General features: G+C 37.3%; 3 protein-coding genes across 3 annotated transcripts; 2 read left to right on the top strand and 1 right to left on the bottom strand.

The window, feature by feature from the left end:
* Positions 1–76,753: 76,753 nt before the first annotated feature.
* LOC149969051 (uncharacterized) lies at positions 76,754–82,172 on the bottom strand. Its single transcript, XM_090170241.1, has 2 exons — positions 81,535–82,172; positions 76,754–76,889 (listed from the first exon to the last, which is right to left on the bottom strand). Exons 1-2 carry the CDS (start codon positions 82,170–82,172, stop codon positions 76,754–76,756), a joined length of 774 nt encoding a protein of 257 aa, XP_090026367.1.
* A 4,130-nt stretch (positions 82,173–86,302) lies between these two features.
* On the top strand, positions 86,303–88,729 carry LOC149969050 (uncharacterized). The gene has a single exon (XM_090170236.1). It carries the CDS (start codon positions 86,303–86,305, stop codon positions 88,727–88,729), a length of 2,427 nt encoding a protein of 808 aa, XP_090026362.1.
* A 141-nt stretch (positions 88,730–88,870) lies between these two features.
* LOC149969049 (sterile alpha motif domain-containing protein 3-like) lies at positions 88,871–103,816 on the top strand. Its single transcript, XM_090170226.1, has 10 exons — positions 88,871–89,001; positions 89,065–89,328; positions 89,533–89,626; positions 90,010–90,198; positions 90,783–90,992; positions 91,061–91,247; positions 91,674–91,750; positions 92,258–92,506; positions 103,473–103,643; positions 103,703–103,816. Exons 1-10 carry the CDS (start codon positions 88,871–88,873, stop codon positions 103,814–103,816), a joined length of 1,686 nt encoding a protein of 561 aa, XP_090026352.1.
* Positions 103,817–144,179: the final 40,363 nt, after the last annotated feature.

The raw sequence follows: 144,179 nt of genomic DNA, 5'->3' as shown, positions 1-144,179 counted from the left end.
ACGTCTTCAGTAGTGTTCATGCGAATTGTCTCGAAACAGCTGTAGTGTTTTTGAATAAACGTTTTATTGTGTAACAGTGGTGTTATTTTGAAATTGGCCTGAATTTAAAAAAAAATTCCGTTTAAGCTACCATTAATCATCAGGGTGACCGTTTTAAGGCTTCATTAGAAGTAAAGGGAATGTAGAAAATTGTATAAGTTTTTTAAAGGCCAAAACTTAAAAGTTGGTATATTATATAGAAGCTAAACTTTTCTTATATACATTTTGTTTCCCATAGACATTATATCCTTTTTGAAAATTACTTTTTTATATTTGTCGGGAATAATGAAAATTTTATAGCCGTAAGTTGGTTGTTCATTTTAGTTTCTTCTATATTTCAAACAAAATGTTGTTTATAGTATGAGTTCTATGCCATCCAAGTTTTTTTAATTAGAAGTGCTATTTGGAGACATTTCCCAGACGGGTATTGACACCATTGCCACCCGCCTCAGCCGAAGGGTTTTTCTTAAACCGTTATTTTCAGATTGAAAACCAAATCGTTGATATTTTCCAAAATGGTAAAGTATCACCATTTTTATCAAAGGTTTATAACTCACGACTGAAATTAGTTTTGAGGAAAATGAACACTTTATTAATTGCTTAAACTACTTTGATCAAATAATTCTGGACATAAATTATAGTTGCCACAAAAAAAATTAATTAACTGCCAGCGTTGGTGCCAAGAATTTTCGACAAGGTAGGCTTGATAAATTTTTGGTCCCTAATATTTAAAAAAATTATCCAGGCGCAGTTCTAAAATTTTTGTTTTTTTTTTAATTTGCCATTGGAGAACCAAAACTAATAAGAATAAAAATAGCTACTTTATTTACACAGTAAAAGTATAACATTTAGTACGCGGCGACTAGTTTCGCGCTCTGTTCAGAGGCATCATCAGGTCTGGTTTTGACAAATTAAAATATACACATTACGGTTCGGGAGAACCACGTGACAAAACTAAAAAACTAGAAACACTGGAAAGCTACAAGACAAAAAATAATACAGAAAAATAATCATGAAGCTGGTTTACCACAATTCAGATAAAAAGCTACCCGGACCATTATCTCTGTTCAAGCTTAGATTTAATTTCAGTTTTTTAATTATTTGCAATGACTCTCTAATATTAAATTTAAAATAATTTTCAACGTAGGCGATATGTTTAGGTTTATTAAAAGATATTTTATGGGTAGGGTTATCCGCGATATGTTCCGCCAGAGCAGAGTTGTAAGATTTCTTATTTTTTATGTCATTTTTATGTTCGTTAAAACGTTTGTAGAAATTTCTAATGCATTGGCCCGTGTAACTTTTTTCACAGGAACAGTTTAGTTCATAAACACCATATTTGTCTAAAAGTGATGTTTTATCTTTAAAAGAACCGAAGTTATATTGTAGTTTGTTAATTGGTTTAAATACAGGTTTTATATAAACTAATCGCCGCGTACTAAATGTTGTACTTTTAAACTTTTACTGTGTAAATAAAGTAGCTATTTTAATTCTTATTAAAACATACACAGGTGTCTTCAATTTTATATTTTTATCACAACCAAAACTGTTAACTTAAGACCATAGCGTTCTCCTAGCCGTGGTCGCACGACTCGTACGGCAGTTAAAACATAATATCTAACTAGTTATTGATCAAAGCCATCAGTCGTAAAGTGTGATCCAAATAATATGATATAATTGTTCAGCCGCGCTAATTGGTTTGAAAATAGGTTTAAATTTCCGAGATTAAGCAGGGCACGTGGAATATTTAGAAATTAGACTAGCTGATTATTACTGCAATGGTGAAAGGTCCATAGGGCTGCAGTCTCTGTTCACTATTTCGTCATATTGTAGTAATAAATAATAAAAAATATATCACGAAGAATACTAGTTAAAAACCAATAGAATTCTACAAAAATACGAGATAGTGCATTGTGAGCATTAGCATAGACTGCAATCTTAGGGCCCGTTCCAGAGACGAATAACTCTCGTAAAGTTACGAAAAAGGGGGCGTGTCTAGTAGAAATACGAAACATTTTCAGAAACGCGTTCCGGAGACGTTTTAACGAGGCAAAAAGTCTAGTATCTTCTACGAGAGCTCCTGAGCTCTCGTAAATACGTTAAGAAGCGAAAATAATCATGTTTTAGAAAATGGCGGTGGAGTTTCTTCGAGCTAACGAGATAAATCAAGGTGTAAACAACATCGAAACAGACATTTCACTGAAAATAATGTATCGTGAGTGTCCCAATACTAAGAATTGATTTAAAAAAAAGAATTTTTGCACTACCAATGAAACATTTACCTGAAACTGCGTTTATTGTGCTACAAATGGGAATGGCCGAGGCCCGAATTGCAGGGCGCTCCATAGATTCTGCTACGCAGCTAAGAATTCCTTTACCACTATTTTTATTTAACAATAAAACGAAACGAAGAAATAACTTTCTTTTCGTTTTGATATATTTAAAATGTCACTTTTGGAGCATTTTTTTAATAAAATTATCTTATTGCAGATCCTCATAATCATGTTCTGTATTTGTTTTGGAAAGACGGCGAATTATTATCAAGTTGAGTGCTTGTCGAATCGTTCACAGTATAAACTTCAACAGCCAAATAATTTTTTGTATTATACCTTGATTTATTTACATTGCTCCACTTATAATAAAAATTATTTAGTTCCTCAAATAGAAGTATTTATTTATTATTGTAGCTATCATTATAGAGAAAGGGGGACACATCTCCCTTTTGACCTGATATTGAATGATAAAAAACTCACAAATATACTTAATACAATGTTTATTGAACCCCAAACTGCTTTTATGGATAGGAAATTATAGGAAGCTGATAACCGCCTTTGTAAAATATCCAAATGAAATTCAAATCTACCGCCAAACTGATATTAAGAGAAAAACCAGTGGAGACAGCTCCGTTAAAAAAATCACAAAAACTTTGGTCAGCTGACAATAATAAAGAAATAAGTTTCATTGTTGTGGGAAGCTAGAGAAAAGGTAATCAGTAATAATCATTATGTTTAATGTAAAGGAGTAGACATACTACTGGTAAATGTAATTATGTTTCAGGGTTATTAATTATTCGTTTATAAAGGCGAGATCACTGAAATTAAATTGCCAATTTCCTTTTCAGTCCGAACAAGAGAGTTGTGTATGGCCACAAGAATTTTATTGGTATTGTCCAAATGACTCAAAAAGGAGAGAGAAAATTTACAATGTTGAGCTACCATTTCGTTTAGAATCATTTTCTAAAGCCAATTAAATTGTTCTTGATTATTTACTACCGAGCTATATCTGCTGGTAAGTAATATACCTAAACTGATTTTTTATACATATTCCCATTTCATTGACAATATTTTGCTTTGTCAATCTTTGTTTTTTTCATTGTGTTATCATCAATATGGGACGCTCAATTACATTTAAATTAAATATTGATAACCTCTACTTTCTAGAAATATTTTGCCGTCTCTTTGAAGCCAAATGAAAGGGAGCACTACCATCCACGCTCGGTGGAGTACTCATAGGAGTAATGTGAAAACACCCCGCACTTGGAATACCAATAAAAACACCACTTAAATAATGGTTCTTTGTTCATTAAATTCGCGAAAGCTCTCCGCAACCGGTATCGGGCAAGTACTCGTATTTTACATTTATAAAATAGCCATTGACAAAAGAATTTAAAATTAGTACTAGAGAAATTGATATTGTATAAATGGTAATACCTATCCTGGAGAATGCATTTAGCGACCACGAATACCAGGTTACAAAAACAATGATTACCTGGGGTACTTGTCAGGTAGAAGAAATCGCTGGGGCGATGCTGGTGACCGTTGTGATATAATACCCATTTTAAAACTTCGTTTATAAATTGAGAGATAATAGGACAGTCAAAGTAATTATGACAAAAAGAACCGATTGCGGGACAAAAAGGACAATGTGGAGTTAGTATATCGGGTATAATATGAAAAAGTCTTGATGGACACGGAAGAGCACCATGGAGCGCCCGCCACTGAACACCATTTTCAAGTCTCGTTGTAAAAGGAGATAGCTTCGAAATTCTCCACGAAGCGGAACACTCCTGAATTGTCACAGTTACCGGGCGAACCACCGAGTGAGCGCGGGACACGAGAGAAAGGTAGACCAGTCTCGTGGAGGCATCGTCTTCGAAGGACACACGCGTAACACCAGTGAGTGATGCGGTTTCGAGTACGTAGGAATGGGAGGTACACATACCAAAGGTTAAAGTACCAACGATCCCGGAAGAGTCAAAAGCACCGGGAAAGGAGCGTATAATTGCAGCCCGAATTCCGTGCAGAGCTAGAATTTGACCACGAGATGGACGCGAGTCTTTGAACAACGCGTGGGCGGAGATCCACTTCCGAGTTAGCGGATCGACGAAGTCACTGAGGCACGTGTAGCCCGACCGTGAGAAGAACGCGTGAGAAACCGAAGGCAAAGGCACGCCTTGCACCGAGGACACAAACGGTGAGTCGAAAATGGGAAGCGTCATGAAGACGTCAACCGTGACGTTGTTCGCTGAATACCGAACACCGGACGAATGCCAGGCGGCGTAAATCGTCGAGTAGAACGCGTTAACGATATTAACGTTTGGTCGTAGTAGTAGGAGATCGGTGAGCAAAGTAAAAGCGGGCACACACTGACTGAGAACAGCCGAAGCCGTGACTGCACGTGGCATGGTGGCACCAGTACCGTTTGAAAGTGAGATGGCTTCGGTTAAACGAAAGGCCTTGATCTTGAGGGCGACTTCCGAGAGTCCGAGGCCCCCTGAGTATTTGGCAAGGTAGAGAGTGGAGGACGGCGTCCAGTGGATACCATCCCATAAGAAATTAACAAGCGCCTTTTGAGCGGCAGAGACGAAGTCGGGAGGTGGCTGAAGAACTTTAAGTCTGTGCGAGCGAGTTGGCAATTAAGGTCCTTCCTTCGAGAGAGCAAAGATGTCGGAATTTAGACCACCGACCAAGGACGTTATGAAGACGAGTTAAAAGTTCTGGCCAGTTCGTGGCTTCGTACGATTTAGAGTTTCCTAAGTAAGTTCCTAGGAAAAGACCGCCGTCCGAACGAGACGGGATACCGAGGGGAGTATCGAGACGCCCCTTCCACGAACCGCACCAAAGGGTGAAAGACTTGTTGAAATTAACCACCGCGCCCGAAGCGTCGCAGTACTTATCCAAACAATCCTTGAGCGAAACGAATTCTTCGTCATTTCGTAGAAAGTTGTTGGAGTCATCAGCAAACGTACCGTTGATAATTCGAAAATGATTTGGACCAATCTGGCCTCCAATTCGGGACCGAAGAAGACCCAAAAGGGGTTCCAATGCCAAAGTGAAAAGCAACCCGGACAATGGACAACCCTGGCGAATTCCCCGACGAAACGGTATAAGGTCGGTCACAGCATTGTTGAAACGCACGCGAAAAACCGAGTTAGCGTAAATCACAGCGTCCGAGAATTCATTTCTCGAGCGAACGAGGGTGTCACGTGCTTTCTTCAGTAGCAAGGAATTTAGTTCTTCCTTACATTGAATATATGCCAGCGAATCCGGAGGGTGAGACGCGAGAGCCATTTCCAGATTTTTCGTAGAAATATCGTTTCTGACGCGAAACACGTGGGCGAGCGTAATAAGAAAAGACTTTATGGATGGCTTGAAAATACGAAACCACCAATAGCTCCAGGTAACATGGTGAGGGCGGTCGCGGACAAGAGCTAAAATCGCGGTTCGAACTCTCGTGGCGAAAACAGTGTCGAGTAGCATTGCCGGAGCGAAGCGCCAGAAAGGAGCCCGTCGCGGAATGCTTACATTATCAAGAAAGACACAATGAACGGCGTCATGGTCGGAGAAATACGTTGGTAGGTGCGAAACGGACTGAAGGGACGCGAAAGAGTAATAGTACAGGCGATCCAGACGAGCGGAGCGCAACACAGCGGCAGCTCTCATTCGCCAAGTAAAAGAGCGCCTAAGTGGGTAAAAGTGACGAAAAGCGTCAACGAGGTCATTTTGATTAACTAACTCGGATAAAGCCAGGCAAACCCTGGTGCGAGTCTCCGCGCAATTAGCGCGATCAGCTGCTGGATCTAGTGTACAGTTGAGGTCACCGAAGACATATATATTGTCGGAATCCTCAACTTTCGCGAGGTGAGAAGAAATGAACTCGAGCGTACTAAGGGCTAACGCGTCATCAGATGACGGAACGTAAACCCCAAAGAGGTGTTCGAAATAGGGAGCAGCTGGTGTACCGCGAGCAAGACGGACGTATATGCAATGACCATGAAAAGAATCATGAAAGTTAACGTATTGGGCGAGCGCCGGAGAGACACCAGTACCACGAGAAGAAGCCGAGCAGCTATGATAAAAAATGAATGGCCAAGTGGTCCAAATATAAGAATTCGAAAACTGTATAGAAACGTTTGTTTCTTGGAGACAAACTACAGAAGGATTGTGTCGGGATACGAAGTCTCGGGCGCGAATATTCGTGACGCCGGTGCCTACGCCGCGGACATTTAAAGAGAGAAAACTAACCATAAAGAAATAATAGCGGGGGAAATTAAGCAGAATAAGGAGAGGGAAAAGAATAAGGGCAACGTAAAGCAGAAATAAAATTATTCAGACAAGGAAAAACCGGCCTGAGGTGCCTGGAAATCAGGGAAGGCTCGCATGAGGGCACGGGAAAGATTGTAGTAGCGACGACGCATAGCATGCTTGTCAGTAGATGGCGTTATTGCCGCGATAGAAGGATCAATGTAAGAAAAAACGCGTATTTGTCGCGAAAGCACGTACGCGATATCGGCCGTCGGGGCGTATTGAAGAAGTAAAACACGCTGGCCATCCGCGTCAAGACTTTCTGCCTTTGCCAGGAAGTCAAGTAAAGTGTCCATATCAAAGGCCGGTGTGAAAGGTCCGTGCAGGTCCGTCCACTCATTAGTATCATTATTGACCTTGTAGGGCGTAGTCTTCTTCTTTAAACCCCCTCGTTGTGGGGGCGTAAAGTGGTCATCGTTCGAGCGTTTACGGGAGCGACGATTTCTAACTGGTTCAAAACCGTCACTGTCCGACTCAGGAGCCATCGGATCATCGGTATCACTGACCTGATGTTGCGGAGGCAAAGCAGCAGGAGGGGGAGGAGGAGGCATCCGAGCAGTGAGAGCCGAAGGTAGCGCGTTCATAGACTGCGATCGGACCAGGGTGCCTTTGGCAGCAATGACACCAGAAGACTTGGTCTTCTGCAACGGAATCGTCGTGTTCTTGGTCTTAGATGAGGAAGTTGCCGTTTTGGATAACTGGGACGTCTTCCTAGTTTGCGATCGGCGTCCGGAAGGGCAGGTCTGGGCACTGTGACCATTAGCACCACACTGGAAACAGACGAGTGGTGCGTTCACAGGGAAAATGTGATCAATGCCATTGAATCTGACAGCGACAGATTCGGGGAGTTCATCATAATCCGACGGTGTCGCGAAAGAAATGTACGCCATTCGACGACAGCTGCGAATTTGTCCAAATGGCGCGACGTTAGACACAGTAGCTGGGAGAGTGTGAATCTTCCCGTGTACCGTGCCGAGTTGAGAAAAAATATCCCGGACGACCGACAGGGGAGTAAATGCCGGGACATCGGACAAGGTAATCTTCTTAGGCGCAATTCCGACTGGAAGAACGTCTAAACGTTGACCGCAAAAGATCAGACCGTCAGCGGTCAAGTCTGTGGCGAAGCCGGGGGTCTTGAAAAACACTTGAATTGCATCACCCAGGCGGGAAGCGTCAGTGATGCAAACCGGAGGAATACCGGTCGCGACTATAGCATTCAGATAATCACGGACGGTGACGTTCTTTGAGTGGGCGAGTATAGAGATACCGCAAGCCATGTGGACTGGACCAGCATCAAGAGGAAGGGTGTATTCAAATGAGAGAGTCTTCTTGCCTTTAGGGCCCCTACCTGAGATAGGTGGACGGACGGCAACAGCAGGAGACTGAGGAGAACTTGACTGAGCGTGTTGTTTTATCGCTTGAGAGTAGTTGAGATTCGTGGCAGCATTGTGCAGGCCAGGTAGAAAGTTCTGTGCGATAGGAGATAGAGGCGTAGACATGGCAGCATTTTGCATGCCAGACGGTGATATAACTTGAGTACCTGAAGATAGTGCGGCAGTGTTGGGCATGCCGGAGATCGCTATGCCACTTGGAGTAGCCATTTGATTTGGCGTAGTTTGGTCTGAAATTTCGGCTGGCATTGTATACCGCCGTTAGTCCGGTGGCACCGAACTTTTAGCACACAGTAGAAATGTGAGCCTAGGCCCACAAATCCAACCATGAGACGACAGAAATCTTGTCGTAACGCGGATAATAGCGTTAATTAATGATAATATAATACTGGAATGACTGAATGACGTACTTATGTAGTGAAAGATACCGAAAACCGAACTTAGAAAGGTGGAGGAACCGTTGAATTAGAGATAAAAACCGGAGCGATTTCATCACCATCCAACAATGAAAACTCTCGCAGAGAGAGAGAGAGAGAGACCGAGGCCCGTGGCTTCGGTGCACTATGGCTGCCACTAATAAAACTGTGTTAGCGTGAGTACATTAAGTCTTTGTGTTTTGTAAACAGCCGACCTTGTGCAGAAGGAGAAAGAGAAAGGCTGAAGTTGGATCACCCCGCCGAAAGCGGATTGCTCTTCCCCCTTTTATTTTAAAATTCTCCTCAACAAAATGTCTTTGTGAATGCGGCTGTAGATACGAGAGTTCGGGTCTCGTAGATTTGCTCTCGTCACTTTTTAACTTACGAGAGTTTTTGAAAATGTCTCTGGAACGGGCCCTTAATTTACTTAAGTGAAGACAACAGAGTATACGTATCACGAGTCAGTATTCACTTCATAGGGGAAGAATTAACTTTTGGAATGGACCTGTTTAAAAAAGAAAGCCGTCTAGAATTGCTACATGTATAAAACACGGTTTGCTGTCGGGTTGGATTGGGTTTAAAGTGACCCTAGCTGAAACCCAAAAACGTATTTAAAGTCTTCCGGTTTTCTTAATTTTTGATATCCCATGGTAATGCGTCACACGTGTTATAAAATTATTGTAGAAGAAGTCATGAAGTAGAAAAATATTATGTGAAGTGACCATTTATATGGATGTTTATAAATGTTATTCCGCGCCTTCTGAAGGGCTAGATTATCAATTTGAAGTTGAAGTTTCCAAACCGGAGAACATAAATCTATGTGCGGTAGAATAAGGGATTATTTAGGGTTTGAATTTACTTATAAGACTGAAGGAAGAATTTATGTCTGATAATAGCAGATAAATGAATTGTTTTAAGGACTTTATTAACAACACTGGAGACTTAAACCCAGGATCGACCATGATGCCTAAATCGCGTTCGGAGAGTGGTTTTAATCGGGGAACCAAATATGCTACACACAGAGTTTGGGTTATTTTTCCCTAAATGTAAAACCTAACATTTGTCAGCGTTGAAGTAAGACCCTTCAATGCGCCAATCAATGGCTTCAGCATGGACATTAGGCTAGCTGAAGTAGTAGTCAATAGCGTATCTGCTTTCTAAAAACTATCATGCACCTACTGTATTCTAATTTCAGATAAGGCTAAGTTGAAATACATTGTATCATAAATAATAATGGCATATCGTCGAAATAAAATTTGTGTCATTTTGGAATGTGTGTACAATCTAAAGAAATTAGAGCTTGGTTCAGATGATAGAAATGAATAAATTCCTAATAATACTATAAATAATGAACCTTAAAAAAAGAAGAAAACCAAAATAACAATAAAAGGATATTTACAAAAATACTAATTATATTCTAAAAGTATATAACAAGAGAATTCTACAAAAAAATCAAACAAAAGTATACAGAATAGCAAACAATCCCAGCTGATCGTGGAAATTTTAAATAGCGTTTCTGCGTGCTACTTATGATTTTACGTTAAGCACACCATTCTCAACGTCGTATAGTGTCATACTTATAGATATCATTACTTATGATTGTACATTTCACAGCATCATTAAGTGTCATACTTATAAATATTCTTACTTGTGATTGTACGTTACACAGCTCTAGGGCCTGGTGCAGAGACGTTTTGTTAATTTTAACAGGATCGCAATTTAGCGATTCAGATTTAGCAAGCTGTTAATTTTGCGAACCTCGCAATCGAAATCGCGGTGCAGAGACGTTTTAGCTATTCCTGTTAATCGATGACCAAAGGGCTTTCATTTTCATTATGAATTTTCATATTTTGATATTTCATTGTTTTCCTGAAGTTGTTCAGGATTCTTTCATATCTACCATTCATAATTACCAGTTTTCATTCATATCTACCAGTATTCCAGCTTTTTTAACAATGTTCATTCATGTTCACTATTATTCCAACTATATATGCCTCTAAAATTTAATGAAAAAATGCAATTATTAACTTTTACGTCAAACAAAGTATTTCATAAAAATATTAAAAGTTTTTTTATACTCGTTACACTAAAATTTTAGTTGCATCACTTTAAATATCAGTTTAATAGTTTATCTACTTGCCATAAAATAGTTTAAATGATAAAGAATTACACATGTCGGTTTGTTTACATTCCATTCTAAGCACGTCGTGATTTTCACTGGCACCTGAGCCATAGATAAAGATTCTATATTGTAAGAATCCGTATTTTATCTATGGCCAGGGGGCAATTCAGTAAAAATCGAATGAAAATTCGATCTCGATTTGTCGATACCCTATACCATGTCGAGATCGACGTCGACAATTTGCATTGATTTATGCTTATTCTTAGCAGTAGTTAACCCCCCTCTTTCTGGATACGCGTGGGGGGCGCACCGTGCTTTCCCCCACGCGTCCACAGCTGCGTGACGGGGGAATGAAGCGGGGAATCGCGATTCCGCCCCCCCTCGGGCGCGTGTCACGCGCGCGTGACCTGAATAATTAATGAGATTAACAGGTGTTTTGAATAATTAATTAGTTGACCTGTCAATCAACCTGTTCAAGGTCAAAAGGGTGAATATTAATGAGCGTGGTATTGTTTAACTAGGTGGATTACCGTTAGGAGTCATTGACCTGTTATATGGATAGTATAGTAACATGTGTTTAGGATCATCAAGTAGTTATACTTGTTTATTATATGTTTGAATATTAATTTTTGGCGGGAAAGTGTAAGCGTCGCGTGTATAAAAATCAACAAGTGGTTAAACTCTTTAGGTTTATTACATGTTTAACATGATTTTGGCGGGGAAACGGGTATAGTTTGTACTCTATAGGTCTATTACATGTTTGTACCTTTATAATTAACCGTTAGGGGTAATTGAACTGGTAGCTATATGGTTAACAACTCATTAGCATTTTTGGCGGGGATTTAACATGCGTGTATGATGATGTAAGCGCGAAAAGGATCAATGAACAAGTGGAGGGGGGTAAAGTTTTTATTTAATAGTATAAAAGTTTGCATGGTTTAATTACCTGACAACGGTTAGGAAGCGTCTTTGGGATTATGGACCTGAACAAGTGATCTCTTTTAGTGGATGTTATATGGTTGAACTCTTAGCCATTTGGCGGCTAAATCAGTATATTTGTTTATAACCGTTAGGTAACGTCTTGGGGTTAATCAACAAGTGGTCTTAATTTTGGCCGACATCTTTAATGTTTCATATTCAAACGGGTCTGTAGGGTGTATTGAAATAGAGGTCACGTGGCTGAACTCTTAGCCATTTGGCGGGTAAATCAGTATATTTGTTTATAACAGTTAGGCAACGTCTTGGGGGTTAATCAACAAGTGGTCTTAAGTAGTAAATATTAAAGAGTTTTATAAGCTGTGTTTTAACGGTAGGAAGCGCGGTAAAAAAGACTTAACAGAACGGGGTAAAGTTTGGAGGCTGGTCTCTCTTTTAACGGTTGTTATATGAACTCTTAGTAATTTTGGTTGGAAATTCACGTGTTTTGGCAGCCATCTTTAATGATTCATATTTAAACGGGTTCTGTGTATTGAAAAGGGTGTCCATGTCTGTTATTTTTAGGAAATTTGCCATTTATACTTTAGATCAAGTTTGTGTTTAACAAGTTGTTGCTAACAATTTTTTATATATAGTAACCTAAAACGTCGAATTTAAAGTCGCTAGGCCTAAGGTAGTGCCTTGGGTGTAAGGATAAATATTATGACAATGCATCATGTGTTAATTTTATATTACCGTTAATGAGGACGCGCGAGAAACATTGTGCATTACGTGGTAGAGTTTTATTGTTAAGCCTGGCCATCGTAAATAATAAGCCTAAAATTTATGAAATGTAAACTGTGTATTCAAGGTTATTTTGGGGTGAAGAAATTAGGGAGTTTTTATTGGATATTTCAAGTTTTTAACATAGTCAATACGATAATAACGGGGTAAAGATAGTATATCCTGTCGGCCGTTAGGAAGGGTCTTTGGGGTCATCTCACGTAAACATGTGTTGAAAATGGGGAATTATATTAGCGTGGCCAAAAGACATTTCAAGAACACGTTTTCCCTAGATAGTTCGATCAAAAAGCCGCGTCACGTGATCATCTGATTTACGGTTATTGAAAGGGGTCTTCCATAAATTAAATTATTATAATCATGCAATGCTGCCATTTTTCGCCACTAGGCTGGTATATATGGATTCGGGTACATGTTTTCAAATATAAGTCACCCCTAATAGGGGTCCCTTTTAAAGATTTTATAGGTTATTAATCTAACATTGTCTTTAAGCACATAATTCGTTTTGTCTTACACAGTGTATTCAAGGGTATTTTTGGGGTGAAGAAATTAACTAGGGAGTTAAAGTTTTTAGTGGCCATCTTAGATATTTCAAGTTTTTAACATAGTCAATGCGTTAATGGCATCTTACATAACGCGGTAAAATTTGTATTACTTGTCGAGCGTGGTCATCGTGAATAATATTTTTAATAAGCCTTAGAAAACTAAGTTCCATGTTAAATTCGTTAACCTCGCAGTTTGAAACAAGTTGTCCATATATTAAGAATAAGCTTGGTCTTATTAACAACATCGGCAGCTCTGGCCTTATAAATGTTTCATTGTATACAATGTCTTTACGCACATCGTGTACATTTCCTTCAAAAATATTAGTTTACGTATATCCGTAACATATAACCTTTTAGTTTTACCAATCGGACATGTTTTAGTTATGGGACAATGATAGGAAACTATCGTCTTTAATCATATAATAAAATAAGTATTTACTCTTAGGATTAGCGCGGGTTGAAGTACCAGACTTTTGTTATTATCTGGATATGTTACTATTGAAACATTAACGATTCTTCTAAATATAATGCATTTATAAGTTCGCGTATTGAATACATAATAGTATTAAGAACTTATGAATACGTGGCCACTATACGAAATATTTACATAACAAGGTCGGTTCGCACTCACAATAAACGTTAAAAAATCCTCTAATCTATCGTATATTATTATTCCGTGTTAACCAAGCGGCGCGAGTAATGTTTCCGCAGCGGTTTAATAGACTTTAACATGTACGGTTCGTTAATTTTCGTAAGTGGCAGCCATATTTAGAACCTTATTGTATTTAATTGCCATTTTTCACCACTAGGAGATTCATCCTTTTAATAGCATTAACATAATTTCTAAATACAGAGCTATTTAGAGGGTGATTTGTTATCTTTTTAAACTTATAGGTGTTGTGGTCAGTTATTGAGATTTTCACTCCTATACGGTTCAATGGGAATTATTATTAATCGATATTGTCAATTATATTAAGATTTCGAATAGAGTTGCAATTTATTCCGAGAGGGGGTAATGTAGTTTTAAATTATGACATGCTTTATATAGTATATCAACTTATATATTATACGAACAGTAAAAAGTACAGCTAGATAAATGGCCAAAGACTATTTTCTTACATAAGAGCTTCTTTAAAAAATTTACATAACAGAAATACTACACAGACATTTAATAACTATTTTATTTAGATTATAATATAACACTCAGTTAATCAAGTTAATTTTTAACGAAATTTGCAAAAAACGTAGCAGCCTATCGATTTGATATTTTAGTTAATATTGCTGGCAATTAAACTTTAGGTTCATTTCGCAGAAAATCATGTGTAGTTATACAACAACTTAAACACAAGTTTTTTTGTTTGATACCTGCTTAATGTAAAAGTCGCTTCACGATTTGGTGGCGCTTTGGGTTTTAGCCTGGCTATTATTTAATAGACTAGTTTCTTAATCTTTCAGGACTTTTTTGTTAGGAGATTTCAATATCGCGGCAAAGAATACGTTTCTTAGTATAAAAAGCGAATAAGATAAAAAAAATCGTTGTGTTTTACAACTACCTAATTTTTTAATCTATGTGTCTGTAATCAAATTATTACAACGAAATTTAATAGCACATTGAATATTTTTAATGGCAATGGAAAGAAAATCTCAAAGTACATGGTTGATATAGAACATTACGTGAAGTTTTTCAACTTTAAGACAAGTTACTATGTAGCTTTGAAGTTTTTGAAACGTGAGATATAAAATATGAATTCAATCCAATCTCAATAACTGACCAAAATAGCTCTCATTAATTGTTTTTGAAAGTTCATATTCTACCAGAAATATTAATAAAATATTTTATTAGAAATTTAGGTAGTTTACGGTTATCAGATATTTACAAAGTTTTAAATCTGTTTAGGTCTACAATTTGTGTTACTTTTTGTTGTACGAGTTGATAATCGGCTATTTTGTATACTAAACCAATCGCGATTTTTTATTACCAACACCTACTAAGTTTTATTTATAAAAAGAATAAAAATCCGAAATGAGATATTCAGATCACGTTTTTCATGAGCTGTTATTCCTCCGGATGTCATGGACATTTAAGTACAATCCCCCGATGTTAAAACCAATGCTCTAATTGTATTAGAGTTTATATAACGGTTGTGAGATATTTTAATAAAAACGTTTTTTTCCCCGTAGAATGAGGAATGTGTGTTTTGAATAACTTCACCGCGTGCGTAACGCCTCCCTCTGTCTTCCCTCTCGCCAAACCGCCAGCGCCGAGATATCCTGCGGGCTTAGACAGGGCGGATGGAGAGCGTTCGTTTAACGTATAGAGCTAGAACGGCAACAACTTTCGCTTTTTACACGCCAGCTTGTCCCAGCCTTTTGATTAGTGTCTTTTTAAGAGAAACTAATCATTTTCGACACTATTCAGCGGCCCCATTTTTCGAAATGAATCAATTTTTATAGGTACATTTTAATTTATTAAAAAACACAAATAATTTATACAATTAAAATATTTTTAATTACATTCAAATTTATTGAAGGCATCGTCATTTTAAGTTCAATGTTAAATTCGTTAACCTCGCAGTTTAAAACAAGTTGTCCTTATATTAAGAATAAGCTTGGTACGTCAGGTATTATTAACAACGTTTGCAGCTTTAGCCTTATAAATGTTTCACAGATGGTTGTTAGTAAAAACCACCTATGGACTATAATACAGTGAAATGACCGAAAAGGTAGAAACGGTCATAATAAAAAGGGGCAAAATGCTAACAAATTTAAAGATAATACACTTCAAGAATAAAACTCGGACCAAAGAGTCAAAAAGCTATAACTATTATTGAAAACATTAACAGTTACTCTTTGTTATAATTAGAGTATTATAATTCACCCATTTAACGCATACTATTATTATTTTATCGTCACAAGATTGACTTAGTTAAATATAAAATGGTCGTTGGTATTTCATAACGTCATTCTTCATGGAATAATTTACTGGCAGGTGTTTCAATTTTTAAAAAGCGTCGTTTTTACCCGAGAGGTAATGGGAATGGTTGAAGGGAAATATTTCAGTTGCGGAAAGTTGATAAGTATGACCAAAGTCAAAAAGCTATAACTACTATAATCATTAAAAGTTACACTTTCTGTTATAATTAGAGTTTACAAAAATCTTAAAGTAGAATTGTTAGTTTATCTCCCGTGTTTTTAATGTAAACATCCTATATAAAAAATAATTGCTTGACAAAGTCTTCGGATAATTTAGAAGGGTAGGTGTTAATATAAAAAACCGTTACAAATTATTACACATGTGTTATAGAAGTTCCTAAGCGTCCCGCTAGGGGATTTTAGTTTATTATGAAAATTTACACATGTATTAATAAAAAAGCGTTAGATAAATTAGCATGTGTTATAGAGTTTCCTAAGCGTCCCGCTAGGGGACTTTGTAAATATAAATAGAGGCGCACGTTGATTTGCATTTATTGCTCAACTTGCATTCGACGCGAAGAAATTGTAAGTACATTTTAAAATTTGGGGAATTACATTTTTTAAATGACCGTTTATTGTTATTATTCTGGCACGATCAGGCCCGTCTTAAGACCTTTTAGGGCCCTGGGCTAAATTATTTTTAACACTTTTGCGATCCCCAACGGTAAGCCTTTGTATGTCCGTTGTCTAAATTCAACTACACAATAATCAAACCGAAACTTTACAAAAGTATAAGATAAGACTACTGAAAATAAGATTTTTACTGACAGTGACTCGCTGCTAGGTTTTAGAAATTGTAGGTACCGAATGATACGCGATGTGGCGATGAGTCAAATTACTTTAGACGTAACTAAAAGATACATAATATTAAATGAGCATAAATAATATTTACCAACTAAACCCTTATCCCTAGCCGGGGCCCCAAATTTGGCTGGGGGCCCTGGGCTGTAGCCCATTTAGCCGATGCCTTAAGACGGCCCTGGGCACGATGGAAGTTGAACGAAGAGTAATAGATTATTCAGTCTGTTTTTATTGAATTTTAGAAAAAGTTCGTGCATTGCACCGAAACACCCAACTGTTCACCAATAAGGTCAAACGTGGTCTCGAATATAAAGGCGAAAAGCTTTTCTACAAGAAGACTTATTATGCCACGCGGTTCTCGACAACTCATCTAAACAATCACCATTCAAACCAGTTGATGCGCCACCCAAAAGCACCCCATCCAAGTCAGGTCCATCTAAGCAAGTAGACGGCGGCTGGAAGGATATAGTCGGGATAAAAATTGCCAGTATAACAAGTTGGCAAGCCAAAATAGAACTCTCCTCGGAAGAGTTCACTGAAGCGTAACTGTATCCGTGGTTCTGCGGTAGAACGCTCACCTGTCGTGCAAGAGACGTCTATAAAAATCGTGGACGTGCCTACGAAAAACTATTAAACTAATTCCTGTGAAGTTTACGACGTCGCGACAACGATTCAAACCGTATTCAATATTTACGCAGGACTTTAAAAACACCATGGCCCTCGATCTTAGCACCCGTTTCAACCCTAAAAATTTTTACTCAATAGATAAAATCATTGCCAGTTCTTCTCGAAAGTATAGGTGTAAATCTATGCTATTCGAGTGTAATTTTAAAAATTTAGACCAATTAAACCACGCCGATATCAGTAACCAACTGATCCGTATTTTCCAATCAATATTAGATAGAATAACGGCTGATAATTTAGGCTATACACGCGTCAGGGTGGTGGTAATTTCCGATGAGCTGCACGATCCGATAAATTTCCAATTAATGAATATCAATGAGTTGACAGCTGAGAGAATTTTAACGGGGATTGAAAAGGTAGCGCAGTCCGTAAAAACCATTTATCTAGATTCACCCCTCAGATTCGACCTAATATTTCTTCAAGATACCCCTATGAGAGGACCCCCTCGCAGCGTTAGAACAAGAAGTTATGAATGTCTAGATCAGTATATCAACCAAGGTAACACATTTATTCCCATTAGAAATACGGACAATTTATGTTTTACGAGAGCCCTGGCGGTGGGAAGAGTTTTGGCCGACTATCAGTATTTGAAAAGTTTAGGACAGGGTGCTAGTTTTAACGAATACCAATTAAAGACAATTAGAAACGGGAAAAAACCCGAACAAGAACTTGAAGCCAAAAAATTACACGCCCAAGCGGTGGTTCCCGAAGGCCCCGTAGAAATAATTGATATTAACCGATTCCAAAATATATTACCCGACTACCAAATTATATTAATCTCGGCGGACGATAATTTCGATAAAGTGTTTATTGGACCCTTCAAAGAAAAACAAATTTTCCTCTTAAAAATTAAAGACCACACCCACGTCGTACGATCTTTTTCGACCATGTTTGGGGCAAAATATTATTGTAAATTTTGTCTTACCCTGTTATATAAAGACAAAGAAAAAAAAAGTCACGACTGCGGACCCGAGCTTAAATGCCGGCGCTGTCGCGGCCCAGAGTTCCACCCCAGTATAGAACAGGCTACCCGTTGTAATGACTGTAATCGGTATTTTGCCGGACCAAATTGTTTCTCCCAACACGTAGAACTAGGAATCTGTCAGGTTATAAAACGGTGCTTGAATTGCGGGAAAGACTATGAAGGCAATCATAATTGCGACAACAAATGCGCTTTTTGCAAAATTGAGCATCCCAAAAACGAGTGTCACGTCCGCCCATTAGAAATAAAATCAAATGAGAAACTACTGTTATTTTGATTTTGAAACCATAACGACTGACACTGCAATTAGACCAATTTTAATCATTTCCGCGATGCAAGAGGCGCCATTTTCGACCAATTATGATTACCGAAAATTTCACGGCTTTGATTGCGTTCAAAATTTCCTAGATTATTTATTAGCATGCCAGGTGACAGTTAATGGTCGGAAAAGAGATACGCGGCCTCTCTTTGAAAACGTCATATTAATTAGCCATTTCGGGAGTGGTTTCGATACGTTGCTTATTCTTAACGGTCTATTAAAACGAAAGATTAAACCCGAGATAATTTATACCGGTTCCAAAGCCCTGGGTATGTTTCTCGCCCAATTTAAAATAGCCTTTATCGATAGTTTCATGTTCCTACCTACAGCCCTTCGAAATTTCTCGAAAACTTTTAAGATTGTCCAAAAGAAAGGTTATTTTTGTTATTCATTCGCTACGGAAAACAATTTAGATTACATCGGCGCCCTCCCCGAGAAAGAATATTTTGGTATCGACAAATTTACGGACGAGGAAATCGTGGAATTTAATCAATGGTACGATTCCCAACGTTACGTCGTTTTTGATCTAAATGAAGTTTTAACCGAATACGCGATCGATGACGTTAAACTTTTACAGAAAGGATTCGATAGTTTTAGAAATTTATTTTTAAAAACAGTTGATTTTGATTTGTTAGGGTCAAACGCCATAACGTTGCCGGGAGCCGTCACAAATTTATTCCTTAGTAGATTTGTCGAACCAAACACTATCGCGATTGTTCCGGGGACAGGTTATAGGAAACGGCATAGTGTCAAGGCCCTAAAATGGTTAGCTTATTTGGAAAAAAAACTCAACGTGAAATTTCAAACGGCGCGATCGCTAGGTGGAGAACATGTCATTTATCCCTATCGATTAGACGGTTATTGTTCCTCGCCCGAAATAATTGCCGAATTTTACGGCTGCCATTACCATAAATGCCCACTGCACACTGACCACCAGGCTTACGATAAACAGTTAAAAGATTCAAATTTAAATATTTATCTCAAAACCCTCGACCGCGAAAATTTTTTAAAAAAGGAAAGGCCTAATGCACAGTTTATTAGTATATGGGAGCACGAGTATGATGAGTTAGTAGAAGACCCAGCAATTGCGAGTTTTTGCGATTCCCTACCCTTTACCAAACCGATAGGAGCGAGAGACGCCATTCGTGGGGGGAGGGTCGAAAACTTTGTAATTTACGCCGAAGCCACTCCCGATCGACCAATCAAAGTCGTGGATTTCAATAGCATGAACCCGTCCGTCCAGATGAGTTCCTATAAATATCCCAAATCAAGCCCCGAAATTATAACTTGTAACTTTAATTTTTCCGTTAACGCTTATTTTGGTCTTATTAAAGCTACGGTGCTGCCACCTACCAATTTAAACCTCCCAATTCTCTCAGCTAAAATAAATAGTAAAATTTATTATACTCTCTGCTACAAATGTGCAGCTGAACAATGTTTCGAATGTACCCATACTGATCGAGAGCGTAGCATAACCGACGTGTGGACGACCCCCGAGTTTTATCTAGCGATAGAATACGGTTACAAAATTATTACAATTCACGAAGTACATCATTATCAAGAGACATTCGATAAAGATTATCCGCTATTTTACAAAATCAAAGTTCAAAATTCGTCGTATCCAAAAGACATAATTACATTAGAAAAAACTTAATTATTTACGAGACTTTAATGAAATTGACGGGTTAGATTTAAATTTAGAGGATATAACCGATAATCCCGCTTTAAAGGCTATTGGTAAACTTAGTCTAAACAGTCTGTGGGGCAAAAATTCCATTAATTTAAATCGAGGCCAAAGTGTTTTTATTAATTCTTATAAGGAATTAGTCGAAATTTTGGCCGATCAAACCAAAGAATTAACTGATTTTAAACTACTAGACGATGATATAGCCTTAGTCACCACTCGTTTTCGGGAAGACTACGTTCCAACTTATCGGAAAGGGTCACCAACGATAGGCGCGTTTGTAGCTAGTTACGGCCGTATTAAATTATACAAATTAATGGCTCAAATTGGTCCTAATTTAAATTATTTAGATACTGACTCTGCTTTTCTTTATATGAGTAAAGACTTGAATATACCGCTAGGGACTACCCTAGGTACATTAGCTGACCAGTATCCCAATGAAAATATAAAAGACTTTGTTTCCTTGGGATGTAAAGCTTATTCAATTTTATTCGAATCTGGAAAGATTGTCACTAAACTGAAAGGCATTACGTTGACTAAAAAAATCAGTCAATTCTAAACTTTCAAGCTTTAAAAGACCTCGCTACACGCAACCAACAATTGAAATACAGCGTCGAAGTCCCATTTAAAGTGAAACGTTTAAAAACGGGGCAGCTATTCCAAAAACCAGCTGAAAAACTCGTTGGATTTACGTCTAACAAGCGAATCTTCAAGAGCGACGGTACCAGTATCCCTTTTGGCTACAAAAATATCATTTAAAATTAATTGTATCTATAAAAATATGCATTGAGTTTTTCAATAAATTTGAATGTAATTAAAAATATTTTAATTGTATAAATTATTTGTGTTTTTTAATAAATTAAAATGTACCTATAAAAATTGATTCATTTCGAAAAATGGGGCCGCTGAATAGTGTCGAAAATGATTAGTTTCTCTTAAAAAGACACTGATCAAAAGGCTGGGACAAGCTGGCGTGTAAAAAGCGAAAGTTGTTGCCGTTCTAGCTCTATACGTTAAGCGAACGCTCTCCATACGCCCTGTCTAAGCCCCCAGGATATCTCGGCGCTGGCGGTTTGGCGAGAGGGAAGACAGAGGGAGGCGTTACGCACGCGGTGAAGTTATTCAAAACACACATTCCTCATTCTACGGGAAAAAAAAGTTTTTATTAAAATATCTCACAACCGTTATATAAACTCTAATACAATTAGAGCATTGGTTTTAACATCGGGGGATTGTACTTAAATGTCCATGACATCCGGAGGAATAACAGCTCATGAAAAACGTGATCTGAATATCTCATTTCGGATTTTTATTCTTTTTATAAATAAAACTTAGTAGGTGTTGGTAATAAAAAATTGCGATTGGTTTAGTATACAAAATTGCCGATTATCAACTCGTACAACAAAAAGTAATACAAATCGTAGACCTAAACAGATTTAAAACTTTGTAAATATCTGATAACCGTAAACTACCTAAATTTCTAATAAAATATTTTATTAATATTTCTGGTAGAATATGAACTTTCAAAAACAATTAATGAGAGCTATTTTGGTCAGTTATTGAGATTGGATTGAATTCATATTTTATATCTCACGTTTCAAAAACTTCAAAGCTAGATAGTAACTTGTCTTAAAGTTGAAAAACTTCACGTAATGTTCTATATCAACCATGTACTTTGAGATTTTCTTTCCATTGCCATTAAAAATATTCAATGTGCTATTAAATTTCGTTGTAATAATTTGATTACAGACACATAGATTAAAAAATTAGGTGGTTGTAAAACACAACGATTTTTTTTATCTTATTCGCTTTTAATACTAAGAAACGTATTCTTTGCCGCGATATTGAAATCTCCTAACAAAAAAGTCCTGAAAGATTAAGAAACTAGTCTATTAAATAATAGCCAGGCTAAAACCCAAAGCGCCACCAAATCGTGAAGCGACTTTTACATTAAGCAGGTATCAAACAAAAAAACTTGTGTTTAAGTTGTTGTATAACTACACATGATTTTCTGCGAAATGAACCTAAAGTTTAATTGCCAGCAATATTAACTAAAATATCAAATCGATAGGCTGCTACGTTTTTTTGCAAATTTCGTTAAAAATTAACTTGATTAACTGAGTGTTATATTATAATCTAAATAAAATAGTTATTAAATGTCTGTGTAGTATTTCTGTTATGTAAATTTTTTAAAGAAGCTCTTATGTAAGAAAATAGTCTTTGGCCATTTATCTAGCTGTACTTTTTATTGTTCGTATAATATACAGGGTCTTTTTTTTGCTCGGAAAAGTGTTTTTTTTTCAAAAACTATTTATAGTACCGATTTCAAATTTGGAAGGTCAATTCTCTATACCGGGGGACATCAGTTTGAGAAATTTGAGCGTTTTCGGTAATGTTTTTCACCAATTTTGAAAAATTATTTTTCGACCACTAGGTGCGAGATAAAAAATTTCTATTATAAAGTTGTAGGCCGTCATCGAAAACCCTTAAAAATTGTTCACTCGACGAAAAACAATTTATTTATCAGTGAAAATTCGAGCTTGAAAAATTTACAAGTTGGTGAAGCCAAATTACGATTGTTTGAAACGATAATTGAAACCGAATTACCTAATCCAGTTGAAACTTTGGTTAAAAAACGACCGGATTTAAAAAACACGAGGCTATAGGTCAATCCTAAACATGCATTGGGTATTTAAAGGAAAACTTTGGGAGATTATTATCAGTGTTTGATAATATTTCGAACAATGCCTCGTTATTCAGTAGCTGAGCGTACCGAGATAGTTGCCATTTACTATGGAGAAGCAGCGCAAAACCTTAGAAGAGTGACTGAAATCTTCGCAGAAAGACATCCAAATGGAGCACCATCTGTAAATACAGTAAGACGAGCAATTCACGATTTCAATCAATTTGGTAACTTGCAACCTAGGTTTCGCGGATTGGGTCAACCGGATTTAGACTTCGAGAACAATGTACTCGCGTACTGTGTGGCATATCCTCGTCACAGTTGCGCTAACGCCGCTGCTGATTTGGGTTGTTCTGCAAATCGTGTGTGGAAAATTCTTCGTAAGAATCGCTATCACCCATACAGAGCTACGCTCCACCAAGGACTAATTGACGGAGACCATCAAAGACGTTATGAATTTAGCAACTGGTTACTAAATGCTGTCCAAGAAGATAGACAATTTTTGCGCCATGTTTTGTTCTCCGACGAAGCGTCATTTTCTAGAGATGGGCCCTTTAATCATCAAAACCGCCATCTTTGGTCTGACATCAACCCACATTGGGGTTTTGAATATCATCACCAGGTTCAATTTGAACGGGTCAATGTTTGGGTTGGACTTGTTGGAAACCGTTTGATTGGTCCCTTTTTCCTGCCGACGAACCTCAACGGCCAAAGGTATTTACATTTTCTACAGAACGAACTGAGTGACGCAATCGACGACCTTCCATTGGCTGAAAGACGTCAGTTGTGGTTTCAGCAAGATGGCGCCCCTCCGCATTTTTCCCGGCAAGTAACTGAGCACCTCAACAACGAGTTTCGTGAAAGGTGGATAGGGAGAAATGGTCCAGTTCATTGGCCAGCAAGGTCACCTGACCTAACACCGCTGGATTATTTTCTCTGGGGATTCGTTAAAGCAAAGGTATACGTCACGCCCATTGAAACTAGGGAGGAACTCATTAGACGAATAATCAGTGCTTGCCGAGACGTCACACCAGAAATGGTAGAGAAAGCGTTTGAGAACTTTTGTCCGCGCACAAACCTGTGTTGCAGCCAATGGTGATATTATTGAAAATGTTTTGTAAAAATTTATGTGAATAAAATATCTGCATTTAAAAACCAAACGTGTACATTTTTTCAAGTGTGAAAACTCTACTACGTTTGTATTACACTTGTTCCCTTTTCAATTATCGTTTCAAACAATCGTAATTTGGCTTCACCAACTTGTAAATTTTTCAAGCTCGAATTTTCACTGATAAATAAGTTGTTTTTCGTCGAGTGAACAATTTTTAAGGGTTTTCGATGACGGCCTACAACTTTATAATAGAAATTTTTTATCTCGCACCTAGTGGTCGAAAAATAATTTTTCAAAATTGGTGAAAAACATTACCGAAAACGCTCAAATTTCTCAAACTGATGTCCCCCGGTATAGAGAATTGACCTTCCAAATTTGAAATCGGTTCTATAAATAGTTTTTGAAAAAAAAACACTTTTCCGAGCAAAAAAAAAGACCCTGTATAAGTTGATATACTATATAAAGTATGTCATAATTTAAAACTACATTACCCCCTCTCGGAATAAATTGCAACTCTATTTGAAATCTTAATATAATTGACAATATCGATTAATAATAATTCCCATTGAACCGTATAGGAGTGAAAATCTCAATAACACCTATAAGTTTAAAAAGATAACAAATCACCCTCTAAATAGCTCTGTATTTAGAAATTATGTTAATGCTATTAAAAGGATGAATCTCCTAGTGGTGAAAAATGGCAATTAAATACAATAAGGTTCTAAATATGGCTGCCACTTACGAAAATTAACGAACCGTACATGTTAAAGTCTATTAAACCGCTGCGGAAACATTACTCGCGCCGCTTGGTTAACACGGAATAATAATATACGATAGATTAGAGGATTTTTTAACGTTTATTGTGAGTGCGAACCGACCTTGTTATGTAAATATTTCGTATAGTGGCCACGTATTCATAAGTTCTTAATACTATTATGTATTCAATACGCGAACTTATAAATGCATTATATTTAGAAGAATCGTTAATGTTTCAATAGTAACATATCCAGATAATAACAAAAGTCTGGTACTTCAACCCGCGCTAATCCTAAGAGTAAATACTTAGTTTATTATATGATTAAAGACGATAGTTTCCTATCATTGTCCCATAACTAAAACATGTCCGATTGGTAAAACTAAAAGGTTATATGTTACGGATATACGTAAACTAATATTTTTGAAGGAAATGTACACGATGTGCGTAAAGACATTGTATACAATGAAACATTTATAAGGCCAGAGCTGCCGATGTTGTTAATAAGACCAAGCTTATTCTTAATATAGGGACAACTTGTTTCAAACTGCGAGGTTAACGAATTTAACATGGAACTTAGTTTTCTAAGGCTTATTAAAAATATTATTCACGATGACCACGCTCGACAAGTAATACAAATTTTACCCCGTTATGTAAGATGCCATTAACGCATTGACTATGTTAAAAACTTGAAATATCCAAGATGGCCACTAAAAACTTTAACTCCCTAGTTAATTTCTTCACCCCAAAAATACCCTTGAATACACTGTGTAAGACAAAACGAATTATGTGCTTAAAGACAATGTTAGATTAATAACCTATAAAATCTTTAAAAGGGACCCCTATTAGGGGTGACTTATATTTGAAAACATGTACCCGAATCCATATATACCAGCCTAGTGGCGAAAAATGGCAGCATTGCATGATTATAATAATTTAATTTATGGAAGACCCCTTTCAATAACCGTAAATCAGATGATCACGTGACGCGGCTTTTTGATCGAACTATCTAGGGAAAACGTGTTCTTGAAATGTCTTTTGGCCACGCTAATATAATTCCCCATTTTCAACACATGTTTACGTGAGATGACCCCAAAGCCCCTTCCTAACGGCCGACAGGATATACTATCTTTACCCCGTTATTATCGTATTGACTATGTTAAAAACTTGAAATATCCAATAAAAAACTCCCTAATTTCTTCACCCCAAAATAACCTTGAATACACAGTTTACATTTCATAAATTTTAGGCTTATTATTTACGATGGCCAGGCTTAACAATAAAACTTTACCACGTAATGCACAATGTTTCTCGCGCGTCCTCATTAACGGTAATATAAAATTAACACATGATGCATTGTCATAATATTTATCAGCTTACACCCAAGGCACTACCTTAGGCCTAGCGACTTTAAATTCGACGTTTTAGGTTAATATATATAAAAAATTGTTAGCAACAACTTGTTAAACACAAACTTGATCTAAAGTATACAGGGTCTTTTTTTTTGCTCGGAAAAGTGTTTTTTTTTCAAAAACTATTTTTAGTACCGATTTCAAATTTGGAAGGTCAATTCTCTATACCGGGGGACATCAGTTTGAGAAATTTGAGCGTTTTCGGTAATGTTTTTCACCAATTTTGAAAAATTACTTTTCGACCACTAGGTGCGAGATAAAAAATTTCTATTATAAAGTTGTAGGCCGTCATCGAAAACCCTTAAAAATTGTTCACTCGACGAAAAACAACTTATTTATCAGTTAAAATTCGAGCTTGAAAAATTTACAAGTTGGTGAAGCCAAATTACGATTGTTTGAAACGATAATTGAAAAGGGAACAAGTCTAAAACAAACGTAGTAGAGTTTTCACACTTGAAAAAATGTACACGTTTGGTTTTTAAATGCAGATATTTTATTCACATAAATTTTTACAAAACATTTTCAATAATATCACCATTGGCTGCAACACAGGTTTGTGCGCGGACAATTAAGTTCTCAAACGCTTTCTCTACCATTTCTGGTGTGACGTCTCGGCAAGCACTGATTATTCGTCTAATGAGTTCCTCCCTAGTTTCAATGGGCGTGGCGTATACCTTTGCTTTAACGAATCCCCAGAGAAAATAGTCCAGCGGTGTTAGGTCAGGTGACCTTGCTGGCCAATGCACTGGACCATTTCTCCCTATCCACCTTTCAGGAAACTCGTTGTTGAGGTGCTCAGTTACTTGCCGGGAAAAATGCGGAGGGGCGCCATCTTGCTGAAACCACAACTGACGTCTTTCAGCCAATGGAAGGTCGTCGATTGCGTCACTCAGTTCGTTCTGTAGAAAATGTAAATACCTTTGGCCGTTGAGGTTCGTCGGCAGGAAAAAGGGACCAATCAAACGGTTTCCAACAAGTCCAACCCAAACATTGACCCGTTCAAATTGAACGTGGTGATGATATTTAAAACCCCAATGTGGGTTGATGTCAGACCAAAGATGGCTGTTTTGATGATTAAAGGGCCCATCTCTAGAAAATGACGCTTCGTCGGAGAACAAAACATGGCGCAAAAATTGTCTATCTTCTTGGACAGCATTTAGTAACCAGTTGCTAAATTCATAACGTCTTTGATGGTCTCCGTCAATTAGTCCTTGGTGAAGCGTAGCTCTGTATGGGTGATAGCGATTCTTACGAAGAATTTTCCACACATGATTTGCAGAACAACCCAAATCAGCAGCGGCGTTAGCGCAACTGCGACGAGGATATGCCACAAAGTACGCGAGTACATTGATCTCGAAGTCTAAATCCGGTTGACCCAAATTGATTGAAATCGTGAATTGCTCGTCTTACTGTATTTACAGATGGTGCTCCATTTGGATGTCTTTCTGCGAAGATTTCAGTCACTCTTCTAAGGTTTTGCGCTGCTTCTCCATAGTAAATGGCAACTATCTCGGTACGCTCAGCTACTGAATAACGAGGCATTGTTCGAAATATTATCAAACACTGATAATAATCTCCCAAAGTTTTCCTTTAAATACCCAATGCATGTTTAGGATTGACCTATAGCCTCGTGTTTTTTAAATCCGGTCGTTTTTTTAACCAAAGTTTCAAGTGGATTAGGTAATTCGGTTTCAATTATCGTTTCAAACAATCGTAATTTGGCTTCACCAACTTGTAAATTTTTCAAGCTCGAATTTTCACTGATAAATAAATTGTTTTTCGTCGAGTGAACAATTTTTAAGGGTTTTCGATGACGGCCTACAACTTTATAATAGAAATTTTTTATCTCGCACCTAGTGGTCGAAAAATAATTTTTCAAAATTGGTGAAAAACATTACCGAAAACGCTCAAATTTCTCAAACTGATGTCCCCCGGTATAGAGAATTGACCTTCCAAATTTGAAATCGGTACTATAAATAGTTTTTGAAAAAAAAACACTTTTCCGAGCAAAAAAAAAGACCCTGTATATGGCAAATTTCCTAAAAATAACAGACATGGACACCCTTTTCAATACACAGAACCCGTTTAAATATGAATCATTAAAGATGGCTGCCAAAACACGTGAATTTCCAACCAAAATTACTAAGAGTTCATATAACAACCGTTAAAAGAGAGACCAGCCTCCAAACTTTACCCCGTTCTGTTAAGTCTTTTTTACCGCGCTTCCTTACGTTAAAACACAGCTTATAAAACTCCTTAATATTTACTACTTAAGACCACTTGTTGATTAACCCCCAAGACGTTGCCTAACTGTTCTAAACAAATATACTGATTTACCCGCCAAATGGCTAAGAGTTCAGCCACGTGACCTCTATTTCAATACACCCTACAGACCCGTTTGAATTTGAAACATTAAAGATGTCGGCCAAAATTAAGACCACTTGTTGATTAACCCCAAGACGTTACCTAACGGTTATAAACAAATATACTGATTTAGCCGCCAAATGGCTAAGAGTTCAACCATATAACATCCACTAAAAGAGATCACTTGTTCAGGTCCATAATCCCAAAGACGCTTCCTAACCGTTGTCAGGTAATTAAACCATGCAAACTTTTATACTATTAAATAAAAACTTTACCCCCCTCCACTTGTTCATTGATCCTTTTCGCGCTTACATCATCATAAACGCATGTTAAATCCCCGCCAAAAATGCTAATGAGTTGTTAACCATATAGCTACCAGTTCAATTACCCCTAACGGTTAATTATAAAGGTACAAACATGTAATAGACCTATAGAGTACAAACAATACCCGTTTCCCCGCCAAAATCATGTTAAACATGTAATAAACCTAAAGAGTTTAACCACTTGTTGATTTTTATACACGCGACGCTTACACTTTCCCGCCAAAAATTAATATTCAAACATATAATAAACAAGTATAACTACTTGATTATCCTAAACACATGTTACTATACTATCCATATAACAGGTCAATGACTCCTAACGGTAATCCACCTAGTTAAACAATACCACGCTCATTAATATTCACCCTTTTGACCTTGAACAGGTTGATTGAGAGGTCAACTAATTAATTATTCAGGTCACGCGCGCGTGACACGCGCCCGAGGGGGGGGGCGGAATCGCGATTCCCCGCTTCATTCCCCCCGTCACGCAGCTGTGGACGCGTGGGGGAAAGCACGGTGCGCCCCCCACGCGTATCCAGAAAGAGGGGGGTTAACTATTCTTAGCGCCTCCATAGCGGAAAAGAACGAATTTCGTTTTTTTGTGATCTTTTGGGTAGGCCGCCAGGTGTGAGCGTAGTGAGCGCGCGAAGTTGGCCATGGCTAGAATCACACATGTTAAATTCAATGGGCTAGCACTTTGGCTAGGGATTTTGCAACAGGCCGTTAGATCTGTTCTCGCTGCACTCGACTTTACCCGTTTCATGTTTACAAACTTAAAATTATGACATGGAAACATCACAAATTTCAGATCAGACACTTCATTAAAACACTTCAAGTAACTGAATTAAAATGTAACAATATCAAAGTGAAATTTAATTTTATATTTTAAAATATCACAGTTAGCACATATCTGTATTAGTTAATTAACATTTTAAAATAGCATAAATTATACCACTACAAGTACCTCAAATTAAATTTTACAATATCAAAGCTGAATTTAATTTATATATAAAATATTACAGCCAGTACATAACTGTAATAGTTACTTTATATTATCAGTTATCATTAAAACACTACAAGTAACTCTTTTTAAATTTAACAATTTCAAAGTTTAGTTTAAATTTATATCCAAAATATCACAGTTATTACCTGACTATTTTTAGTAACTTATGAACTATTTAAAAATTCTTAAGTCTAACTGAACAATAACTGAGATCAGATGCCATTTAAATTTTACAATTTCAATTAATGAATGTTTAGGGTAAAACCATTCTATTAAGTTCTCACTAAATTATGTCTATATTTATGACATCTTTTTATGGTTTTTTCTACCATTATCTTCAGATTCCTTAGATTTTGGCTTTGCTATAATACTGTTCAGGAATTTCATTCTCACTATTATTCTAATTTTAACAAAACTTTTGATAACTTCCAAAGGACAAAAGTTATTTGTTTTAAATATTTTTTGACTTATAATATTTACAATTTGTTAGGTAAATATTCTCTAAAAATGGCTTCACACTTTTTAATTTCATTGAGAAATCTTTAGAAGGAACTACTAGTCCACCATAAGATAACATTTTTACCCACGATGGGAGACAATATGTTTGATCCATTTGTTCAGTATCATTTAAGTTTAATAAGGGATAAGTTTTAAAATGTTTTTTTTTGCAACCCATCCAGTCAAACATTCCAACCCATTATCTTCTAATTGAGAGAATTCGTTTTCAGCCCTTTCATTTTCATCGTTGATACTATTTGTTTTCTTTCTATTTGGAACTTGTTCATTCGAATTTGGGGGTTTAAAATTAATAGTACTTAAATTATTATTCTTACAGGGAGATATTTGAATCAATGGTTCAACTAAACTGTCAATCTGGGAAATATTGTCAGAATCAAAATAATCTTTAGTATCATTGAGGCTTTCTCCCTCGTATTCAATAGAGGCGTGATTTAATGCGCTTGAAACTAAATATTCCTTTGAAGTTTGGGCAGTCGTATTTGAATTTTCGATTAACATACCAGGGTTTCGACCAAGAATAATAATTCTAATTCGGTTTAAGGCATTGAGAGGGGTAAGTTGGTCATCCAATCTTACTCTTGCGCGAACTTGAGAGAACAAATTCTCAAGTCAGTCCTGGTTTACTTTTTGGGTCAAAATATATTTCACATTATATTTTTGCATGACTTCTACATATAAATCGTTTAAAGACTGAATTGAATGTATTAATGCTTTTTGAAAGACCTGAAGGTAGGATTTTACATGTCATATTACTTATTAAAGAAGTCATTTCATCTAAAACTGCGTATTGTTCCTTTAGTTGGATTCCATATCCACACTTTGTAAATAATAAACTTTTTCTGTCTCGAATTAAAAATATCAACCAGCCATTAACTGTTTTAATAAAAAATGCAGTTTCTTCGTACTCAATTTGTTCCTCATTTGATATATTTAATTGACTAGATTTTGAAATATTTATAATGGCTGTTGAAACGGTATTAGATAATAGTTCTGCAGCTGCCCTTTCATTCTGCCTTTGAGTACCATGACAATCTATATGGCTTTTAGATAGTTTATGGCACGCTTTAATTTCTTTGTCATCCAATTTTAATAATGACTTAATTGGTTCAATTCCAATTTTAACATCATCTAATACAAAACCTGTATGTATAAACCAGTTTCGTATTAATTTTAAAGTGTGAGGGGCATCCGCAAAACCAAAGATTTTATCATTAGTTACGGGATTATTGAACCAGTTTCGTTTGTTATTATTAACTCCCACTCCTAGCTCTCTCCACAGGCCCTGGTTTCCTCCCCTATGTCAGACACTGAAGCTACAACATTAAATCCTCGCTCCAGTCTCCGTTCAGTCATCGTTACATAGAAGATAAGTACGTTATTCCTCCTAAAATACTTAGCAAGTCCTTACCAATTTCACCACTCCGTAACTATTTACCGCGCTTAAACGCCAAATTTTTTACCTCGTGTCATCAAAGTGCCGGAATACAGTGTTGTGCGTCCTGTAAAAATAAAAAATAAAACGAAAAAAATAATAACTTCCCGCTTAAAAAATACTTACCGCTAACCCGACCGCCGCGACATCACTCTCAATTGTCTCGTTGCGCTTGGATCGACGTCTTCTCTCGCTCCAGTCTCTGTTCAGTCATCGTTACATAGGAGGAATAACGTACTTATCTTCTAAAATACTTAGCAAGTCCTTACCAATTTCACCACTCCGTAACTATTTACCCCGCTTAAACGCCAAATTTTTTACCTACGTATCATCAAAGTGCCGGAATACCGTGTTGTGCGTCTTGTAAAAATAAAAAATAAAACGAAAAAATAATAACTTCCCGCTCAAAAAATACTATATCCCGGATAGTCGAAATTATATCTCGCTCCAGCTGCAAAGAAAAGAAGTTAAGAAAATTACTACTAAAAATACTCACCTGTTTGTCAACACAACCAACTTCGCTGCTTCTACATCGGGTTGCCGCATTAGTCGTCCAGCCTGTATCAAGAAAAGTCGATACGAAATCTCGCTCCTGTTAGTCGTTCATCTGCTACAAAAAAGAAAGCTAAGTTATTTACTACTTAATATTCTCACCTTGAATACCATCGAGTTCCGGTCTCCTACTTTTTCCACGCCATATCGCCAAATTAAAAAATAGCACCCAGTATAAATAAAAAAGAGCTATATTTTCGCGCCAAAAGTGTCTCACCTCAACCAACTTCGCTGCTTCTACAATAACTTTTTGTATAATTTCACTGGCGTGCCTATTAACTTTTATAGCTGTCATTCGATATATTCTACGCCAGCTCTTTACGCGTTGGCATAATCTTTGTTTTTAACTGTATGAAAACATCTACCCAATATTACACCACTGCGTGCTCATTAAACTACTCCTCGTTAAAGAGCAGCTTTAACGCCTGATCTCTGACGCGTAAATAAACCACAGATTGAAATTAGTAATTCTTAATTTATAATTTATTATCTATTGTTTTGTTGAATATTGCTGAAAAACGGATATGGAAAAAGAACCAAGTTTATCGTTGATTTTAGAAGAAATTAAAAAATTCAGAGTGGATAGTATAAATGAATTTGATAAAATCAATACCACTAATAAACGATTTAGTGAAAAATAGATAAAATATGTAAAAAGGTCAATGAACATGAGTCCCGTATAAAATGGACCAAATCGACAGTATAAATTTCGAGCTAGATAACCTAAAAGAACACACTGGTGTCAAACTTGCCGAAAAAGACAAAGAAATAGTCCAACTAAAGTCACAAATAGATTCCTTAGAAATAGATCGAAGAAGAAATAACTTAATGGTTTCTGGTCTTCCTGAGAAACCTGGTGAGGATCGAGTTAAGCTTGCCCATGACGTATAAACAATATTCCAGGAGCTACTCGGCCTAGATCTTAGAATTAAACCCCATCAGATCTTCAGAAGGGGTGAAAATAGAAGAATAATAATAAAACTTGAAGATGCACCATTAAAAGCGGAAATTATGAAAAACTCATACAAATTAAAAGGTTCGAAAATATTTGTATCTCATGACTACACGATAAAACAAGAGGAAGCTAGATATAACTTAAGATAATTTATTAGATCTAAAGAGGGTGGGGTCGGACTTTACTTAAAGAATGATAATAAATATTCTGTGATCACTAAAAATTGTATTTTTAATGCAAATATCGAATGTTACTGCATCAAACTCGAATTATCAGGTGACATAATTTTAGTCATATATAGACCTCACCATTCCAATTTTGAACTTTTTATTGATATTTGTGAAGAAATCAGTAGGTTAGCTAATACAAAATCGAATATAATAGTTGTTGGAGATTTTAACTTTGATTTCCATTCTAAAACCCCGTGCCCCGTGTTAATAGTTGATTTGTTCTCTAGTTTCGGATTGTCAAGAACTATTTTCGAACCCACCAGGGTAACTGCAAACACGTCAAAATGTATAGACAATCTGTTCACTAATATTTCCGGATCAATAGAAGTAGTTAAAAGCGCAGATTCCTCGGATCACTTCCCAATACTATTCGCTTATGAAACTAAAGTAAAAACCTACACAACAGTAAAAATTAAAGATTTGTCACAAAAAAACTTAATCAATTTCGTTGAAAGAATTGGACGTTTAAACTGGGAAAAATTATACTCAATTAATGATGTCAACAAAGCTTATAACTATTTTAGCGATAATATAACGTTGATATATAATATGTGTTTTCCCTACAAAAATTTAAAATTAACAAAAGAGTCGTGGATAACAGATAACATAAAACAAATAATTAAAATTAAACGAAAACTCTACAAAATTTTTAAACGCCGCCCCACTTCTGAAAATAAAGCCACATACGCCACATATCGAAACTACTGTAATAATCAGATACGGAATGCCAGAATCAACTATGTTTATAAAAAAATTGAAACCGCCAAATCAAGTAAGGAGAAGTGGAAAATAATCAACACAGTAACAGGTAGAACTAAATCTGCAAATCAAAGTCCGACGTCCGTAACAGCTGACACTATGAACTCTCACTTTACTACTATCATAAACTCTAACAGTGATGAAAATTCGCCTCTTAATCTTAAAAACAATAAATCGACATGTGCCCTTTTTCCAATGACCGAAAACGAAGTTAAAGAAATCATTACCAGTCTTCCACACTCAAGTTCTCCCGGTCTTGACGGTATTCACCCAAAACCAATCAAACATATTATGAATTATATACTCACGCCACTAGTCTATCTGATAAACTTATCTTTCTCGGAAGGTGTATACCCCGAGCGGCTTAAACAAACCTCGATTACACCTATATTTAAAAAAGGAAATCCTGATTCCCCTAACAACTACAGACCGATTTCAGTCCTTTCTGTCTTTTCTAAAATATTTGATAAATGTTTTCTCATAAGACTTAATTCTTTCTGCAATAAACACAATTTACTCTCTAAACACCAATTTGGCTTTCGGTCGGGCTTAGGAACAGACCAAGCGGTATCCACTGTTTACAAAATAATAATCAATACTTTAGACCTTTCTCAATACTGCTTAGGATTTTTTTAGATTTAGAAAAGGCATTTGATAGTGTCCTTCACAAAAGGTTATTACAAAAGCTTGAATGTTTAGGTTTCCGAGGCAATACTCACAACTGGATTCGCAGTTACTTAAGTAATAGGAAATGCATAACAAAACTAAATAATAAAATGTCACAGCCAATGAACATATCGATAGGAGTCCCCTAAGGCTCAGTACTCTCTCCGTTATTATTTAACTTGTACATTAACGACATAACAGATATTATTCCGCAAGGTCTTTTAAAATTATATGCAGACGACACAATCATATTAATCAGTAATGCTAATCTCGAAGTGTTAACAAAAACCGCTAATAAATATTTAGAAATCCTAAACAGCTGGCTGGAAAGAAACTGTCTGAAATTAAATAAAACAAAAACCGAATTTATCCTATTTTGTAATAGAGGCAAAAACATTTCCGACTCAATATGCAATTTACTTATAAAAGGAGCCAAAATCCAAAGAGTGCTTGAGTATAAATACATGGGAGTATGGCTCGATAGTCAACTTAACTGGAACGCACACATAAATCACATATGTAATAAATTGGCTAGCTCCACATACTTGATACATAAGTGCCGAGAACTCTTTCCCAGAAATATTTTATTTCAACTATACTATAGTTTTTTCTATCCCCATATCATAAATGGAATTGCGGTCTGGGGTAATACCTCAAACAATAATCTAAAGCGAATAATAGTATTACAAAAACGTACTATCAGGTCCATATATAATGCAAACTGGCTCGCACCAACAAGACCACTCTTTCAAAAATGTAAACTACTTAATATCTATCAAACCTATACGTACGCAACCTTAAATCTTATACATAAAAACATTACATATGATTCGGAAAAATTATTTACACTTAATGACAAAGAAACTAAAACAAGAAATTATTACCTAATAAAATTGCCCAATTGTAAAACGACTAAAAAAATTAACTCTATATTCTACAAAGGTGTCAAAATGTACAACGAAATTTACGTAAAGATCAAAGATATAAAAACATATGCATCTGTTAAAAGGTTTTTGAAATTTATTGGTTTAAGTGATTATTACAAATAACGTAAACCCAGTCTTGTGAATTAAAAGTTATGCTACAATTTACATTTCAACCTCTGTAATATAAAAATATATATTTCAAAGTGTTTATTTTATTTATTGTTGTAAAAGTTAAATTCATTTTCGCAAAATGTGTGTTTTTTTTGCTAACTTTTTATATTTCTAACAAATTAATTAATTATCTCGATGTAAACTAAATATACCGAGGGCTATAAGTCGCAGAATGACTTGGCCCGATCGCTCCAATATGTAAAATTGTAACAATAAAATGATTTGATATGATTTGATTTGAACAAAATAGACTTAGTCATTTTAGTGTCAAATCCTATGAATATTGGGTGTTTCCAGTTACTAAACAAGCCTCTTAGAATTAGGACCTGCATTTGGGAATATTTACCCACTACTTGGTCTCCTTTGGAATCATACTCATATTGGGACTTAATTTTCATTTCATCGTAAGAAATAACAGATACTTTATCCATTTCTGATTAACTGCCCCCAACCACTTTCATAATTTGTAGAACATCTTTCAGAACTCCATCACTAACATTAATCTTAGATGAATAACCTTTTAAAGTTGACAACCCTGGAAGCGGTATTCGTATTTCTTTTCTTAAAAATACATACGCTCTTTTACTACAATACCAAAGTGCGAAGGCTTTATTCTTCTAGAGTCCAGACTACCTTCTTTTTTCCCATCAATAGTTTGACTTGGCTGTCAGAAAAAACTGTAGATAAAATTTTATTACATTGAAGTAGATCATTGCGTTCTTTAAGTTGTTGTGACTTAAGACAATTGAGCTCTTTCGTTAAGTGCCTAATGGAAATGTCTTTTATCAAAAAGTTCTGCTTTAGCTCTAATTTGCTGCGACTGCATTTTCGTAGGGTATGAGTTTCAATACTAAAGCGTTTCTCGTATAATTTACGACTTCTTTCTGATTTTTCTAGCTGGGTTTTGAGCCGTGAAATTTCTTCTTCTTTATCACTAGTGCAGAATGTTTTAGTTTTAGGTACAATGCAATTTGGCTCATGGGCTTCATTTTCTTTTAAAGTGGCAGGTACATGTAAGTTATTAATTTCTATTGCATTTTCTGCAATCTTTATAAATTTCCTTTTCCTGGCACATGACTGTCTATTGTTTGAAGAACTACTAGAGCAATTAAGTTCTGGATGAAAATTTGTTAACTTCGCTGATGGAAAAGCTGAAGCTTTTAAAATTTTAGCATGTCCTTTTCTTGGTATTCCGGTTAATTCGGTTCTTAAGTATCTTTCAAAATCTTCAGGAAGGAAATGCTCCGAACATACATGAGATGTTGAAGGATTAAAACGATCACCTCTACGACAGCGTACAATCCAAATTTCCGACGTTCTTCATCTTTGGGAAATGAATGATAGCTTCTATGGATGTGTTCTGTTTCTGATGATTTTTTGGTAGTTTTTAAAGATCCACCGCGACGCGAAAAAGCCCGTAAGTCGCCCCTTACACCCCCGTTCGTTTTAATTTAAGCGTAAAATATACTCAAGGTCTTTTGGGCTGGTTGTTCAAAATGTTCTAAGTATTGGCGACTTACGGCGCCGCGCACTCACCCCTCTTGAGCGCTGAGGGCGCGCGGCGCCACCCCAACCCAAACTTTATAATTAAGCTGGGCCGTCTATAAAGCGACCAAGAGGACCAGTACCGAGACTAACGCGCTAATTATAGCCGACGTTGGATGAATGTTAAAAAGAATTGGCGCCTGAAGATTTAAAGATAATCCCACCTCCCGAATAACTCTAAAAACTAAAAACATTCCTCGAACTTAAAAAAAGGGCCGCGGGCACTATGATGATAGGCCTCCTGTGGTATGGTCTCTGTTACTAGGTACACCGGGCTATAAATTCTGACACTGTAAAACTTAAAAAAAAAAGAAGAAAGGAATGATTTAAAAATTGGTTTTAATAGAAATCAAATGAATTAGTGGAAATATAAAAATTGTTATTTATAACCTTTTTTTTTCAAAGACGACGAGGGCTTTATTGGAGAAATTAACCTTGGCAACGGCGAGGATAAATTTTTAGTAGTAACTGATAATAAATATCTGCAATGGATCTTTCAGGTCAAGAACGCGTTTAGTTCGTTGGGCTATGTTCCTGCCGACATTCAACTTTCAAATACTCGATAGGAAAGGTGTTGAAAATGTGGTGGCCGATGCCTTATCTCGAGCCGCCCCCCCCCCTTTCTTTAGCCCCTATGGAGCTTCGTTCAAATACTGCCAGCGAGAACAACGTGGTGTTACCACCTGCACTTTAGATGATATTTGTCGAGCCCAAATAGATGATCCGGAATGCTCTGAAATTAAAGCGAATCTTCATAGGAACGACTCCAATACTATGGCGAAATTCGCCGTTATCTATAATGTCCTTTATAGAAAGGCTTTGGGTCCGCAACCTCAAAAATTATACTTTTCTCGGTGTTTTCCACCATCTATCGGCTCTTAAAGGTCGAGACAAGACCATATTAAAAATTCGGCGCTGTTAATTTTGGCCTCGCCTTAGTCTTGATGTTTAAAACTACGTTATACATTGCGTAACAATCATAGACATTGGGATCGTCAATTACCGTTTTTACAGTTTGCTATGAATGCTGCTCCACATTCTAGTACTAGGTAATAACCTTAATACGGGTAGGGAACCCCGACTTCCCTGGACTATCGATGACGCACCACGAGCGGATTCTCGAAATGCCCCTTGGCAAAGGTCGTTTTGCCAAGGCCCGGCCCTCCACCAAAACAATGGCCTTGTAGGCCATAGTGTCCGGATGGAATAAACCCCTGGCGAAATGCCAGCGTCCATGAAGGCTGCCATCGTCGGACATGAGGTCAGATGTGAGAGTTCAGTCAGGTCATGTTAGGTCAGGTAAGTTCAGTCAGTCAGGTCGGGAGAAGTCGTGAACAGAAGGAATGACCTGGGCCATTAAAGGGAGCGGTGTAAAAAAGATCGAGATCTAGCGGGTTGAAATAATTAGAAAGGAATAACGTGATTTAGCCGCGATCCCGAGATATACATTTATCTATATATATGATAACAACAGCAGCGATAACAAGAAAGCAAAGGTTAAAACTATATAAAAATATGATAAAATATACCGACCGAAAGGTAAAGATTTCCAAAAAAAAACAAAAAAACAACTTAAAAAAGAGTTGAAAAAACCAACGGTAAGACACACTGAGAAACGAGACGTGTCAGATCAGCCAGAAGAGATAAGGGAGTGAGTGATAATGCATCCATCCGTCGATAATCCCGTCGTTCCTTTACAGTCCTGCAAAGAAACAAAACAGTAATACCTTGCCTTCAACCTAAATACCGAAAATGACTCACTTACCATTTAGCTCCTTCTTCCCACGCCGTCCATCCGACACTTACCTTTATCCTGAATACTAACTTAATCAGCTAGGCTAATCAGCTAGGCTCACTTAACACGTACATTTATCGTAAGTTAACTTATAAAAATGAAATGCATTTTCGTACAACAGTTCTCTTTACTGTCGTCAAACATAGATTATACAACTCTTGTCATTAATTTTGACAGTTTATTTCGTACAACAATTCTCTTTACTGTCGTCAAACATAGATTATACAACTCTTGTCATTAAGTATCACACTTTAACACTAAAAAATAAAGATCACTTATCATAAAATTATTACCGAAGGTTATTACATTCTGTACATTCTTTCAAACTTTGAATAAACTACTGTTTTACATTTTGCGCAGCTACAAGTTGCTGTTGTGGCCAAATCCCTGGCTTTCCCCACTGTTGACGGGCGTGGATGTCACGAAACTATTCTTTGAAGGGGACATCACGGATTCATCCAGACTTCCACCCAACAAACGCTTTCCCGCTACCAACTCGGCGCAAGAGCGATTAATGCTCCGAAGAGCAGTTACCGCTTCCAAATCACCATCTCGCAACAACCCACTCTTAAATTTTACGACTTTCACCTCCGATGACGAGCCGCTCCCCTCACTAGCCGACTGCTCCGCTCACGCACGATGTTCCGGCGATGGGACAACCGAAGCCCTGATACCCGAAGATATTTGTCCTTCGCCGCTAGATACAAAAGCGATCACGCTATCCACGGAAGCAGTACCCGTTTCCAGTCCGGAAGAGCCCTCTGGATTAAAATATTCCACGTCCCCTCCATCTCTCCAGGTCAAATTGAAATGTTCCGAAATATCAGCAAGTGGTTCTTCCATGGCTGGCTCTTTTTCATACAAGGGCTCTTTAAATCGATGGATGTCCATCCGGCGCGAGCAAGCCTTCCTCGTTTCGGGCCCAACCGTTTTCGGCCACAACACTTTTTCCGATTACAACAGATAATCCTGCTAACGCCAGACTTCAAATTCACGCTTCCATATTTTACATCCATGGTAATATCTCTATCAATCATGGGACACCCAGTTTTCTGTGGCAACATCGTCAACCACAACTAAATTGGTGACGCCTGACCTCACCTTCCACCAATCTTTTTTGTGCTTGATTATCGCCGGATGTCTCCCATGGCCCCGGGCATATTCAGTTTTACCGAAATTGGTCAGCCCTACCAAGACCTGCACTTTCAGTTTCAATCTACAGCTCGGAACAGCGTTGATCGAAAAGTCGGCCAGCTTAAAATTTGACATATCAGGCGCAGCGTACCTTTGCGTGAAATAGTCTACCAGCGACCGCTTCCCTCTTATGTATTGCCATTCAATAAATGATAATATTTCTTTGGCGGTATCGATGTTGGAAATGGCTACTTTTACAAATTGAACGATTCAAAATTAGAATAATGGCGTTCGGAAATTCTTTTTCACACTTTTATTCAGTCAGTGCGTCGCCGCTAGGAATCTTTGTATTAGGGTATACTAGAGCGACCAAAGTGTCCGCGTCGACAGTCACCATCGTAAGGTTTTTGTAATGAAATACCGTGTCAATCAACATTCGAAACATTTAAGCTGGTGTAAGATTTTTTTTAATGCGCATTTTTTCAAAGGTGTTGGCGTCGTAATTAGTAATTAAAATCAACCTTAAATAGTGTTGTTGAAGCTATTGAAATAACATAAACGTAAGTTCTAACGCAAGGACAAAAAAGTTTACCATTGTGGAATATTTCTCGCAAATATAAGGTCGCGTGATATGTACCTGCATCAGTAATAGCATTAGATTTAGTCGTAGCCCGTAGAAATTTCGGACAATATTCAACGACGTTGAGGAATCTGTTTATTTCCAAAGCTATCAAAGAAGGTTTTTGAAACGAAAAGATTTGCGCTAGTTACACCAGGAAGCGAATGGACGCGCGTGAATTTCTGAAGCTCACTTTGGATTGTCTTATCTCGTTCCTGGCGCTGCCGCTCCTTGTGCTTTCGACCACAAAGCCTTTTCACGTCGGAATTCCATTTGCTGCGATAACTGCAATACTTGCATTTGTAAGGCTTTCCTTCATGCATATTGTCACACCACTCTAAACGTAGTTTAATTTTAATTAATTTAGTTTTCGTCCTCGACATCAAATTATTCTTAGTGGAAACTCATTTGCAATTTTTTTCAAATTAATACTTACACGAGGAAAAACCTAAACTAAAGGATATAAAATTATTATTTAAAAATGTACCTCAGCGATTGAGAAACGGCTGAAAAAAGACTCCGTGTCTTATGTTTAGCCAAAAACAAAGTAAGTAATCGAGTATATAAGCGAGAGGTTCCGTTAGACAAAATCACATTCCGCCAAAAATGAGCAGCGAGGAGGAAGACCACACTGCAAATCTTTATGACATCTGAAGAGCGCCTAAGAACATCGGTTGAACATATAAAATGCCTACATATGTCTTAAATGATATTTACTTATTTACAAATGCAATACAGATGTTCAACGTGTACTCTAAGTGGTCTAATCCGTACTCTTTATGTCCATAGGACATCTGTTGAACATGGAACATCTATGTTGCATCTAAAGGGTCGTTTAAGGAGCGCCTGTGTTACATATTAATACCAAATAACCTATGTCTTGCCCTCTTGTTGAGATAGCTGACAGCGGTTTTCAAAAAGTAACGGTTAGGTCGTAATAATATCGGACTTTGCCAGAAATTACAATGCAGATAAAATTATCATCACAACAAATAAGTAAGTAGAATTTCATAATAATTAAGTAATACTTAAATAAATAATGAAGTCATTAAAGGTGAGTAAATATATGTATTGTATTTTTCATATAAACAAATGGCCTAGGCTTAACTAAATACAAGTTTAAAAAAATGGCACACCTATAATAATATTTTCACCCTCACTTACCCAATACTGACTAATTATACTTAGAGCAATAATAAGGGTGGTTAAATAATTTTGGATTACATAGTTTTATTTCTGTGGGAAATTGGCATGAATTAAAGTAATCGCGTTGAACAGAGGTACAGTGTTTTCAAGTTGCTTTTAAATATAGTTGAAAATAGGCATTGTTTTCACTCATTGATTATGGTAGAGGATGGACAATTTTCATTTAGGTAGTTTTTTCAAATTTGAATTTGAAATTTTAATACCCTGCACCTGAAGTCTGAAACGCTTTGTAGGTTAAAAATGAAGTGGTTAAATTTTTTTGTGTTCATTAGTTGTATTTCTGGGTGAAACATTTGCATTTATTTAAGTTATCGTTTTGAACGGAGCTTCAGTGTTTTCAGAATTAAATGTAAGCGAAGATTATGGTAGGATATAAAATAAATTGCCTAAATGAAAATTTTCGAAATTTGAGTTTTAAATTTTGATATTCTGCACAATATATTATCATTTATTTAAAACTCAAATTTGAAAAAGTGGTCTAAATGAAAATTTTCCATTTTTTACCATAACCAATTGGTGAACACAGACTAACAATTCCTATGTTCAACTATATTTAGAGTCAACTTCACTTACATTTAATTCTCAAAACACTGAAGCACCGTTCAACACGATACCTTTTAATAAATGCAAATTTTTACCAAGAAATACAACTATTGAAGCCAAAAATATTTAGCCACTTTATTTTTAACCTACACAGCCTGTCAGACTTGGGGAAGGTTGTTTTTGGTGAGGGTTCAATCACATTTGAAAAAAATTGCTTGAGCTTTAAATAAATGGTATAGGGTGCAGGATATTAAAATTTCAAACTCAAATTTAAAAAAACTACATAAATGAAAATTTCCCATCTCCTACCATTATCAATACGTTAACACAGACCGATAATGATTATTTTTAAATATATTTAAAGCTAATTTACATTAGGTTTTATTCTCAAAACACTGAAGCACCGTTCAACACGATACCTTTTAATAAATGATTATTTTTAAATATATTTAAAGCTATTTTACATTAGGTTTAAGTCTCAAAACACTGAAGCACCGTTCAACACGATACCTTTTAATAAATGCAAATTTTTACCAAGAAATACAACTATTGAAGCCAAAAATATTTAGCCACTTTATTTTTAACCTACACAGCCTGTCAGACTTGGGGAAGGTTGTTTTTAGTGAGGGTTCAATCACATTTGAAAAAAATTGCTTGAGCTTTAAATAAATGGTTATAGGGTGCAGGATATTAAAATTTCAAACTCAAATTTAAAAAAACTACATAAATGAAAATTTCCCATCTCCTACCATTATCAATAAGTTAACACTGACCGATAATGATTATTTTTAAATATATTTAAAGCTAATTTACATTAGGTTTAATTCTCAAAACACTGAAGCTCCGTTCAACCCGATACCTTTTAATAAATGATTATTTTTAAAGCTATTTTACATTAAGTTTAATTCTCAAAACACTAAAGCACCGTTCAACACGATACCTTTTAATAAATGCAAATTTTTACCAAGAAATACAACTATTGAAGCCAAAAATATTTAGCCACTTTATTTTTAACCTACACAGCCTGTCAGACTTGGGGAAGGTTGTTTTTAGTGAGGGTTCAATCACATTTGAAAAAAATTGCTTGCGCTTTAAATAAATAGGGTGCAGGATATTAAAATTTCAAACTCAAATTTAAAAAACTACATAAATGAAAATTTCCCATCTCCTACCATTATCAATAAGTTAACACAGACCGATAATGATTATTTTAAAATATATTTAAAGCTAATTTACATTAGGTTTAATTCTCAAAACACTGAAGCTCCGTTCAACACGATACCTTTTAATAAATGCAAATTTTTACCAAGAAATACAACTATTGAAGCCAAAAATATTTAACCTACACAGCCTGTCAGACTTGGGAAAGTTGTTTTTAGTGAGGGTTCAATAACATTTGAAAAAAATTGCTTGAGATTTAAATAAATGGTTATAGGGTGCAGGATATTAAAATTTCAAACTCAAATTTAAAAAAACTACATAAATGAAAATTTCCCATCTCCTACCATTATCAATAAGTTAACACAGACCAATAACGATTATTTTTAAATAGATTTAAAGCTAATTTACATTAGGTTTAATTCTGAAAACACTGAAGTTTGTTCAATTCATAACCGTTAATTTATTCAAATTTTTCACACCGAAGCAGAATTATTGAACTTAAAAACAATTTCACTTTTTTCATTTTAACCTACACAGCGATTCAGACTTGGGGAAGGTGGTTTTTAGTGAGGGTTCAATCACATTTGAAAAAAAAATACTTGAGATTTTAAATAAGTGATATAGGGTGCAGAGTGTTAAAATCTCAACAAAGCTCAAGCTTTTTGTTTCAAATGTAATTAAACCCGAGGGGTTAACCACTTTTGAAATCAGGTGTACAAATCAGCAGTGAAATCACTTCAAATCAGTAGCTTTCATAATGTTAAATAAAAAGTGAAATCACGTAAAATCTGAAATCAGGTGAACAAAATTTTGCAACAGTGAATATACCATCAATTGAACCCTCATTAAAAACAACCTTCTCCAAGTCTGACTAGCTGTGTAGGTTAAAAAATAAAGTGGTAACATCAAAGAGAATATTATGAAAGGAGTGGCAGCTCCCCTGCTCTACAAGCACAAATGACGATGTTGCTCCAAAATTTCAAATTTGTAGAGAAGTACAGAGGAGTTTCCGGTTACCGTCGCGCCTCCTATTAATTATAGAAAATACGATTGAAGATGGTTTTTCACATTGTGATTTTTTAGTGAAGTTTAATTTTTCTTTAATTTAACAATTACCCCCGTTTAATTTGCTTATAGTTTATTATATTAAGACCATAATTCTGGTGCAGATAAGTTGAATTGCTACGGTGTTATATGATGGATATTTTACATTTTTTAAGCGGTGTCATTGCTAAGCCTTGATTATATTTTTAAATTATATAATTCGAATTTAAATTAAATATTAGTTTATTTTTAAATTAAATTGATTAATGATTCAAATTTAAAATGGTACGAAAACGGTGTATGTATGGACCGTGCGTTTCAGTGGAAAAGCCCAAAAGTAACTTTGTTGAATTGAAGTTCATAAAATTTCCTTCACCAAAAACTGAACATGAAAAATGTGAAAGATGGGTAAAAGGGTGTGGCCGAAAAGATTTCAACATATCAAATGTGAAAGGATCAACATACATTTGCAGTAAACATTTCAACAACTTCACTGTTCCTACCGAAGATAACCCACATCCTATTCCCTTGTTAGAAGTTTTAACCCCTGATTTACTGCCATTATTTTTTGGTGAAAGTTCCTCTTCCAATGAAATGGTTATTAATCGTATTTAAATTACTATATCTCGTTAAATGTTTTGAATACTCAATGCAAATATCATTGTTTGTAGAATGAAAATCCTATACCCAACCAAAGGAAATATACGAAATGTAAGCAATTAAGATTACCCGAAACACCATCAATTGAAAATGGAGTTCAAAATTTAACTAAACATTTTGGTAGAGTTGTTGTCAATTTAAATATTAATGTTTGTAGGATGGAACTCCCAAATTAAAGAAACGTAAATATGCGCAACGCAAGCAATTATCTTTACACGAAGATGAAAATGTCATAGATACTCTAAATTTTTTATCATTAACACCACCTATAGGCTGGGGTATGGAACTAATTTCCAATGGTGTTATTTTTAGCCAACACAAAATTGGTGTGGTCGTTTTGCAGTGCACATTTTCTTATCTTGAAAAATTAGATGTGAAAATAAAGGTTTTGGGTGTAGAGATAGCAACGGAAAAACTATTTGCACATTTATCCTTGGCAACTAATAGTGATATTTACAAGTTCCTATCAAAGTTGAACGAATACAAAGCTTGTCCTGGGAATGATGATGATGACTTGGTTTCTATTTACACATCACGTACTAAAAACAATCACAAAACAAAAAGCCATTATTCTCCGCAGTTACATTCAGTGTATAGTAATGATTGAAAAGGTTTGATTCGTTAGAGAAAAAAGAAATGTCAAGCGTGCATTGTTCATAGGAAAAGTTTACGAGTTTTGCGACTACGTCATCGTGCTAAAGCATTGACCAGGACTGAAGAAGGAAAGGCTATATTAGAGAAACTAAAATCTAATAAGAAAAATCAAAAATCCAAAACCAGGCTTGTACTTACTGAAAAATCAAAAAAAGAGATTTCAGCATTAAAGCAACTATTTAAGTTAGACTGCAAAATGAGATACCGGGATCTTTCATGACACTACTTCTAAAACAGCAAATAAGAGCACTCGAAAGGCCAAAATTTGGAATGCGATGGGATGCAAAGTTCATTAAATGGTGCTCGTACATCAAAAGCAAGTCTAAATCAACTTACGACGCACTAAAGAAGTCAGGTACCATTATATTGCCAAGTGTGAGAACTATATACAATCACACTCATACTGTAGACAACAAGTCTGGTTTTAGTCAAGAGGTTTTTGATGAAATGATTGAAGAGACAAATATCAATAATCTTCCCGAAAAAGATAAATATTTTGTTCTCTTATTGGATGAAATTCATGGGAACCCCGATTTAGTTTGTCATAAAAATACTGGCTGTATGACAGGCTTTAAGGATATAAGCGAGCACCAAAATTCTTTAGACGATATGGAACGTGAGGCTCAAGGTGTCACTACTCCACCTCTTGCAACCTGTGTCCTTCAGTTAATGGTTCGTGGTGTAACAAATAACATCAAAGTTCCATTTGCACATTTTCCAACAACGGGTGCAACGAGCAGTGACTTATATTATATAATTTGGGAAGCTATCAGCTGGTTGGAGAACTCTGGGTTCAGAATCATAGCTGTAGTAGCAGACGGATTTTCTTCAAACAGGAAATTTTTCCGAATGTGTGCTAAAGCTGATCAAAACTATGAGGTACCCTTTTATACGTCGAACCTCCATGCAGCTGATGAGGAAAGGAAATTGTATTTCATATCAGATGCACCTCACCTTATAAAGACTGTTCGTAATTGTTTTAGCAATAGTGGTGCTCACTCTAATTCTCGTGAACTATGGAAGAATAATCAAAATATATCTTGGAAAGTGATTAAACGGCTATATTACACTCAACTTAAATCAAGAGGTGAATTTAAGCATGTTTCTAAATTAACGTATGGGCATGTATATCTGAATTCATACTCGCGGATGAAAGTAAACTACGCCGCACAGATTTTGAGTGAGACGGTTGCTTCGGCAATTGAAACCTTATTTAAAAATGATGACAAATATTTAGAGACAATTAAATTAATCAGTGTTTGACAAATTTTTCGACCTGTGCAACGTCAAAAACTGTAATGAAGCCCAACGTTTTAGGAGACCCAATAAAAGACCTTATGAAGATGCGAATGATGAAAGGTTGAAAGTAAGTTCGAAAGCCATAATTCTTTTTATCCTTTTTCTAATGTATTTAACAATTTTATAGTGGTTGGAAGGGGACTTTATTAAGTATTTGAACGAATGGGTAGCAGATGTTGCAAATCGTCCTGGGAAATTTAACAAAACTGAACGAGACCGTATGCTTTTAAGTAGAGAAACTATAGAGGGTTTAAGAATGACCGGTAATTTCAAAAGCCACATAACTATGTATAAAGAACGCTTAATTAAATAATCATTTTTTAGCACTTTCAACGGTGGCTGTAGTGAAATTTTTCTTAACCAAAGGTGCCTCTTTCGTCTTGACTCAGCATTTAAATCAGGACCCACTAGAACAGCATTTGGGAAACACCGTGCTGCAGGTGGAAGAAATAGCAACCCATCAGTTTGGCTCGTTCAGTCAAATATTGACAAATTAAAATGTTTGAAGGATCTTGCGTTGGATGCTATTAACGGAAATACCAAAATTCTGGATAAATGACCTTTTTTATTTCAAAATAGTCTTCGTAAAAACAAAATCATTATTGTCAAATATACTTTATAAACCTAATTCAATTAAAAATATCACTTTTCTTATTGAAATGATAACATTAAATCAATATCTATTCCCATATCACTTAGAAAATTTAAATTATTGCTTTCAGGTATGTGTAAAATAGGAATTATGGTGGTTGAGCTAGTATTAATTGAAAAATTGAGATCATTGCTTTCAGAAGTAGGAACTGTGGTGGTTAAGCTAGGGTTAATTTTAACAAAACTATTAGCTTTAGTGATTTCTTGACCACTTTTGATGGAATTTCAGCTGGGATTGATTTTATCCTTCTTAATGCTATTTCTTTTTTGGTCAATCGCCTCTTTGGTGAATACTGTGGCTCTTTTACCTCTCGAGATGTAGTTTGAATTTTCTTTGGACGTATTTGTACTTTATCTTTAGATATCAAATTGGCATTTTCTTGACTAGAATTCTTTTCTACTCCGCTTTCTTTCAACCCTTTCCTTAAAGCTTTCTGCGCCTTTAATGCTTCTTTGGTATCGTGTTGGTAGTGTTCTAGAAAATCTTTGACCAAACATTTTCCTCTTGTGTTAAGAAATGTATCTAGAACAACTACAAACCATTTTTCCTCATTTTCGGGGCAAATAGATTTCCAAAGTGCTCTTATATTGGTCATTTGCATGATTTGTTTTGTAGCAACCGTTTTTAAATCTCTCTTTCTAATTTTGGGCACTTCCAACAAATAAAAAAGATCGGAAACTTTTTTGATTTCAACAATAAGGTGATAAAATCCATCCTTCACACATATAAGTCCTCCACGTGATAGCTTCTTAATCCAATCCTCCGATCCATCATCTTTCACGTCCTCTTCTGTACTATTTACAATCTGTTTTATAGCACTATCCGGTAATTTTCTTTTGATTAATTGTCTGGCTGTATAGCCAGCCACATACCTTAGAACATCAAGATTCTTACGTCTATTATTGTTCGTTATGTCAGCAAATGGGCTTTGGTGTAAGTGCACTTCACTTGTTGCCACGTTTTCTTTCTTTTTCAAATTACGCTGTATTTTTTCTTCATGTTTCTGGATACTACTGTCAACCCCAACCTCTAGTTTAACCATAAGGTGAGAAGAAAATATTTCTAGAAACTTAGACCCTAAATTCTTTTGAATACAGTCTTTCACAAGACAGAAATCGATATTTCCACTGAGGATGTTTCTTAACAAGCAATTTTTTCTTCAATAGAAATTTTGCAGATTTCCAAACAATAAGCATCTCTTGTTGTAAGCAGATATTTTATATTTCCACTAATAGTTGTAATATGAGAGCAAATTTTGTCCCTTATTACTTGAATTTCTGGGTCTTCATTTCCTTGTAGTTTAGTAAGGAACAAACTTACAGCTTCATAATCAACTTTAAAATTATTTCGCTTTTCATACAGATCTTCAATACTTTGGTTAACTGCATTGCTTACAGCACCTAAATTAATTACCAGTGTTACAAATAACATCGTATAATTTGATTTAATTATTAATCTATTCTCACCTTTCAGTATATAAGCCTTTGAAGACATTTTTTTAACAGCTCAACTTTTAGGTTCAAAATTTAAATCATCTGACATCAGTTACGTCATAACGGAAACTTCACTGTACCTGCGCGAAGAGATATGCACGCCAAGAAGAGCAACAAACTTTTGCTCACTTGCCACTCCTTTTCTATATTCTCTTTGGTAACATATATTTGGTGAAAAATGTGCATTAAAGTTTTGTGTTGAACTTGCAGATTCATAGTTTCCAGAATTAAATGAAAAGGTAGTTGTTATTAAATATAGTTGAAAATAGGCATTGTTATTCTATGTTCACCCATTGTTTATGGTAGGAGATGGAAAATTTCATTGAATCTTTCTTTTATGTGATAACCTTTATATATACAAATTTGAACCCAGAATCGCAATTATTGAACCCAAAACATATTTAACCACTTTTTTTTCACCAACTATAAGCTTCAGTGTTTATAGCCTTTAAATATAGTTCTTTATTAGTCTGTTATCACCTATTGTGTAAGGCACCATTTAAAAAAAAAATAATATGAATTTTTTTTATTTTGAAATTTTAGCAGTTATTTAAATCTTTTCTCTATTTTTTGCAATTGCATTTAATCATAACTGTTGGAAGACAAAAAACCCGCCTTAAACCCTAATGCTTAAGGTTCAGTTATTAAAATGATTTTATTGTTTAGCTGCAGTACACTCAAAGAAGACATTGAATCGAGATTGAAAAATGTTAGACTAATAGAATTTGTATAATGTTATATGAACTACTTAATTTTAAATAGCCAGAAAATTACATTATGTTGAAATTAAAAAAAGTAAATGTGATTGATGTTAACGAATGTTAGCATTGTTATTTAGCCCCTGTAAAAATTGTGAATCTATTTTTAGTAAATTTTGTTAACTTAAGCTGTTTTAATTCTATATAGCTGTACCACGTCTTTGAAATAAATTAGTTCATTCAATAATTTACTTTTATATATTTATATACTGTACAATTAACAACTTATTTACTGTAATTAACACAGATTCAATGTTTACAATAAAAAAGTTGTGTAACATTTACAACTTCTATGTTTGCATTTCTGCAACCTTTGCTTCTGTAAAATATACAGAAAAGGTGTAAAGCTTTTTTACAAACAAAGGTGTGGTAATAATTACATCTTTTTTCTGCAATTTTTACAGAATCAAATCTGTACAATAAATCAAGTTGTTGTAAAAGTTACAAAACGTTTGTAAAATTTACTACAAATGTTCTGTGAAAAGTACTTTTAGTTTTTACTGTAAAAAATACAACCCTTTTACTGTTATAAAAAAACAAAATAAATGGTAAGATTTACAGAAATATTCTGGCACGAAGTGCTTCCAGATATTTTCTGTAATTTTAACATAACTTTTTTATCTGTGTATTTTTGTTTACTACTATCTGTGAGCCCATTGTCGTTAAATATCTGGACGACTATTGATAAATAGTGTTTTCGTTATGTTCATTTGATGTGTCTTCAATTTTGTCGGTCGATGCCAGATGTTATTTAGGCGTAACATATGCTCTAATGAAGTCTGCGAGGTAATTATAACGCTATATTTGATTTACTCGTTATTCTTTACCGAAGCTTTGTTTTACATTGTTTTTTTGTTTGTTTTGGGTGACGAAGAAATCCAGTACGACCGGGTATTTGAAATCGTTGACGACGGCGACTATAACGACGGAACTGCGTCGTCGTTTCCAGGTTGGTATATTTGTTTTACTCGTTATTCGTTACCGAAGCTTAGTTTTAAATTGTAGTTTTGTTTGTTTTAGGTGTCGTCGCCCCTCAGAATCAAGGGCTAGGTCTGGAATCCCCACCCCCCAAACACCGCAAAAAAACAAAACAAATTTATTCTGTAAACCCCACCTGGCCAAATAAAATTTATAAACAGCGAACCCACACCTGGTCCTTACGACAGCCACGGCGGACAAGGTGCCAGTGCCGTCATCCCGCCGCGAACTGGTCGGATCGTTGTGGCCCTCAGCGATTTTTATTAATTGATTGATATATATATATATATATATATCAATCTTTTCCGAACCAAACCCACCCTGGTTATGTTGCCCGCGGGCTTGGTTTTTTTCTCGTTTTTTGTTATTTTTTTGGGTTTTCTTTTTTCTCTAAATTAATGAATCGTATAATTATATGCTTAATGATTAAGGTTTTTTTTAATTTAAAGATTTCAACTAATTAATGATTGTCAACTCTACTCGGACGACGAACGCCACTTGTCATCGCCGTTCGTTTTGTCCTTCTCGGACTCGACCCCCGTCGAGGAATCGGCGACGGCCTCCACACTACTAGTCGGGGACCACGGTCCCAGATTTACGAGAGTGGCGACGTGGGCGGCTATGGCCGGGTGCCTGCGGGCCGTCCGCATGGCCTTACTAACCAGCCAACGACGCTTCGTTTTCGGACTCTCCTGCCCGCAGGGGATGGCCCTCAAGGGGTCGGAGTGTGCAATAACTGGCGGCTGTACCGGGGAGTCGGGGTCCGGCTCTTGTAACCCGTAAGGGCGGTGGCGCGCTGGGAGATGTTAGCTCCGTCCAAAGGGTCCTATCTCCAACCTCCGACTTCGGTCATGTGTGGGCTGGATACTGGGCCTCGGCCCAGGCTAATGGAGAGGGGCCGGGCAAACTGGCCGCCTCGGCGGATTGAGTAGCCTGCTGTGGGGCTGCGGGCCTCCGTATGAGGGCACGGCGGACCCATCTCCCGGCCTTTTGGGCTCCCACCGGGATCTCCGGTGCCAGCTGTGCCGGGTTATGCGGGCTGCTGTGTGCCCGCCGTTCCCCTTTAGGAGCTCTCTCCAAAGGGCTTGGCTCCCTGCCTTTGTAGGTGGGGTGTCGGCCGGAGTTGCTAGAGCATCCGTTCTCTATCCCACTGCTGTGTGCGAAGTGGCGGGCTGGTCGTCCCATTGTTGCACCTTCTGCTGGGTTGAGCGGCTTGCGTCGAGGGTGCGACCGTCAGTAGTGGGGTTCTGCTACCTATGCTGGTTTTGTCACCTGTCCGGGCTTGTGGACGCTGGCGTAGGGCATTCTGATGATAGGCCTCCGGTGGTGTGGTTCTTTTCTTACCGGTACACCGGGCTATAAATTCTGACAACATGCCCGCAGGGGATGTCCCCGCTCGAGGGCGACCACGAAGCCGAGTCCGAAAAGAAAAGATTTCCGAAGTGTCGGAATTGACCGCCGAATCGTTGGTTACCTCCTTTTCCGGGGTCGAGGAGGGGATCGCCGCGACGACCACGTTCTCCGGACTTTCGAAGGTAGTATCCGCCTGTCGCGGAGATAGTTGGGCGGGAGGAAACGCCGTTGTTGAGTGTTATCGTTAAAAAAGGCTAAACTAATTTTTATTATTAAGGAACAGGAGGTTAGGGGTTTTCTAAGTTATGAAGTTGTAGTCGATGAAAACGAAAGAAAAGTTAAAATCGCAGCTTATGGCGTTAGTTTATTGGATAGGCGAAAAAAAAACAAGTATTGTACCAATCGGGAATATCAAAACTTCAGATTGAATAGAGAAAAAACGATGTTTGGTTAAATTGAACAGCAAAAGATATGAAGCACATATAATCAAAATAGGATCAGGTATGTATTCCTGTGTGATCTTGACTCCCTGCTTTAATGTGTTCTTAAGTGTGTTTAAGCAAATCTAACGTCAGACGCAAAACGAAGACGAGGGTGGGTAACTGTTAAAATGGCTACATCTCAATGAATTGCAGGGCCGTAACCACGGGGGTTGGTCGGGCCGTGCCCACCCTGAACAGTATGGTTGTATGTATTTTTTTATTTTTTCCATTGCGTGTCCCCCTGAAATCAAATCCTGGTTACGGTGCTGCTGAATTGTCGCTCGATTTCTATCGTTTTAGTACCAAACTTTCTGAAGGGGTCTATTATTACTTAATATAAAGCTTGAAGTCTTAATTTATTAAATTTTAATTACTTAAAAGTTATATAAAGTACAAGATGGCCAAGAACATTTTATAAAAAGAACTATTCACCGATTTAAAGCCATTTTTATAGATAACCACACTCGCTGTCTTTCACCATAGATGTCCGCCTGACTATTCCCCAAAATTAATGTAAAGACGTTCAAGCTGACGTTCGATTGTTAGGGATTGCATTGACTATAGCTTTGACTAGCCATGAATTAGATAGTGTTCGTATGGGCTAGAAATATGAATTACACGTATCCAATTAGTTAAATAACCGTTGACCCTCAATAATTGACAACCGTCTCCTAAGATTAAAAATCAATCAAGTGTACTGAGCGTAATGCGCGTCGACTCCTAAAATCTTTAAGATTTTACGCGCTCATCGAGCCGGGTGCCCCTTCTAGGAGGATGCATAAATTATCCTAGGCCCTTTTAAGGCTAAAGGCTACGTAGCCGGCAGGCCCGAACTGGATCCTTTAGGGGCCCTCGGACAGATACGGAAGTGAGGCTGTACCGCGCGGTTTGGAGGTATGGTATAAAAACCTAAATGGCGATTTATAGGCCAACAAATAACACACTTTAGATTAAAAATACATATTTTATTATATCAAAGAAACCTCCCCTAACACCTCACCTTGCAACTAGAGACGAGTCGGGCCCACCTTTGTTCCGGCCCGACCCGACCCGAAAAACGTAAAAATAAATTTTGCCCGATCCGACCCGACCAGAAATAATTAAAATAAAATTTGGCCCGACCCGACCCGTAATAAAATGAAAATAATTTTTGCCCGACCCGACCCGATAAATAAAAAAAAACGATTTTGCCCGGCCCGGAAACCCGACAAGACCCGAAAACCAGATAATGGCCGATAAGACCCGTACAACCGCCGCAACCCATAGCATGAAGCTTTTTTTCATGTTATTATATAGTGTAGATGTAGATATTCAAGACAAAAGATAACAAGAGGCATTTATTTATTTAAACAATTTTTATGACAGTTAGTTGCGAAAGAGTTGAACCTTTTAAATTCGTTCTTCGAGGACCAATTGTCAGTCCCGTGCTGAAAAAAACACGTTCGTCACTCGTTTGTGACGCGGTAATATCAAGAATTTTTTTTAGCTATATTGTTTCAAAGTACGCCGAGACACGCGACTTGCAAATCGGCCTTTCTATAAAGTAACATTGGCTTTCTTGTTTAGATGTATCGGGCGCGTCACTCGTGACGTAGAAGAGACGTTCAACTATCATAGCCAATTGACGCTAGCATAAACTTGTTAAAAAGTTCCACGCGCGTCTTGATATTTTAGCATAAACGGGCTCGCGCACTTCCTAATATTTCCGTATAGAGGGTCTCGTGCGTTTTCGCACGAGCTCAACAAAAACCAAAATATGCGCGCGCTCTCTAAATTTAACTGCACGATGAATCTAACGTTATCACGTGACCTCTCGTATTTTAATGAAGATCTATAATAATTCGACGAGTCGCCCTGTTTATAAGGATCTAGCTTTCAAAATTGAACTGAACTCCTACGTATCTAGTGACAAAAGCGATACATTAAAACAAGTTCGACTTTATAGAAAGGCTTATTCGCAATTTAACGCCGTGAAATCAAAAGTAAAACCAAAACGAAACGAAAGAGAAGTTTAGGCGAATCGGACTTCAATAGGCGCTAGTTGCGCTGCTCGCAGAACTCATTACGTCTATCTCTCCCACCCCCTCTCTCTTTCTTCGTACAACACCCGAAGTGCCGAAACATCTTGGACCGGGTCGGGCATAAAAAGCCCGACTCAATCGGGGGCCCGACTCGTCTCTACTTGCAACTAACATCTCACACCCCTCACCTATTACCAGAAGTAAATATAAGAATTTTCCTTTTCTATCTTTGGCTAGTGTAAGGCGCCCCTTGACACCTAAAATTTAAAATAATAAACTAGTTACATTTCTTTTTTAATTATTTCTTGTTATAAACATCTAATCTAAATATTTATTTTGAATACTGCAATCATGCGCGAGTTCCCACCAAAGTCGAAAGGTGCGAAATATTTGAGAGTGACGCCCCTCCACATTATAGAAGAGGACCATTTTTCCTATTTAAATTTACAATCACCTATCACCTCAAATAACCTAACCTTAAAAGTACTTTAGTCTTTCTCGTGTATATTTTTTAGCCCTCACGATCATTAAAAAAACTGCTGGGGCACCAAAAAATAGCAAATTATTTTTTATTGACTTAAAAGACAGAGCTGAGCTAAAGAACATTCAGCTAGGTTATAACACCGAGATAGCAAAAAGCACCGGCTCCACATTAGTAGAAATAGTATAAGAACCTCTGCGGAAAAAAATTTGAGAAAAACAAATTATTAAAAAAAGGAAAACTACAGGGGAAATCACAATTTTTGGCAAAAAATTAAACCGTAACCAAATCAAATGAACAGGCTGCACGCTTAAATAATATTTGGGAAAATGCTCTGGTTAGTATTTTATAACAATAATTATTTCGGAAAGCACAAATAGTTAAATTAATGGTACAATAAAATCGAAACTCATCCGATCCGCGATCAACCAATTAATTTCGATTTTATGGAACCGTCGTGCAGTTACCGACATGATTCTGTAGTTCAGAACGAACGTACTTAATCCACACGCAATTATTTCAGCAACGGGAATAAGCGTCTAATTTAAACATTTATCCAGGTTTCCGTTCATCCGACTGTGGAAGGAACCCACCACTCTGGAAAAAACCCCTCCGATTTTGGGTCATCTACCTTCTCGTTTATATCTGAATCAAATTGGATTCTGGATGAGCAAACTAACCTGTTGGATGTAAGTTAAACAATTTCACTTAATCCCCGTTCACACTATAAAATAAGTACTAATTGTAAGCAACAAATTAACTATCTTAACGTTGGATTTCAACGGAAGCCCGAGCGTAAAAGATGTCTGCTGAATAGCGACCGCCATGCAATAATTGGTGAAGAATTTCATTATAAATTGCACTGGACTGCTCACATATAGGGCACTCTGATTGTTTATTAGTTTTACTGATTTCGGCAGATTTCCGAGGATAGCCAGAGTACTGATGAGCCCCAAAAGGGCGAAACCGGTCTACTGTTGGAATCTCTGGCTGAAATTTTGACTTTTGTTATAACAAATTTGTATAATGTGAACCGAAAAAAAACTATAACCATGTTAAATTTTTTCTGTTCACGCTATATTCGGCAGTTTGCGTGTTTTATGTAAAAAAATAGGTATAGGGAAATGAATCGGTCAATTGAAAAAAATTCCTTGATCCGACCCCACCTAATATATTGAAAAATACATTTAGCCCCGCCCAACCCGTAAACATATTTTTTTTCGGCCCTACCAGCCCCGAAACGGACCGTGAATTTAATTTGTGGAATATACTTATTTTTTAAACACGATTTCATAATCTTAATCGTGATTTAATCATCATAATCACGATTTAATCCATTTACCCATTTCAATCATAAATTAATCGATTTCAAGCGTTCAAGGATGAAAACGTAATAATCGAAGTAAACTGCCACTCGCGCAAGGCGACCAAAGATGGTGGAATTAAGCAAATTTTTTATCGCGCACAGAAATTTAAAACGATAAAAAACATTTAATTAGGTGTTTGAATTTAGTCAATATAAAGACAGATACATGTATCTTAACGCCTATCTGAAAAAAGGGGCCAGCTTGCCAAATAAATAATTTAGTTTATCGGAGATATACCTGATAAGCGAAAAGGTTACCCGACCCGGCCCGGTCCGATTGGGCTGATTGTAAAAAGGACCGACCAAACCTGGCCCGATTGTAAAAAAAGCCCGACCCAACCCGGCGCGATTGTAAAAAAGCACGACCCGACCCGGCCGATTAGAAAGGGACCGACCCAACCCGGCCCGATTGTAAGAGAGCCTCTTATATTAAAAATTTTACCTGACCCGACCTATAAAAATCATATTTTTTTCCCGACCCGAAAAAGACTCGGGCCGGGTCGGCCGAAAAAGCCGGGGATCCTTTTAATTTTTTTGTCATTTTTGCAAATGGATACTTCACCGCTAAAAAACAATGGGTAATCATATTTTTAAATCAAATTTCTGACATGGTAATATACCATTGAAGCCCAGGTATTTACTTCTCTTGGTTTTTCAGTTTGCCCAAAAGAAAGTGATCAGCCAGATCTACTGGTTGAAAACTCAAACAGTGAAAAGTGAGTAATTTTTATAAATGCGTAATAGTCATGATAATATGAAGTTAATACTTAAAGCTAATTATTACTCCTGGATTTTCAGTATATCCAAAGAAAATGTTGAAAATTCAAACAGTGAAAAGTTAGTTAAAGTTCTATGTTTTAAATACTTAATAGGTCATATGAGTAAATATTTTGTTTTCTAGTACTAGAATTGAAGCAATGAAAGAACTCATTACAATTAGTTTGTATACTTTACAGCTTTTCTTTAAATATAATAGTAAATTATAAATACTAACATAAATATAAATGTTTTTAGTAACACCAACCAAAATTAAATTTTTGGAAGATTTTTGCAAGATTGCAAGAAAAATATGGTTCACCCAAAGTGCTGTCAGTTTTACATGCATTTATTGGGGGGGGGGGGGCAGGGAAGTGGATATCACAATTTCACCGATACTGATTTTCGTGAAAATCGGTATCAAATATTTAGCATCTTTACTCTAGTATAGAAGAAAGAGGTTGTTATTTTCACTCCTGATGATGTGGTGGTAATGATGGTGGTAAAGGTGAATAATACTGAGGTAAGTGGAGACGAGTCGGGCCCACTTTTTTTACGGCCCGACCCGAAAAACATAAAAATAAATTTTGCCCGATGCGACCCAACCCGAAATAATTAAAATAAAATTTTGCCCGACCCGACCCGAAATACACTTATTCCAACTCTTCTTCCAATTGTAAAGGACCACTCGCTAACAAAATGATGCTTAATGGTACACCTGATTTTTTGGGTTTTCCCGGTGTAAGTGACTATCTTACGACTATAGTGCTTTTTGCACTAAATTAGTATTTTACATCCTTAGGGCGAGAGACGTTATGACGTCCCTTAGGGATTTTCTTACTACTGACTACTATGGAAATACCCGTAACCCATTGACCCCTAAGACCCACGATATAAAACCACGATTGCAAAGTAAGAATACTTTATTTATTTCTACTTCGTACTCGTAAAGTTTGTCTCCCTCTACAAGAAAAAAATAATGGTTTTAGGATTTGCGATAGCAGTTTTCTGATGACGATGAATTCATAGAAATTGATGATGAAAATCATGATTTTGACCATGAAATGCCAGTGGTAGTAAATGAAATCGTCGAGGACGAAGCGGAAGAACTGTAAGTATTTGTTTGGCTTTTTAAAAATTGATTTAATGTGAGTAGAATTTTGATATTTCCTTTTATTTCTAATTAGGGATAGATTGACCCGGATAGCCAACGCCATTCCAGAGTTATGTGAGGTTTTCATTCCTCAAATTTTCAACATCGGCGGTCTACTGTAAATAATTTTGAATAACTATATTCACTTAAAAAAAGTTAGAAAATTATAGCATAATTATTTTGCTCTATAATTTAGAATCATCAATTACATAAGGGATTTGATATACCCCCCGTAGAAAAACCTAGCGATTCTACGGAACTATTAATGAAGACGTTAGAAGATATTGTTGCCATAAACACCTATCCGGCGTAAGCATATATATATATCTGATTATCGATCAAAATTTTCTACATTTTATCTGTTCTTTATTTTAGTCTCACGCAGAATGACGCACAGGTATATACATCTCCCGAATGGCATCCAAGCCCAAACGCCGACGGGTTTGTGTAAGAACATATATATATTATACCAATATATTAATTTATCTTTAACTTTTATTAGAGTGCAAACTGCAATCTCGTCATTTTTTATAAAAAGGCGGGAGTATCGTATACTTCAACAAAATGAACTGCCAAATGAGGCGATTGAATTGATGGCAGAGGTTGACCGGGCATTGGCAAAAGATATAATTTCGACAATTTTAGGAGAAATATAAAACAATTTGACGAGTCAATTTGTGTTTAAAAATAAAAATAAAATAAATGTTAAACTAATTTCAAATTTTATTCATCCAACAATTGCGAAGTTAAATAATTCCTAATTTTATACATCCACTCTGAAAACAAATTACTTTTTTCCAAAGCGCAGGAGTATTTCTTACTTAAAAAATTAGTATTGTGTTTAATTAGGCATGAAAGCATTGGCCCGTCTTCATCCAATTCCGTCACTTTTAAACATCTAACCCCGTTTAATTCTATAACTTCCTGGTGGATTATACTACACAAAAATAAACACCTCTCTTCCCCTTAACAAAAGACACGGTCGTAACCTTGAACAGCCATTTCTATGCACTCCTCCAACTTGTTGTAAGTGGTGAAACCGTAGTCCCAAGCTAGTCCGTGAATATTTTTTTCCACCCAGTTGTTCTGATGTTGGATACGCCATGGAAGTTCGGACAGAGGGTACGGTGGTAGAAACAACCAAGACGACACCCGTGGTGATGATTGAGACGTGCTTGCTGCAAGTTCCTTCACTATTTTGGCGGGGGTCTCTCCCGTTATCTGACCGTCGAGAAACTCGAAGTCGACAACAATAGATTTTCTCTCCCTATTAGAAAACACCTGTAAATTCCAAGTCTTACGACCCTTAAATTGTTAAAAGGGATACTTACACAGCTCCTGTTGGTTCCATTGTGATCTGTAGAGGTAAATATTTTTGCAGTTGGAATGGATATTCACTCTGGATATCCAACTATTTATACTTTATTAAGGGGCTCTCCCCAAAATGATGACATTTCTCCACCCAATTGAGTAATTGGCCATTTTGATAATATAGGTGAAAGTAGTGGTTCAAATTTCAATTTAATTCGCAAAGCAAAATATTGATTATTCCGTATATTATAATTAACCCTAGCTTCGTACCTTATATATCGTATGGTTGTATTATCTGAAAAGCAGACGTGTTTCATCACTTTCTTTCCAAGCAGGTGGAGAAAACGCGGTGTGTCAATCAGACGTAACCCCTCTTCAAGTTACGATGGATTTCATCATCTGTAACCCTCTTTCCACACATGTATAGAAAACGGGGTGTGTCAATCATAAACCATCTTCAGGTTATCCGTACTTTTACTTATTTGCAACCGTTGCTACACCCTAAACCGTTTCATCATACTCCACGCAGTCTCCACCCCGCTCCACACAGTCTGCACACGAGTGGAGCATAGCTCCACACAGCCTCCACCCCGCTTCACAGGGGTGGTGGCCAAAATGAAGTGTTTCAAAATCTGCGTCAATCACCACTCAACGATATGATACCTTCGGCTACGTATAATACAATTTATAAAATTTTTAATTGTTAAAAACCAATAACATCTGGTCCACCAATAACGGTACGTGTCTCGTGTCGAAAAAACTTTTAGACGATTTAAAAATATTTTAAAAAATGAATTAAAACATATCCAAAATTAAATTAACGGGGGAGCCATGATCCGTTTCCCGTATCCAGGGTGATTCTCCCTTACGAGAAAAGCCATAGTAACCCAAATGGATTTCTATGGGCTCTATAGGAAGACAAAGGGTATTTTATTGGAGTTTGTGTACCATTAAAAAACCAACGGGATTTTTATAGGTAACTCAAATGGATATGTGTTGTTATCATTGGAATCCAAATGAAGAAAAACTTCCCATTAAAACCCTATCGATTACCAATTGAGATTAATGGGAAACCCTTTGTTTTTTTTTTTCAATGACACCCTATCGCCGCCTATCGATTACCAATTGAGAGATTAATGGGAAACCATTTGGTTTTAGTTTCCCATTGACACCCTATCGCTGCCTTTAGATTACCAATTGAGAGATTAATAGGAAACTATTTGGTTTTAGTTTCCCATTAACACCCTATCGCCGCCTATAGATTACCAATTAAGATTTTCATGGGAAACTATTTTTATTTCCATTAACACCCTATCGCAGCCTATAGATTACCGATGAAGAGTTTCATGGGAAACCATTGGGTTTTCATATTCCATTAACTCCCTATTGCCGTAGACTGAATCCCAATAGATGTTTCTATAAATTAACGTGACCTTCTTGTTACAATTTAGCTACTTTAACTTTGGTAATATGACGAGCGCGCGCTTAAGACGAAATAAACCTCGGATTTTCATGTGCGCGTGCAAACTGCGTGTGTCAAAACTCTTTCAATAAAGCTATAAAATCGTGACGTAAAGGCAATAGAAAAACAAGTTCGGCAAAGCGTAGCTAAATTTATAGAAAGACCCCCATAAAATAAAATAAAATTAAATACACTAAAAATACCTTTTTGATACAGTATTAAAATTAGTGATCTGTTTCGTGATCTCCGAAAAGTTACGTTGCTGGATATAGAGTTCGCGATTTGTATGCTGGACTTTTTGGTGATCTGTTTCGTGATCTCCTAAAAGATACGTTGCTGGAGATACGTATGGTGATCGGCACGTAGCCTGTGAATTATAATAGGTTTTTATAATAAATGTTTGATTTCCTAAATCGCGCGTTATCATATTTGACTTTGTAAGAACCATTCATAAAGCCTATACAACGACTTCTCAGCGGGAAAAAAGCCTTCGCTAGAGCCTATACTTCAGCCGTTACTACACGCTTCTTTATACAATATCGTGGACGATTTGTGAGATAATGTTGTTTTAGATTAAGCGGTTGGTCACCCTGATCGGATTGGTGATCTGCGAGATAAATTTTTCTTCTTATAATCGTCATAATTTTCGATACGTATGGTGATCTGGTTGATGATCTGTTCGATGATCTGTTTCGTGCTCTGCTTCGTGATCGCCCGAAAGGTACGTTGTTGGAGATGCGGTTCGTGATCCGCTAAGTCCGGGTTCGTCGCTTATCAGCTCACTGAGGGGATTGGAGATGCAAATTGCGGCCGGTTGCGCGATCTGCTTCGTGTTCGGCTAAAAGGTACGTTGTTGGAGATACGTATGGTGATCTGTTTCTTGATCTGCTTGGAGATCGCCCGAAATATACGTAATGGATAAACCGTTTGATAACTATAGTTTACATTTTTGCTTCTAGGTGGTGTCGAGTTCTGCTCTAGAGAGGATATAAAGAGGCGCTGATTTTCGATTGCGATTATTCGAATATTCTCGGAGTTAAGAAGTAGTCATTTTTTAAAGTTGGATTCATTTTGCGGAAAATGTTTCGAGTAAGAAATTTTGTTGGTATCGGGGAATTGGCGATAAAGGACGAACTTTCTAAAAAATTAGAAGATGAGCAAAAGAAGAATATGGCTAAACTCTTTGGGTTGGAGCTTCAAATTCCGGAGTGGCGAGCGAACTTGGTTCGAAATTTCAAGCAAGGGATAGGACGAATTTCCGGCGCAGAATTGCGAACGTGGGGGCATCTCGGAATGAGGTTCGTCCAACCATCTTTCGTGTGCTTCTGGACCACGCCATAAAAAAGCCTTCGTTGAACGCTGCGTTGGAATATTTGAAGCGCCACGACCTGGCCGGATATCTGTCGAAGCAAAAAATGCTGCGTCGATAATTGGCCCATCGTTTCGCTCCCCCTGTTTCGCGAAAGAAGTTCCTCCCAAGAGATTTCGTCGTGAAACCGATCAATCCCAAAAGCCTGCAATGATGACCCAGGTGGTATACGGCCCTATCGGCATGGGAAAAAGTTATTACGTTGAAAGCAATTTTAAAAACCCGCTAATCGTTTCCCACAAAGAAGACTTTAAAAAGTTGCACGAAGATCAATACGACGGTATTATTTTTGACGATTTTTGCGTCGCGTCCTGGGACCCCGAACAGCTTCCTAGATTCTTGGGAGTGGAAAGGGAGTCGACCCAAGACGTCAAGTATGACTCTGTCACCATCCCCGCTAACATGCCCAGAGTCGTGATTTGCAACGATTTAAGCCATTTTTGGGCTCCTTCCATGAAGGATCACCATCGCGCGGCATGTTTGCGGAGGATGGTGCTCCGAGAGGTGAAAGAGCGTTCAAGAAGCCGACCAGGGTCTTTCTCCCTTTCGAAGATCCTGAGGTAATGGACGCAAACTTTCACGCCTGGTCGGAAGAGGAGGACGTAGGCGACAACGTGGGAAATGAAGAAGATTCGTCCGCGGGCAACATCGAGGTAGAAAAAGTTGTTGCTGGCTCGTCGAAGGATGGCGATGACGACGCCGCCGGATTTTCCGGAACCGGTTACCCCGTCGGCGACATTGTCGACTTCAGCGACCTGTTGGACGAGCCCGAAGACATCGTGAAGTCGACGGTCGATTTTGTGAGCGAACTCGCCTTTTTAGACGAGTTTTTATTCGGCGCCGAAAATGGAAAAAGAAGCCCCTACGAGGACCCCGTAGAAATCGAGGGAAGGAACAAGGGCGTGGGGAAAAAATCCCGAAAAAATTAAATTGTTTTTTTGTTTATTTATCTTTTTACTTAAAGAATTGGTTGTGTTTATTTCTCTTTTTTACTTTTGAAATTTTTTACGAAAGTGTTGTAAAAATGTTTGGGCCAATTGAAAGGTTTATTTTGTTTCTTACATAATTTTGCCTTTTTTCTTAAGGAATAAGTCGCGCGGGGACGTGAACGTTGATTAACTAACCGACCCGGTTAGTTAGTTAACGTTCGCGGCCTATCTAAAAACCGATCAGTAATGCGATCACGAATCGTTTCGGAGATTATCCGCTAGGGCTAACTGGGTATATAAGGCGTGGTGTTTAGGGTAACAGGTCAAATTCATTCTTCGCTCTCTTCGTGGTAAGTTGTTGAGGCTTCTCGCGAAGTTTCGCGGGGGGAACTCGATCGTTACCTTTTCCGCGGCTGATTCGGTTCTTTTTTTTTGCAGTTTATCTCTATCCGTTATCGCGATACTTGTCAAGTTGTAATCGTTTTTAAAAGGTCCGTACCGTGTACGTTTTAACGTCTCAAATTTACCCGTGCATAATAATTATTCATTTTCTTTACAGACTCGATGCCTCGACGCAACGAAACGCCGTTGGTTGAAGACTCCGAGGAATCCCCGATGCTTTCGCAATACGGCGCCGGAAATATCCTCGAAGAAAAAGTTACCACTCCAGCCGAGAAAAAATCCGAGATCGTAGACGAAAAATGTTTAGTGTCGATCGAATTTCACGTCCGGGGGGAAAAAGACGCCGAAGTTTAACAAAATGTTTTAAACGCCATTCGAAATTCGAGCCAATCAGGCGCTGATTATTTTTTTTAAATGAGCGATTAAACACGTTTACGCGCTCTAAATGATTGTATTTTCTTTACCCCATCGTATCTCGTTATATTTTTTTAGCTTTTCGCGAGAAACCTTCTGCGTCAGTCCAATCTGGTTGGCTATCCGTTTGGCGATCGTTCAGAATATACGTCGCGATAAATCTGGTTCTTGATCGCCCGAGGGTGGCGTTTCGGCTGCTCCGTTTGGTGATCGGTGTACCGATTGATTTGCTGATTTTTTTTTGATAATTGTTTTCGTGATCGGCTTCGCGAAACGTTTGCTGATTAGTTTGGTGATCGGCTAAAAGATACGTTGTCGGAGATACTTTTCGTTAACCGTTAGGTGATTGGGCCAAAGATACTTCGTTGGAGATAAAGTTCGTGATCCGTTTGCTGATTCGATGGGTGATTGGTTTCCTGATCATCCGCGGAAAGACAGGCGTCCCTCGAGGAAATATCTTTAGTGCCTGAGGTGAGTTGTAAAATTGAGTTGGTGGTAGGCCATTTTCTAATCACGTACGCGTTTCAGGGAGAAGAAAATGCCATCGAGGTTTCTGGCGGTAAAGAAGAACTTGCTGCGGTTTCGTCTACTACGAGCACGTCTATAAATCGGCCGATTTCCGACAAAGACGCTCATTTTGAAAAGAGGGGATGGAATGGGGAAATGAAACGGGGGGTGCAATGTGGGAAAGGAGATAATCGGAATCCTTATTATCGAGCGCGTACGGCTTTGAACGCCGAAAAAGTATAAAAGGCATTGTCGAATTAAAGTCCAAGGCTTTATGGGCAAAAATTGCGCAGAGGGCCAAAAAGGAAGGCGCGTTACGGAATAGGACGCCTTTAAGTCAGATGACGCGCTACGTTAAACACATCGAAGAAGACGTAAACAAATTTAAGTTAATTTCCCCGCCAAATTGTAAATAAAAATTTTCCTTTAAAAGACTATAAATGTTTCTTTAGTTTCCCGACGACTTTTTCTCTACCGACTCCGACGAAGACGACACGAAAGAAAACGAAGCCGAAAACCGTGACCGCTATCACCGCCTCAGCCGAAGCCGAAAGGTATTCCCGCTATCACTGCCTCAGCCGAAGCTGAGCCGAAAAGCATTCCCGCTATCACCGCCTCAGCCGAGCCGAAAAGCATTCCTGCTATCACCACCTCAGCCGAAGCCGAGCCGAAAAGCATCGTCGCTATCACCGCCGCGAGCGCCACCAGCGAAGCCGAGCCAGCGACGTTAGCCCCGATCGCCATTTCCACCGCCGTCACGCCAAAGCCCCTGCCCCCGTCGGCGGCCTACGGCCTATCGAAAGAAGCGAAAATACGCCAAGTTCGGCCGCTTGTCGCGCAAAAATTAAATTGTTTATTTACCGCGATAACTATCTGAGTTTCAGAAATGGCCTTTATTCGTCTTCGGACGCAGCACTTGTTCCCTTGTTTTATATACATTATTATTTACTTTGGCGTGGAGTACTATTAAAAATGTCGCTGCCAGGCATTTATAATACATTTAAAAAAAACCCCGGGGGTCCGGTGTATCCTCGTTAAGGGGTTGAAGGGGGTGGGGCCCCCAACAGAACATACGATTGAGTAAGTAAAAAGAAACATTACATCCACGTCCTTTACCACAATCTAGTCTAACTTTACTTTACCGTAACCTTACCGAACCTAACCTAACGTCGTTGAAGTGTCGCTTATGTCAAATGAAGCGTGTTATTTCGAGATCACGTCCGAGAACAGTTCGTGATCGGCTTAAGCTTTATTTACAACCTCCAATTTTCGTGGTCACTTTTGCGATCAACTTCGTGTTCATGTCGTGATCACCAAAAAGTTCATTTTCGATGCTCAATTCTCGCGATCACCTTCGAGTTCTTTTCGGGATCACTTTCGCGATAGACTTCCGGTTCGGTTTTGTAATCGGTTAAGAGTTTTTATCGATGATTGCTTTCGTGATCACCCAAAAGTCTGTTTTTGATGCTGATTTTCGCGATCATCTTCGGGTTCATTTCGTGATCGGTTTTTGATCAGCAATATAATATTATTATTTTTCGACTCTGCAGGAAAGTGATTGGGTCATTCCATGACAAATCGTCCAAAGGTATCCACCCTACCTTTTTAGATTTGGATAAAAATTTGCCTTAAGGGTTATTTTGGTCGTAAAAGCCGATTTACAAATTATTTTTAATGTGCGATAAGTGGTTTTTGAGATATTCGCTATAGAACTTTAGCAAAAAAGGCCAAAAAGGCCTCAACACCAAAAACTTGGAATTTGATATCTCCGTCAATAAAAGTCTGATTTTAATGGGATAAAGCTTATTGTAAAGCATTTTTCTCATACAAACCAGCATAAAATTTTAAAAATTCTATATTGATTTTCTTAGTCTCAAAAAAGTTTAAATTGTATGACCTTTGACCTTTACCTGTTACCCCAATTTTAGTGAAATATAAATATTTTTTTTCGAATTCCCCGTTTATGATTTAGTCGGAAAGATCAAAATCCCAAAGTAGTATTTTTAGTTCTTTAGAAATAAATTATTTTGTACAACCCCTCGTGCAGTTTTAGAGACATGGAACTTGGTAAACATATCTTGTTAGTCCAGTCGATTTAAATTAAAAACGGGGTGTAACTAAAAAAAAAATTGAATAGAATTTTTCTCTTTTGCAATGTGTTCCTAAAATCGGTCTGAACAGCCCCTGAAAAATTTCCATGAATCCCACCATGGGAAAGTGGTCAAAAGTGGTCACAGGTGGTCAAGGTAGATTTTATTTGGAAAATACGGTCGGGGAAAGTTTAAAAAAGTTATTCTGACTTCATGCTTTGAGATAAAAGGCTGAAATTTGGTGAATATACTTCACAGCTATAGGGGATAATTATAGGTCAAAGCTTTTTACCGCCGCCATCTTGGATTCAATATGGCGGACGCAAGTTCGGTGTAAATCTCGGAATAGCTTATCAAAAAACCTTATAACGTATGCAAATACTCTTGATATTGTCTATTATCTATTTTTCCGGTTTATCACGGGCTTGCGCGGTAATAATATTTTCCCGCCATTCGCAAAATACAATATGGCAGCCGTTTCAACCTACAAGAGAGAGAATCACAATTGTTACTTGGACGATTTATGCCGAGTTTTGGCTTATTCTATAGGAAACTACATTCTCGGAGCGTTCCCGTCAAAATAAACACTATTTAAAAAAAGAAACATGAAATTAACCTAAATAATTTATTTTAAAAATTTTAAAACTTAAATATTTTCGGTACCAGAGTTCAATATCCGGTTTCAATGAGTTTTCGCAAATAGCTAATTGGCAAGGTCCGCAGGCCGACGAACAATTAAGGCATTGGCTTTTGCATCGACAACTCTTATCGGAGCACCTCTTGGTACATTTGCAGCGTACTAAATTTAGTAAGCAAATTATAGCTGGTGTTAAGTCCATCGTTATCGGACCACCCTCTAATATCCATCCCCGGTCACTATGGTTCAGATTTTTGACGTTTTATTTCCATACAAATACAAATAGTTAGGGGAATACTCTCGGGTTTCACAAGTGAACTCTTAGATGCAACTTTTGAAAAAAAAAGGCTATGTAATGACCGTCAAAGTATCAGTTGATGTACCACCAAACATGGACTAATAGATTTGTATAGCCCCGTACCGTAAATAGATACAGAAACAGATAAACCCTGTTCCTTTAGAATAAGTCCAAACTAAATCGTCCCAGTAACAATTGTGATTCTCACTCTTGTAGGGTGAAACGGCCGCCATATTGTATTTTACGAATGGCGGGAAAATATTACCGTTCAAGCCCGTGATAAACCGGAAATATAGATAATATACAATATCAAGAGTATTTGCATATGTTATAAGGTTTTTTGATAAGATATTCCGAGATTTACACCGAACTTGCGTCCGCCATATTGAATCCAAGATGGCGGCGGTGAAAAGCTTTAACCTATAATTATCCCCTATAGCTGTGAAGTATATTCACCAAATTTCAGCCTTTTATCTCAAAGCATGAAGTCAGGATAACTTTTTTAATTTTCCCCGACCGTATTTTCCAAATAAAATCTACCTTGACCACCTGTGACCACTTTTGACCACTTTCCCAAGGTGGGATTCATGAAAATTTTTCAGGGGCTGTTCAGACCGATTTTAGGAACACATTGCAAAAGAGAAAAATTCTTTTGAAATTTTTTTTAGTTACACCCCTTTTTTAATTTAAATCGACTGGACTAACAAGATATGTATACCAAGTTCCATATCTCTAAAACTGCACGAGGGGTTGTACAAAATAATTTATTTCTAAAGAACTAAAAATACTACTTTGGGATTTTGATCTTTTCGACTAAATCATAAACGGGGAATTCGAAAAACAATATTTCTATTTCACTAAAATTGGGGACACAGGTAAAGGTCAAAGGTCATACAATTTAAACTGTTTTTTGAGACTGAGAAATTCAATATAGAATTTTTAAAATTTTATGCTGGTTTGTATAAGAAAAATGCTTTACAATAAGTTTTATCCCATTACAATCGGACTTTTACTGACGGAGATATCAATTTCCAAGTTTTCGGTGTCCAGGCCTTTTTGGCCCTTTTTGGTAAAGTTCTATAGCGAATATCTCAAAAACCGCTTATCGCACATTAAAAAAAATTTGAAAATCGGATTTCTCGACCAGAATAACCCTTAAGGCAAATTGTTATCCAAATCTAAGAAGGTAGAGTGGAAAATTTCAAAAAATTTGGTCGATTTGTCGTGGAATGACCCGATTGTCCAGTTAGTTTTTCGGCGACAGCGTTCACGAAAATTATCACGAAACCGTTCACGTACCGCCAAAGATTATTTCGGAGACTATCTGCTAGGGTTAACCGTGTATATAAAGCGCCGCGTATTTGTATCCGGCTCAGCTCTCTTCCTGGTAAGTTCATTTCTATTAAATCCGTAGTTTCTGTTATATGTTTCGTTGCGAGCAATTCCGTAACATTTTTCAAGAGCTGATTACTGAGGTGATTCGTAACCTGATCCGCTTCTTGAGCGGCTTTAATGTCTGCTATGAAAACGCGCTGAAAACCGCAAAATTTCTGGGTTATAATAGCCCGAGACTAACGGCCATTTTTATTCATTTCGATAGATCATCTCTTCGTGGTAAGTTCGTAGGTTTCGAGAGGTCTTCCTTTTTCGAGGGGGAATCTAATACGCTTTTTACGTACCTAGACATTTCGGGAGTATGGGAACTCCCTGGGAAGACTTAGTCGCTTACGCCGGCCCGATACGAAATTGGCCGGAGAATTATATAACGATGTTTTGGAACCGCCCGGACGACGATCACGAACTTTTCGAGCGACTGCTGTCGATCGCCAATTCGGATTCGCCAACCGAATTCCGAAGATTTATCTAGCGCGAGTCACGGCGGAGGTCGTTTTACGCGGACATAATCGTTGCTGCGAGATGATATTCGGTTTCCTCTATCGTTTCTGGGAAGAGGACGCGGAATTTCGGCGTGTCGCCTGCACTTACGACGTTCGTCGACAGCGGCGGGTAAACCTGGAAGGAGCAACCCGTAAGCGGAATGGTATTATCAGTTTTATAGCGCTTAAAATATCTTATTTCGTAATATTTCTTTTTCGTATTAGTAGAAGACGTAGGAAGAAACAAAGAAGAAGCCGTACTCGACTAACGGCCTTCAGTGTCGAACGAACGAACGAATCGCCAAACAAAAAAAGAAACTGTATTTTAAACCCGTAATAAACTAAAATGATAATTTTTAACACCTTCGAAGCGCTATCGCTTTATTCCGCTTATCGATAGTCCCTAAGTTTTGACGACGCGGTCTAGTTACGCAACCCAACGTCTAGCCGCGAGATTTTGGGGTCGGGATACGGGCAAATTTTTCATTTCCAGACGGCCAACCGGTATTTTGTTGTAAAACCGGGGTGGGGGTTGAACCCCGGCCCCCATTTCAAATTTTACTATGTAGTACGAGTTAAAATATCGTTCCTTGTCTATGTAAATGTATTATGTAACCTCAAAGTTGAAGGTCTTATAAAATCCTTGGCGGGTGACTCTAATTTTACGCCGTGGCAACACTTGGTCGGAAGTATGTAATAATACTCAAAAATCACTAAATCAAGTTCATAGAGCCTTAGATATGTCATTACTTACTTTAAACGCTTAGAAAACCAAATATAATCGCTTCTCTCAGACGACTCTACGTCATACTACGAACTTGGAAATTAAAATTCACGAATAATACTGGTTGTAATAATTACTGTAGTGAATAAGAGAGAGTAGAGACAATGAAGTACCTAGGTATAACGATAGATAGCGGTTGAAAATGGAACTACCGTATTGATAACGAAATAAAAAAACTACTCCCTATATGCCTATTTAAATTTGGTGAAATTCGAAAATGTCTTCCGTTGCCACGGCTGAAAACAGTATATTACAATGCACTAGCCCAGTCAATATCGTCATACGGCATAATCGCCTGGGGGGGGGGCATATGAAAATATTATAAAACCTCTGGATATCGTGCAAAGAATTTTTTTAAGAATCTCCCTGAAAAGACGCCGTACTGAATATTGTATAAATTTATATAACGATTTTGGTATATTTACCGTTAGACAACTGTATGCTTAAGCCATTTTACTCAATACCTATAAACTTTAGGAGGTAAGCTTCCATCGTTTACAATACCTACAGCTTCGGAGATTACAAGATTTATTTTCTTTAGCGTAGACTTCACCGTGCGCGCAGATCGTTCAGCCTGTCCGTTGGACGCGGAATGATAAGGAGCCGAAGTGACGCGTCGAACGTTGTTTCACGAGATAAATGTCCTTAATTCGTCTCCAGTGAAACGCGTCGCATTGTCACTTATACTAACGTCAAAGGTATTCCAAAACATGACGGGTGTTGGCGAAGGCAAGCAGTTTACAGTAACGCGAGAAGAAGCGGAGCGCGGGATGTCTATTTCCATCCATTTTGAATACGAATCTACCGTAATTAATAAATAATATAATTATATTATATTTTTAATATAATAGGAAGATTAAAAACGCGTTACAAGTTTCGGCATGGGCGTGTACGCCGCCGTTTTCAAACGCAAGAGACAGGTGCTAATTGGTTTAAAATAGGATGAGTATAATCTAGGCCTTAGCCAAAGTATTATTTTGTGTTTTAAACACGAGTTTAAGTTTTAATTCTATATTTTACTTTATTCTTGTATTGCTGGAAGTTGGTCCAGCCCAACCTACTTTTATTAGGGATATTCCAAATTGTTGACGACCACGACATCACTACTTAACGACTTTCAAACCACAACAATAGTCTCACTTCTTACCTTTTAGCCTCAGTAGCAACCATAGTGGTGTTTAATTAACACAATCCCCCCAAGGTACGTCCCTGGCCACTCCACTTCACCTTATTCGCCACTGAGTCAAGAAATAGTAAAATGATCTTCCCTGAGATAGATAAAATGGACCTTTCCAGCAAGCGTTTTTCCAGTCAAGGTCGTTTGTATAAATATTCTGCGACGCGCGCGTAGAATCTGACTCCTTGACATTAATCAAGTTATTTTAATTTGGTATTTTAAGTTAATAAGAAATTAAATGTTGCAAAAATATAGGTATGCTAGTGGGGTGTATTAATTTGCAAAAATGTCGAGAAAAATTATATGTAAACCATAATTTATACATTCTGGAAGTTGAAAAATTAGGTACGGAGTGCATATTTTTACGAAGAAAGTATATTTGAAGGTTTTAGGTTTCTGGAAGTCATGCAGTAGTGTAGGCCTGTAACCCTTGCCTTATTGTAAACATGAAGATCTTCGTTTTCAAGCCGAGGACGTTTCATCTACAAAAGTAAGATAAGTACACTTGTTATAAGGTATAATTCTTAGATTAATTAAGAACTTATACATCTCGTTCATGTCAATGTCCTACGATTAGACTCCAAACATTGGCACTATTTCCTTTAAATACGTCGCGATGAAACCTCCAAAGCGCAAACAAAATGATGGTATGGATAAGAATGGAAATTACTCAAAACAAAGAATGGTATGAACATTTTAATGGTGAGAAGTAATTTTATTTTAACATTTGTAATAATGGTACCAAAATTTAGAAGGTGGATTGATGGTTTGTGAATACCCATGACGCATTCCTTAACATCAGCTTCATTGAATGAATACATTAACTAAACAAATTGTATAAAGTTGTTAATTTTAACAAAACTTGACACGCTTCAAAAGTAAACAATTTTCTTCTTTCAGGGCAAGCCAACTCACTGTTAGTCTCACCATTTTCAAAGAGTGAACACTTCTCATTTTCCTTGGAAAACAAAATTTTTCAGCAATGATGGTAAAAGACAAACTTGTTAAGAGTTGCTCTTCAAAAATGGTTTACCCATTTTTTTTTCAGAAATAATACACGTATAGTTGCAAACTTGCCAGTTCATAAGTGTCTACGATTCATTCAACTGATGTGACTGTTGCAACCTTGTCAACTTTATTGAGATGGAATTCCTAAGGGCTACTTTGGGAATAATTTATATTTTATGTTTCCATCTTCATTGGCACTTCATATTAATTAACCGAAAAGCTCTTTAGAGTAAGGATGGTTGATAGCTGACATTCAAATAAGATAGTTTCCACATTTAAAGGGTTGTGAGGCTCAATTAACTGGAGTTGTTTATGAGCTGGCTTGGAATTATTTTTATTAGAATATCGTTTATTCTCTAACAATATCATAATTAGCTTTTAATCAACGAATAGCTTAACAGTCTAAGTTTATTTATAAATGTATAAAAATTTTGTATTTTTTAACTTGTAACCGATATAATATTGCTTACTGATATTAATTTTTTTCAAATATGGGACAGATGGCGTATCCTTGAAAGTTTGTTGTACGGTCAATGAGTTATGTTTTTGTCAAGGAGTGTTCAGCTTCAAGTTTCATAACGTTATTAATCGGAAAATATCAGTATAAGTAATAACCTGAAAAATATATATTGCTAATGATTGACCACTGGGAAAATTTTTTATCATCGTGATCGGATAAATTGGGATATATTTCTCACTCATTTATGCTTGAAGTAAGTTTCAGCATGTAAATTTTCGTAATATTTTTCACAGCTATAGGCTATTAACTTCATCACCTTTTCATAAATATGCTTTTCTCTTCGGTGACACTACTTATTCATATGCGAACAATTTACAAGATCTATGCTAAAAATACTTTTTCAATAATAATATACTTATGGTATTATGCAATTTGGAAAAAAGTTAGTTCTAGTAAGCCTAATTGCAAAAAAAAATTAGGGTTTTGAAAAAGTTAGCAGATCAATAAATCCTTGCCCAACAGAAACAAATAATACCAACATCCATGTAAATTAGTTTAACCAAAATACCATAAAATATTTCGCCGAATATGGTATACATTTAATTACCAACAATAATAATGTAGGCTGATAGCGTTATTTAACTTATGCTGAATAATATATAGCGATTTTAGCGATATTAAGTCTAGTGGCGCCATCTGTCTAGTATTTAGACGTCAACCGATTATCGGCAAAATTACGATATCGGTAACCGCTACCTAAATTATATCGGTTAACGCCAATCACTTATAGAAAGGAAACACTTTTTTAATAAGTAATTACATATAAAGTGTTAGAAGAATAAATCCATGTATCCCTTTTCCCTCATGCAGTTCGTGTCTAACATAAACTTATTTTCAAATGTTTAAAAAATCTTACAATCATGGATCATAACGATTTTAGTGATTATGCAAATAAATTATCTACTCTATACCCATCAAAATTATTTTTTTAGCCCATCTTGGCACAGATATTGCTAATTAAACGTATCTACCACGCACTTCAATTTCTTTGGTGAAGTTTTATCTCAACCTACACTCTTTTTAGTTTTTGAGAGTAATAACATATCTTTGGCTAAAATGCATACTTAGTGAATCTCAGCTTTAGAAGCTTGAGAGTGCCCAATACCGGTGAAATAACTTTTGTAAAACAGTTGCTCTTGTAAAATATTTTTACATTAAATACTAATATCAAATATAACATTGTCAGATCACAGATATTCAACCTCAGCTGCTATAGTTCATTCATGGCCCCATTACTTTCGTCCAATACTGGGATCACTAAACTGAAACGAATATTATATTTTAATTATTTTTTTATTTAACTGTAAATAATAATTAAATAGTAAATTACTCATTTATGGTGCAAACTTTACATTAAAAATGTAATATTTTGATTAATTACTTCGCAACACATCCCTTCAGAATTAATATCCTGATTTATCAGTATCCTTCGACATAAATATATGTGATAAAAGTAAACGTAATGCACCAAATAAATGAGTAGTTTTTCCAGCCTGTCAACTCCTAACGGTATAAACAATTGATTATTATTAAAAATCTTACACTAAAGATCAAAAGTAAGCTTTTGTACCATTTTCACCCAAAGAAAAGGCTGATACCAATTGAATGATTATGAAATAGTCGCCTCTCTTATCCGTATTTGTTATTTCTTACTGCGGAGGAGTTAATAATGTCAAAGTCAATAGCTTCAATTATTGTCTGGCAGTTTGTAACTCTGCAAGAAAAAAGTATGAAAATGTGTAATTATTATTATTATTAGAAGATGAGCTTTTTTACCATTACTTCTAAAAAATCTTCCTCTTCCATAGAGAATGAGAGAAGGCCATTGTATGAAACCAAAACCATCAAGCTACCTTCTAAATTTTGGTACCATTATTACAAATGTTAAAATAAAATTACTTCTCAACATTAAAATGTTCATACCAATTCTTTGTTTATTGAGTAATTTCCACTCATATCCATACCATCATTTTGTTTGCGCTTTGGAGGTTTCATCGCGACGTATTTAAAGGAAATAGTGCTAATGTTTGGAGTCTAATCGTAGGACATTGACATGAACGATATCTATAAGTTCTTAATTAGTTTAAGAATTATACCTTATAACAAGTGTACTTATCTTACTTTTGTAGATGAAAGGTCCTCGGCTTGAAAACGAAGATCTTCATGTTTACAATAAGGCAAGGGTTACAGGCCTACACTACTGCACGACTTCCAGAAACCTAAAACCTTTAAATATACTTTCTTCGTAAAAATATGCACTCCGTACCTCATTTTTCAACTTCCAGAATGTATAAATTACGGTTACATATAATTTTTCTCGACATTTTTGCAAATTAATACACCCCACTAGCATACTTGTTCGAGGGACATTTTCCACAGCTTCACACGCCATTTTGAAATTTGAAGTGACCTTTTGCACTCTTTCCGGTTGACCGTGACCTTTTGTCAATCTCACTTCCGTTTGAATTTTTATGATTTTAGTTTTCGCGCTCAAAGACTGAAGGCGCCTCAAAGCTAAAAGTTCTTTCCCCCCGGAAAAGAGTAAGAGATAACACCAAATTACCGGGGGGACTCTTACCCCTTTCAAATTTCAGGAGCCAATTACAAAAGGCATACGTCATCGCCACTTCAGCCTATGAGAACTCTTAACCGCCGGTTAAGCTTAACCGTGGTTAACCGGGGACCAGCAGAATCTATCCCTAGATGAATTCTGATATAACCGAGCCGGCGCGTAAATATTGTTGTTGAACTTTGAAGTCAGTCAGTGACTCAGCGGCGCTCATGGCGTATTTATCTCGGTTTCTTTGTTCACTTTCTGCTTTGTTTCTCAATCGCCTAGAAGTCTTTAAGAATAAAAAAGTTAGGTCTTGCTAATTAGCCTTTGATGGTTATACTTTGTTCAAACTAATTTCGTGTTATCATGAAAACAGCTGGTAAATACTTTTTCAATTGAATCTTTTGTTATAAGATGTTAATTGTCAGGCCCAACCCGAAGGAGAGTGTGGCTCTTATTTCCACTAGTGACCAAATCGTTGGCTTGGTTTGATAATAATAATAAATCCGGTAATTTACAGAAGTATTAAATGAACTATTTTAGGGTATAAAATAATATAAAAAACAAAGTTTCAATGGGTTAGACAACTAACATCTAATGTTAAAATAGAAACTATGAAGTTACAACATTTTCTTTTAATGTTAAAATTAATTTAATTTTTATTTACATTATTCATTTCCGCCGTGTTATTCCATGGCAAATTCTAAAAGGCCTACCACTGGCCTACCTTTAGCCAAGATAAGTGTAAATTGAGTCAACTTTTTATGATTGTTTCCTTTGCATTTTACGCTATGTTTTAACAGATTGGCCTTTTTAAAGTAAATTTTACTTATTTTTACTTAATATTTTGTATATTTAAACCACGCATCAACAGTTTAAAAATTAAATTTGCGATATTTTTAAAGGGCCTACCAGAGACACACCGACCATTAATCGATTGTTTCTTCTGTTGATCGATTATTTTACAATTATAAACGAATTTTCGCTATTTTAGAAAGGGCCTAACAGTGGCCCACCTCCCGTTATAAGATCATTTGGCCATTTTAAATAAATTTTCGCTATTTTAGAAAGGGCCTAACAGTGACCCACCTCCCGTTAATAGATCATTTGGCCATTTAAATAAATTTTCGCTATTTTAGAAAGAGCCTACTAGTGGCCACCTACCGTTAATAGATTATTTTGCCATTTTAAATAAATTTTCGCTATTTTAGAAAGGGCCTATCAGGGATCCTAGCAGCACTTGTTCTATTGACTAATTCTAGAACCAGTTAGGGAGCTGCAACATGAGAAGCTTAGAACGTAAATAAAATTGCGGCTATTATGAAAATGTAGCTTAATTAATTTTAATTTTAGATTGATTAATTTTTATACATAGTATATAAATATATATGTCGCACCCGTAGCGGTCCTCTAACAGATTAATTTGTTTATTGGAATATAGAAACGAGAGAAATAGGGTAGTTCCATAAATTAAATAGTTTTTCAAAAAGCTAGAACTAATTAACTTATAGATTTTGACAGACAGATGGTAAAGAAAATACTCCTGGGCCGTAATTCTACTCTTATTGTTAAGAGTTAACGAATTAAAATTTTCGTTTGTTCCATTGAAATTATATTAGTTAATGAAAAGAAGCTAACGATCAGGGTAGATAATCATGCCCTGAAGGAGGAGGTAGAATTTTGTACCATAGCGCCATGTAGTTTTTTAAAGATGAAACCAACGGTATTAAGTTAAATCCAAGAACTCAGTTTTGTAAGCTCCATATTAAACTAGATATGATAAATAATATCAACTCTTTTTTTGAAGTTTATAAACCCCGCACGAGATGAACAACTCCAGAAAAAACAGCTGTTTTCGATCATTTTCGTTAATACATTAAGAACCACTTGTTTGAAACAAGTTGTTCCTAGAAAATCTGAAGCGGATACCTGTATTTCCCTAAATGCTGAAACACTGAAGTCAAGAAATTGGAAAGATGTGAAAAATTATGTATACACCCAAATAAAACGCATAGAAAACAGTTTTAGGAAAAAAGCTAACCAAGAAGTTTTCTTCTCACAGTCAATTTGGGTTAAAATGAAAATAGAAAATTGTTTTGAAACTTTTTTTTTCCAATAATTCTTGAATTTAACTCTTTCCATTCTTGTTTTAGAATCTTACTTTGTCATTTGTCAAAAACAACTATAGTCATTTTGGTTTGGTATTTGTTTTATTGGTATTTTTGAAATTCTTTAATTTGCTCAATTTGAAAAGGTTTTTTATGTTCAATTAACTATAGTCATATTTGTTTTTTAAATATTTCTTGGTTGTTATGTTTGCTAAGTTATATAACAAACAACTATTAAAACTTAAATAAGATTTACTTTTGAATTCTTTTTGTTACTGAATCTCAAGAAATTTTCATAATACTTAATATATTAAATTTTAAAATTAAATGTTGGTAATTTTGTTTAAAACCACTTTATTTTATAGGGATTATTACCAAAGCGCTCATTAAGTAGTACTCAACTGTTCCTCCTTCTTCGGTGATTTTTACAAGACTTGTAAAAATCCCTGAAGAAGGAGGAACAGTTCCTCCAAAACGTTGGGTTTTTTAAAAACATAAATTGTGAATTTTAAAACCGTTTTAAGTCTCTTTTCATAAAGTTCCTTAAGATCCAAATAAATATTTTGGGGAAAAAATAGGCAGTTATTATTCAAATGCATTGTATTTTTCATAACTAAGTAGAGCATTTAGTAAATAAACAAACATTTGTGTTTCAGTTGACCTTGCTTATTTTTGAGATTTTCAAATTCACTAAATTACGTTTACTGATCATACGCAACATTAGGATGATCTTAGAAATCTAAAAATATTGTGCTGGAAAAACATTTAATTTTAGAATTTTTACATCATATTAAAGGATATGTAGTGTTATTTAACATGTTTTTACAGGCATAAACATAAAATTGAAATACAAAAACTCAATATAGTGTTTCAAAAATTTAATTTTAGAATTTTTACAATCCTATTAAAGGATGTAGTGATATTTAACATATTTTTTTACAGGCAAATAGTATTGTTTTTCCATATTAATATTTTTGTTGAGTTTTGTTTATTTGATTTTTATATAAAATTATTTTCAAACACGATTTTAACTTCTATATATGAAGACATCCATGGTCCATTTACCCACCAGGGTACATTTTAAATACATTTCGATAACTGATGATAGAAGAAATATTGGAATTTTCTTAGAAAATTTAAAATTCAGTATATATATTTGCAGACAATCTTTATAATGGATATTTGAAGACATTTTCATACATCTTTATGGATAGGTAGTTAAAATTATAAAAAGTATTGTTTTAATTATTTTAAGCATTAATTTAACGGTTTATTGATATGGTTAAAACTATTTTACACACGATTTCAATAATTGTATATGGGGGCCTCAATGATCTTTTTATCTAACATATGGGGAAATTTTTAAAGTCACACATTCCATAACAATCTATTAATAAATTATTGGGATAGCCTTAAAATATAAAAATGTTTCTGTTTTAGAAATATTTATATTAAAGTGGGGACTTTCACAATCTTTATTATGGATATTTGGGGACAGTTAAACAAATCTTTATGTGTAGATAGTAAAAGTTTTAAATTATAATTTTTTCCAATTTTTGCAATTAAATTGGCTATATTTCATTGATTTTGGTGTAAAAACTATTTTACACACGATTTTAATAGTTGTATATGGAGACCTCAATGGTCTTTTTACCTAACATCCGGCGACATTTTAAAAGTCACGCATAAAAGTCTATGGAGAAGCATGTTGGCCCCTTATAAAGATTCCACTATCGTGAAATCTTAATTAATTAATTTACATTTTGAAATATCTATAATTTTACCACTACAAGTAACTCAAATTTAATTTTACAATATCAAAGCTGAATTTAATTGATATATAAAATATTACAGCCAGTACATAACTGAATTAGTGATTTTATATTATCAGTTATCATTAAAACACTACAAGTAAGTTTAAAATAATAAAACCACTGTTACACATAAAAACATTTATTAAAAACAACGCGACAGCTGTTTCGGAACGGCTCACACGTTCCGTCGTCAGGTGTATAGTGTATATACCAAAAACCTCGTTATCGCGGCGACCGACAGAGTAAATACAGAAATATTGTCGAAACAAAACAAGTACCTGCTAAATATCGGGAAATTTCAAAAGATAGACATATACGGTATAATTAGGTGGTGTAGTGGGCCTGCCTCCCAACTAATAATTTAATTTTAAGCTTAATGATTTCTATTGATTCCCTTATATTAAGTTTTTGCCTATTATTGTGGTGTTTAATTAATTTAGGATTGTGTCTCTAGGATTGTTTTGGGTATGTTCAGCTAGAGCGGATTTAAGTATTCTATTATGTCGAAGGTCCACTTCATGTTCTTTTATCCTAACTGACATATTCCGTCGGGTTTGGCCTATGTAGGCCATACCGCAATCGCACCTAATTTCGTATATGCCTGGTTTTTCCTGAAAAGGAATTTTGTCTCTGCGGGGTTTCCTGAAAAGGAATTTTGTCTCTGCGGGGTTTCCTGAAAAGGAATTTTGTCTCTGCGGGGTTTCATGAACTGGCTGATTTTTTTATACGGTTTAAAGATAGGGGTGAAGCCGTTGTTGCTAAAGGTATTTCCAATTTTTTGGCTGAGCTCATTATATGGTAGGACAATTAGTTTTTTCTCCCTAGTAAATTCTGTAACTAGCTTGGTATCGTTTAGCGTTTCCAACTTGTTTTTAGTTTTCCTTATGAGTCTGTTAATAAACATAAGGTCAAAACCCCTATCTACCGCTACTTTTCGAATAAAATTAAGCTCATCGTTGAGGTATATATCATTACTACATATTTGAAAGGCGCGTTCTACATACCTGTAGAATACTGTTTCCTTTGGCGAATGTGAGTGAGCCAATTGGCTATGAGGCGGGGCCACTATGGAAAAGGGTTTCCTGTATACGGTAGTCTCTATAGTTCTTAGTTCGTGACTGATCATGATGTCCAAAAAGGGGATTTTGGATTGCTGCTCAATTTCGCACGTGAATTTTATCTTCGGGTTCAACCCATTAATATAGGTTAAGAAAATTTCCAAGTTTTCCTTACCATGTTCCCATTTGTCAAAGATGTCGTCAACGTAACGTTTCCACAGGCGGATCTCGAAGGGGCTATTGTTTAGAATTTTGCATTCTAAATCGTTCATGAAAAGTTCGCACAGAAACAGCGATAAATAAGAGCCCATAGCGAGTCCGTCCGTCTGGGCGTAGAAAGAACGATTCACTACGAAAAAGGAATCAATCGACGCGATTTTTGTTAGAGAGATTATATCTATAATTTCGATTTCGCTGGTCTTTTCCTCACGTAACATGGATTCAAAAACCGTTATCGCTTCCTTGACTGGTACGGACGTGAACAGGGATTCCACATCAAAAGATACGAAAATGTCATTTTCTTCCATTTTCAAGTCCCTTATACTATCCGAGTTTTTAATCATGTATTTGTGCTGTGACGTCATGTACCCAAAACGATTCACAATGTATTTCCCTATGAGTTCCGCTGACGTGTTGAGGTTGGGGACAATTATTCGGAACTTCAGGGTTTCTTTATGTACTTTAGGTGAAAGGTAAAATCATGAAACCCCGCAAAGACAAAATTCCTTTTCAGTAAAAACCAGGCGTATACGAAATAAGGTGCGATTGCGGCACCCGACGGAATATGTCAGTTAGGATAAAAGAACATGAAGCGGACCTCCGACATAATAGAATACTTAAATCCGCTCTAGCTGAACATACCCAAAACAATCCTAGACACACAATCCTAATACACGACGCTAAATTAATTAAACACCAGAATAATAGGCAAAAACTTAATATAAGGGAATCAATAGAAATCATGAAACTTAAAATTAAAAATTAAATTATTAATCGGGAGGAAGGCCCACTACACCACCTAATTATACCGTATATGTCTATCTTTTGAAATTTCCCGAGATGTAGCAAGTACTTGTTTTGTGTAGACAATATTTCTGTATTTACTCTGTCGCCGCGATAACGATGTTTTTTGGATTAACACAGAGTTGCCAGATGTACGATCTGGATCGTATTTGTACGTTATTTAGGCGGTCGGTACGATATACGATCCGAAGGTGGGATCGTACGTCTATAATAAGATCCCGACTTACAATACGATCCGAGAATCAGGCCCGTATATCCGCCTAGGCATATTTAGTAATACATCAGCGGATCTCCGACTTCTACCGTAGAATTAGGGAAATCCATGCATAGCCTAGTTCCAGGGATGTTCGTTGTATTATAATAAAACTAATAAAACGATTGATCTATAAAAAAGACTATTGCCATACACCGGACATCGTAAAATGTATTTATTTATAAATCTTTTTATATAAATAAAAATAATTCCTAGTCACAGACTAGACTATTTTTGGGGAGTGTTCATGAATAGATGGGGCTTAGGAGCCGTACGATCCCAATTTTCGAAAATACGATCCATACCGTAGCTCTGTACGATAATCGGGCTTTCAGAATCTGGTAACGCTGGATTTACACTATACGCCTGACGACGGAACGTGTGAGCCGTTCCGAAACAGCTGTCACATTTTTTTTAATAAACGTTTTTATTGTGTAACAGTGGTTTTATTATTTTAAACTTAGTACTATGCACAAGTTAGCTCGTCTAATATTTTAGCACGACAAGTAACTCTATTTTATTTTTACAATTTCAAAGTTTTACATGACAAATTTAGTTACTTATCAACTATATAAAAATTCTAACTGAACAATAACTGAGATCAGATGCCTTATAAATTTTACAATTAATGAGTGTTTAGTCTAAAATCATTTTCTTAAGTTATGTCTATTCCTACAATTATCTTCAGATTCCTTAGATTTTGGCTTTGCTATAATACTGTTCAGGAATTTCATTCTCACTATAATTCTAATTTTAACGAAACTTTTGATTATTTTCAAAGGACAAAAGTTATTGGTTTTAAATATTTTTGACTTATATTATTTACAATTTCTTTATCAGTGCTAATGGTCTTATTTGGTAAATTTTCTCTGAAAATGGCTTCACACTTTTTAATATCATTGAAAAAACTGATCCATTTGCTTAGTATCATTTAAGTTTAATAAGGGGTAAGTTTTAAAATGTTTTTTGCAACCCATCCAGCCAAATTTTCCAATCCATTATCTTCTAATTGAGATAATTCGTTTTCAACCCTTTCATTTTCATTATTGATACTATTTATTTCTTTCTATTTGGAACTTGTTCATTCGAACTTGGGGGTTTAAAAATAACATTACTTAAATTATTATTCTTACACTGCAAAAAATGAGCGTGCTTTTTGCGTTCAAAATTAATCAAGGTCATTCATTTTTGAACAAGCCATCATCGAGGCGTTCAGATTTGTACATGATCATTCAAATTTGAACAAGGCCACATTTTGATGTTCAAATTTAAACAGACTCGTTCAATCTTGAACCATCCCCGAATTTTTCCGCTCAAAACTAACTAGACCCGTTCAAAATTAAAAGTTCGTTCAATTTTGAACAATCTCAATTGAAATAAACAATTCACTGCTGGAATTCATAAAGTCAAACATATTTAATTCCTCGCCAAATTTTAATTATTAAAGAAGCATTGTTTTTTATTGATATTTTTGTAATTCTTTTTACCAGGGCCGGATCCATAGGGGGGGGGGGGTGATCGCCCCCTTTAAGATACTTTAATTTTTTTGGCATTTTTTGGAAATCGGAATAATACTAACTTCACCCAGTAATACAGCTATTGAACCCAAAGATATTTCACCACTTTATGTTTCACCCACACAGTTAGACAGACCAAGGGCGTAATTAGGGGGGGGGGAGTTACACTAAAAATTCGCGGAACCTCCGTCAGCACCCCCCCCCCTTGAAAAATTCACCTCAACCCCCCCCCCCCCCCGAAATGAAACCCTGGATACGCCCTTGAGACAGACTTGGGGAAGGCTATTTTAGGTGATGGTTCAAATTGAAAGGGGCAAAATATCTTGAGCTTTTAAATAAGTTACATAAATACTTGACAATCAAAATGTCAAATTCAAATTTGAAAAAGTTGTCTACATGAATATTTTTAATTATCTAGCAGAATCAATAAGTGAACACAGACTGATAATGATTATCTCATGGTTGGAGAATATCTCATGGTATAAGAAAATTAATTTTTATGTCGTTTCACGAGACGATGTTTTCTCACGAGGCACGTTTTTAAAATTTCGGGTTTAAAAATAGAAATATAATTTACTTTTTCATTAAAATAAAAATGTAGGTTTAAAATATCGGATTGAATATTCAATTTAATTATCGAAATTTGTACATTCGGTCATTGCAAAACAAAAGAGTAGTTCGAATTTCGCGCGTGGAAAAATACCAAAGCTTACTCTTGCTTTGTCCGCCCAAGGTCGTTTGTTTTTTTTAGCCAAAAGAATTTGTTTCGTCTATTTCCCAAAGAGGGCGCAGGGTCAGTGACTAGAAATTCGTAAGAATAACGTTGTCCAGTACGCGGAAAGTTTTTCTTCTCGCGCAGTATCCTTTGTTGCTCAAACAGCTCGACATTCATCGAAGAAAGTGGGACGATTCCTGAACGTTTATTCATTCCGGATGATAAATTTTTTAAATCCAATAAATTAAAGTAAGAATATTTTATTATGTTTTGAAATTGCATCTTGGTTTAAGCTGTAAATTGTAATAGGCCGTGCTTATATAAAATTAAATACCAGAATTCATAGTAGATTAATTTCGGTAGCCTTTAGGGATAATGAAAAGCCTATATTTTATCGATTCCTACTCCTAAAAGAAGTCTAAAAATGATACTCACGTTACGAGATAGTTTAAATTAAATATACTGCAGTTGGCATTGGTACACAGTTGTTACATTTGATTTTTTGATGTTAATAACAGACTTGATAATTTTCAGAATTCTTACAAACTATATAATAGATTACTAATTACTAATCAGTTCGTATTTCCAGCTCGTACATCTTTTACGGGCTCATTCGCCAACAGTAATTTCATCTTCACTACTATCTCGTTGTCTTCTGTTTTCATTTTTTAAAGACTTTAAAAATTAATTAAAAATTTAATTTAAATTATCTCGTAACATGAGTATCATTTTTGGACTTCTTTTAGGAGTAGGAATCGATAAAATATAGATTATATAGGCTTTTCATTCATACAATACTTAGACGATTTCTTAATTTATTTTCCCACTAACAGTGATACCCCATTGGGTCTCTAAGAACTCGCCCTTCTCTCACTAGACCCATGAGATAGTTGGAGGGGGGGGGGTGCAAATTAACATTTTTAGCTGGCATCCCTGCATTTGGACGGATTATTCGTTTCCCTACTTCCGCTTGTATATTTTCAACGGTGGTCACGTGGTTAACTCGTACTTAAGCCATTGTGTTTATTCCAGAACGTATTAAGCAGGCTATTTGACTGTGATTGGTTCCCATTGAGAAACTAAAGCGCTGCTCTGATATTGGCGGAAAGCTACTAAGCGATGCAACGTCACTGATCATTGAAAAAGAAAATGGTGTATCAATATTGTGGAGATCTTTCATGGGGATTTTAAATTTGTGAACTTAAAATGGATGATTATCAGTGCCAAATTTGTGGACTCAAACGCGCAACAGCCATAGCATGGCTTAAACATATTAGAAACTTGCATTCTCCAGAACCAAATATAAATTTTGCATGTTGTTTTGAAGGGTGCTTTAAGCATTACAAAAAGTATAACTCTTTGAAAAGCCATGTTTATAGAGATCATTTAAAGAAAGGTATTTTGCTTGCACCAGCCCAAGTTGAAGAATGTAACGTTGTAGATTGTACCAATAATAATGAGGATAATGAGAGCAGCAACGAAGCTAATTTTATATCAAAAAAAGTTGAATTTGATAATATTCTAGGCGATTTACAGAGAGAGGCTACGCTAACGATACTACAACTACGCGAAAAACATAAATTACCACTTAATGTATCTGCTAGTATTTCTAGTAGTTTTGCTGGATTGCTAGAAAATTGTATCGAAGCCTGTATAAAATTTACAGCGTTATCAAATGAGGGAAATGCCAATATGGGAGACTTTTACGCGTCTAAAATATCAAATAGTGTCTTAGGGGTTGTGAAAAGTAACTTCCTTTTAGAAAAGTATTGTAAGGAAAACCTAAAATTAGTTGAACCCGTGGAATATATTTTAGGAACTGAAAGAATTAATGGAAAACCGTTTAAAAACAAATTTAGCTATGTGCCCATAATACCAGTCTTAAAGAATTTACTTAATCATTATGATGTTTGGAGAGAAATAACCAAAGAGAAGAAAGACAATAGTACACATTTTCTTACGGATTTTGATGATGGTGAGATTTGTAAAAGCCACCCATTATTTTCCAATGATCCCCACTGCTTGAGACTTCATTTTTATTTGGATGAGGTTGAATTAAACAATCCATTAGGATCAAAACGAGGGAAACACAAGGTTACCCTTATATATTTTATGCTTGGAAACTTAAATCCGTTGTATCGCAGTAAACTGAGCTGCATAAAATTAGCTTTGGTGGTCAGATACCCGTTTATAAAGAAATACGGTTATGGAACGATCTTAAAGCCTCTCTTGGAAGATTTAGAACTTTTACAGACTAATGGCTTTGATTTCAATGGCACAATGGTAAAAGGTTGTTTGGCCTCTGTTTCGGGTGATAACCTATCTAGCCATAGTATCGGAGGTTTCTTTCAATCATTTTCTTCCGGTCGTATTTGCAGATTCTGCATGACCAAAAAGGAAAATATTTCTCATTGTTTCGAAGAAAAAAACATGATTTTAAGAAATGAAGATACTCATGCTTATCACTTAAATGCAATATTAGCCAACCCCGACAACTCGTCTATCTATGGAGTTAAAGGCCCTTCTCCCTTTGCCATTCTGCCACATTTTAAAGTTACCGAAATGCTACCTCCTGATATCATGCATGACTTTTTTGAAGGGGTAGCACCGAAAATTATGAAAGCTCTAATAAATCACATTATTAAGTCGGGGTATTTAACTTTGAGCGAAGTTAATTATAAAGTACAAAATTTTCCCTATGGTAGTTTGCATTTAAAAAACAAAAGTGTGCCCATATCCGAACATGTACTTAAGGGAAAGAATTCTCTAACTGGCACTGCAGCCCAAAAGAAAACACTTCTACATCTATTTCCTTTAATTTTCGGGTCGGTTGTACCCCCCGATGATAAATTTTGGCCCATTCTATTAACCCTTTCGGAAATTTCAGAAATAATAACAGCTCCAGTAGTAGATTTGAAATGGCTGCCGTACTTGTATGATCGTATAATTGAATTTAATGAAATGTTTAAAGAAATCCCCGATGCATCTTTTACACCGAAAATGCATTACCTAATTCACTACCCGAGATTAATTAAAATGTATGGACCTCTTATTCGCCTTTGGTGCATGAGATTTGAGGCTAAGCACCAATACTTCAAATATATTGCAAGCATGTCTAGAAATTTTAAAAACATAAGTTCAACACTAGGGAAGCGCCACCAGTTTCTCCAGTGTTGGGAACAAAATGGTGAAAATGCCTTAGAAAGAGGTGACTTTGTTAAGTCGTCCAGCATAAAATTCAATCAACTACCTGAAGCACTATTAAAAAAGCTTAGGGAAATTTTTACCATTGAATGTGATGAATTAGGGCAGATTTCCGAACACATTTCTTACAATTCTGTACATTACAAAGTAGGATATTTATATCCTATAGATAGCTCAGACGAGTGTGTTTTTATAAAGATTTACTATATAGTTAAAATGAACGAATTATGGCATGTATGTGGTAGAATTGTCCATAGTACAAAATATTTGGAACACTTTAATGTTTACGCTGTGAAAGAAATTAATCAATGGCACATTATGAATCCTGGCGATGAAATTGACAGCAGGCCTATGCAAATTTACAAGCTTAAACAAGATGATGTTGTGTGTCTAAATCATAAACTATTGGTCAATACTGACAACTACTGATTTGTTGTAGAATGGCTCTACTTCAATATCATGTGACGTGTGAAAAAAAATAAAAAAATAATTAAATGCAACGAAAAGTGCACAAAAGAAGAATTTTTAAAACTGTTAAAAGATTTGTTTAAGATAGATTTGATAAAAAACATGCAGGTGTTTGAAAGTGAGCTTTTTCAAGAGTGGGTGGATCATGATATAGAAATGGATGGTCTACCCCCAACCAACTCCAAACTTAATATAGTTTTGGAACAGAAAGAAGATACTGCTACGACTAAAGTGTGAGTTTATTAAGCAAAAGAAAATAGATGAAAAAATATGCTTCTAATCTAAATAAATTATAGGGTTTCCGAAGCTGGACCATCAGGATATTCCTGTGGAAACAAGAGCGACACACCTTCAATCCAGGTGGCAGAAACAGCTCAATCTACTCTTAGCGATTACGGAGACTGCCAGGCTTATGGAACACTGCCTAGAGTATATATTTTGCCAGTCTTAAACAGAGTCGTCATGGAACTAATTAAAAACAAAGATGCAACCATTTTTCATCGTAAATTTTCAAGTCAAATTATTAAAATCTTATTTGAAGACGTAAATAAATATACCTGGTGAGTGGTTTTTGAAACCTTGTAATTGGTGGGCACAATGGTAAAAGCGACAGGTGTGATATTTGCCAAAATCGCATACGGTATTTGTGAAAATTAAAATCTTAGAATCTTAGATTAATAAAAGAATTTATTTTTAATATCTTAAATTTAAATTACGAATATCAGTGTGATGGTAATCCGATTAAAAAATAAAATATATTATAGGTACCCTTCAGGAACTGAATATCAGAGAATTGGAGAGTCGTTAATTGAAAAGCATCCCTTTTTAAGAGACCGGCTGATGGGCACCAATGGCTTTGTACTTAAAATAAATTAATTTATCATTATTTGTAGACGATCTAGCCAATTGTAAAACCAAAGTAGAGCTCGGCGTTTGGATAAGAATTAATCACTTTATTTTTATCCACAAATTATCCGAAAAATCAATTATTTTTAGTCTGCATAATATCCGCGAATAAACAGTTAATCGTAATTTTTATATGGTTAATCAAAATTTTAGCGGTTAATTTATCTGTTTCGCCGAGCTCTAAACCGAAGACATTGTTCTATATTCATTGAGAAGTAATGATAAATTAATATTAGAATTGGCAGGAAACTATATAAATATTTTGATATATAATTTTCCGCTGTTAGTAATTTAAACGTTTCCTAAATTAATTACCAATATCTGAATTTTTATAGGGGAGTTGGATTACAGCACTTCAAAATAAGTTTCGACATGAAAGACTAAATAATCCCAATGTACCTGAAATCAAAGCAAAGAAGGGGTTATATGCCCAAAAAAGACCATTAACAGAGGTAACTGAAAATGTGCTGGAGTCTTCTAAGGACAACAACAAAAAGTTAAAAAAGAAAAGATTAATTCCTTTGGTATGAACTTTAATTTCTCGAATGAACTTTAATTTCTCGAATGAACTTTAATTTCTCGAATGAACTTTAATTTCTCGAATGAACTTTAATTTCTCGAATGAACTTTAATTTCTCGAATGAACTTTAATTTCTCGAATGAACTTTAATTTCTCGAATGAACTTTAATTTCTCGAATGAACTTTAATTTCTCGAATGAACTTTAATTTCTCGAATGAACTTTAATTTCTCGAATGAACTTTAATTTCTCGAATGAACTTTAATTTCTCGAATGAACTTTAATTTCTCGAATGAACTTTAATTTCTCGAATGAACTTTAATTTCTCGAATGAACTTTAATTTCTCGAATGAACTTTAATTTCTCGAATGAACTTTAATTTCTCGAATGAACTTTAATTTCTCGAATGAACTTTAATTTCTCGAATGAACTTTAATTTCTCGAATGAACTTTAATTTCTCGAATGAACTTTAATTTCTCGAATGAACTTTAATTTCTCGAATGAACTTTAATTTCTCGAATGAACTTTAATTTCTCGAATGAACTTTAATTTCTCGAATGAACTTTAATTTCTCGAATGAACTTTTAGATGTGTTCAGGAATGGCCGAGGATGAAGAGACAATTGAGTGCCATCTGCAAGCGCTCAACAGAGAGTTAAAAAAGGCACCAGCATCCAGAAATGATTCTTTGATTGAAGAAAAAATGTTCCGCACAGCAGTCTATAGGCAAAAGCTTGCTTTTGAAACTACAGTTCAATTAATGACAGAAAAATTTCCACTCTTCCTTGAAATAAATGAGGTAGCGTAATAAAACCTAAATTATCTGATTACATTGTTGTTTAAGCTAATTTTTCATTTCTATTATAGCTCGTAAAGGAGTTCAATCTTCTTATCAATGTGAGGCCGTCAGCCGATAAGGTTTTGGTGCACCATGTAACAAAGATTTCAAAACGCATAATCGTACTGACTAAGAAATCTAAAGATGTACACTGTAAAAAGATTCATTCATTGCTAAAGAATAGCGAAGAAATTTTAAGCAGTACTGCCTTTGAAGGTAATTATGAGTTTTAACTCTTACCAAAATTTAAACATCGAAACTAAATTATGTCAATAATCAAACTTTACTGCGCAATCATGTTGGTTAAACGCATCTAGTGTCTAAAATAAGCAAAACTTGCGTCCAAGCCGGAATATTAGTTTTCAGCTATATTCGGGAGGCGAATAGAATAAATCATAGAATTAAATCATTGATAAATTTAGGCCAAGCGAGCTCTAAGATTGTCAAAAAATATATAGACAAAGACAATTGTTCTTCCTCAAGGATGATAATGTACTACTTGGCTAAGATTGTCAGTGCAAAAAACGGTTTTCGCTAGTTAATTGACATAGGTTAGTTCTGATAGTATGAAACAAACAATCTGTTTCAAGTAAGTTCTCCTTTTAACGAAAGACTATTAAAAAAAATTCGTTGAAATTTCAGAGAGAGAAATGTTGGCTAGTCTACTTTTGTTACCAGGAATTTTCAATGATGACTTTGGATATTGGTTTGCCATAGGAGTAAGTATATATTTCAGTGTATATATCGATGCCTGAGAGCCAAGGTAACGCTCTCCAGCATTGATTTGTAAGAAGTGATTTTTCATAATATCATATCATAAGTCTATAATATTTCCATAAATATAAACTTTTCATTTCCATTTGATTGAAATTATTATATATATAGAGACACGATATGACTTAAGTATTAATTAGGAACTGAAATTTTAGTATTAATTAGGAACTGAAATTTTAGTATTAATTAGGAACTGAAATTTTAGTATAAATTAGGAACTGAAATTTTAGTATAAATTAGGAACTGAAATTTTAGTATAAATTAGGAACTGAAATTTTAGTATATAACATAGATTATTTAATTTTCTGGAAAATTAAAGCCTTGCTTCCTCCGATTTCTAAAACGTATCTACGATACTGCTCCCTAGAGTTCAAACATGATAAATCCGTTTTAATTTTATTAACTCTTGAAACTATTACTTTATGTAATTCCAAATTTCACGATTATTTTAGGCAGCAAAAAACAGCACTCCCACTTTGGTTTTTAATAACGAAGATGTGTTTGAATCAACAATGCAAGTGCACATCGAGGGAGTCGAATTTGAAGCTACCTCAATTGTTATGGGCATAACAACTCTTTTTTCGGCGTATTATGCCTTTCAGATGGCATATCCAAAAGAATTGTCAAAAACTCTTGAATATATCCAAAAAATTATTTTTAAAATTGATTTTTTTAAAATTTCCCCCTCCGTAGTCAAAGCGGTGAATAAACTAGCTTAATGAGACTAAAGGTTTGAAATAAAAAATTTATTAGTAGCCTAACTGTCATTTTTATTTCAACTACATTTGACCGCCAAAACGCGCGCATTTGACCGCCAAAGCGCTCGCATTTGACCGCCAAAACGCGCGCATTTGACCGCCAAAGCGCTCGCATTTGACCGCCAAAGCGCTCGCATTTGACCGCCAAAGCGCTCGCATTTGACCGCCAAAGCGCGCGCATTTGACCGCCAAAGCGCTCGCATTTGACCGCCAAAGCGCTCGCATTTGACCGCCAAAACGCTCGCATTTGACCGCCAAAACGCTCGCATTTGAACGCCAAAACGCTCGCATTTGAACGCCAAAACGCTCGCATTTGAACGCCAAAACGCTCGCATTTGACCGCCAAAGCGCTCTCATTTGAACGCCAAAACGCTCTCATTTGAACGCCAAAACGCTCTCATTTGAACGCCAAAACGCTCTCATTTGAACGCCAAAACGCTCAAATTTGAACGCTGACACGCATAATTGCACATATATGTGTTCAAAATTGAATACTATATCATTTGAATTTGAATGCTAAAGCAATCAAAATGCACGTGGGAGCATTCAATTATCAACGCTTCTTAAGCATGCAATTTTAAACGCAACATTTATCGTTCAAATTTGATCAAAAAAGCGTACCGCCAGGGTTGCACGACATTGAACGCTAAAACGTTCATTTTTGAGTGATCATTTTTTAGAGTGTACTGGGAAAGATTTGAATCAATGATTCAACTAAAATTATCATAAGTATCATTGCTGCTTTCTCCCTCGTATTCAATAGAGGCGTGTTTTAATGCGCTTGAAACTAAATATTCCTCTGAAGTTTGGGAAGTCGTATTTGAATTTTCACTTAACATACCAGGGTTTCAACCAAGAATAATAATTATAATTCGGTTTAAGGCATTGAGAGGGGTTTGATGGTCAACCAATCACCCTCTTGTGCGAACTTGTGAGAAGAAATTCTCAAGACTTTATGGGTCAAAATATTTTTCACAATACATTTTGACCTCTATATACAGGGTGTCTCAATTTGCTCGATCAGGCCATTTTTCTCAAAATGTATTTATGCTAGGGTTCTGAAAGTATCAGGGTTTATTTGGTAGGTATGGAAGGGTTTGGTTACTAAATTTCAGAAAAATCGAATGATTTTGTGCCGTTTTGGAAAATTATTTTTTCATCGGTAGGTGTCACGCAAAATGTTTCAATAGAAAAGTTGTAGGGCATAGTCGAAAGTGTAAAAATAATTTTGGTTCGGTTGAAAAAGACCTATTTTTCACTGAGTTTGGAGGTCGGGGGAAAAACAAGTTGTACAAGCAGGCAATAGCCTTTAACGTAAACAATCGTACATAATCACAACACACATGTACATTTATTTAATCGAACTTATGCTTTCAGCTATGTAGTTAATAATCATATCTGCAAAAAGTTATTCTTAAAGAAAATTATTACGTTCAACACCTAATTAGTCAAAGTAGACAAAGACCGCGTCTTCCATTTCGACGTGGTTACGAGTAAGATCATCAAACAAAGATTTGTAGACCAAAAATTACGCTTATTTTTCTTTTGTTGTTTTTTAACGTGAAATATCAATTGTCCGAGTAGTATTTAAAGAGTTTACATTTCAAAGTTAAAACATAATCTCAGCCTGGCCGATTGTTGTCCAGTATGCCTCTTTACACTCGAGATCAGCGCGCTCATATGCTAGAATTATTTTACGGAGAAGGTCGTCGTAATGCTACTCTAGTGAGTCAGTTATTTAGACGAAGATTTCCCAATTGCAGACCAAGTCATACGACGGTTCTTAGAGTGGTCCGCGACTTCGACAACTGGGGTAATATCAATCCGAGGTTTCGTGGTCGTGGTCTCCGGGACATTGACATGGAAAACACCATACTTGCCTACTTCGTCGCCTATCCTCGAGCGAGCGTCAGGACTGCCAGCTTTGACTTAGGGTTGGATCGAAACTACGTTTGGAGAACACTCAAAAGACACCATTTTCATCCTTATCGAGCGACACTTCACCAAGGACTGCATGACGTTGATAGACAGCGCCGACTCGACTTCTGCAATTGGTTATCCCTCATGGCTGACGCACACCAGGATTTCACGATCCACTACTGAGGTCCGACGAATGTTCATTCGGAAGAGATAGGCCTTTCAACCGTCAAAACCAACATATGTGGGACTACGAGTACCAGTATCCACACTGGGGATTTCCTCACCGCCACCAAGTGCAGTTTCGCTTAAATGTGTGGGCTGGTCTGTAAGGTGACAGAATTATTGGCCCGTTCTTCCTGCCAAATCGTCTGAACGGTCAAAACTACTTGGAGTTCCTTCAAAATGAAATATCCAACGTGTTGGACGACATTCATCTGGCCGAGTACAGACTCATCTGGTTCCAGCAAGATGGGGCGCCACCTCACCAATATCGTGACGTGGTTGCATATCTAAACGACGAGTTTCCTGGAAGATGGATCGGAAGAACTGGTCCTGTTCGTTGGCCTGCAAGATCCCCTGAGCTAACACCACTCGACTTTTTTCTTTGGGGATTCGTAAAGGACTACGTATACCAAACACCTGTGACGAGCGTTGAAGATTTACGTCAAAGAATCATCGAAGCATGTCGCCGGGTGACTCCAGAAATGGTTCGGGGAGCATTTCCGACGTTTCCGAGTGGCGAGTGTGCGCTGGTTCGTTCCTTATATAGCGTGCGAGTGCACGCGGCGTCGTTCCTTATACATATTGAAACTACGCTAATGTAAGTGGGCTAGGTATTGTCGCCTGACGGCGCCCCCACCCCCCTACTTTAGGTTAGCAGGCGGTTTAGGTTAGCCCAAAATATCTATCAAAAGTACGTGCGCGAGGCGGTAAATGGCGGGAGTATTTTTAAAAATTTGTTAGTGTTAGGTGTGGATGGGGAGTAGTTTTTTTACTTAATGCCAGGACTTTGATTTGAGTTTTCCGCTTGCTTCGCTCCGAAAACGGGACTCTGCGGCATCCGGAGAGCTTCGCTCATAATCCTCCGCCACTCTTTTTCGTCTAGTCATCGACTTTTCCAGTCACGAGGTCCAAAATCGAGGTACCCCCGAGCGAGGGGCTGATCACTCCGCGTAATCGGTGTACAGAGCCGTACCTTTGACTGTACTAATGGGATTACGCGTAATCTTTGAAGTCCCTGCCTTTGGCAGTGGTAATCTAAGCGTAATCCGGTGTACAGATTTTCTAAGAGTGGTTAGCCCCTCGCCCCCGAGGGACTTTGAAAAAACTTGTTCCGAGTTTTGACTCATTTCGAATATTTTTTTACGGCCAATTTTGAAAGGATAGCGCCCACTCGTCATCGCGCGTTTATGGCCTACGTGGAGAGGGGGTGTCAGAATTTATAGCCCGGTGTACCTAGTAACAAAGACCATACCACCGGAGGCCTATCATCATAGTGCCCTACGCCAGCGTCCCCAAGCCCGGACAGGTGAAAAATCCAGCATGGGTAGCAGAACCCCACTACTGATGGTCTCACCTTTGACGCAAGCCACTCAACCCAGCAGAAGGTGCAGCAATGGGTGGACCAATCCCCACTTCGCACACAGCAGTGGGATTTAGAATGGATGCTATAGCAACTCCAGCCGACCCCTACCTAGGAAGGTAACGAGCCAAACCCTTTGGAAAGAGCTCCTAAAGGGGAACGACGAGCACACAGCAGCCCAAGTAACCCGGCACAGCTGGCACCGGAGATCCCAGTGGGCCCCAAAAAGCCGGGAAACAGGACCGCCGTGCCCGCATATGGAGGCTCGCCGCCCCACAGCAGGCTACCCAATCCGCCGAGGCGGCCAGTTTGCCTACGTGGAGAGGGGGTATTAGCACGGTTTTTAACGTACTTGCAAAGCGTGGCGGTGTGGTACGTCGCGCAAGAAGAAGTCAGTCCAAACGGGTGGTACCAAGCCAAAGTATTTTTAGTGTTCGCTATCACCGACGCGCGAGCGGAAGAAATAACGGGGGATAAGGACATCATTCCGTTCCCTAACGCGAAAAGGAAATGGAAGAAAGTCTTCCAGAAGCGCCAACTACTCCCGGGTACCGCGGTCCAAGAATGGACCAAACCAATCGAAACGGTGGCAGCGGCGACTTTGGGGGGCCCCGGGTGCAGCCACTGGGGGGGGGGACGATAGGGGGGAGCCGGTTCCGGTACCGAAGGAGGAAGACTCGTCGCCTTCCGGGTTCGAAGGGTTGGACGATTGGGAGGCATTGCAGGGGCCTACCCTGAGATCGCGGTAGACGGCCAGCCTTCCTCCAAGCGGCCGAAATATGCGAATTTCGAGTTATAATTCGGGGAGAAGAAGGAGGAGTGCCCGCGGCCAAACGAAGCGGCACCCGGGGGTGGTGGAGCTTCCGACCTCGACGATTAGGACCTTAGGGGCCCGGAAGCCAATTCATCGTCGGAACTCGAATAATTATTAAATATCCGACATCACAGGGAAGGGGTGTAAGGCCACCCGTTTCCCGCGAGTAGAAATTAATTAACAAAAAAATAATTGTCAAGTATATAACTATACCCTCCAGTAATTGAGAGAAAATGTTCAGAAAAAAACCAAAAAAATACCAAAAAAAATACCAAAAAAACAAGATTGATATATATTAGGGTTGTTAATCGGAAAAATAAAAAATTTAAACATATATTACTTTTCAAGGGTTTTTAATGTTTTAAACTTTTTATCGATTTAAAATGACTAATATCAGTAAACATACTACAAAACATTAATAGTGTTACATTTCAACCAGTTTAAACTAGTCTATAGGTTTAGTTTTACTTTTAGATTAGAAAAAATGAGGTGAAAATGCCGCTTTATTTAAATTTGCAAACAATATATTAGACAAATCATGGAATGAAAACGTTTTTAATATTTTCCGGAAAAAAGGCCTCGGTAATTTTCCGGAAAATTTTCCGACTTACAACACTATAGAGATCGAGATCCTACTTAGGCAAAAAATAACGTCCATAAAATAAAACACTTGGGTTTGGACCGTCATCTAAGTATTGTCGCCTGAAGGCGCCCCCCAACCCCCTACTTTAGGTTAGCAGGCTAGTTAGATTATTTTAGGTTCGTACAGAACACAGACATTATATATGAAAATATGTTATATTAAAAAACTAAAAAAAATTTAACGCGCTTAGTGTGAGTAAGCACATTTATCAACAGTACTTGAATGGTGGGTCTCCAGTCCTGTTCTGGCTGTACTACCTTGCAACGGTATGGCTCGTACACTACTGATCCTCAAATAACAATAATTTCAGTCTACTCACTCTTTAAGCTTTCGAATAATAAAGACGCCTTTACCTAGAGGATTAAGTTTGCATGCCCAAAAGGTTTATTGTTATGAAAAATTATTCAAATATTTACCATACTTCATTACTGTAATTAAAATTCCCAAAATTATTTACACAATGCTAGATGAATACACCTTAATCAAAATTCAACGATTAATTTTTTTAATCAGCTGGGTAAAAAAAAATATGGAAGAGATAAAACAAAATTAACTTCAAACTAAATTTCACTTTCCACAAAAATCCTTCTGATACCTATAAATACGTTATTTTTAACCTAGAATATATGATCGGGTTATACCGGCTAATTTTTCCTACGAAGCAAAGGCTTAACGGTTAAATGTTAATAACTATTAACTGCAAGTAAATTAATTACAATAATAATAATTTTAATTAAAAAATACTTAATTACGTATAAATAATGAGATTTAAATAAAGTTCCCATAAGAAATGGTTTATTATTTCTTGACTGATGTGCGAAAACAACGTTAACTCGAAGACGCACAAAATTTGATTTTTGAATTTTTCCGGGAAACTGGATACGAGCTGATCAGTTGGCCTTCCATGTCAAAAATGGTACACTTACTCATTACAGTACGAAGCTTCTTATCTACAGTCGACTAACTTTCGTTAAATGACGGGATTCTAATACGTTTATCGCTTAAGTTGACAGTAGCAACAAATCCGTATGGCTATCTCTGTACTGTACACCAACGCTGATACATTAATATTCATTGTAGTACTTCCAGACAATAATTGTTGACAGTAAGAATAATCCCGCTAGGCATCCACAATACTGAATCTTGGGCATGAAAATGGCTTAAAATAAAGTATTAAAATTTTAAGCGACCCGACTATTGATTCTCCTGCGCTTGGCTGTATTAATTTTAGCCATAGGAAATCGCGCTGACCCCTGAAATAAGAATGGCCTTTAACATGGGTTAAGTCAAGCAAATAAAAAATCTAGAAATATTGGTAAGATTTCTCGACAACTTGACTGTTTTTAGAACCGGAAGTAAGAATAATCGACGTCATCGTTCTCGGAAGATTCGATGGAGGGTTTACTAGAAGAATTCGAGTTGGCAATTGTCCATGTGTACGTAAATATTTATTAATAATTAACCAAAATGTTATTAAATAAAATCTTTTAGAAATGTCTCAGGCTTGACGTTTCCGATCATGACTTGCCAAATTAACACCATTGTAAATGTTCTTGATTTTTTTCTTTAATTAAGGAAATATTTTGTTTAACTGGACGCACCCTCGTTCGACGATCCTATTACGTTTAATAAAGGTTCAGCTGTTAAACGCGCACGGAGAAACATTTTGGTTCATTAATTTGAAATGGCTTTCGAAGGTTTAGGCGTTTAACTACCTTAGCTTCAGGCTAAGTATTCGCAACGAACGGCATGGCAATCGGAGAAATGGGGTTATTTTACGATTTTAGTTGTTTAACGAGACCTTGAAAATAATTTTCATATTGAGTTGATTTTGGCGCTAGAAAAAGTAGCTCTTAATGAAATAAATGAAACATTTGACCCGTATGTGCTGTTGACCGCCGTCTGGAGGACAAACTCTCAGTCCTGGTTTCTTGTAAACCAAATTCATTTTCCTTACAAGGTACAAATGCTGTTATTTGTATTATCATTTTAAACTCATTTATCGATATTTGTGGAAACTCAGGGCCCTGTTGACGAAATGCGTTTTCGAGTGCAAAACGAATTAGGGTATTTTGAGCGCGATAACAATTGATGATTTGGATTCCGAAAAATGAGAAGGCGACAAGCGAGTTCCAAAAGGGCCGTCGTCTGGTCGCCAAGAGGTGCCTTTTCCCGGACACGACCTGGAGCTTCCTTCAACGGTAAAATCGGGTTTGGTTGATTTATATCAATTTGAAATAAATCAAGTTATTTAATTAACGTTTTAACTCAAGTGACGTTAGTTTGATAAACTAAATCCCATATCCTGATGACCAAAATGGATATGGCTGTCGAATGAAGGGACTGACATGGCTATATAGAATTAAGTATTACCGATCGAGTGACTTCTTAATTAAATATTTGTCTAGTGGCATTAAAGAGGAATCAGTGATTGACGTAGACCTTTACGTAGAAATTTTATTTAGGGAACGAAACACCCCCTTTTATTAATATCTTCGGTGACAAACTACTATGGTTAAATAAACAACGCGTCAATTTAATTTTAATTGGGGGACGTTGTGCGGAAATCGACCTTTCGGAGCTAACGCTGTGGTGTATGCGGAATACACTAACACCAACATCCAAATCGAAAATAAGACTTCGCCCCTTTATAATCAGAAGGGATGCGGCTAAAATTGGTTATGAAAATTCAGATTCACTTCTTTTTGAATCTAAAATCGTTAAGACTAGCGTATACTTTCTTTAAGAATTGAGAGATATTTTAAATTTTTATTGTCTCTCATAACGTAAAATGAGTACCGCAATCGTTAAAAATATTTTCTGCTCATTTAGCTATCGTCGTGGCATTCGACCTCTAGTGGCCAAAAACGATGGCAGTTATTTATTCATTAAAGCCAATGGAAAGCGAATTAATAACGTTGGTGAACAAATTAAAAGATAATACATTTCTTATTTCTTTCCTTCTGTCACTTTTATCTTAACCGTTTCTGAAACACGATAGAAATTCCTGTTTCGGGCGTTTACATAACAAAGATAGTTCGGCAAACATCGCGCCAGGAATTAAAATGGAAATTTTCTACTCTGTTTTAGACTGTTGCGCCACGTCGAGTGATTATTGAAGCTTAATTCCCTAATTTCATTTTTACATTTTGAGACATCTGGTTTTTCAACTTAGAGGGATAAACCTATATGGTTCTTTTTACTGCGATTGCTATCAAAGAGTTACCTGTTGAGGTTTCTACTTTCTATGACCAAAGTGTACACGGGAAACTAATTTTACGAAACACTGTGCAAGAGACCACAGGTTGCTGTGCTCAAGACGTGGCCCTAAATGGGTTAGAGTGTGCAATAACTGGTGGCTTTACCGGGGAGTCGAGGTCCGGCTCTTGTAACCCATAAGGGCGGTGGCGCACTGGGAGATGTTAGCTCTGATCAAATGGTCCTATCTCCACCTCCGACTTCGGTCAGGTTTGGGCTGGATACTGAACTTCGGTTCAGGCTAACGGAGAGGGTCCAGGCAAACTGGTCGCCTCGGCGGATTGGGTAGCCTGCTGTGGGGCGGCGGGCCTCCATATGCGGGCGCGGCGGTCCTGTTTCCCGGCCTTTTGGGGCCCACCGGGATCCCCGGTGCCAGCTGAACCAGATTTTTAATTTTTACCCACCTCATTAGCGTAACTACCGGGGAGTGCAAAAGGGGTGACTGCCCCTGGCACGAACGTACTGGTGGGGACTAGATTGTTTCTTAGCCTTTTTAATGGTAGGTTGCAGATTATAATAATCAGCTAGGCTAATAACCAAGGCACCAACTTAGGCCCAAGTCATCTAGTGAATTTTAATGCCTTAAACAGGTGGCCGGGTTACAACGCGTAGGAGGGTGGTGGCAAGCCCTTCATACCACGCGAGTCAACAAACTTACCCTTTTTGAAGATCTGTCTTTGTTTTCGAATAAATTTAAATATTATGCGTAATATTTTGCGATTTCTAACTACATGACACGTTTTAGAATTATATCTTTTAGAAAATCGATTTCTGGATCAAAGAATTACAAAAAAGGTTTATTGAGAAGTGAATAAAATAAAAATGCATTTTTTACCCAATAGTTGTCTTAGCGATAGGAGCGAAACAAAATCACAAAAATGTGTTCAGAAACTTTTTAATATGCGTTATTAACCGATTGAATGTTTTAGCTTAAAAGGTACACCTTTGGCAGCGTATTTCCATTTTTATAATGATATACTTAGAGCTGAATAATATAGTTGTAATTTAGTTATATGCATTACATTTTTCTAAATTTTGTACGTTTTATTTTCGGAAATTATTTTGGTGCAAATTGTTTTTATCAACTACTCTATTCTAGCCCGAAAATAATATACATGTATATCGAAATTATCGATTACTCTATTCTTAAAAATATCTTCTTATCGATGAAAAAATAAAGAAAGCGTTGACTGGCCAGTTATAAAGGGCACGTATCTACAACCTTTTACGGACTTTGCCAACGAAAAAAACCAAATCAATTTTGGATTACCTCTTATCTTCGAATAGCGCATTACTTTTGCTTTCTTTATTGTGAAGAAATGGAACTGGATAATACATGTCCGCTTTCGCGCGCTCGTGAGTTGAGTTGTGTACCAAATAGTTTCTGTTCAAGTTGCGTTTTTTGAGATAATTTGTACAAATTTGTAAAACAAAACTATAAATGGAAAGCATTAAGTTTTTAGTTAAATTTGGGGATGATGCGGTAAGGATAACCTTAGAAAACGGAGCTACAATCAAAACTTTGAAAACAAATCATGAAAAAAATTGGTGGAACTAGGTGATCAATGTATATATCAGGTAAGAAAAACATTTAATACTATTAATATTGAAGTGTTCCGTTCAAAGAAGTTATGTAATGCTACTTTAAAGCGAACGTAACTACCGAGGTTACAAAACGATGGTTAGGTTTCGCGTTTATTATCAGGGATATTCGCTTCGCTTTAAAAGCAACTGGGGTAATATATACGTGGCTGCTAAACGTTCCGAAAGAGAAATGTTTGTAATAATTGCCCGGTGTTATCGTTTCAAACGGGATCGAAGGACAAAGATATAAATATCAATTTATGAAATAAGTGGCGCCGGAACGATTGATGCGCGCGTCACTATGACATAACGCTCCCTCTTACGGTAGGTTTTTATCTTCGATGTACCACTTCTACGTTGCGTGTCGAATTGGTAAGTACCGTGTGTTTCCGTTCGTAGGTTCGTGTATTAAATCGCAAAATCGATTATTCGTAGCGAACGATGACCGACTTCGTTAAAGTAGTCGATCTATCCGGCTCGAAAAATCGTTCGGAAAAAGACAATTACCCAGTTTTTATTCGAGTCGCGCGAAGAGAAGAAAACGTTAGTCGTCGACTCGCGCGAATCTTTCGATATCTGCTCTGATCTAATTTATTGTTTTATTTAGAACGAAACGAGAAAAGTATACCGTAATGGACGACAGAGTTTTAGTAAAGTATGTAAAAAAATGTCACGGCATGTTCGACGGGAAAAAAAAATTGGAGGGTGGCTCGGAGAGAAGGGTTTTTCCAAAGTCGCACGTTTTCGAGTCTCCGTACCCATTACTTGAAGTCTATTCTCGGTCCTTTAAGACGAGGCGTAAGATTAGAACAGTACGTTTAGCGAAGCGTCTTTTTAGTAATTACAGGTTTTGTTTTACGTTAAGCGTAGAAAGTTGAGATTTTAACCAAGAAAGAGGCGGAAATCCGGGATAAGGAGGAAGAACGCGAGAAGAAAAACAATAAGCAAAAATAGGAGGTCGGAGAGGGGAATAAAAAAAAGGACGCGATTGTAGAAGATCGAAAGATTCAAGTGAAAGAATAAGTTGGAACCTTTTTTCGTACAAGGTGATTATAATCCCTTATTGTTATATCGCTAACGTCTATACGACTGTAAAATTTTAACGAAGGAGGAGGACGCGAAAAAAAAGGGCAGACAGGAGAAGATAGATGTGACGGTGGAGGATCAGGAGGCAAAGCGGAATTTAGAAACTGAAGAGGAGGATCTCGAGACGAAGGAGAAGCGGAAGGATGTGAAGGAAGAAGACAGACGGGTAACAAAGACGGCGGTTAGTGCGAAAGTAGGTCATTGGTTATCAGGTTTTACGCTATGAATCGTAAACAATGGTGGATTGTTTAGGAAACTGAAATTTTAATCGGAGAAGACGCTCCGCGTGACGAGGAGGTAAAGACGCAAATGCCGCGTAAAGACAGCGAAGCGAAATCTAAACGACTGAGCAAGAAACCATTATAGTTTAGAGAAATTAAATAGCATTGCAAAACTGGGGAAATTAGGTAGTGGTTGGTAACTCTGTAAATTGAGCGAATTTCGTAAATGGCAAATAACATTGTTAAACTGGGGAATTTATTTAGTGGCTGATAACCCCGTAGAAATGCGGTATAAAACGGGGTGCGTTGGTAAGGTAAGCTTCACTTTTTCTACGTATTAATTTTTCATTCTCACTCTTTCTCGTTTATCTTCGTGATGAATAATTTCATTGAATTTTACCCAAAGAGAAAAAATGGAATTTAACGAGTTGATAGCTTCGTCACCGTTAACGTTTGAAAATATACTTCGCGGAGAAAGTACTTCTGGGAGTGTGGTAAAAGTACCGGATCATGAACCTGAGGTGGTTGTATCGGTGAAAAAACCGGCATTTGACTTTGCGCAGCCTGGATGTTGCGACCGTTCCCCGGAGACCCGTCAAAAATGAAAATGAACTGTTTGTGATATTTCGTACGGGGTCGAAATCCGAAGTACGTAAGTTTAAGTAGCGTCTGAAACCGTGAAGGCTTATATTGTTTATTGTTTAGGGGTAAACGCCGTCTATACACGGCAGGAGACGACGTCGTCTTAACGAAACTCGTAAAAAAATGTGCGAGAGGGTTTGACGTGCCTGGTATAAATGGGAAACCTTTATGGACGAAAATTTGGAAAGCGGCCCAAAAAAGGGTTTTTGATCGATTGTCAGTTTGAAGGGTCATTACCTGAAAACTATTCTCCTCCCTTACAGGCGCGGGGTAATTAATTTATTAATTCACAATCAAATAATATCTAGTATTAACGGTTTTATTTGCATGAATTATAAATTTTGACGAAAGAGGAAGCGGAACGTCGCGACGGCGCGGAAAAAATAATTATTAAACATTTTCGTTCTACGGTTTTTATATATTCAGTTTTGTATTTGCTAATTTAATTACATATTAAATAAATTTATTTATTATAAATTATTCCATTATCTACATCACTAAATATAAAAAGTTTATTTTCTGGCTCGAAACATTGTAAATTGGAATTATTAGATAGTGGTTGGTAACCCTGCAAATTTGGAAAATATAGGTAGTGGTTATAAACCCTGTAAATTGGAGTAAATTACATAGTGGTTGGTAGCAATGCAATATGCAGAAATGAATATAGTGGCTGGTTACCCTGCTATATGGGTATAAATTTAGGAACGGACGTTACGTGAGCTACATTTCATCGTTGATCTTTGACTGAGTAAGTATTTTATTTAAAACGGTTGTTAATGGATTAATACGCTATATTTCGAAATTCATAAAATTAGTGTTTCGGTTGTAGGTAAATATTTGTTGGAAATTATATATGGTAGATAAGTTGTAATTATTTGACGCTTTGAAAGAAAATGATGTGAGCCTATATTTGGGGAAGTTTTGGAAAGATGGTTGGTAGTCCAGCGAAATTGGTCATACTTTGTTAGGCGTTGGTAAATCGATCAACGGGGAATATATTAAGGGGTTGGTAACACTGTTAAATCGGCCATATAGTAAGGGGTAAGTAAAACTGTATAATGAGGAATGGATAATTTGTTTAGTAACGCTGTATAATGAGGGATGGGTAATTTATTGATGGTAACACTGTATAATTAACAATGGGTTAATTATTGTTGTCAACAATAAAATTGGAATATACTAAGGGGTTGATAACACCGAGATGGGAATATACTAAGGGGTTGATAACACTGAGATGTATAGAAGATCCAGGCTCGTGAGACGTGATTAACGAGTGAGAAGCATGGAAGATCGAGGCTCGTGAGACGTGGTGCCAACATGAGCTCTACACGCAAGATAAAGGCTCGTTACACGTCGTTAACGCGAGATACTCTGAATAGGCCAGCTCGTGAGACGTGGTCGTTGCGTAAGATGTATAAAAGATCCAAGCTTGTGAGGCGTGGTTTACGCGTGAGAAGCATGGAAGAGGCTCGTGAGACGTGGTCATTGCGTGGGTAATATACGAGATCCAGGCTCGTTAGACGTCGTCAACGCGTGAGATACTCCGAAGAGGCCAGCTCGTGAGACGTGGTCGGTGCGTAAGATGTATAAATGATCCAAGCTCGTGAGACGTGGTTTACGCGTGAGAAGCATGGAAGATCGAGGCTCGTGAGACGTGGTCGTTGCGTGAGTAATATACGAGATCCAAGCTCGTTAGACGTCGTCAACGTGTGAGATACTCCGAAGAGGCCAGCTCGTGAGACGTGGGCGGTGCGTAAGATGTATAAAAGATCCAAGCTCGTGAGACGTGGTTTACGCGTGAGAAGCATGGAAGATCGAGGCTCCTGAGACGTGGCCGTTGCGTGAGTAATATACGAGATCCAGGCTCGTTAGACGTCGTTTACCCGTGAGATACTCTGAAGAGGCCAGCTCGAGAGACGTGGTCGATGTACGATAGTATTTACGTCTTGAGCGATGTCATTCGGTGTCTCGCGAGTTATCTCGTGGGATGTTCGCCGAGATGTCATTTGTTTATAAATGTCCGGAACTATTCGCTTTATAGTTTAAATTTCCTGTATGTGGTGGCGCTGGGATCGGTGTTAGGAAGTATATGAAGTGGTGGATAGGATTGGTTCGATTCACTTTCCTGTCCGAAGTCGTATATCGTTGATCGAGACGTCTCGTTCGTGTTAGAATTTGCGCAACACAAAAGGATCTTCTACATGATTCAATTTCGAAAACCTCCCGCTGAACTACGAATGAGCAAGTGATGAACTATTATAATTTTATAGTGGATGATTACGAGAAATCCCATAAAATCCGCTTTATCTTCGATCCCAGACTCTTTATATCGAAGACGAACGTTCAGCCCCCTTCAGTGCTCATGGATCTTAAACTGCCGTCGTGGGCAAAGATACCTAGTAAGCGTAATGAATTGTTTTTGTTGATAGATTTAAAAACGTTTCTCCCGTAGCAGGTTCGTCTGAACATCCTGTTAAAGATGTGTTGAAACGAAAGATCGAAGAAGACGTTTTATATATAAAGGGGGAACACAAGGGGGTGATAAAGAAATCTCGTAGCGCTCAGAAAGAAGTAACCGCAAGTGACGAAGATAAATACTATGAAAAACTAAATGTATCGTTATTGGAGGGTGGAAAAAAATAAAATAAAAATCTATATGTATTAATAAAATATTTTGTTTCCTTATCGAAATAAATTTATTTAACGAATGTAAGACTTTCAAATTTTAAATTACTCGGACAATTGTGTTACTGGCTGGGTAACCTGTAATATTGGGCAATTTAGTTAGAGGCTGGTTACCCTGTAATACGGGGCAATTTAGTTAGAGGCTGGTTACCCTGTAATACGGGGCAATTTAGTTAGAGGCTGGTTACCCTGTAATACGGGGCAATTTAGTTATTTCCCATTATACACAATTGAATAATGGGAAAAAGAAAAGGGTGGTGAAATGGGGGAAAGGAAAGAGGGGGTGTAACGGGGAAAGGAGATAATCGGTATCCTAATTACCTAGCGTGTACGGCATTGAGCGTCTAGCGGAGGTTTCGGGCGCAGAAAAAGCATAAAAGGAGTTGTCGAACGGCGATCGAGATTCATTGGGCGATTAGAAATGGAGAGCGACAGTCTGGATGACGATTGCCTCTCGGCGTTCCTACGTCGAGCGGAGTCGACTCCGAAACCTTTAGTGCCGTCCTTACTATCTTTAGCCACTCGATATCTAGCGAGGTTCGACGTTGGAACGTTATACGTTCGGGGTTTGGTAATAACCCAGCAAACACAAGAACGTCCATTGGACATCCGATAGACGTCACACTCGGATCTTGCCTTCGTCCGTAGGACATCCCAAAATCCGGGATTGACCTCGGTTGGACGTTAAAGGACGTCCAAATGTCCGATTTGTCTATAGCCGGAGTACGTCCCGGGGACGAGTTTTCGGACGTCCAACGGCGATTACGGCGGTCGTCCCCTGGATGTCTTTCGGCTTTAATTTGGTTCAATCATGGCTCAATAGGGATGAAACTAGGACGTTCATTGGATATCGTATTCTGAACAAATAATTTAAAAAGCCAAACTTTATATTCAAATTTTATTCAAAACATTAAAATACAAGATAATGTAAAAAATCCAGGAACAAGTGTACAATTTGATTGTAATAACACGAACTCTGCAATTTATATAACAAAATAAATTTCGAACTAAACTATTAAAAAATTAAATAATCTTCCTTATACTAATGTAAAAAAACTAAAACAGATAAAATTAATTAAATAATTAAGTAGTTTTGATTTAACACGTAATTTAATTAATAATATTCATAATAAAATTAATATTTTGTGGTTCATTAATCATTATCAGCTGAAATACAAATTCAGGTGAAACAAATTAATTGCTGATAAACGCGACTCTAGATAGCATTGATGGACGAAACATTTCGGACGAATAGTGGAGGTCCATGCGACGTCGATAGGGCTGTATATCGGATGTCGCGAAATTGGTACTACGATGACTAAAATGGGACGTCCGTTATTCGTCCCGTAGGACGAATTTCGGACGGGACCAAGCTGGGCTCTATGCACCATGCTGGGACGTCCCAGGGAGATTTGTGTTAAGGTTTTTAGCGCGAACCATCTTGCTCAATTAGCAATAATGTTAACGTCTTTACGCTCTTTAAAACTCGCAGAAATAACGTGAAGAATCTTCCACGTCGAGCACCAGACCGGAAGCCGGAACCGAATCGGAATCCGAAAACGACGAACAGGGGTTAGGCGTTTTTGATACTTTTTCCGACTTACTCTCAACCTTTTTAACCGTTTTGTAGACCTAAAAAGCGAATTCGTTACACGAAGCAAGACGACGAAATAATAATGACACTTCTTAGAGAAGCGAAAGGGAGAGGAAAAGCCGGATTAAAGTCCAAGGTTTTATGGGCAAAAATTGCGAAGCGGGCCAAAGAAGAAGGCGCGTTACGAAATAGGACGCCTTTAAGTCTGATGACGCGTTACGTCAAACACATCAAAGAAGACGTAAACAAATTTTAGTTAATTTCACCGCCAAATTGTAAAAAAAAAACTTCCTTTAAAAGAATATTTTTGTTTCTTTAGTTTCCCGACGACTTTTCGTCTACCGACTCCGCTGAAGACCAAACGAAAGAAATCGAAGGCGAAGCCGAACCGAAAACCTTTACCGCTATCACCCCCTCCGCCGAAGCCGAGCCGAAAAGCATCGACGCTAGAGCCACCAGCAAAGCTGAACCCGCGACGTTAGCCAAGGTCGCCGTTTCCACCGCCGTCACGTCGAAGACCGACGCCCCCGTCACTGGCCTATCAAGAGAAGCCAAGGTACGCGAACTACGGAAGAGTTTCGGCCGTTTGTCACGGAAAAAGTAAAATGTTGTTTTTCGCGATAAATAAAGAATTTCAAATTAATTAACCGGTTTCTTTATTCGCGCAAGAGTCGTGCCGTCATACATTATCGGAGAGGCTAGCTGGGTAATTAAGAAGACGTAATTTGATATAACGGGATATGGCCCCCAGCGCTCGAGTGAGGTGAGTGCGCGGCGCCAATACTGAAAGTTAACATTCCACCCCCGACTTTACCTGGTGCGTTAGACTCGGTAACATCCTCTAGGTCGCGTTATAATTGTCCTATAGCTGTTTTTAGTTTGAGGTTTGGGAGGCGCCGACAATGTACATAGGGAAAGTTAGTGAGTGGCGTATTTAGTACATTGGTGGAATTGAGATAGGAACTGTCAACCCTGTAAATTTGTATAGCAATTGGTAAAATTGCCCAAATTGGTAAAAGTTCTACGTTCGCTTGTTAAAAGATGGCGTAGTTTAATTTTGTAACCACGATTTAAAAATATGACGTTTAAAAGAAAGTGTATGTTGTTTGATAATTTCATTCGGGATTGATATTTTGTTAAAAGCGGAGGAAAGGTTTCTTGTCCGTAAGTGTGGATCGTGGTTTTGCCATTTACTTATGACTTTATATACGGTGGGGCCTTTATTTTTACATTCAGAAATGTCAGATACCGAGAGCGATGGGGAGATTGGGTCGGAGATGATAATTTCCGATGACGAGGATTCGGTTGATACGGATAGTTTGTCCTGGCTATTTGTTAGCACGGAAGAGCTTATTGAAGTGCCTGATTTTCCGCCTCATCTAGGCCCATTTTTCACGTAAATCCATCACACGAGTACTTCTGGCCTTTTGACGAAGACGGCGAAATTCCCAATTACGTTGACGTCGATGAGGAAGAAACCGAGGAAGAAGAAAATTGTTCTTCACAAAGCAGCGAGGAAATTCCCCTCAACGTCATGCCCATGTTGTGCGACGGCGATAATAATTTGTTAGAAATAATAAATATTTCAAGTGATGAAAACGAAACATTATAAAAGATTATAAAAAGTGTGAATGTATATAAATCACTGTGTATATTGTAAAATAGATGAATGAAATAATCGTATAAAAGTGTGTTGATTATGCCTTTTCGGTAAGGTAATAATGTATGCGGTACGTGGCATATATTATTTATTGCTAAAATATATCGAAAGTAGAGGGCGCTGCTTTATTTGTGCCTAAGGTATAACATAAATTTTCAGTATTAATGTTTATTTCGTAATGTTTAGTAGCGTCGTATAAAAGATTTTTTCCTCGTCAAAACCGTATAAAGGTGAAAAAAATAAAATATTTTGATGATACCGTAAACTGGGAAAACTGTTTTTGGCTAGTGGCATTGCAACGTGGAGGAAAGTAAGTAATTGAGTGGTAACCCTGCTTAGCGAGGATATGCTTTTTTGGAGGTAGGTTACCAAGCTTAGTGAGGATATTCCTATTAAGCGGCTGGTAACCCTTCTTAGTGAGGATGTTCTTAGTTTGAGGTTGGTAAACTTGCAGAACTGGGCAATTTGTATTAAGTGGTTGGTTAGCCCGCGAAGGGGGGGAATTATATTTAGAGATTGGTAACTTTAAAGATAACGGAAATATTAAATAGTCGCTGATATCTCTGCCTAACGGGGAAATAAATTAAGTGGTTGGTAGTCGTACGTTTCGTTCTGATGTTAGTTGGTTACGTTTCTAAAATTTGGTTTGTACTAAGCGATAGTAGACCGTGAGGAATCTTCCGATAGTTTTAGTTCCGTCGAATCGGTCGATCACCAATACGAATGTTTCAAAAATGGGCATTATTCGTCTTCGGACTCGGAAGACGTTTCTTTCGAGGAAGGTTTGCCTAGTGAAGAAGACGAGGCTGACGAACTTGAGGAAGATATTGGGGTACCCTAAGAAAATGAAGGAGCGGATTCAAATTTGGAGCCACAGTGGGGGTTGACCGTCTCCCGACGTCTTTAATTTTATTCGAAGACGAGGATGTAGATGAGGAGTTCGTAGGGGAGTTGGCCGACCGAGACGAGGTTCCGAAGGATTAAAGAAATTGGTAGTTGCTTATTTTCCAACGAACTATGAAATTTATTATCCCTTAATAATGGTGTCTGAAATCCTAAAATATAATTTCCTTATATTTTTGAATTTGAAGAAAAGTATACGTGTTGTTTTTGTTTTTAAATAAAATATGTCATTTATTAATAAACTATATCATACATTTTCTGCATTTGGCGTTATTGATTTTAAAAAACCGTAAGCCTAAACCTTATTTTAGTTAAATTGATGTAGGTGCAATGCAACGTCGGTGGAACAGCGACGGAAAGGTACATTTAAGTGTCTAAGAAAAAAGGGGTGGAATAGTGGAAAAAAGAGAAGGGGTGGAATGGGGATATCATTATCACGAGATTAGTCTCGCGACATCACGTGATTTACGCTGCGCGTGCGCGGATGGTCTTCGCGCTACTTTTTCGTCTATAAAAGGAACTTAATCTCTGTGTTGAGTATCATTTCAGTCGCTGGTCTTTCCTTCGTTAGTTCCATTCGTATATGTTCCTCTCGTTCGCAATTTGTTTATGCTCGTGGCTGGAAACCCCTGAAATCGTTATCCGATTTACTTTTGCAGATTTCCGTAGAAAATACGTATCGGCGACTTGTTCGATGATTTTTGGAAACTGTCCATCTAGGAACCTTTGTGAGAGATGTTTCGCGTCCCTAACGTGATGGGATCTTCTAGCGCTGCTAATCGGTGATCAGGAAAAATGACCGGTTTTCGTTCTTCGAGCCTTGGGAAGTTTCAGAATATAACGGGGTTTGTCGTCGGTTGATCATCATATTGACATTATGTTACGTGAATTGCCTTGCCTTGTTCTTTGGTCTCGAAGGCTTTAAAAGAAATTGGTTTCCCAATGCCGGCCGAAAATTTGAAGAACATTGTGTCAATGTTTTACGCCACTTGGGAAAAAGGAGACTAACAACTCGCATTTCGTTTAGTGGAACGTGAGAACGGAAAAAGTAGCGTCTACGTCAACGGCGAAAGACTTGTTTAGCCGTCTAATGGTCCTGCTTTTCGGAACGTTCTTTGATGTTTGGGACAGAAATAATAAAATGTTAAAGATTTGTTTGGTTTCGAAGTTCAAACCTTTGTTTAAATGTCTAATAAAAAGGACATTTTGATATTTTTTTTGCTTACTGTAACTAAAACTTACCTAAGCTTGCAAAACGCAATAAAGGTCTTTAAATAAGCTCGCGAGATGCCACATGGGAAATTGGAAGTGAGTCTCTGCTGAGAATTAATTCCGATACACGTCGTGAAGTGTCCCCATCGATGGAGGACATGCTTAGAACTAGAGTTAGTGATGACCACCCTGGGGTATCCGTTTAACGCTCGACTATTCTTGATGCGTAAGGCTTGGTACTGTGCTCTAGGTCACGTTATAGTTGGCCCATCGCCTTTTTTAGTACGGGGTTGGGGAGGCGCCGCGTGCCCCCAGCGCTCGAGCGAAGTGAGTGCGCGGCGCCGTCAGGCGCCAGTACTTTAAATTCATACTACACTCGACTATACTCGGTGCGTGAGGCTTGGTGCTGTCCTCTAGGTCGTGTTATATTTGGCTCTTCGGTTTTTTTAAGTACGGGGTTGGGGAGGTGCGCGGCGCCGTTAGGCGCCAATACTTCAAATACCTAGAAAGTTATTTAGGTTCAACTTACACTTAAGACCAACGCTACAATAGTAATACTGGAAGCATTGCAATATCCGCAAAATATATTTATTGGCTAGTGGCATTGCGAAGTGGGGATATGTGATTGAGTGGTTCGTTGCCCTTAAAAGCGAGGAATTTTATTTAATTGCCGGAGCGTCTTGGCAAAAGGACTGTTTTAAAAATTGCACTATTTTAAGCCTACGCACTCACTATGTTAAAACCATTCTCTTCCCTTTAAGACGTGGAGTAAGTGAAAAAGTATTGAATAATTAAGATTTGTTCCTAAATAATGGTGATTTTTTAAACATTTTTAGGAGCTTGAAATAATAAAGGGTGATGGCGTGGCGGCGGAGAAACGGAAGAAGGAGAAGGTGAAGAGGGTGATAAGGACGCGAAGAAGGAGGAGGAACTAAGGGAGGAGACGAAGAAGAAAGACGTGGAGAACGAGGCGGTGCTAGGAGACTTCTAGAAAACGGCCGATTGCTGATGAAGACGGTCATTCTGATACTTATACCTGTTCTTTTAACGAAGAAGACGTGGATGAGGACGTAGTTTGTCGATTGTTGACGCGGGGCGTCTATATTGCGGATTAACTTTTTAATTATTCGATTAATTGAAGTTCTAGTTCAAATAATTTCCAATAAAATAGTTATTTAAAAAAATGGCTCTTTCATTTATAATTATCGTTACGATTTAACGTGAAGTAAATATGGTTATATCACCGAACAAATCGCTAAACGGATATTAAAGGTGTTTTTAAATATATATTATCTTAACTTATATTTTTAAACACATTTAATACACTTTTATACGTATACATTGCTATATATACTCATAATCCAGAGGGGTGGAATGGGGGAGAAGGGGTGGAATGGGGGAAAGGAGTTAAACGGAATTCTTACTATCTAGTTTGTACGGTTTTGAGCGTCTAGCGGTGGATTCGGGCCCTTAAAACGTATAAAAGGCGTTGTTAACGGGGATCGGGATTCATTTGAAACTTCAACATGGAGAGTGATAGTTCGGTAGACGCTTGCCTTTCAGCGTTCATGAGTCGAGCGGAGTCGGTCACGATACCACGTTCGGTGCCAACATTATTAACCTTAGCCACACTTCGTCTGGCGAGTTGAAGTTGGGCGTTTATACGTAAGGGGTTTGATGGTAAGGATGTTTTAGCGTTTGCCTTTTGGTTAATAAACAAAGTTTCTACATTTTTTACCACGCAATTATTTTTGAAGGATTCGCGTCGAGACTCGCTCGCTTCATTCGAGGCGCCAAAAGACTACAGCCAAACGAGGAAAGCCGAAATAGAAAGAAGTCCGAATGAATCGGGAAGCGACGAACCACGGTGAAGAGTTTGCGATACTACTTTTTGGCGAAGAAACGAATAATATTTTTAAGCATTATTTAGCCCGAAAAAAAGGATGACGAAATTATAGTCAAGTTTTTAGCGGATGAAAAAGGCAGAGGAAAATCAGGTCTATTGTCAAAGGCATTATGGAAAAAAATTTCGAAGAGGGCCAAGGACGAAGGAGTATTGAAAGACCGATCGGCTCTTAGCCTAAGGACGAAATACGTAAAACATATCGGAGGAAATGTATTAAAGTTTTTAATTTTTTTCCCTGAAAATAATATAAGATAATGAATATAATTTTGTTTTTAGTTTCCCGACGACTTTTCCACTACGAATTCTGACGAAGACGACGCCGAAAAAGTTGTTGAGGGTTCTAAAAAACAGAAATTGGCGTTGTTGAAGGTTAACTTACGTTAATTTGAAGAAAATGTAATGGAAATTTGATAAACAGTAGTTTTTGTTATTAAAAGCGATTAACTAAATAACTATGAAATTCGAAAACAAGACTTTTAAAACGTAATAATACGAAAAATAATTGCTGGAAAAATATATTAAGTGGTGGATTACCCTGTAAATTGGGGAAATTCAGAAAGTAGGCGGTTACCCTGTACACTGGGGAAATTTCGGTAGCACGTGGTAGCCCTGTAAATTGCGGAACATACAATTAAAACTTGCGATTAAGGAAAAAAGAAACAGTATACTCACAATAACTAATATATATATATATTATACCAAAAACTATGGGCCGTAGATTTCGTCACCTAGAGGACAGTACGAAGCCTCACGGCGTTATGAAAAGGAAAAAAGGGGTGGAATGGGGAAAAAGGGGTGGAAAAGTGGAAAGAAGAGAAGGGGTGAAATGGGGATATCATTCTCACGATATTTGTCTTCTGACATCACGTGATTTACGCTGCTCGTGCGCGGGTGGTCTTCGCGCTACTTTTTCGACTATAAAAGGAAGGAACTCTCGGCGCTGATTATCATTTCAGTCGCTGGTCTTTTCGTGGTAAGTTCATTCGTATTTGCTTCGCGGGTTCGCTTTTGTTTTGCCGCTCGTGGCTGGTAACCCCTGAAAACGTGTTTATAATATTGGTAACGTTTACATTTAGGGTTGAATGTCGTGGTCGGACGTAGCGTGTTTTTCGAAGTGTAGTCTCGCGCAATCGCGTAGATGCGTTGGTGATAAATAGTTATCCGCTTTTCTTTTACAGATTTCCGTAGAAAATACGTCTCGGGGTTCGATTGCGCGGTGATTTTTGGAAACTGTCCATCTAGGAACTTTTGCGACGGATAGTTTCGGGTCCCTAACGAGATGGGATTATCTCGTGTTGCTTATCGGCGATCTGGAAAAATGGCCGGTTTTCGTTCTTCAGGCCATTTTCGAGCCTTGGACCGTCGTCGGTTAATCGTAATATTGACATTTGCTTACGTGAATTGCTGCGTTTAACGTTCTATTACGTTTGGGACGGAAATGTTAAAGATTTTTAATATCAGGAATACGAATGTTTGGTTTTGAAGTTTCAACTTTTTCTTGAAATAAAAATTATTAAACGGAAATGAGTATTGTTTTTTAAAATAAGATAAAGTCTTCAAGGAAACGCGACTTATATAAGTTGTAGAAAAGGAAGACTAGGAGAACGAAAACTTAAGAGCGTTTGTGTTGACTATAAAAGTAGAAACTAACGGTGGTTATTAACATTTTAATCGCAAAGTTTCTTCTTTGTAGGTTCTTTATCTCCCGGGTTAAATGATATCGGTTCCATTCAAAATTCCCGATAGAAAACATTATAACGAGGATGGTGTCAATTCGTCGACAGCTTCTTTTTAAAGTTGTTGGTCAAAACGAATGGGGAAAAGTTAGCAAGTGGCTAGTAGCATTTCAAATTGGGGGGATTTAGTAAGTGCTAGGTACCCTGTCAAATTGGGGAATATTTATACTGGCTGGTAACCCAGTAAATTTGGGTAATTAAGATAGTGCATGGTAGCATAGCAATATGGGGGAATGCAACTTAGTGGCTGGTAACCCTATATAATGGGTAATATACCAAAGGAGGAGGAAGACGCGGAGAAACGCGATCTTCGACTAGCGGCTCGTTTTCGATCCGACGGAACGAATCTCGTCGTCGGCTCGGATAATTATTAATTAACGATGATATTTTTATATTCGTTTTGGGAGGTTTTTTTTGAAATTTCACTAACTTTCGGGATTTTCTTTTGATTTCGGTTATCCGCGCGACCCTCTCCGACGCCGAATAAGATCCTTTTATCGAGTCATTTTTTAAATTCCGCCAAGTATACTTCCGTGGAATATGTAAGCATTTCGCGAAATTGTTTAGCGAGTCTGTATTTAGTCAGTTTTATAAATCTTTTTTTTAAAACCCCCGTAAAATCCTATAATTGGACCCCATCCGTGCCACTTAGAAAAATGGGCAAAAAGTGACCTTTTTGGATGTTTTTTTTTCATCCGTGCCACTTAAGAAGTCGAATAAGTGTCTTTTGGGGGTATCAAGTACCTTTTATCTATTAACTCTGGCTATATATTTCCCCCCGCCCGAGAACCCCAAATTCCCGGTTGTGTCCCTGGTTTGTTTGGATAGACCTTTTAAGTATTAATTCGTTGATTAAGTGGCACGACCGCGGCGTATATATGCAACGACGGTCGTGCCACTTTAATTTAAATACCGCTTTTCAGATTTCCAAAGTGGTACGGATGGAACGAAATTTCAGTTTTTTAAGGGTTTTTCGAGTTTTTAAGTGGCACACACGGGGTAAATATCACCTTTTTCGAAGTATTAAGACCTTAAATGGCCAGTTTTTTTCAAGTATGTTGCCCCCACCCAAAACCCCAATTCCCAGCCCGTGTCCCTAGGATGTCGATTGGACCTTTTAAGTATTAATTACCTGGCATGGATTAATAAAAAGTGGCACGACCGTCGTTGCATATATACGCCGCGGTCGTGCCAGTTAGTATATATATAAAAGTGGCACGACCGTTGTTGCATATATACGCCGCGGTCGTGCCAGTTAGTATATATATTTAAAAGTGGCACGGACGTCGTTGCATATATACGCCGCGGTCGTGCCACTTAATCAACGAATTAATACTTAAAAGGTCTATCCAAACAAACCAGGGACACAGCCGGGAATTTGGGGTTCTCGGGCGTGGGTAAATATAAAGCCAGAGTTAATAGATAAAAGGTACTTAATACCCCCAAAAGACCGTATTTACCGGGGGAAATCCTCCACCATGAATTTTCCACCATTATCGGTCTCCTCTTCCGGCCAATGGCCGTCGTTCGTGTCAGCCGTACAGCCCGCCAACCTCCCCCACTCGACGCGACCGCGGAGTCGCCTTTTCCGTCGTTCCCGGGGGCCCAAGCTCCTCCGCGACCGGAGGTTGAAGCGGCCTTATCCGACGACGAAAGTCTGCCGGAAACGGTCGTGGTAACGCCCCGCGACGGGAGCGACGCTGAAACCGTCGTAGTCACGCCCCGGGACGGATCCCCGGCCAACGACGGGAAGGACGAGTCCTCGATCGCGTCCGACGATGAATTTTACTATCGGGACACGCACGCGGGATCGCCCGATTCGGACTGGTCGATCCCGGCCGCTCGAATGGTCTTCGCGCGTGAGCGCCTCGTAAATCACGTGATCTCTAACGAAAGAATTTTCCCAAAATTTGCAATGCCACCAACTACTACTTCAATATTTCAACACTTTTACCGAACTACCCACTATTAACAACTTTCCCAACCCCTCAGTATACTTCCCATTTCATTGTTAGCAACAATAAATTACCCATTTCTCATAATATACGTTTACCAAACCTTTGGTATATTACCCATTATATAGGGTTACCAGCCACTAACTTGCATTCCCCCATATTGCTATGCTACCATGCACTATCTTAATTACCCAAATTTACTGGGTTACCAGCCAGTATAAATATTCCCCAATTTGACAGGGTACCTAGCACTTACTAAATCCCCCAATTTGAAATGCTACTAGCCACTTGCTAACTTTTCCCCATTCGTTTTGACACCATCCTCGTTATGTTTTCTATCGGGAATTTTGAATGGAACCGATATCATTTAACCCGGGAGATAAAGAACCTACAAAGAAGAAACTTTGCGATTAAAATGTTAATAACCACCGTTAGTTTCTACTTTTATAGTCAACACAAACGCTCTTTAAGTTTTCGTTTTCCTAGTCTTCCTTTTCAACAACTTATATAAGTCGCGTTTCCTTCAAGACTTTATCTTATTTTAAAAAACAATACTCATTTCCGTTTAATAATTTTTATTTCAAAAAAAAGTTGGAACCCCAAAACCAAACATTCGTATTCCTGATATTAAAAATCTTTACCATTTTAGTATTTCCGTCCCAAACGTAATAGAACGTTGAACGCAGCGGGACCATTAGACGGTTAAAAAAGTCGTTCGCCGTTGACGCTTCTTTCCGTTCTCACGTTCCACGAAACGAATCGCGAGTTGTTAGAGTCTTTTTCCCAAGTGGCGTAAAACGTCGACACAATGTTATTCACATTTTCGGCCGGCATTGGGAAACCAATTTCTTTTAAAGCCTTCGAGACCAAAGAACAAGGAACGCAATTCACGTAAGCAAATGTCAATATTACGATTAACCGACGACGTTCCATGGCTCGAAAACCGGCCATTTTTCCAGATCGCCGATAAGCAACACGAGAAGATCCCATCTCGTTAGGGACCCGAAACTATCCGTCGCAAAAGTTCCTAGATGGACAGTTTCCAAAAATCATCGCGCAATCGAACCCCGGGACGTATTTTCTACGGAAATCTGTAAAAGAAAAGCGAATAACTATTTATCACCAACGCATCTACGCGATTGCGCGGTACTACACTTCGAAAAACACGCTACGTCCGACCACGACCTTCAACCCTAAATGTAAACGTTACCAATATTATAAACACGTTTTCAGGGGTTACCAGCCACGAGCGGCAAAACAAAAGCGAACCCGCGAAGCAAATACCAATGAACTTACCACGAAAAGACCAGCGACTGAAATGATAATCAGGGCCGAGAGTTCCTTCCTTTTATAGTCGAAAAAGTAGCGCGAAGACCACCCGCGCACGAGCAGCGTAAATCACGTGATGTCAGAAGACAAATATCGTGAGAATGATATCCCCATTTCACCCCTTATCTTCTTTCCACTTCCCCACCCCTTTTTTCCCCATTCCACCCCTTTTTTCCTTTCCATAACGCCGTGAGGCTTCGAACTGTCCTCTAGGTGACGAAATCTACGGCCCATAGTTTTTTGGTATGATATATATATATATATTAGTTATCGTGGGTATACTGTTTCTTTTTTCCTTAACCACAAGATTTAATTGTATGTTCCGCAATTTACAGGGCTACCACGTGCTACCGAAATTTCCCCAGTGTACAGGGTTACCGCCTACTTTCTAAGTTTCCCCAATTTACAGGGTAATCCACCACTTAATACATTTTACCAGTAATTATTTTTCGTATTGCTAGATTTCTTTTGAAAGGTTATCTACATACGTTTTCAGTTTATCACGCAGACTGCCCTCTTATAATCTTCCAACAAGCCAAAGGCAGAATAAATAAAGTAGTCGAATTATTTTGCGTTATTAATTTTACTGGTTTGGTTTTGTTTCCTAAAATCGATCATTTTTAAGCCTGGTACAATAATTTTAGTTTCACGATCTGGCAAACGCTGAAAGCTTTAGCGGTAGAAGTCGGGAAAGTGATATGATAAATACCGCGTTACCCTCCTTAATGTGGCTTTCTGTAATAGTTTTGCCTTCTACAAGGCGCTATTTGAAAATGGCAACCACTCAAAGCCAGCGGGAGCTAAGCTTTAATGGTTTGAGGACCGTATTTTTTTCTGACCAGCGATGACGCTTTTATCTTTTTAAATCTGAAGCGGCTAATTTCTGTGAGGTGAGGAGCTATTTCAATGGTCGTATTTTGACACTTACTCATGAGTAAGTCTATGGAGCTTTAGGCTGGAGCAGTGCTGCCAGACATAACATTTTTAGAAAGGCTAGCATGGTGCTACAAAGACGAAAGAGTCCTGTAGGCTTTATAATGCATTTGAATTGATATTAATCTTTTTATAGGATTTGATTTGCTGCATGGACCAAAGAATCAACCAACATATTGAGACTCCGTAGGATTATAGGATTGAAAATAAGATTTTTACTCTTTGCTAATTTCTTAATAATTTTGTCAGCGAATGTATTTAATTGTTCTTATACCTTTTTTTGTTATATATTACGAATTTAGAAAGGAAAAATGTTGTTTTTATATCAATATCTTGGTTATTGTGTTTTATTTACACTTTTTTAACTTCGTGGAATGGTTTTCATGTTGTTTTAGCTCGTAATTAATTTTAAAAACCAAGGCTTATTTAGTTAAAATATTAGTTTTTAACTATTTATTACTTGGGCCTGCGGTATTAATTTAATTAAGTACCGCGATAATGAAGTACTACTATAGTTAATGAAGTAGTATTATAATTAATGAAGTAGTACTATAGAAGTGAAGAGAAGCACATTGTGAAAAACTAAATGAAAAGAGACTTAAAACGGTTTTAAAATTCACAAATTATTTATTTAGAAAATCCAACGTTTCGGAGGAACTGTTCCTCCGAAACGTTGGATTTTAAAACCGTTTTAAGTCTCTTTTCAAGTAGTACTATAGTTATTAGTTATTGAAGTAGTACTATAGTTAATGAAGTAGTACTAATGTTATTATTAAATATCTTTTTAAATCTCATGAGTACTCCGTAATCTCAGCCTCTCTATTACCACGTTAGTGTTCAAATGTAAACAAAATTCTTTGAATTTGATAAATGTTATTTAACCGATTTAAAATACCACTTTACGACGACTGATACTTCATGATAGTAATTTTGTTTTAAAAACAAACAATATTTTAAAAAAGATTTGGCGAGCATTCGGGCCAGATTGCATTTTCAAGCACATGTTGTTACAAATTTAATTGTGTAATAGATTATTAATACCGGGTATTTTTAACGGTTTCAGTCTTCAATGGAAGCCGTTTCAAATCTGTTTCACGGTTGTTTTACTAAATCAAGTGAACAAGTAAATTATTCATCTTAGAATGATTTTAAAACTGAACATAAAGACACGGAAAGTCGTACAAAAACCAAACTGGTTTAAAGAATATATTGAGAGAATTAATTTTTCTAAAACTACCGTAGATGATGGAATCCCACCATTTACGTTTAAACTACTTCAAAATTAAATTGCGTTGTCGTTATATATTTTAATAAATTAATCGCAAAATAGGTCTTTTTCGCCAAGTCGCTTAAGATTGCAAAAGTCGTATCTCTTTTCAAAAAAAAAGGAAATGATAAAATACTTGGCAATTATCGTAAAATTTCAGTACCAACGGAGATTTCAGCGTTTGATCAGTTATCGAAATGTTTCGATAACAATTCAATTATTACCCTATTTCAAGCTGGTTTTCAGAAAGGTCATTCCACACTTATTTTAACTACCCATCTTTTGGAAAATATTAAAACAAAGTTCCCTAGGCGTCGTTTAGGGTGTTATATTAATTGATCTTTCAAAAGCCTTGAAACCGTTAAGCATGAAAGATCAACACTAATGTTACTGGAAGTCGGCTCTTCTTGGAAGAGTGTAGAATAGTTATATTCGTATCTTTCTAACCTGAAAAAAGATGTCGCCGAGAATAATACTATTTCTTCTCAAAGAAATGTGAAACTTCAAGTGCCACCGGGCGGTATTCTTGGACCACTTTTATTTTTAATATTTGTTAATGAGTTTTCTTCTGCTTTGAAATATACTTAACCCTATAAATTCACTGATGACACGACAATGCTTACTAGAAACGAAAACCTAAAATGGTTATACATTAACTTGATGAAGAATTTCAAAACTGAAAGAACGTTGTTTGAATAAATTGTTACATGTATGTCAATAAATGCGTGTTAATCTGAATTCATTCTATTTGGGTCAAAACGTAAAATGACCCAAGTTGAAAACGTTATCGAATTATCAAAATCAAGATCAAACGAGTTTCCGAAGTAAAATATTTAGTATATATTAAACTTATTATTTACCATGGTGAATATTAGTAGAAATTATGTTTAATTCAGAGAAAACGGCATGGTATTAGAAGATAAAACTTATTTTATACAAGACGTTTCGAGCCGAGGCTCTTCTTCAGTCGTTCGTTAGTTCTCTGAATTAAACATAATTTCTACTAAAATATTTAGGCTTTAACCTTGATGAAACTGTCATCAAAACCACACATTGAAAACACTATTAACAAAAAGTCTGGAATTTTTATCCGCCGCATTGAAAGATATTTTTTACGAAATGGTAATATCTTAAAGTGGTACAAAGCCTTAGTGCTTCCTGAATTCGACTATGGTGATATTTTATATAATTCGTGTCAAAATAGTCTAACGCGACTGCCAGGGCTTCAACATACGATAAGCGAATTTTTAGAGTGAAAAGAAGGACGTCGACTAAAATTATTCATACAAAATAGTAACTGACTTTACTGGAATCCAGAAGGATTTACATGGCCTCTTTCTATTTAAATCGTATCACGAAATGTACCCTTCTTCTATCAATTATATATTCAAAAACTCAGTACTGTCTATTCTTATTATACCAGTTTCCAGAATAAATTTTTTTAATCATGGTCAAACTTCAAAAAGTAGTAAAAATAGTATTGTTTATCAGGGATCTAATTTAAAGAAGGCCCTTCCAGTAGAACTATGTCCTTTAAAAAGAACGTTTTAAAAGAAGTTGCAGTAACTATTTAAAAACATCGGAAGCTATTAATTAATCATTGTTTTTCTTTTGTTTTTTTAAAATTGCCTCTAAATCGATAAATATGTTTACGTTTTTTTTTTCAAAATTTTAATTTTAACCGCTAGATGCTATGAGAAAATTGAAGAGCGTCACCGAAAACGTACAAATAGCGTTGGTGCGAAAAAAATAGACGTCTTTTTCACTGACAAAATACGACTTGAAAAAGTGACAAGTTGGGCAAGCTAAAATAACTTTTTTGAATTCCATTAAGCGGTTCACTTTTCCTATTAGTTTTTTAATCTAATAGGCCTGTGTTTGCATCCAGTCGTATTCGAAACCTATTTTAACCCTTATTAGCGAGAATATAAATAGACCACAGGTTTAGATGTGAGAAAAACCTTAAATTTATTTAGTATTTAAATAACTGTAATACAAACTGTGTAACATTATTGTCGTAATCAATCTTAACAATCATACCTCAATATTCCAGAGCTAATCGTACGGAACTAGTGGCCATTTACTACGCGGAAGGTGGAAGAAATCTACGACAAGTGTGTGAGATCTTTGGGCAACGACATACAGATAGAAGTCCATCCATAACTACTGTAAGGCGAGCTGTAAATGACTTGCACCAGTATGGTAACGTACAACTTCGTTTTCGTAGGCCTGGTCAGCGGGATTTGGACTTTGAAAACACCGTTTTAGCATATTTTGCCGCATACCCACGTAGTAGTTGTGCCGTGGCGAGTAACGATTTGGCGTGCAGTAAAACTCGCATTTGGGAAATTTTACATAACCATAAGTACCATGCTTACAGAGCAACGCTTCACCCCAGTTTAGGAGATGGAGACGCTCAACAACGGCTGGATTTTTGCAACCTGCTGCTAAATTCCGTGCACAGAGCCTTGAGAGATTACATAAACAACTAATTTCCACAACGATGGATACGGAGAAACGGTCCCGTACACTGGCTAGCAAGGTCGCCCGATCTGACTCCGTTGGATTTTTTTCTTGGGGGCTTCGTCAAGGACAAGGTGTACGCCACTCCGGTTGAAACCCTTGAAGAGCGGCTGTAACAAAAAATATGCCAATTTATAAATATTCCGATTTGATTCCCCTTTACATATAATCCCTATTTATTTATTTATTGTTTATATAATTCTACTCCTAACTTTAATACCTACAGAATTTTTTCCAAAATATAATACAGTAACTTTTACATTCATTTTCTTCCCATGCTCGTTTAAAACCGATCAATCGTCAGGTATGGACGCCGGCCGTCCTTTCCCCTTTTTGTCGGTTGACGGTTTTTCTTCAAACGCTCTGCGAGTATGTCCCCCAGGTATTTTGGCAGGGTCGTTCTTAAATTGGTTTAGAGGGTGTTATGGCCATAGCCCCCTATTAACCGTATTGTCACTTTTGACCTTGTTCGGTATGTGCTCGCGAAGCTTCACTTTTGGTCTTTCATAGGACCTTCTCTCAAATCCTAAAAAAGTTTTAATTTACAACCCCTTTTCTTTACCATACATACAAAAATAGATCTAATTTATAACCCCTTTTCTTTACCATACTTTCGTTTTAAAGATAGATTGTGAATTGCCAAAAATGCCAGTAATGGCTTGTTTTGTATAACTTCTAAGAAATAATATTTTCTGATATTTCTTATTTTTATGGTATTTTACTCTTCGGAGTTTCGCTATCTTTAACCCAAGGGTTTAAGATAACTTATGACTGTGTTATTGAAATATTGTGAAGTTAACCTTTGACCGAAAGGGGTCGCCAATAACTGGTACCACTAGGCCATAAACCCTAGTTCCAACCCAAAGTGGCCGATTGGCTAAAATAAAAGGGTCGCGAAGAAGTGATTGGGTCCTCTGGACATCACCAAAGACAAACCTCCTCTAACTCTTTGGTTAAAAACCAAGAGTTTGCCTAAAAGACAGAGAGATCCCTCATGTCCCACTAGGGTCAGCAACTCACCAATTTGCTATGAATACTCAGAGATCTGCGGCTTCGGCGGCTTATTAAATTCGTGCGCAGAGCGTAAAACCACAGAAACATAGTTTCTATGGTAAAACTTAATAAACAAAAGTATATAAAAAGAGATCTAAATGATCCACCCGTTCTCGCGTTGCATCCTTCAACTTCGTTTTCACCATTTATACATTTGAACTACTGGAGTTTCGACTTTCGCAGCAGCACATTAGTATTTTTAAAAATTACCTTTGCCTTTTGGCGACCATGTCTGTGTATATAATAACTCTTGTGTCCTTTGGACAAAATGTTTTAACATTTAGATTTATGGAAAACTTTAATTTAAAATATTGATATATTTCTTCTAAATAAATAATTTGGCAATTCCCAACCGTACTCTTCTGATTTAGTATTTAAATTTAAACTTAGACTTCCACTAGACTCCTTTAAAATTAGTCATGCACTCGCTAACACCAATAGAAAGTTAAGCGAGTTATCCGGGACTAGATCAAATAGTGACGTTATTTATTATTGGCCTACTAATATATATTTTCAATTAAGGCCTACTGCATTTTAGAATTAAATACGTCACAAAATGGGGGCCCAGTCGGGATCCAGTCCTTTATTAACTAAGACACAAAAGATGACAAGATATTTCGATGTTCTAGGAGTTTTTTAATGTTTTTAAGTTTATTTTTTTTAAACCATTGTGAAGGCCTATATTTTAGTGTTATAATTGTTCCCCGTCAAAACGTTGCAAATCTTTATGAGTAATTTCAGTAGTCAACCTTATTATAGATTGGGCGATTTTAATATAGAAGTAGGTCGTGACAGCTGTAACGAACGGTACGAGCGACGATTGGCACGTAGAGATAGTCAGTTAAACCAGTTAGCACTAGAAATAGCCACAATGAATAGTATCGGAACGGGTCCGGGAGGTTCTCCCTTAGGGGAAATTGGCAGTGTCCTTACGCCTCCACCTGTCCTCCCTCCCATTATAACTCCTGCTCCTATTACTTCGACTCCTACTAATACGTTAATTGTCAATTCTCCTAATACCATTTCTACCCCCTCGAATGTAATTAATCCCAGTGTTATTCCTAATCCTCCTATAAACGCTGCAATACCTAGCACTGTTATTCCTACTACATTTTTCACCGATCTTATGACACAATTAGCAACAATGAGTGCTCAGCAAACTCAATTTGCTGCTCAAAACGCCGAAATGCTAGCTATGATCCATACCTTACAACAACAGCAGCATACGCCTACTTCCAATTCACCCCTGTTAAATATTTCATCTCCGGTTACTAATTCCCTTCAGTCTAATAATTCACCGGTGGTATCTTCCGCTGGCGCGATTGTTCCTTCTCCGGTGGGGCCCTCGATGGCGGCACTGTTTGTTTATACTCACCATTTAGCACCTCCCCTTTATGAAGGTAAATTGACCGACCCAAATGCTTTTAAGTAGCAATGTCACTGCCGAAGTTTTTATTCGTTCTACTATACCAAACATGCTGAACGGAGACGCTTTAACTTGGTACAATGACAGTGTTCCCTTTCTTTCTTGGGAACAGTTTGAGCGCGGAATCAAAAATAAATTTGACCGCAGTACTAGTGACGAGCATGTTAAAGATCGAATTAACGATCAAGTTAAAAAACCCCAGGAGACGGTCACGGAATTCCTGGATAAATTACAAAAATTAATTAAAATGTTAAGCGTCCCCTTTCGCGAAACCCAACAAATAAAAACTGTTTTAAGATATTTAAGGAATGAAATTGCTATCCCAATAATGGTAAAAAGTTATGGCAATATTCGGGAATTAATAGATGACGCAATCACGGTTGAAAGGCGCAACCGCAAACAGATACTCATAGGTAGTAATGCGGAGAAAACGGGGCCAGTTCCCAACGGTATTGGTATTCCGGGCAGTGGTTACAATGTTCTCCTTCAACCAAACAATAGTAGTGGCGGACAGAGCCGTAGACCAGAAACTTGTCAGCTCTGTAAGAAGCCGGGGCATTTGGCTACCGAGTGCTTCTATAACTGCTCTCTCGTTAACACCGCCGCTCAGGGCGGTCCCGCGTATTATAACCCTAATGTTACCTGTCATGGCTGCGGAGTAAAAGGGCACGTTCGTCCCGATTGTCCCACCAAAGCCTCAACAGATTTCTTCCGATTCCAGTTTTGTCAAAAAGCACGCCAAGAAATATTTCGGCGGCGGGAAACTCCGTCGCGGGCTCCTCTGCAGCACTATCCGCGATAAACGAGGGGATGCCCGCGACACTCCCATAAACAAATCTAGCGGCGACAGGGATCCCCTCTCCATGGGCACGAAAATCTTGAAGGGTGGTCAGGATTTTCTTAACATTTTCGTGGGCGGTATTCCCTGTCTAGCCTTATTAGACCCTGGCTCGTCTAACACAATTATTGACAGCGCTTTAAAACAATTGTTAGAGAATCAGGGGTTTACTACCATAAATTCAAATATAACTTTAATGCAACCAGATAAATCTTTTTTAGCCACAGAAGGTGTTGTTACCACCTCTTTTAATTTACCCCGTAAAAATTTTTATTTTGAAGTAGTTTACGTTTCCGGTTTAGCATACTCGTGTATTTTGGGAAGGGATATTTTAGGACATATAGGCATGATAATTAATTTTGGACTTAGCAAATTTTTCAGGAAAACTGAAACTGCTGAGCATTACCTTTTTGAGAAGGTCAATACGCTAGACCCTTTAAGTATATTTCACATATCTCCTTCCGATGAGTTTGTCGATTATGATGGTATTCGTAACGCTTTATTAGAAGCTCCATTGAACGAGGAGTGCAAAGATATTTTACGCAATTTAGTTTATGATTATAAATCAATTTTTTCTACTAGGCCTGGCCGAACTAGTGTTTGCCAGCATTATATAGAAATAGAAGATGCCAAACGGCCAGTTTCCATTCCCCGTTTTAGATACGCCCCAGCAAAACGCCAATCAATGGACCAAATGATAGACGAAATGTTAGAGCAAGATTTAATAGAACACTAGCTCTCCCTGGGCCTCTCCTGCCTTTTTAGTTCAGATTTAAATAGATCCACTTAGTGGCAAAACTAGAGACAAAACTGCGATTTTTCAATATAAAAATGTGTCGGTTTTGCAGACCAATAATTAACAGTTTACAAGCTTCCCGCGTTAAGCCCTGGGTACCTTTATGTAAATCTAAAAGGCGAAATGGGCAATTTTAAAATGAAGTTTTGGCGCGTTAATTTCTAGCTTAATTTGTGGGGTTACACTACTCTGGATCAAAAACACGTTAATACAGGGAACCCAAGAACCACGTATTACATAATTTCACAGTGTGTAGCTAACATGGAACCAGATTGCTTTTAAGTAAAACTACGACGACCACCCAAAAGAATCGTTGGTACTGTTATATTGTCATATATATTATCATAATCGTCATATTGTATCATAACGTCATATTGTTATTATCATTTCTTTAGTTAGACACTAGGGGGCAACACACCCCAGGTGATCACATGTAGATTAACCAGTCATGTTATGTAGACAAGAGATTACAGTTCGTTCCTGATATGTGGTTTGACTAATTAAAGTATTTAATGTAATTCTAACGGAATGTTTAATACAATACAACATGGTGTCAGAAGTCACAACGTTATTTTCTTTTCTGGCGATCGTATTAGAATAATCGGGCCTTGCCGAGTTTAAGCCTTAGTGATGGCGACTGCTGTTCTTAAATATCCTGAACATTTTATACCTGGCTCCAATCCAGCTGAAGCATGGCGATTTTACAAGGAACGATTCGAGATTTTCATAGCTGCTGCGCAAATGGCGGGTGAGGACCAAGCGCAACAACGACGGAATATATTTTTGCATGTATTAGGCCCTGAAGGCTTAAAAATTTACAAGACACTTCCTTTTGCCCAAGCCCCTGCAGACAGAACATTAGCAGACATCTTTGCTGCTTTTGATTTATATTACAAGCCCTATTACAATGTGACCTATGCTCGTTACAAATTTTTAACTACCCGACAGCTTCCACAACAACCTTTTGATGATTTTCTATTGCAATTACAATCCCAGCTGATAACTGTGATTGGGGTGATCTGAAAGAATCTATTATTGCCACAGTTATAACTATTGGAATAACAAATACTGAGGTTTGCAAGAAGTTACTACTCAAGCCTACGTTGACATTGCAACAAACTGTTTCCATGTGCCAAATGGATGAAACTGCCAATAAACAGTCGATGTCCATTGCTACAACTGTCACTCTAACAGACGAGACACCGACAGCCACTGTACATGCTATTCGTAGACAATCTTACCAACGACGTGCCACTAATCACAACACCTATCCTCGTCAAGACCCATACAGACCTCGTGCCAACAGTGACAATACACTTACTTCCACATGGCACCGTTCTGACCGCTCGTCACGCAACGACCCTACTACTACCAAATGATCACGTTGTGACCGCCCTCACGGATTTCAACAGACTTGTCCAGCTCAAGGTCGCCGATGCAGAGGCTGTGGAGGTCTAAACCACTTCATGGTTAAATGTCCCTCCGTCAATTCCTTAGAACAATATCTACCACCAGATTCATCTCATCATCCACCCTCGCAACACTCACGCTCACCTGAATATTACCAGCAATTGGACTACATGTCATCCCAACCACAATCTGGCCATCCAAACTACAATCAGTTCCCGAACGACCCGATGTTACATCTATATGCGTTAACAGTGCACTCTATAATGCCACGAAATGATTTTCAAGAACCAGATATATGGCTTGCTCAGTTAAAGGTAGACTATCAATCCATTAAATTTAAGATTGATACAGGAGCTCAAGTAAATGTGCTACCCCAAACAATATTCCGTACATTATTTTCTGGCTACAAGATCCAGACATCCAAACATATAATTACGGCATATTCGGGCCATAATCTTGCAGTTTTGGGCACCGTGAATTTGCAGTGTGCTTCAGCTACCGCTATAGCCCCAACTCTATTTTATGTTATTCAGCAAGACAATGTACCTATAATAGGGGGAGAAACTGCCCTCCAACTTGGACTCATCGCACGATTACAAAATAATGTACCGCACATAGGCACCTCTACTATAGCTGCGGTACGGATGCAACCCGGAAGTACAATTCTTACTACAGCCCAAAAAACCCTGGATATCTCTAAGTACATACAATACAAGTTTACCACTCCACAACAAATTATAGATCAGTATCAAGATTGTTTTGATGCCATGGGCAAGTTACCTGGTCAGAATTCCATTATCCTCAAACCTGGTGCAAGACCATACATCTCACCACCACATTACATTCTAATACAACTTAAATCTAAAGTCAAGACGGAACTGGCCCGGATGGAAAATTGGGTGTTATAGAACCAGTCATCGAACCTACTGCCTGGGTACATCCGATTGTTATTGTTCGTAAACCTAATGGGAGGTCCGTATTTGTCTGGATCCCAGGAGACTTAACGAAAATTAAATTTGTTACGAGAACATTATCAAATGCCATCGGCACAAGAGATTTTCGCACAATTGCATTCTGCTAAAATATTTACGGTTTTGGATGCCAAAAGTGCCTTTTGGCAAATTGAATTAGACGAAGCCAGCTCATACCTCTGCACTTTTAATACCCCATTCGGACGATTTCGATTCAAATGCCTACCATATGGAATAGCTTCGACATAAGAAACTTTTCAGCGCATCATTAACACCATTTTCGCTGACATCCCGAATACTCATATTTCAACAGATGATTTCTTGATGCACGCTGTCTCAATTTCTGAACATATAAAAATTTTGAAGGCAGTACTCGAACGTGCCCGCAGTAATGGTCTAAAATTTAGTACCAGTAAAATTCAATTAGCGGTTAAACAAATTTCGTATTTGGGTCATATCATCTCCGAGCATGGCATACAGCCAAACCCCGAGAAAATACAGGCCATACGAGAAATGCCAGCACCAAAAGATAAGACCGAATTAAGACGTTTTTTGGGAATGCTAAACTTTCTATCACGATTCATCCCAGACTACTCAGAAGAACCAACACTCTGCGTCAACTTCTAAAACACACAACTGAGTTCCAATGGGACCAAAACTACCAACAAGAATATGACCTTCTAAAAGGAGTAATAACCAAGGCGCCAGTGCTAGCTTTTTAAGATCCCAATGCACCAACGGTTATTTCAGTAGATGCCAGTCAACATGGTATAGGAGCGGTTCTACTTCAAAATAACAGACCCGTTGAGTATGCTTCTATGACTCTGACCTCAACACAAAGACAATACGCCCAAATTGAAAAAGAACTCCTGGCTGTCACTTACTCCTGCAAAAATTTTGAATTTTACATAGCAACTTCCACAGTTACTGTACAAACGGACCACAAGCCACTTCTAGCGGTTACTAGGAAACCGTTAACCTTATTGTCACCACGACTTCAGAGAGTATCACTCGAATTGGCGAGATATAACCCAAAATTAGTCTACATTCCTGGGTCCCAACTGCATATAGCTGACACATTGTCACGAGCGCCTTTACCACAAGTCACCATAAACACAGACCATTTGGAAGGCCCTTACGCTACTGTGTATGCTTTAACTACATTCTCGGATGATAGAAAAGAAAAACTGAACGCAGCCACTCAACGTGATCCAGTCTTACAGCTAGTAAAGCAGTACACATTAGAAGGATGGCCAAAATGCTATAACAAGATTCCAAACAATGAAGTAAAATTATATTGGCCCCTGCAAGAAGAAATACAAGAAAATGAAGGTTTATTGTATAGAAGCAACTGTTTAATAATTCCTACAGAATTAAGAAACAATACTATGGCTCAGATTCACGGGGTGCATCAAGGCATAACAGCCTGCTTAGTAAAAAAACGTAATAATGTATATTGGCCCAACATGACTAGGGACATTACGAAATATGTCTCGACCTGCCCAACATGTTGTCAACGAAGTTCTGCCAATATTCCGAATTCCTTTCACCCTCACGATATACCGCCCTTGCCGTGGCACACAGTAGCGACCGACCTGTTCAAACATAAGTGAAGACATGTTATCTTATTGGTGGATTACTATTCCAAATACGTGGAGGCACAAGAATTATCGAGTACCAATGCAGAAGCAATAATAAAGTTCATGGTCCCGCATTTTTCCAGACATGGCATACCACAGCGTCTGATCTCGGATAACGGCCCACCATATAACTCTTACATGTTCTCCACATTTTTGAAGAAATGGGGCGTTAAACATGTGACGTCTAGTCCCTATTTCCCCCAAAGTAACGGATTATCAGAGCGTACAGTCCAGACTCTCAAGAACCTCATGAGCAAGGCTGAAGAAGAAGGAAAGGACTTAAATTACGTCCTAATGGAATATAGAACTACACCTCAGCTACCATTGCCAAGTCCAACTGAAATGTTAATGGGGAGAAACATCCGCACCCTACTTACCACAAACGATGTTACTCTTAAACCATATTACCCAACAAGACAAATAAAGAATGTACTACAACAAAGACAACAAAATATGGTCAACCAAGCCAACCGTCGCCCTCACAAACCATTAAGAAAACTTCACATAAATGAGAAAGTATGGTACTATGTAGCAATGCGACAATGGTTACCAGCAATAGATAGTAATCCAGAATCGTACATTATAAAAACTGAAAAGAATCAAATATTCAGAAGAACTCGTACACATCTTCGACCTCGACAAACACAATATGTGGTAAAAGTGGAAGAACACCATAGAAAACCTTATCATGATAGGAAGACAATCGCCTTACCAAAGTATTGTAATAAAGATATGGAAGAACAAGCATCAATGTTCCCCATACAACCGGTTCAGTCTCAAGACACACGATCAAGAAGTCAACATGGAAGAAAAGACCAGGAGGAAATATCTCAGACTTTTGAAGCCCAGGAAGAAATGTTTCAAACCCCCGAAAATTCCCCAAATCAAATGGAGAAAACAACAAAACAACAAGATGAACTATCAAAGGGAGGCAAAGGTGATTTTCATTTGCACTATTGGCCTCAACATTCAAGTACCGTGCTTCAGAGGCCACCAACCACAAGGTGATCAATAGCACCATCATCGTTCCCAATCCACCCAGAAACATGTCTATATTTAACATCGGTATTACCCCCATTTTCAACTAGTCCTTCAAAGATGAATACAAGTGAAACAACATCGCAAAACACCAGGAACAACGTGCAGACGAAATCCTCTAGAGGCCGAATCTTGAAACGAACAAAACAATTCTCACCAAGTTAAATAATAAATTTAACAATTAACTTAAAAAAAAAGAAATAAAGTTGTTATATTGTCATATATATTATCATAACGTCATATTGTATCATAACGTCATATTGTTATTATCAGTTCTTTAGTTAGACACTAGGGGGCAACACACCCCAGGTGATAACATGTAGATTAACCAGTCATGTTATGTAGACAAGAGATTACAGTTCGTTCCTGATATGTGGTTTGACTAATTAAAGTATTTAATGTAATTCTAACGGAATGTTTAATACAATACAACAGGTACCAGTGGCGGCTTAAGGCTGATACTCTGGAGAACTTTTTACTTTAGATAAAGGCACCTCTGGCTACGTCAATCTCCCTTACGCCGGCACTAGAAGTTAATAATTAACCCCGCCCTAAAACATCCGATCCATGGGCATAGCTTTGCCGCTCCTTACCGAAGAATGAAAGCCTTAACTTTAAGAAAATGGTAGTACCAATTCTGGGAAGAAGTCAAAGGTTGAGTAAACGAAATTAAAGGTTGAGTGTTTGTGTCCATAATTTCAAACACCGATTTCATATTCTCTATTTGAGACGAAGTCATTCTGAAATATGGAAAAAGCGTGAGAGAAATAACGTAACATAAGACAATTTTTACCAAAGGCCTAAATTCTCTATTAATCTTACCCAACTTGTCTAATAAGATCCCATAGACCTGGCGCGTGCTGCGTCAGTAACATGGTTTCTTTTCCTTATTTATTTGCTCCCGAATTTATAGACAAAACCAGTGGCGTAGCCAGGGGGAGGGATTTACGGGTCCGGACCCCCACCCCTTAGGCCTATCTTTGACTGTTCTAAATTTTCAGTCCTTCCCCGTCTTCCCTCTTAACATTCACATACTTAGACCCCCCTTAACAATTTTCTGGCTACGCCACTGGAAAAAACTTATAAGTGATATACACATAAATATAAGTAACAATATTTCAAATATAACACTTCGCTTTGTTTTAATACAGTAATGTAATGTCAAAGATGTTTAACAAACTTTACTAACAACGGTGATGTAACAGTAACGCCACGGAAATATATCTCAAGGACGGTCATAACTAACGCAAAGGAACTGGACCCAAATGCTCACCTGGTGCCACGAAACAATATCCTTTTTCCTTAAAGGAAAAACTTCTCACTGAAGTTCCAGTGTCCGGACACTCTTCCCATAATTGATATAACTGTTTTATGGTCTTTAGCGGATTGGTATAAATTTGCAACGCCTCAAACACGATACTGGCGGGAACCCCGTTTAAATAGTCGAAAGCAGCTATGCTATTAATCTGATTCGGAAACGCTATGGTCTTTTTGAAAAAAAGAGACGCTAGAGGAAATGGCCATTTGGATGATTTCACACCCACCACTTTTTGAAGTATAACCCATGGATTATTTATAGCGTCAAATTTGGATTTGAAATTTGACATTGCTGCAAAATTACAAAAGGAAAAAAATATATTTTAGTACCTATAAATCATTTTAAAAAAGGCACAAACGAGTTATTGTTTAGACAGAACATAAAATTGAAAAATTAATTTCTTATAACCTATAAAAAAAATTTCGTTTATTGCTCTTTATGCACACCCAAAATAATTGTCCTATTCACACCAAATTTGGCATACGGCATTGTGGCGCCTGCCGTCAGATTTTAAAGTGATCTTGAGATTGCTTACTTTCTTGGTTTTTTACCACGGGAGCAATAACCTGTGACCCCGGAATAAAAAAGCTCGACCTCGCACTGTTAAGAAACGCGGATATCCAGAACCGCCGGAATTATTACGCTTCCCTACCAAACGAACCTCGGACTTTCCATTTCTCAACTTCATTTAGCGTATCAATGACTACACAACTAGCTGGATGCCCGGCCGGGGTTCAGCTAATAGTATGAAAAAAATATTTTATATATCTAACGTTTTCTAAACTTTTTAGTAGTATCAAAGGATTTAGAGCCCAGGAAAGGCAACTGTAGCTCCATCTAGTAAAATTTGGTTGTTTCTACTCTCCAAACGCAAGCCAGGTTGACGGGCTTATTTCCGGCTCATTTGATTCGCCTTGCCTGAAGCTCTCCCGTCAACCCCTGAGCCGAGACCGTAACGCTTTTTCTTTCCATTCCTGGAGTCTATATTCTTTGGTAGTATACACTCCAATGCCGGTTTTCCAACCACCCAGGATCTATACCCAGTTTCCTTCACAGGAAGATGCCATAACTGTAGTACACGAAGCTCTACCATTGAATTTTTTTACCCCAAAACCCGTTCCCTCGCATGTACCGTGGTAATGGCGACTCCCAGGAAATACCCGCGAAAAGGAATCTAAAGTCTCTTGCCTTTCTAAATGAATGTACGTTAAAAAATACCCCTCACTAAATGAATGTATGGTAAAAAATACCCCTCACTAAATGAATGTAGAAATACACCTCAACGGTAAAATGACAACGCCACGTCATTGGTACAGATTTGGATGTATCGAGCAATTTATTCATTCCGAATATGCTTTAGTTTTTTTTATAAAATAATTATAAGTGGCAGAAAATATTTTAACTCTAGATTTAAATACAATTGAATGCAGTAAAAATGAGTAATTACCTTTAATTGACCGACGCGTAGCAACGATGGTAACACTTGGAAAAACTAAACTAGTGCGCTTCCGATGAGAAACTAACGGAGTTTACGTACTTGACGTACTTTTAATACGTATGATTTGAAATTTATCTCGCGATCAACCGCTAGTTTGCGCAGCATATGCGCCCGCCTAAATAACTAGTTTTTTAACTGGACCCCTTAAACCAGTGGGGAGAGAACCTGCAAATTCAACGCGGAAGGAGTTGTTTCGAGTTTTCACCCAGTGCCACAAGCTGGGATCGAACCCGGCTCCTCTTGCTGCGAGGCGAAAGTGCTAACCACTCCGCCACCCCACTTAAGCAGGCGCGTAGGAACGTGTTGGATTAAGGGGGTACAGTATGGATATTCAATTTGTCGCCTCCTCATCGACAGGCTTATAACGGCCTTCAAAAACGAGTTTAACGCACCTTTCCATTTTCAAGGGAATAATACGCCACTGACTGTCAGAATAATTCTAATAGTATTTTCTATTTGCAGCTTCTAACCTTTCCGACATTGATGAAGAATCCCTACTAGAAGAGTTGACATCAACTGTTAAAAAAACCTAAAAATGACCGAGACCAATTGAATTAAAAAAACTTATTTAAACAATGTTAACCAAAAATCCAAAGAAAAATAAAAAAATAATTTTAAAGTCAATTTATCTACACGATTTATAAAAAAAACGATTTAATGTAATGTAGAGAATTTCGAAGCGCGTTTTTACACACAATCCTTATTTATATATGGATTGTAACGTATAAGTTTCCCGTACAGTGTAATCCGCGCGCGCCGCCGTTCGCTCGATTGCTCTCGAACCGTTTGCGATACAAAATCAAACGATACGTCAATTAATTAAGTATAGAAAACCCTCCTCGCCTTTTTTAATTATTTTGAAATCGAGTGCCAAGAAGTTGTACATGCCTGATGATGTTACCGAACGGTTACGAAACTAGTAGTGTCGTTTTTATTATATGTTTATTCTAAAATAAATACCGTTTTTACTATGCAAAAGTGGTTTTAAATTCTTCTAATCAGATACTTGAAGTTATTTTACATTAATACACATTCGCGGAAATCCAATAACTGAACTGATGGTGATAATCGGCCACCGTGGCTTTAGCGGCGCTATTTTTAAATAATCGCACCCAAGCAACAGCGAATATCTGGAAACTTGTGGACTTTGCAGTCAAGCTAGTACAGGAAAATCAACGTGTTAATTTTCGTAGAAAAATGAAGAGTTTTCTGTCCAGTCGCTAATCCTTGGATACGTACTATTTTAAAACAGTGAAGCCAAGTTCTATTCAACGAAGAAACCGTTGTTACGACGACTGACGATGATCGATATTGTGAGGTCACCGTGTTACATTAAATTTGAATTTTAAGTTCAAAAATTTATTTATTTAAATAAAAAATATTTTACAAGGTCTTTTACGTTCTTAGTTAATTTTTGTGTTACGCAATATATTGAATTTTAGTATGAGCTAATATTATTAGCCAACAATCGCTTTCTTTAGGGGACTATATTTCCGGCGAACGTCAAAAAATCACTGCCTTTGGTAACGTACACAGGTAACAGTGATTTCGAGTATAGGTTAATAAATAGCGAATTAATAAAAGTGCATATATGCTAGTATGCGAATCACGTAAAATAGCAGAAATGCCAAAAAAAACCTAGTTTGACTCAAAGAAATTATCGTCGTTCTAAACTGATTAATTTCCCAAAGCGACCTGAGAATCAAGTGTTCCAACTAGCTCTTTTTTAAAAATGCAAATACCTTTGTGATACGAAAAATACGATTCCCTATAACAAGCTTCATAACGATCTAGAAAAGCTTTATTTCCAAATGCCAAATCTAACTGGCAATGATAATCCGTTGAATATTTATTCTCGAGGCCAGGCAAAAGAGACATGGCGAAAGGTTCAAAAAACTTTGTTAGCGCCGTCTTAAATTTAAAAAAGTTAATATTGAAGTCACCAACAACAACTGTTGGAACTGCAGAATCGTACTTAATATCAAATAACGGATTAAAATCTTCAAAAACAGCGCTCAAACTCGCTCCAGTGGACTTATATAACAGAATCAAAGCAATGGGCTCATTATCAATAAAAACATTCAACCAACAACGTTCTACATGAGAATTTCTAAAAGGTCTGTCTTTTCGCAGAACTCGGCCTTCAAACTCGTTTAAAGTGTTTTTAGTCGATTCCTTTAAATAAATAGACGAGCCAAAAGCCACTCGGCGTGCCGTTCTCAGCAACGATATAGCACCTATTTGCCTAAAGGATGCCACACTCATGCTATCTGTCTCTTTTTTCCATGTCTCAACAAAACATAATAATTCACTCCCTAATATTACATTGTCGGCTAAAATATCGGCTAAATGAGCATTTAACGACTGTACGTTATGAATATAAATACACACCTTCCTTTCTAAAAACTGAAAAGCAATACGTTTAGTTTCTCGTAACCTTTTGAGTTCCAATTCAACAACATCGTTTTTAGGGGCATTTGGAACTTGAAACTTACCATCAATATACAAACCAGAAGCTGATTTTGCTCTACTACAAGCCACGTACAAGTGAGACTTTTGTAAATTTTTCGATGGCTTACAATGCACTACAACCGAAGTATAATTATCACCTTGGCTTTTGTGTATAGTAATGGCTTCGGAAATAACGAGAGGAAATTGTTTCCTAGTCACCGAAATGTTTTGTTGCTTCCATTTCCTCGAAAACGTTTAAGTAACTTTCTCAACGGGTGTCCATAACCGGCTAAAATCATTAACGTTATATAACCCAAAACTTCTTTGTCATCAAATTCCAACCAAACCCTAAACGGAAATTGAATTCCGTTTCTATATCTGCCATACTCAATTTTCTTTAACCAGCCCGTTGCGCCATTCGTCAGTCCATCCGAGGTGTCAACGTTGTTAGTAATCATATATTTTATATCGCAAGCTAATGTTAAGTCCTTCGGAAGGCCGTAAGTATCGGACGTCGCTAGTGTACCGACTTGGGTTAAAATATCACTTTTTACCTTGGGACTCAAATCTCCGTTGCCAACATCGACTGCAGACGAAGAAGCCTTTTCAGTTTCCATCCTAGATAGTTTCTCTGAGTTGGACCGATTTACTTCAACATTAGTGGCGAAAAGATGGATCGCATCAACTGGAGGTGTACGTTCAGCACATACCTCCAAACTATCAAAAAGTTGTACATCGTTCGAAGACATTTGACCAACTGCCATTCTGTTTAACGCTTCTGCGAAAATTTTATCGTCTTTGTCTCATAATTTCATCTAATTCAGAAAATTGGAATTGCTCCCAAATAGGATTATCTATCAACGAAGTGTAGACATTATCAAACTTATTCTGACTTTGAAATGCAAAAGAATCGCACGTCGGCCGAAGTTGATTAAAATCTCCAATAAGTAAAACGGACACGCCACCAAAATAGTCAGGACATCCCATAATTTCCTGCAACCTAGCGTTAACTCGATTAAAGACTTTTGACCCAACCATTGATATTTCATCTATTATTAATACTTTTAATTGATCATAAATCAACCTACATTTGTGCAGAGTTTCACTTTCTAACCTAGAAATATTTCCCGCAAATTGACTAACAGGTAGGCTAAATGTACTATGTACAGTTGCACCATCAATATTAAAAGCAGCTTTACCCGTAGGAGCGCATCTAATAACCTTAGCTTCTAATGGATTAAATCCTGGTTGTTTGTTATAACATCTAGTAACTGATTCGTAAATTGCGCTTATCAAAAGGCTTTTCCCAACACCGGCCCATCCCATTGCAAACAGACGTAAAGGAACTTCCTTCGTTTTTACTAGGAACAGGACCTGGTAAAAAAATTTCCCTTTGTTTGGAATATAACTTCCTAAGAATATCATGATATTCTGAATCGTCCACTAATGTAACTGAGGGTAAAACATTCCTGTCAGTATATCCATCGCCAACCTCTCTATTGATGTTACCCACAGCATCTTGCTCCGTATTCACTAGGAAATCAGGATCCACTTCGACCACTAATTTATCTATTTCATTTTGGTGTACTAATTCTGGTTGAATATTAGTTAAATCGGGATCAACCAATTCATTCTCAAAATCTTCTTAAGCCTTTTCAAAGGCTAACTCGTCAAACCTATTGTTAAATTCCTAACTTACTTCCTTTCTAACCTCATACTCTGTTTTAAAGTCCTTCCCCAAAATATCTACATTTTCATCACGCCAAGGCACAAATAACATTATTTGCTCCCGATAAAAATTAAACTAAAATTTCTGTGTCGGATAATTTTAAACCGACCTCGTTTTCTAACAAACCCAAAATCACCTTTTAACTTCAACCAGTTACCAAACGATACGCCATCACAACTTCCGTCAACAGCATCATCGTGAATTTGGGCAGGTGTAGGTTTACAACTTTTGGCATATTAATACCAACCCGCAAACTGTGCTAACGTCACGGCCTCCATTACATTTGGCCTCTGTACACTCTGTTTAAAAAGTCTTCGACAGGTGAAATTTTTGCCCTCTTTTTAATTCTGCTTGAAAACTATAATAGATAGATCGATGAAACCAATTGCAACTATTATTTATTTTCCAATATCTTTCGTTATTTATCGGTTTCGTCCACCAAAAATTAATAGTTTTGGCAGCTTCCGTCAAAACTTATTTTTGACAACTTTTTAAATATTGGTTCTACGACACTGTTTTTGAATTAACAATGGTCGATTCATATTTAGAAAGTGGAAAAAATTTCCCTCTACAACCAACGGTTGAGAAGTTATCGCGTTTACAAACTTTCGTCGAAATTGGGAAACACCTATAATGCACCAAGCGATTATTAATAACGTAACTTCGACAGCTCCTCAAACTTATCGACCCAAAATTCGGCTTCCTTCGACTGCAAAGTATCGTAAAGCAATTTACTATTTTTTTGCACTGGAATTCTTCTTCTGGTGCTCCAACCTTCCTAAGTTTGGGATCCTACACTACGGTACGGGGCATTGGTGGTAAAGGAATTACAAAACGACAAATATAAATATTTTTCACTTTCCTTCTGCACGTTGTCGTGTGTCTATGCATTTGTAATTTGGTCAAAGCATTTAGATTTTCATTACCGAGATCAGCAGCGCAAACTATTCAGTTTCGGTGCACCTTTTATCCATATAAGCCCATGTTGATGGGATGAACCTCTTTGCTGTATTTCAACCCTACAGTAGTAATCTTCAATGACACCCAGAGGACCTAATTTCTGAAGAGGTTTAAGTAGAGCTCGAAAACGATGATCAAAATAACGAGCGCAAGTAAAGGGATCTTCCTGGATTAATTTAGTCTTTTCGGCGTAAGTTAAATTTAACAGTTCGGGAACCTCTAAAATTCGTTGATCGGAAGTCACGCGCAAAACGTTTAAAAGTTCAGGCCATTTACTTTCGGCAGCAGAAAGCGTTATAAAAAGGGTTGGAATACCCAATTGTCTAATCATGGCCAATAAGAAGGATACGACTGTAACCTTTCAAGCACTCTAAAACCATCATCCTCCTTAACAAGCTTGTCAAGAGCACCTTCACTCACAAGATGCCCAGCTGTATAATTCGAACCATCCTTTTTTTAGATTTCCTCATGCAAACCTGGATAGCTAGGCTCACTTTCAATGTTTCCAATTTAACACAAGAATATAAAAGAGTTCTTCGCGCATCTGCGATCAGAATAACGAATCTCCCACTTAACAATATCCCCATAGCTTCCTTTAACTTTAAGTTCTCTTTTCTGACCAACGTAAATACTTGGAAACGATAATTCTTCGGCGTCCTCATCAAACAACAGATACGTCGGTTTCTGCCCTTCTCCAGGAGCAAATTTAACACGCAAAGTACTCGTTGGCAAAAAATCAGCCGACGATACCAATAACGTATCCTGATTTCCAACTGGCACGGAATCAACAAAATCGGGTTCATTACAGAAACCATCGCTGTCTCTATCGGCATTCGGTAAATCCCCTGCCTCACACGTCAGCAAATCAGCATTACGCTCTGTTGTTTGCTGATCAATTTCATCAACAACAAAGTCCAACTCTTCTTGAAGTGGGTCCAATATACTTCTGTTTATTGCGATTTCATGCTTCTGATACAACGGAGATGTTACTTAAACAATAAGGGCCGCCATATTTTTTTAGGTCTAACTGTTTCATACATAAACGGCGACTTGTATTGCATTCTTCTCATAAATTAAATCTGAATAGTTTCCGTGTCACGGGGCAACCTAGGAAAAACAGATACCGTAGACTAAATATTGATTGGCACATTGACAACATTCCCTTTAATTCCTCTTTGTTGATCACATCCCAACCTTGTAATTTGCATAAATGGTATTCTTGGTGATATCATTCTTTCTTCTAAATTCGATATATCAACTAACTCGTCTGGAATAGAGTGAAACACAAAACCATTTTCGGGGCTAAATTTTGGTACTTGTTTTTTCTTTACGGCCAAATTGCAAGCGCTGCACAGAAAAACCACTTCAGCGTGGTGGAATATCAGGCACAGACAAAAATATATTGGACTTTACTAAACTTCCAGATGCTCTAAAAAAGATTTGAACAACCTTCACATTTCCAAGTCGATCCTTCTTTAATGGCCTTAAAATAAACGTCTTCAATATACAATGAACTAGCCCTCATATAAATTGAATTTTGTATCCATGGTTAATAATTTATAATAAAATTAAAATAACACGACTGATACTTCAGGGTTTTGAAAAATTTTAATTGTTATAAACGTTAAAATTGCCTTCGCTTGTCGGGTTTTAGCACGTTTCGCCTCAACGTATTCGGGGTTCTGACGCTTAGTAGCCATTGCTTCTCGTTTTTGAACACGTTCTGCCTCAACGTAATTGGAGTCCTGACGCAATTTTAACGTTTATAACAATTAAATTTTTTTTAAACCATGAAGTATCAGTCGTGTTATTTTAATTTTATTATGAACTAGCCCTCCTTTCTTCCGCAGAAACTCGATTTGTAGCACGTTAGGTAATCCTATGCGCAATGCCCTGCCGCTTGGCAACTTTCGCTTGACGGTTTTGAACACGTTCTGCCTCAACGTATTCGGAGTCCTGAAGCTTAGCAGCCTTCGCTTGTTGGTTTTGAACACGTTCTGCCTCAACGTATTCGGAGTCCTGACGATTAGCAGCCTTCGCTTGTCGGTTTTTAGCACTTTCTGCCTCAACGGATTCGGGCTTCTGACGCTTAGCAGCATTCGCTTGTCGGTTCCGAGCACGTTCCGCCTTAACGTATTCAGAGTTCTGACACTTAGCAGGTTGGCTTTCACCCACCACCGGAATTTCAACACCGTCATTTCCATTAATCGCCCTTCTAGGAATTTCTGGTATTTCGTCATTTACATCAGGTACTACCTCAAGAAGATTCCCCGTGGATCTTTGAACAGACACCAAACTATCATTTTCATATGCAAATAAATTAGTAAATGGGATGTTAGACGCATTGGCTATTTTCTGAGCTGCTAAGAATTTCCTCCTTTCATTGTCCTTCCTCCGAAATTTGGGATCCGCCCTTCGTTCTCTCATCCTATCTCTAGCTTTCCGCTTTCTTAGTTCCTCTTTAGATAAACCCTCGTCTCCTGCCATTAAATATATAAATTTTAGAACATATTTTAAAATACTACACCAATTTTAATTAAAAACGTTGCAGCATAAAACAATGCAGAAATAATAACTTACCTGCCAAAAAATATTTAGCCATACAACTGTATTTTAAGTGCCTTCCAAGGAATGTTGCCATACACATTAATTTTCAGTGCCAACCGAAAAAACCCCACAAAAACATTAACAACAAAACAATATCACCCAAAATCGTAACCCAATCAAAAAATTAAAATATGCAAAAAAAACCCAATCGACCAAACTTCGGAGTCAAAACCACCAATAGAAAGATATCTAATAACCCAGACGATCAGGGCTCAGAACAAAAATATGAAAAATAAAAAAATATATAAAATAATAACCTAATCGATTAGGCTTCAGAGGCAAAATAACGAATAGAGAAATATAAAACAACCCAATCTATCAGGCTTCAAAGGCAAAAGAACAAATAGAAAAATATATTTAAAAAACCCAATCGCTCAAGCTTCAAAGGCAAAAGAACGAATAGAAAATTATATAATAAAAACCCAATC

The sequence above is a fragment of the Leiobunum rupestre genome, chromosome 1, assembly GCF_980474605.1.
Source record: "Leiobunum rupestre chromosome 1, qqLeiRupe1.1.hap1, whole genome shotgun sequence".
NCBI classification, from domain to species: Eukaryota; Metazoa; Arthropoda; class Arachnida; order Opiliones; family Sclerosomatidae; genus Leiobunum; species Leiobunum rupestre.
This window is presented reverse-complemented; position numbering and strand designations above follow the sequence as displayed.

What these genes read in the sequence shown, in the direction of transcription:
- LOC149969051 (XM_090170241.1), bottom strand. Translation starts at nt 82,172, where the DNA reads ATGACGTCACAGCACAAATACATGATTAAAAACTCGGATAGTATAAGG. An exon ending in AAGGAAACAGTATTCTACAG is followed by an intron (nt 76,890 to 81,534) that starts GTATGTAGAACG and finishes AAAGACTTCTAG; the next exon opens with GCGATTGAGAAACAAAGCAG.
- LOC149969050 (XM_090170236.1), top strand. Translation starts at nt 86,303, where the DNA reads ATGGATGATTATCAGTGCCAAATTTGTGGACTCAAACGCGCAACAGCC.
- LOC149969049 (XM_090170226.1), top strand. Translation starts at nt 88,871, where the DNA reads ATGCAGGTGTTTGAAAGTGAGCTTTTTCAAGAGTGGGTGGATCATGAT. An exon ending in TGATGGGCACCAATGGCTTT is followed by an intron (nt 89,627 to 90,009) that starts GTACTTAAAATA and finishes GAATTTTTATAG; the next exon opens with GGGAGTTGGATTACAGCACT. An exon ending in AGACGGCGGTTAGTGCGAAA is followed by an intron (nt 103,644 to 103,702) that starts GTAGGTCATTGG and finishes TGGATTGTTTAG; the next exon opens with GAAACTGAAATTTTAATCGG.